General features: G+C 49.4%; 4 protein-coding genes and 2 long non-coding RNA genes across 8 annotated transcripts; 4 read left to right on the forward strand and 2 right to left on the reverse strand.

Moving 5' to 3' along the window:
* Window positions 1-53,404: 53,404 nt before the first annotated feature.
* Window positions 53,405-105,591, forward strand: LOC150050654 (neuroendocrine secretory protein 55-like). The gene is made up of 3 exons (XM_090352576.1): window positions 53,405-53,512; window positions 53,599-54,442; window positions 105,520-105,591. Exon 2 carries the CDS (start codon window positions 53,675-53,677, stop codon window positions 54,398-54,400), a length of 726 nt encoding a protein of 241 aa, XP_090208702.1. The 5' UTR covers window positions 53,405-53,512; window positions 53,599-53,674; the 3' UTR covers window positions 54,401-54,442; window positions 105,520-105,591.
* Window positions 55,218-64,420, reverse strand: LOC150050655 (uncharacterized). The gene is made up of 3 exons (XR_016538738.1): window positions 64,130-64,420; window positions 62,478-62,655; window positions 55,218-55,318 (listed from the first exon to the last, which is right to left on the reverse strand). It is a non-coding gene; the product is annotated as an uncharacterized LOC150050655 (long non-coding RNA).
* Window positions 67,211-69,603, forward strand: LOC150050656 (uncharacterized). The gene is made up of 2 exons (XM_090352737.1): window positions 67,211-69,295; window positions 69,529-69,603. Exon 1 carries the CDS (start codon window positions 67,229-67,231, stop codon window positions 69,293-69,295), a length of 2,067 nt encoding a protein of 688 aa, XP_090208863.1. The 5' UTR covers window positions 67,211-67,228; the 3' UTR covers window positions 69,529-69,603.
* Window positions 88,838-98,413, reverse strand: LOC150050657 (uncharacterized). Its single transcript, XR_016538739.1, has 4 exons — window positions 98,331-98,413; window positions 92,866-92,990; window positions 89,189-89,414; window positions 88,838-89,045 (listed from the first exon to the last, which is right to left on the reverse strand). It is a non-coding gene; the product is annotated as an uncharacterized LOC150050657 (long non-coding RNA).
* LOC150050658 (uncharacterized) lies at window positions 99,570-101,067 on the forward strand. Its single transcript, XM_090352575.1, has one exon. The coding sequence runs from the start codon at window positions 99,748-99,750 to the stop codon at window positions 100,660-100,662; it is 915 nt and encodes a 304-aa protein (XP_090208701.1). The 5' UTR covers window positions 99,570-99,747; the 3' UTR covers window positions 100,663-101,067.
* LOC150050659 (guanine nucleotide-binding protein G(s) subunit alpha) lies at window positions 101,410-118,238 on the forward strand. Of its 3 annotated transcripts, XM_090352572.1 has the most exons (13): window positions 101,413-101,844; window positions 105,520-105,592; window positions 108,293-108,337; window positions 112,410-112,464; window positions 112,558-112,677; window positions 114,085-114,182; window positions 116,308-116,362; window positions 116,456-116,529; window positions 116,638-116,696; window positions 116,799-116,919; window positions 117,200-117,330; window positions 117,556-117,623; window positions 117,728-118,238. In XM_090352572.1, exons 1-13 carry the CDS (start codon window positions 101,706-101,708, stop codon window positions 117,872-117,874), a joined length of 1,185 nt encoding a protein of 394 aa, XP_090208698.1. In that variant the 5' UTR covers window positions 101,413-101,705; the 3' UTR covers window positions 117,875-118,238. The 3 variants fall into 3 exon arrangements, with proteins under 3 accessions (XP_090208699.1, XP_090208700.1, XP_090208698.1); XM_090352573.1 differs by lacking the exon at window positions 108,293-108,337 and having other exon boundaries at window positions 101,410-101,844; window positions 112,407-112,464; XM_090352574.1 differs by lacking the exon at window positions 108,293-108,337 and having other exon boundaries at window positions 101,410-101,844.
* Window positions 118,239-130,417: the final 12,179 nt, after the last annotated feature.

The raw sequence follows: 130,417 nt of genomic DNA on the forward strand, positions 1-130,417 counted from the left end.
AAAGCCAGAATCCAAGTTTTAGGAGTTTATAGTGCAGTCTCTTACATATAGGGTCTGCAATCCATTTCAAATGCTTTTGGGGTAGAGGGAGCATTAGGCAGTCAGTTCTAACTGCATTTTCTGGAAAGACTTTCCGTGTGAACCTACCCTGGACATCCAGTTCACCAGCCCCACTCAAGCTTCTTACCAGACCAAAGTGGAGAATAAGCCTTGGATTCAAATGGTGTTTGTCCTCCACCCCCTTTTGTTTACAAAATCATTTTGCATACGTTAGATCGTTTGCTTTTTCAGATAAATATTGTCAACTTCCAAAACAACAATAATCAAACCAGGATGCTGGGAACAGCTTCGAGAAACCTGATGAGCTCCTGGTGCCTGGAGGTTGCTCAGGAACTATCCATGGACAAAAGATGGAAAACCAGAAGACAGGGGCCTGCCATAGTTCCTGTTCCTGGGGGCAGAGAGGATGGCTTGACTGCTCTGAAGAACTAGCTGGCAGCCTCGTAAAGTACTAACTGTGAATTCACCCAAGAATCCCACCCCTCAGTGTTGACACAGAGAAGCCAGGACCCTGTGCAAAGTTGTTCATAGTGGTAGAATACTACTCAGCGATCAGGAAAAAAACCTGCGGATACATCCTACAGAATTGCCATGGTGAGTAAAAGAAGCCCAGCAGAGTGCTGGCTTCATGAGCCACTGTGGGACATCCTAGAATAGGTGAACCGAGTCTACAGGAAGAGAAAGGCTTTGTTTTGGGGGTGGGAGAAAGGGTCTAGGAAAAGGAATGAAGGGAATTTCTAGGATAATGGATGTGGTCTGTGCCTCTGTATACTTCCATCAGGACTAATGTTATATTATAATTACGCTCTAATTATATCCCTGCATATAAATCACACCTCGAGTTTAAAACATTTTCAAATTTTTAAAAATCATAGTAATTTCTTCCCCAAAGGGAGCAATTTATGAGCCATCAAGAGACTATGTAGACCCAAATCTTAATCCATATCAACAGAAAGTAGGTGGAGACAGGGCTGAGCTAGGCAAATCTTGGGCCTCTGCTCTCCTGGTGCCCCAAACCTCAGTTTCAGTCACAGAGAGCTGCAGGAAGTCATCTGAAAGGCACAGGCATGGGGTCATGGCTTGCGGCCATGGCACCCAAACATTGGCCTGAGGTCCTAGCCATACCGTGAGAGGTGGGGTGAAGGATAGGATGCTGGGATCCATTGGCTCAGGGGCCCAAGCTCCTCCTGTAAGGACTTCACCACCCTCTCCCAATGGAGGGGCTATAGGACATACAAGGAGCTTCCATGAGGTTTGCTAGCACCTGTAGTACCTCTCAATCACTTGTTCAGCTCAGAGGATGAGTCTGGAACTGCAGGGCTGTGCGTGCACGTGAAGATAGGTGTTCCTTCCTCTCCTCGAGCCCAGCAGATGGGAGGAACAGGGTCTGAGGTGAACAGAGAATGTGCTGTCTTTTCATTTCCTTCTTCTCCCCCCACCCCCCCCCCGGTCAGTCTGTGCTTGACCTACGGTTTGAGTCTGTCACCATATGATGAATGAATGGATGGATGGATGAGCAAATGAATGTGTAAGGGTAGATGGATGGATGGATGGATGGATGGATGGATTAAAAAGCAAATTTTGTAATCAGGGAAAATACAAGAGGTGGAGGAAGGCAGTTGAAATGATCTCTGCCATTCACCTCTAAGTCGGCTTCTTTTCAAGCCAGTGAGTCTTTTCTGGGCTTGACGGAGGGCAAACTCCTGAGAGAACATAGAAATGGCTTACTTTAGGATAGGTAAGCTTGTGCCTTCCAAACCCCAATTGTGCAAGGCATCCATTTCAGAAGATGACACTTGGAAAGCTTATTTGCAAATCAGCCATCCCCTTTTTATTTAGTGTCTTACTAAATCTCCGGATTTTAAATCATCTCTTGGAAGACCTACCTTCCCCACTTCACCTCATCAGAGTAATGCTCCTGAATTAAAATTCTCTCCCACGCAAGCACTTTTTAATTAGATGAAGACCTTGGCGCCTGGTCACTATATTTCTTCTCCGAGTACCGTTTGGCTGATTAGAAGAAGAAGGACTGAAGGAGCTGTGGAGGGAGGTTGGCAAAGAAGTAGAGCTGGAATGGTGCTTGGCCTGTCCGGGGTTCTCTGCAGCTGCCCAGCTGAAGCTGTGGGAGTAAGAGGCACTCAGACACCTACAGCCCTCACAGGGTAACAAATTGGTATGCGTTCTTGGCAAAGTCTGGGTGCTACAACCACTTAATGCGATTTGAATGCATTTCTGTACTTGTGGTTCTCCAGGGGGAATGTGTAAGGAAGGAGCAATTTTCTTTTTGTCTTCATTATTTTCTAAAGATCATTGAGTCTATGTCCTATGACTCCCTTTTCCAAATTAGATGGAATGACTAAGGTGCCGGCTATGATTTCAGGGTCAGGGGAAGGACTACTTTCCAAACCTGATACCTTCTGGGGAGCCACAATCTGTCCCCTATCTTTGTGTTTCCTGGGGAGAGCCATGGGCCTGCACAGAACCCCGGGGAGGAACCTGCCAGTCACTGAGTCTGCACGAGGTAAATGCATCCTCACATCCTCACTTGTAATTGTTGAGAGCAACCAACGTAGGAGGTCAAAGCCTGGGCAGCTGCCTGAAAGAAGTAGAGATGTGCTCATATCAAGAGGGGGCAAAAAAAACACAACAAATGGGAAAACAAGAGAGACAATGAAACACAAGGCTGAGGGAGACAGTAGGAGTGAGAAAGAACAGCAGAGAGAACGGGAGGAGGGAGGAGGAGGAGGAAGAGGAGGAGGAAGAAAGGGCTTCTGACCCAAAAATGGGATTGGAATAAAGAAATGTGTAGTAGTAAAGCCTGAGCATGGTGGCTCATACCTGTAATCTTAGCTACTCAGGAGCTTGATCTGGAATTGTGGCTCAAAGACAGCCCAGTGGAGATAAATCAGTGAGACTCTTATCCTGAATTACCAGCAAAAAGTGGGGCTGTGGTTCAAGTGGTAGTACATTGGCCTTGAGAGGAAAAAGCCAAACAAGAGGGTGAGGCTCTAAGTTCACGCCCCGGTATCACCACAAACACCGCACATGCAAAAGAGTAGATGGTGGAGAGAGGAGAGATTGAGGAAAAGTATAAGGAGGAGAAGGAAAACAAGGAGGAAGGAGAAATAATAGAAAACTGGAGAGAGTGGAGAGCAGACAAGAGAGACACTTAAGAAAATCCATGAACAAGACTTGGGGGGCCAGAGGGGATGCTGGGCCTGAGGGAAGTGAGGTTCTCCATGGAACCCAGGCAGAGTACAGACTGCGAGCACGAAAGTCTGCAGCCCAGTCTCTCCTCTGGCCTACGTGCAACCCCAAGAGTTCAGGCACAGGCTGGAGTCTTCCAATTCTCCAATGTAGCCATTCTCCTATGGAAAGCAACGGAGGCGCAGGAACCAGGATTCCTTCGCCCAGGGACACTCGACATAACCAGAGTCAACACTGGCCAGAGCCTCGGGGCAGGCCGGTGAGCAGGCAGGTGGGAAGAAGGAGGGAGCCCGAGCCCCACACGCTGGAGGATCTAGCCCTGATGAGAAATCGCAGCCTCCACGCCAGATCACAATAATCACGTTTCCCCACGAAGGAGTCAGCAAGTAAACCCACCAGATGACATGGATGAAGGAGTCAAAACCCGTGGGCAGCTGTCTGGCACCGAGGGAAGCCATGAAACCCCACTGAATGCTGGGTGAAAGATGCAAGACCAATCTTCATAAGCACCAACTAGAAGGTGGGAGGCGGCATGGCGGCCAGAGCCCTGGAGCGAGAAGAGTGTCAGGATTTGGGGAGGGTCAGGAGTTGTGGCTGTTAATTTGCTTTTGCTTTATTGCTTTTTATAAGGCACCCTTACAGCCCAGAAATTCATTACAACATTTGATGTATTAGCAAATTGGATAAACAACAAGACCCAATTTGTTAAAGCTTGTCGAGAGAGAGGGAGAGAGAGAAGAATCTACCCTGCCCAGGTGGGAAGGAGGTAGGACTGTGGGAACACACGGCCTCTCCACCTCTCTGGGGGAGGATAAAGGCTCCTGGAGTGCCTGGGAAGGCACTGTTTGAGACTGGTAAAGAACTAAGTGTGGTGGTTTCCTGTAATCTCAGCATTTGGAAGGCTAAGGAAGGATAGTGAGTTGCAGGCCTGGATTACATTGGGAAATCTGTCTCAAGATGAGGAAGAGGAAGATGAAGAAGAAGGAGAAGGAAGAGGAAGAGGGAAGGAGGAAGAAGAGAAGAGGAGGAGGAGGAAGAAGAAAGAGGGAGGGAGGGAGGGAGGAAAGAAGGAAGGAAGGAAGGAAGGAAGGAAGGAAGGAAGGAAGGAAGGAAGGAAGGGAGGAAGGAAGGAAGGAAGGAAAGAAGGACTCATTTATTTCACTTTAAAAAATAATAACTATGAGTATTGTTAAATGGATAGTTGATCAAAAGAGATTGGAGTTAATAAAAAAAGAGAGGGAAGAACTAGAAGGTCACCTGTGTGTCTGTGTGTGTATGAGGCAGGGGAGGGGTCTCACTCCATAGCCCAGACAGGTCTCACTCCATCCTCTTGTCATGACCTCCTCCCTACTGGGACTGCAAGCACGTAGTGCCAGGCCAGCCGAGAAGGCACCCACCATTTTAAATGAAATGACAGGCTGTGATGGGCAAAATCTAGACCATGGAAAATCCCACAGCCTTTGCTTATGTTCCCTCAACCAATAAATGGAAGGCTAGAGAGATGATCCACAGGTTAAAAAAACTACAAGACACATCAGTTCAGCAGCCCACGGCAAGGAGTGGGTGTGACTTGAACCTTAAATGGAACACATTTTCTTCAAGGTATGAGTCAAGCAGGGAAGTCCGCACACTGATTTGATATTTGATAGAAGAAATTGTTCATTTCCCAGGTGAAGTAATGGAATCCTGCTGATACTCTGTGAAGAGTCTGTATCATTTAGAGATTTACACACAAAAAAAAATATTTATGATGCTTTGTATTTCCTTCCAGCTAATTCCTACAGAAGATGGAGAGGGAGACACAGATCTTATGGTACTATTCTCTCTGTGTTAATTTCTATACTTCAAAAAAATCAACATTCCAACCGAGAAGCTGAAACATTTCTCAACTGAGGGGAGAGAGGGCTTAAGGAGAGGAGAGTGGACAAATCGAGAGAGGAAAGCTGGGCAAATACAGTCATAATATTCATTCGACATGTGTGAAAATGGAGCCAAATAACTTGAGTGGAGGGTGGGGCTGAGAAAGATGGAGGGGGAGAAAGGTCGACCATCACGACGCTATTGGCATTGATCAAGACACTACATAGGCCGAGCACCGGTGGCTCACCCATCATCCCAGCCACTCAGGTGGCTGAGATCGGAGGATCTGAGTTCAAAGCCAGCCAGGGCAGGGAAGTCTGTGAGACTCTTATCTCAGTCAACCACCAGAAAACCAGAAGTGGCACTGGGGCTCAATGTGGTAGAGTGAACAGTGCATGGGCCCTGAGTTCAAGTCCTCAGACTGACAAAACAACAAAACAAGAAAAATAATGAATCTAAAAAGAATCAATGAACCAGGAGGTGGGAGAAGCTCAGTTTCATGACTTGCTGCCACACTCTGGAACACACTGTTTAGATGGCCCTTGGGTGACCATCAGCCAGAGCTCGCCATTGCCCCTGCCCGTGGGGGCTGGCACCGACTTCCCAGCACAGATGCCCCCAATCCCCGGGGGCTGTGTGACGGCAGTTCCCCAATACCTCCCAAGTCCTGAAGCCTAAGACAGCCAGCACTCGAGCCAGTGCCCCAGAGCACAGGAGCCTTCGTCACCACAGTCCTCGCCCACGCTCTTGCCCTGGGTCCCTCAGCCACACGGTGGTTTGGCTAATCAACGATCGCTTGTTAGGAAGTGCGTGTCCAGGCTGTCCACGAGCTAAATGATTCCAATGCTTCCCAAACATCTCCTTTCCCTTCTTCCCATGAGAAGTGCTCCCCACAAATACCAACGTATTGATTTTCCGATTGATCGAGGTGGAGAATGCTTCATACAGTTATGACTCCTGACAAGCAGGGAATAAAAAGCCAATCATAATGAGTTCATTTACTTTGCTTGATTATACCACTTGATAACACAATGGGATGCCAGCACATCCCCCTCCCCCTCCAAGGCCATCTCCCCCTTCTAAGCTGCTGCCTCACACCAACGCCCAAATCCATCTTCCTTAGGATGGGTGAATTTAAAAATCAACCTTCGTGGGGCCTTTAAGAATTCTGATTAGAATGCCACGGCAGTGCTGCACCTGGGAAGACATGATTGATAGAGTGAGAAGGTCTTAGACTTCGGGATGCGGTTTACAGAGGGAGGCAGCTGATGAGCAGTGGAGGGATACAGCAAAAGCCTAATTGTTGGTTATAAATATGCTATGTCTTTTCTATTGATTAGATGACAACAAAATAAAAAAGATTGCCTTATTAAATCATATTTAGGCCTAAGAACGCCCTGTGTGCTTGACTCAAGGCTCTTGCCAAAGACTCACTAATTATTTAAGATGAAGAATGAGGTCTCTTTAGCATCCAGCAGCTGTCCCTGGTCCGGAGCAGATGTTCCTGGAATCCGTGCTATCTTTGGTGGGCCTCGTGGAGATCTGACCAGCTTTCTGTGACTGGTGACTATCTGGAGTGGAGACGGAACAGAACTCCTGTTTGACGATTCCGATGTGGCTCCACCTTTTCCATGAGCTCCTAAGGGCAAGGTCTGGTGTGAAGTGGGAACCAACAGAGCCCAACAGTCCTTGAAATAAATGGTCCCATTCAAGCCCCAGCTCTCCAGATGCCCAGGAAGTGAATTATGAAGAGTTGCCCCTGAGGTCAGCCGCAAGGCCATTCTGCTACTCTTCTTGGAGGAACTTGTCAAAAATGGATCCTGAGCTTCCCTCCCTTCTCACTAGCCTATCTGAATACTGCTTTGCTCTTCTTTGACCAGTGAGGTCACCCCTTCTCTCCCCACCCAGGGCTCAGCCCAGTTTAGTCCCTGGACAAAGAGCCCCTGGTCTGCAGGGTTGTCCAGGGAGCAAGCTCAGGGCAGGCAGCGTCCACAGGCCAGGCCTGCTTCCTGCTAGATGACTGTGTCCTCTGGGCCCTAGTCTTCTTCCACGAAGAGTCCTTCTTCAGAGGATGCAGCAAGGGTTCCGTGAGCAAAGGCATGGGCAAGAGGTTAGGAGTGCCTTGTCCGCCTGTGAGGAGGAGCTACCTGGGCTCCTTCTGCACACGGCGGAGGCCAGGGGCTCCCTCTGTTTGCAATTTAATGGTTATTTAGTTCTAGATGTGGGGCAGAGTTCAGGTGCTGCCATCACTGCCCTCTCTCCTTGCTTTGTGACCCTCAGAGGTAAGGTAGCTGGCTGAGATGGTGAGGACTGGGTGGGGTCTCAATACAGCCACCCAGTTCCTTCTCTGTGTGCCTCGGTTACATCTTTCTGAGCCTCAATCGCATGCTCTGGAAAATGGAGTTATATCTCTTAAACCATGAGGTTGAGTTGAAATTGAGGAGCAAAAGAAAAGTTCCTGCAACCTCCCAGCACTTGCAAGGCCCCCAGAGGGGAGCAATTAATCTCCCCATTTGCGCAGGCAAGACACTACCAGACTTCGATTTTGGCTGAGTTGTTTAATTTTCACTTCTGCTAACAGCCTGCCTTTAATGTCACCTCTCTCCTTATTCATTTCTGGCTTTCCGAGCTGCCACAGAAACCTCTCTAGGCAAAACAGTAAAAGTGAATGATAAGTCGGAGCCAGGTTCATTCTCGGTAATATATAACTTGGCCACTAAAGCAATTACTTAATGTAATGTCCCCTGGGAAGGGACAGGGACACTGCGCTATTGAGTGGGTGCCTACCGTGTGCCAGTCCCAAACTGGGCACTTCATCTCCTCCAGTCCTCCCTGGCTTGCAGATCTGTATCTCCACTAATCATGGACGATCATTCATTCCTAGCTTCAGACAACCCTCAGCCATTGCCATATCACAATGCTCCGAGCCCCTGGGCCATCTCCACAGGTAGACAGCAAGAGTCTTTCAAACTCGGCCAGTGGGCACCTGTTATGGAGGCCGGACTGGCACCAAGGGTGCTTGTTAGTTAGTCCTCCCTACCCTTGGAAAGCTGAAAAGCAAGAAGGCCAGCTCTCTGTGCCCTGGGAAGGCTCCACACCCAATTGCTGAATCCATTTCTCCATCTGTACAAGACCAGGATGGACATGAAGCAGCTTCCCGAAGCCTGGTGCTTCTCAGAGAGCCCTGGAGGCGGGCACAGTCTCCTGGCTATAGATCAAGGATTCTGTGCCGGAACCACTGAAGGATGAGGCCTTCGTAGCTCTGCCATCTCTGTGGGCCTCCTCAGGCCTCCACACAGCAGCCCAGTGCATCAGAGTTGCAGAGGCCTGAGCAGGCAGCTCCTGCCCATGACTCTGAGGCCTGTGTGTTGTTCTCACCATGTTCCCGTGGCGTCTGGACCCCACAGAACTGTGCTTCTCCAAGCTCCTTCATTCCTAACCCTGGCCCAAGCCCTCAGCCCCTCAGGATGAGCCAGTTCCCGTGGCTTCCAACCCCTCCCACTCTTCTGCCAGAGCTTGCCCTCCACTCTACTGGCCAGCCCCAGCTCATGGAGGGAGTGGCCTGGGACCTCGCCTGCCCCACCTCTTCCTCACTCCCTGCTGCCGCTCCCCAGAACGCCTTATGCTCAAGGCCTTCCTCTCCACGCTCCACAGTCCCTTGACTCTGTTCCTCCACTCCAAGCTTCTTCACTCTTCCCACCAACCCTAACCACAGGCGTTCCTGCCCACTGTACCTATCTGTGCACTCCATTCATTTTGTTAAATGAATGAATGAAACAATCAACCCATCAATGAAATCTGGGCTTTCAGAGGAGTCCTTCATGCCCTTCTCACTCAGGGCCTCCATGTTTCCTGGCTTTTAGGTCATTCTGGGAAACCAGCAGTCAGCACTCAATGTTTTCTCCTGCATTGCCTGTGTCTTCATGGTGTTTTCAGCGAGTCCTCTTACAGGAAGTTCTGTTAACAAAGGCTCTGAGGAGGTCCTGACGTAGTTTCCGTCCCCCACCCACCTACATGGGGAGACGCTCATCGAAGAAGCTGAGTAGAAGGGCTCATGTCAGCTGTGGTCACGACCCTTCAGCCGGAGGTCAGCACTGCCCAAAAGACAGGACAAAGGGCTCAGCGTCTGACTTATTGCCTCTGCACCCCAACAATGCATGTCTGCTTGAGGGGCCATGGACCTCTGGCAATATGACTCTGACAACCACCCATGGTGCCATCAGGATGGTTTCCAGAACGTGCCACAGATGCACTTGAGTGCCATTAGCCATTCTAGAAGCTTTGGGAAAGCAGCGGTTAGTCTGTTGATTGTCGGGTCCCAATCACCTATTTCCTTCTCTGAGGGGAACCAAAGGCCTTTAACTAGCTACCAAATCACCCTGTGATTGCCTGGAATCCAGTTTCTTGTTTCAAACAACACGAAGACGTCTCCATTTAATGGATAATTGGAGCAATGCAGTGAAAGTCAAAAGGAGGTGATGTTTTTCTCAATGCTATCACAAGGCCTTTGTTCCCCAAGCTGGGCTCCCTCTCTCCCTGCTGGTGTCCTTCTTGATCCCAAAGCTCCCTGTGACTGCTCTACCATAGCAGCTCTTCCCACTGCCCCAAATCTGTTCACATTCTTGCTTCCTTCTACAGACCAGGGGTTGGAGAGGCATTTCTATAAATCAGTGAGGAGGAAATGCTCTAGACTTTGCCGTCTTGGTCACCCCATTCAACTCTGCCATGGCACGAAACAGCTCACACAGCTTTACCTACACCACTGGATGTGCCCCAGGGGTCGGCTGGCCCTGCTTGTGAAGGCTCGCACTGTACACTCAACAGCAACTCCACACATGGCCAAAACCTAAACCACCACCAGGAACGGTCTTTCTATCCTTGTGATTCTCTACACAAAAGAGAAAAGCCACAATGTGGTAAAACAAAGGAACCGACAGGGACTCAGAATCACAAACCTCCATCTCCTAGCCTCCACCTCTCCCACTGCAATCCCAGCCCTACGCTGGCACAAGAACTGGCTCCCCAAGCAAGCAAAGCAGATGCCAGAAACGTCTGATACTTTGAATTTGCAAACTATGCTTTTGTATCGAGAATGCTTGGCATCCATCAGTCTGACCACCATGAGAATCCAATTCACAGGGCCCTGACGTGCATCGGTTTCCTCAAAAGGATGAAAATAAAATCATGGAAGAAAAGAAGACAGAGACAGAGACAAAGAGGAAGACGAAGGACGAGAGGAAGGTTGGGAGGGAGGGAGGGAAGAAGGGAGGGAGGGAGGGAAGAAGGGAGGGAGGGAGGGAAGGAGGGAGGGAGGGAAGGTGGGAGGGAGAAGGAAGTAAAGAAGGGAGGGAGAGAAGAAGGAAGGAAAGAAGGGAGAGAAAAAAAGAGACACAGAGAGACACAGAGATGGGGACAGAGAGACAGAGGGAATAAACAAAAAAAGGGGAAAATGGAGGAAGAAAGGGAGGGGGAAAGAAAATGCATTTTCCTTTACAATTTAGCTTTTAGTCTTGAGAGAGAGAGGGAGAGAGAAAGACTCTTCTGTTTACAAAAGCATTAATTTTCCATTGGAGTTATTTAAACAGCAAGCTTTCTAATAGATTTTTAATATTTAGTCCATACATTATCTTACGTAGACAATTTGTTCGCACACCGAGTTCAAGATGAGTTTGAAGGCGCAGGGAGGGCCATGGGGGAGGCGGGTCTGTGCCTCTTGCTCCCTGGAGGTGTGCCTGCTGCAGCTCTCCCCTGGTCCTCCCCACGTATGCCCTGCATGTTAGAGCATGTGCATGTACGTCCATACATATTCCTGAAATGAATGGCAGCCTTTTCTGTACACGGTGTTGTGCACTTCACTCTGCTCCCCTGGCAATTTGTCTTGAAACTCGCTAGGATCAGTATGTGGAGAGCTGCCTCATTCTTTTCAGCACTGCATAGCATCATGCCGCCGAGACACCATCATTTGTTTAACCAGTCCCCTAGCGATGGGCATTTATTCCCCGCTGAAGTTGAGGAGGGAATGAGATTAACACTCTATGAGCCGGAACGTGGCAACTGAGCGAGGCAAGGCCGGGCAAGGAGGGTGCTTGAATGCGCAGCAGGAGGCACTGTGGACAGAGCATCTGACTAGAGCTGCCCACGGGCCGCCCCTCCCACCACGGGGTGGGGGAGGGAGGTGGGACGGGGGTCACAAGGCAAGGATACCGGAAAAACAACCAGAGCTGGCATCCATAGCACGTGAGGAAGGAGACTTGGTTGGCCTCTGGTCTCTGGTCTCTCTCAGAAAGCCACCGGTCTTCAACAGGCCAGTGGGGGCCTCCAGGAAGACCAGGCCACCTCCAAAGCAAGAGATGAGCCTCGCTCATCTCTCTCCAAGCACCATGTTTGGGGGACCAGTGAATGGGAAGAAGGCTGGCTTCCTGTTCCCGGGAGACCCCAACCACAGCTCCCCCCACTTCTTCCATCTACCTCCCAGCTCCCACCTCACATACAAGCAAAGCAGTGTAAAAACCAAAACCAAACCTCATGATCATGATGAGAAAGAGAGAAAGAGAGAGGGGGGCAGGGTCTGTTTGATGCTCCCGGGGTAGGGGGGAATAATCAGACCATGGTATTTTGTGTCCTTTTTTCACGTGAGGTAGAGTGAGTGAGCATGACACAGTTGGGCTGGAAAAACAGAGGTGAACATTGAGGGCTGCAGACTCCGGCTTCACATTTCATAGTGAGAAAATGAATTGCGTTGGCAATGTACCATCTTTTGAAAGAGCAATTCTGCGAGGCACTAGCATATTAGTAACTCAGTCGAAAAATTAAGAAACCTTTCAAAGCCAAGATTCACAGCGAGCTTCTTAATTTGGTTAAAATACAGAAGAGTTGACATGAAAATAAAATAAGACCTTAGGCATGCCGGGAGGCCATCAGTTGATGGGCAGCTCTTGGGGGCCCAGTAGAAAACACAGGTCACCCACAATGAGGCACGGCACTGCCATGGGAGGCATGCCACGGGAGGTACTGGTGGGAAAATTACAGCTCTGTCCTGTCTGCTAAACCCACAAAGACTTGAAAACAATTCAGGTCTCCGACAACTTCCAAGAACGCCTACAAATGGATGGCCGGGCAAATGGAAAGTAAATCTAATCCCCCTCTGCTGAGCACAGCCCATTCTGAGTCGATTAACAGAAGCTCCGATCTCCAGCCACCCTGGGGACAGGAGTGTCAGGTGCGCCTTTCTGTTGAATGGGAATATTATGCAGGCTGGTGGTCTTCAGAGAGGGTTCATTAAAGTAATGAAGTTGAAGGATGCTTGCTAACAGAGGGAGCTGCAGGCAGCAGAGCCCAGCAAACAGCTCTGCTGCACCAAATGGCCCACGGCCACCCCTGGACAGAAGGAAGGGGATCCTGGCAGCCCACAACCATGCCTGCACCTGGGTTTATGAACCACGATTTCTGAGTAGTCTCACAGTCCTTATAAGCAGAACCTCCCAGCCCTGGTGATAACAGCTGCACACCAGCTCACGTGAGGCGCACTCGGGCCCAGGCGGGCTCCTGAGACCTAAGAAAGCCCAGAATTCTCAGAGAAGCCTTGAGCTCCCACTCTAGCTCACAACCCAAGTCAAGGGAGGCACGCTGAAGGTGGGATGTGGCACAAGTCTGGAAGGGCCCGAGGTGGGAGGGCTGCACCCCTCGCTCGGAATTTAGAGATCTGGCCTTGAAGCTGTGGAACAGACTGTGAGAGTAGGAACTTGGCAGAGAAGTCTTCAAGAAGGGCAGGGCGAACCCGAAAGAGCCACGGTGGCATCTTCTCTCATTTTGATGCCCACTGGGAAAACTGAGACCACAAAGCACCTTCTCAGGATTCCTAAGGACAGTCAGAAGCAGAAGCTGTGCAAGACACCCCAGTGAACAACTTCATTTCCTCTACAAGTTTCTACCCAGGAAGCTATGGGGCTGCTTCTGAGATCACAGCGGCCCCTATCCCTGAAGCCCATAAACTGGCAGAAAGAGTGTGTGTGTGTGTGTGTACTCATGTTGATCCTAGGGTTTGAACTCGGGACCTGTGCACTGATCCTTAGCTTTTCCCCTCAAGGCTAGCACTTTACCACTTGAGCTACAGCTCTCTTTCCAGCTTTGTGGGGATTCATTGAAGATAAGCATCTCCTAGGCTTTCCTGCATGGGCTGGCCTTGAACTGTGATCCTCAGATCTGAGCCGCTTGGGTAGCCAAGATTACAGGTGTGAGCTACCAGAGCCCAGTCTAAGAATCCCTTTGCAGACTGAACTTCAGTCAAATTCTTAGCCCTCCAGATGGCCTAGGGTTTGGTGGGAAAAACACACCAATGCCTTGAGAAGAGTGAAGCATAGCCAACCAAAGGTTCATGAGTAAGGAATCGTGTTCACCTGAAACAACCATGGCATCCTTCCTGTGAGTTACAGCATGCTATCCGCCGCTCCTACAGGCCCCTGCTGCAGGGTATTCTAGGTGTCTGGAGAAGTGGAGCCGGGCTTGAGCCAGCCACAACTTAGAAGGGTCAAGTGAGAGTGGGAGGTGAGAGCATCTCCATGCAAGCTGCTGTTTTCTACCAGGAGTGTCTGCTGGAGAGAGCCCGCGCTCGTTCTCATGTGAGGATCTATGCATGGTTTGAGGAGGCCCTAAAGTACAGTTGGGGTCATGGCTTTGGCTGAGTTGCCTTGCAGGAAAGGCAAGCTCAGAGCAAGAAGGGCACTATGCAAGAGGACAAGGGGGCCTGTGGATGGGGGTTGTGTCTGCTTATTGAGCAATCTGGGTGGTATTGGAAATCAATTTTCACTCTCGCTACCTGTGTGTGGGAACTTCGGGGTTATCTGGAGGGAAGGAAGTGTGGCTGTGGATCTGGCCAGTGACCTTATTGATAAATGCAAATGGTTCCTGTTGATTTCTCCGTGGACCTCGTCCATCCCGCCCACCACTATGCAAAAGCAGGGAGTAGCAAGTGGAGGAGAGCTGAGGCTAGTGCGCAAGCCCAGGGCATGGAGCCGTTTCCGTGGGCTCTCTGCCTGGATCTTCAGCAATGGCATTGCTGAAGGTGTCCGGGCAGCTAGAGCATTCAGAGGGAAAGACCTGAAACTCTTGTGTCACCTTCGTCTTAGTCTCTGGATCTGCTGCGTAACAAGCAGTCAGACATGCGTTCCAAACCCACTCAGGTGTGGCCAGAAAAAGGAATTCCAACTAGCTCCCAGCCCTCCTTCCCCTGTCTCCTCCCTCGGAACCACACAGACTCTCAGGTCTTGCTTGAGGCTGTCACTGGGCCCAGTGGTGCTGTGCCCATGCTCCTGAGTTGACAGGGCAGCTGTGAGGAGCCCCTGTTCCTTATGGAGGGCCTGGAGATGAGTGGGTTCTTGTTAGCTATTCTCAGAGCGGGACACGAGTCACCGCTGAACACTGCCTTGGAAATACCCTCTACGGAGTCGGTGGCCTTCTGTCATTTAAGAAGCGAGGATGAGGCGACTCTGAGTCCCCTGTCTGTGCTGGACATCACAGAGGTCAGCAAAGAGGCAGAGGCTTCAGCTCTGAAGTCAGAATGGGCTTTCTAAAGGTCTGGAAGCCTAGCAACTGGGACAGAAATGCTTGCATACCACTCTGTTTATCCAAGGAAAATCCTGTGTAAGCGTGAAGTGTAAGCTGGCATGGAGACCCATGTGGGTGTCACCAACGGGGGACACACAGGAAGGACACTCGGTCCCATCTCCAGAGGGTGAGAGCCAGTGAGCTCACTCCAGGCTCACTCTGGGAGCCTGCGGCCTTGCCTCCCACTTCTCTCATCTCCCAGAGCCGCTGGCTTTGCCTGAGGCCTCCCCTAGAGAGGCCGCCATCAGCCTTACCCTGAGAAGATGCCCTCTTCCCACCACCTCTGGCCCCAGTGCTCACAGCAGAGGCAAACCTGGCCAGTTCCTCCTTGGGCAGGGCATTACTGGGTCCAGGAGGAAGCGTGCTCATGGCCACTGAGTGGGAAGTTTAGGAGCTGCAGTTCACGGGGCCTCCAGGACATCTGAGACAGGATATGGGGACCCTGGCCCTCCAGAGCAGGGGGCAGGCAGCAGAAAGGGCTGTGTCAGCTCTGTGACAACTTGTGAGGATGTCGTGCATCATCCATGTGGTGACTTCTAAAGGGACCTGTTTCACTTCCACCGTTTCCACGCCTTCCCTTCCCCCCTCCCGTCACCTGAACGGGCCTTGCTCCAGTGCGGGAGGCCCCGGTGCTTCAGTATGCTCTCCTCTATTGTTGCTGTGGGGAAGAACCCTCCTCAGCTGTTTGCATGCTTTCCCTCCCAACACCAGCAACCTGTACGGTTAGCATTTACTGGCCCTGTTGGATGGCAGTGTTGGAACTCCAAGGCCATTCCAAAGGTCTCATTTGTTCAAGAGCCCATGACATGTCATGCCTGCAATCATGAGCAAAGGCAACCCCACTGGTGCAATCCCTGCTGTACACAGCCTGGTAGCAGACAGACATTAGAAGATCACACACACACACACACACACACACACACACACACACACACACACACACAGGCCTAAGAGTATAGCTGTGCCTAGAGAGACCTAGCAGTAGTGGAGGCCCTGGCATAGAGGAAGGTGAGCACTGAGCTGAGGAGAGTAATTATAGGAGTTCAGTACAGAGAAAGGCGACCAGGAGCCTTGGCATAAGGGTGATTTCTCCTCCCACAATGTACAAATTGTCAGGGCTCAAGAGAGGCATCCAAGGAGCCCCCAAAGCAAGGAGGAGTGAGCTTCCATACAAAGAAGGCCCCAAAAGGGCATTTATCCCTTGTGTGGGCAGACGAGGGACATGGTTAGACGGATTGAAGAGAATAGACCAGAGGGGACAAGAGCAGGAGGGCACGCCAGAGGATGTGGCCACAAGAGCTGAAGGAGCTAGCGGCAAACACGGGGATGGGGCAGCGAAAGCAAGAGCCAGGGGAGACTGCGGAGAGACTAGGATGTCACAAAAGCAGCGACCAGGGGGTAGATGTGCCTGCTAACACTGGATGGCTGGAGACGGAGCAGACCAGGTGCGGGGAAACCCTCCTCTGACTTGGGACAAGGGAGGTGTGAAGACTTCGGGACATTCAGGTTCATTCCCTATTAGCCCCTGCTTCTTTCTACCCAAAGACTGCTTCCCCCACCAAAATCCACGCTCTTCCCCCTCTGAGGACAGGCTTTCCACCGCCTGCCCATCCCTCGTCCATGTCATCCTCCATCCTTTCACTTAGCACCCTGAACTCGGTGGGCACCAAAGCCCAGCCGTGCCCAGCTGCCATCTTCAAAGACCAAAAGCCTAGAAGAAGCCACTCCACTTGTTGACTTTCCTCTAGGTGTGCCCACTCCCATCTCAGCCCTGCTGGTCATCTCTGCAGCCTCTCCCCTCCCCTGGGCCCGGGCTTGCACTGAGCTGTCTGCCAGTGTTGGGGTTGAACCACGGGCCCGCTCCAAGCTCTGGCAGTACACGGCCACATTTACATCTCAGGGTATTCATTCCAAATGGGCTGCGGGAGGGGCCCGCTAAAACACCATTCCATCTTGTGCTCAGAGCCGAGGTCGAGCAAATGGATCTGTGCAGAAATGCTCTTTAAAATGCATTACGTGCATGAGTTTAAAGAGATGCCTGCTGCTCGGTGAATTTCAAAAAGGAGCGAGCCAGTGATGAACGACCTCAGGTTGTTACCCAGCTAAGGAACAAGGGGCTGTGTCTGTCTGATGGTAAATAAAGTGTGGACATATATCACCCACAAGGCCCTACCAGAGGGAGGCTCTTAAACCTGTTGGACAGCAAAACACAGTTCCCAGACTATCAGACTATCGCGCAATAAGGATCTTATTTCAATAAAATATGATGGGAATCACAGTAGAGGGAGGGAGCACCCACTCTTCACCCAAGGTAGGACCTCAAGTTCATGGTTCTACTCGGACTCCCATAAACACGAAGGTGGCTTCTAGCTAGAGGACACATGTGGAAGGCCAGTTCAAGGTGTGGGCAAACCAGGGCCATTGCAGTAGGGGTGGTCGTTTTCAAGTGAATCCAACAGGTTCTAGTTGGGAATTCTCTGGCCTGGATGATATATACTCTTGAGGGAGTTTTATCCTAGCCTTGCTTTGGAGGGGAAGGAAATTAGTTGAGTTGGTTTATTAATTACATCCCTCTGTTTCCTCTTCTCCTCGTGCTAGCTGAGATATTAAAAAACAGAACAAGCTATTAGCGCAGCATTATTAAATACGCCCCTGTCCAGAGCGTTGTGTGAGGCGCCACAGGGGACAACTTGCCCAGCCGTGGGAGCCAGCACTTTTGGTGAGAGCTACAGTCATGGAGCCCTGTGGCCCTAAAAGCCCCTCGACCCCAGGGGCTGGCTGACACCCCCACACTGGACAGGCAGATTGTGCGACTGGGGCGAGCGACGCCTGCAGTCTGGCCTCTGTCTCCCTTTGGGGAGCAGAGCTGTCTGTCGGCAAACTTCCTTTTCATGTATTACAAATGGTCCTCGGCTCCCTGGATCTGGGTGCTGCTGCTGTCATGGCTGATACAGAGAAGCGGACACGGGATGAAGGATGGCCCCATCCCGCCAAGGCGAGCAGGTGTATAATCACTCCGGAGTGAGTGGCTTGGGCAATTCTTCATACAGACTATTTTTTTTCCAGGATGGACAGCTTCTCATCAGGGCTCAGAGGAGCTGGGTTTGTGACCTTGGGCAAGTTATTTTCTCCCACCTGCCATCTGCAGGGTCGGGGTTGGGGGGGCACCTCTGCTCATCAACCCCCACACCAGCCCCACTTTGCTATCCCAGCCTATGGTGGCTCTGAGGAAGGGGAGCAGTGACTGGTAGCCGGGAGCCAGGTTCTGTCCTGTGCTCATGAGAGCGTTTCCCGCTACCTTGTTTGTTAAGCACCTGCTGGATGCCAGGAGCACGTGGTCACCGTGCCCGTGGGCTCTCTTGGCTTGGTGGCTTAGAATTTCCATGGCAGATCGTCTGGACTCAACTCTGGAGTTCAAAGACTCTATGGTGGTTTTCGTAGCCCCGAGTGTGTCAATGACTCTAAGGAGAGTGCTCACTCTACCCCTAGGCCTTCTTAGTGCCATCCTCGGAGCTACAGTTGGTGAAAACCTTCCCTAACATGAGAGGACCAGAACTAAGAAATACCAGCCAGAAAGAATCTCCGTGCCCTTCCCCGCCTGATAAACAGACAAGTCATTGTGAAATCAGGAGACAGCACCCCAAAGGGCTCAGAATCAACAGTTCACACATCAGCAAACACCAAGCATCTGCCCGGAGGTAGCTTGGCCTCACAGTGCAGCAGAAGACAAGCGAGGGGGGCAGGGTTGAACTCAATGAAGGTCACTCAGCCATTCTCTGCTTCCCAGGTCCTGTGGGGCTGGAGGGGGTGAGAGCCCAGGTGCCTTGACAAGTCCTTGACAAATCCGACCTGATTATGGTCCCCCTGGTCCAGGCCAGCTTTGACAAGTCAGTGGAAGGTCCCTGCGGAATCCTTGGTCTCTGCACCTTGAAAAGGGTGAGGTTTACCTGGTGGCCTTTGACCTGCAGGAATGACTCCTTCTTAACTTTGAATTCTGGAAGGTCTTGTTGGAGGCAGAGTCTCACTAAGTAGCTCAGGTTGGCCTAGAACTTGAGACCCTCCTGCTTGCATTTGCCTTTCCTGTATCTCCAACCACCTGTGGGTGTCTCGGGCTGCCCCGTTCTGGATTTTTATATACATCAGAATACGTGTGTGCTGGAGATCCAAGCCAGAGTCTTGCCCCTGCAGGCAAATATACCACTGAGCAAGAACCCCAGTGCCAGCTCTTAGAGTGAGCAGCCGAGAGAGACCAAGAGAGTGAGCCTTTCACCGGGCTGGAGCTCAATGTAGCGCCTTGAGCAGGAGCCAGGCCTCATTTACATCCATCTTAAATGTCTAAAATGTGGCCGGTCCCAAGGAGACACTCAGCCAAGTGTGACTTGAATAAACTCGCCATCTGAGACCCCATCTTTCTTGCTCATGTAACTCATAAGGAGCTCAGATGCGTGGTTGCTTTTCTTATGCTTTTGCTTGATAGAAATAAAAAGAGTAGAATCCATGAACCAAGCTGCAACCATCTCAAGCTAAATAAGGCAGAAAGATTTGGAGAAACAAAAGAAGGAAATGCTTTCCTCTCTGATGTACACTCCTCAGACTAATGCCCTCTTTCTGGCCTTGCCTGTTGTGCAGTCTATACTGATCTGGATGGCACGTCAGTGAACAACGTCAAAAACACTCTCAATATTACATTTGACAAAACCTTTTGTAATTTTTTCACATAGCTTTTCACCCTTTGTACAAAGGCTAACAGCCCAATTTTGAAAAAAAATAAATTAAGAAGTATCTGTAGGATTTTTTTTAAAAGGAAAGGAAGAAAAGGGAGCAATTTTCTCTGCTAATTATTTTTATTCTTTTTTTGTATCAGTCCATTAAATTGCAAATCTGGAGACATGTTCCTTCTATGAATTGATTGGAATGATACTGCAACATGTTGACAAAATGGAAAGAAATCCCTGAAGCATCCCAATGCCGGGGGGGAAAAAATTCTCTGTTCAAGCCAATAAGCATAAAAGACAGACTGCGAGGTCTACAAGGGCAGAACATGGATGTGATCACCTACAAGAAGCTTTCATCGAGTCCCAACTGCCACTAAGGGAGCCAGCAGAAGACTGGAGCAACAGAAATCAGGTAGACAAACCCAGAAGACAGTTGATAATCCATTTACCTGCCCAGCAGAGCTAAAAGAGAAAAAGGAGGTATGCCCAGCTCAGATGGCAGGTGGCCCCTGCAGAGGGATGCGTGGGGGAACAGACAAGCTGAAATCTCATTAAGAAGGTCTTGAAAAATCAACCTGTCAGGATTAGACTCTTGTTCTTTCCAAGTGGTTTTTGAATTTTCTGGGTTTTTCTTTTTTGGGGAAGGAAATAAATAATTCTATAGATCCCTTTTCCTCAATCAGTTGCCTGTCTTTGAAATTAACCATTTCCCTGGCTTTCTCTCTGATTGGGATCAAGTTCCTTCTCAGTCCTTCTGAAGTGCTATTGTGTAAAGTGTTATTCGCTTAGCCACACATAATGTAACTTTGAAATGCGGTGGAAAAAATTAGCATTTCCAGTGAACTGGAAAGAATGCATCTGATTTCAAAATGTGTACTTAAATTGATTCTCCCCATACAGTGCTCATCCTGCCTGGCCAAAGCTGAAAGGCATTTCTGCAAAAGGACAACTTTATTTATGGGATTTTTTTTTAAGAAAAGAAATATGAAGATTCAGGCTTGGGGGGAGCATCGTGAGGAATTAATATAGCTTGGATTAATCAAAGTGCCTGCTTTTAAGCTGTATGTCCCCACAGAGGACTGAATTAATGAGCAATTTATGCAATGAATATATTTTTTTCTTTCATTATCTAGGTATTCCAGAGGAACGTGCTTCTTCTGACTTGAATTCTCCAGATACTTCTTCACAATTTTAGCTTCACTTTGCATGTGTAATTACAGCCTCAAGTTGTTGGGAGAGTGTCTCCAGGCAGTAGAAAACTTCCTTGCCTCGACCCTCATGCAAATCAAGCCCAGCGCTCAGCTCTCAACCTCAACTCTCGCCTGATTCCTTCCGAATGAAGAATCCACTTTGGAATTAGCCTCAAGCCGGTATCTCCAGGGCTAATTTGGGGAGAGGCTTCTTTAATAAGCTGACCCCTTCTCCGAAGAGACTTAACCCAGCACAGCCTAGGAACAGGTATTGCTCCAGATCCCTGTAGCGTAGTCTCCAAATCTCAACAAATAGAGTTAACCCATGTGCTACCTTACCTACCAAGGCAGTCTGTAGACCCAGGGCCAAACCTGCAAGAATTGAGTGACCACAAGTTTTCTCTCCTGTTGCTCAAATCCAGTGTCAGTACAACATCATCTGAATAGAATCCGGCTATTCCATAAGCATGTTAGCCTCCAGGAAATCGGAAGAGGACTGGGAGCTGGGTGGGTGGAACTTCCAGACTCTAGGCCAGTAGCCTTATCTTCTTCTGCAGCTTTCTCAAAATGGATGGCTAGGTCACCAGAAACAATACATGAGCCTGGCCAAGAAACCTGGAACAGTGAAAGCTCCCGCTGATAAGAGTATCCTTTCTCTCCAGAGGCACCTGAGAGCCAGGAGTTGGGTAGTAGGCCTTAAAGGAGAAGCCAGGTGGCTCTTTGGGTGGCATAGCTTTAGTTTCTGGCTCTCACCACCTGAGTCACCTCCTCCACCCAGACTCTGCATAAGACCAAAGGAGTGGATGGAATGGGGGCTGAGATTCAGCCTGATCCTAAAGTGCTGGAGCAGAGAGAAGACCCTGCTGAGGGCACCACCTCTCACACCATGTTCACACCATCTCTCTCTCTTTGCCCCCTCTTACGATTTCCCAAAACGAGAGGGACTGGTTCTGAAACAGGCTGCGGTGGATGTCTGGATGGGAGTTCTGATGGCCCTCGCCCCAGACCCTCCCAGGTTCTGGAAAAATACAAGCAGCCAGGCCTTCTGGCCGGCCACCCATCTCTCGGCCCCATTTCCACTAGCTCTGAATTCACAGTCTCCAGAGCTCTCCCCGCTTAGCTAATGATTTCCTCATTCAGTCCACGCACACTCACTGCAACCTTCACTAGACTCTGGCATAGAAAATGGTCAGCATCTTTTCCTGAACACTGCCCAGTGGGGGGACAGCGGCAATGATCCACCAAGCGGAAGTTGTGCCCCCCTCCTTTAACTTCCACCCCGCCATCCAGTCATCCACCATTAGCAGGCCGGCCATCTGAGTTGACATCGCCATTTCTCCTGCCCTGTGCAGGCATGGGAGGAAGGCCCAGCGACGGCCGGGGAGTGTTTGCAGACTCCGCTCTCCCTCAGCTCCCTGAGCCTCTCAGACTGACCGTCTGGGGAGTCAGGAGGCTGGCCCCTAAATGGCCACTTGCAACAGCTTTGATTGACGTCTGTTTAGTGTCTGATGTAGTGCTGCTGCGTAGGCTTTGGTGGGGCATAAAGAAGGCCCCATCCCTACAGAGCAGATTGGACGCATGGACTGGGCCACCCAAGAGATCTCTTGTGGTGAACAGAAAGCCCCTCCTGGGATGCAAGTTTGGGCCGGAGCTGAATTGCTGAGTAGCAGAAGGGAGCTTTTCCACCACAAGCCTCTTTCCCCAGCTGCCCTTTCCCTCGGGAGGTGTGTGAGATGTGAGGCCTGGAAGGGCCTAGTTGAAGGTGCCCCTCCCCCAACTACTGAAGTGAGCTCTGAGCCACTTATGCCCGCCTGCCCGGGCTTCCAGGGATGGGCTCAGCTTCTCCTCCTTATCTTCCCCCCCAGGCTGGCACCAGTCTCCGGAGTCAGACCTGGATTAGTCAGACTCGGATCAGAGTTTTCCAGCTTCTTGGTGCCTCTGTCTGCCTTGTGAATGGGAATAGCTCCAGTACCTTCTCTATATCCCAGTATGAGGATACCTGCATTCAAACAGGTCAAAGAGCTGCGGTTTGATTAGCTGCTCACAGGATGGCTATGAGGCTCCAGGCCCAGTCCAAGCGAGTCTGCTCGTCTCTCACAGCATGCAGCATCATTATCAAGGTGATTAAATCTCCAGCAGATCACTCACACCTGACCTTTCAGAAGCATCTCCACAATCAGCCAGGAAATCTAGCTGCACAAAATGCTAGTCTTCCAAGCTCCCGGTCCCCAGCGCAAATGGAAGTTAGAAGGAAGATTTTTAACTGGGATTGGTAACATAGAAACATGAACAGACGGAGCAATGTCTACCAATGATTCATACATTCATTCATTCATTCATTCATTCATGCTGTAGCAGTTCCACCTCAGCTGGTCCTTTGGGTAGTCTGGAGACAAGTAGAAAAGGTGGGCCAGCAGAAGTATTTCCACGTGGCAGTGACTGTGACTCTGGACCACTCAGCTGGCATTCTCTTTGTGCCAGTTAGGAGAAACCACTGTGCCTGCACTTCTGGCCCTTTTGTGCCCTGTCATTTGGTGACTGCATGTATTGAAGCACTCTGAAAAGCAACATTTCTTCTCATCTGTTAACCAGTTCTGAGACAACAGATTTGTGGGTGGCTGGGGAGGGGAACTTTACCCTCTAGCCTATCTCTGATGCTTGGTGAGACCTTTGAGAAAGGGCTTGCAGGCATGTGTTGATCCAGCCAAATCCTGGGGGTCCCCTAGGCCTCCCTTCCCAGCTTAGGATTTGCAGCACTTAAGGCATAATTGACATCAGAGCATGGACAATACATTCTAAAACAGAACCAAAAATACATTTTTAAAGAATGGAATGGAAAGCGAAGGTCATCACTTGTTCAGAGGGGCAGAGCAAGAAAGGACCACGGTGTACTTCGGGGAGCTGACTCCCCCACCCCCAACCTGATGTACTTGCCTGGCAGAGTAATTGAAAGCTCGGTGCAAATGCGTATGTTTTTCTCTTTTTTGTTGATTGTGTTGATTCTAGAAATCCAAGAAGCTTGAACATTGAAACCACAGGTAGAGCTACTCCATACACTTCAGCATCCAGGGTTCCACCTGAGAGATTTGTGTATTTACACACCTACCTAATTTTTTTTTAACATTTGCTGTTTGTTCTCTCATTACTTAAATACATGACTTTGGAAAGGAAATTTTACCCTGTCACAGTGAAGGGGAAATCAGTGTAATTTACCACAAAGAGGAAATATCTATAAAATAAAAATAATCTATACTGTCTTTATTATCATAAGCCCCCCTACTAATCCAACTCTCTTCTTTCTGCTTTGGGAAGCAAGGGGTTAAGAGAGCCAATGCTGCGGAGAGAGAGTTTTGGCCTATAACTCAAGGGTGTTGACGCTTGCTATTTGGAAGACACTGAAGCATCCCTGGATATTAGCAAAGCCGAATATCCTCAGAACACAGCTGCAAAATGAACAATTCCAAGAGCCAGAAAGGGGCCCGGGGCTCCCTCTAGCCCCGGATGCACTGGACCTTGTTTCTCAGAAATGCACCATCCCTCCCTTGAGATGTATTTTTCCTAACAAAGCCAGCACAGAGAGCTGGGTTCAGTTATTCCATTTTGTTTTTAAGGAATTATTAAATGTGACACTTTGACTTCTGAGCACGTATGTCTGGTTGGTTTTAAAAAAAAATCCCAAAGATTACAAAGAATATGTAGGGAGGTGCACAGCCCTCCCTCAACAGCCGGGCCCCAGCAGGCCTGAGGCCCCGCAGCACACACTCGGTGTGGGCGCACACACAAGAATGTGCTCTGCACTCTGCTTCAGCCATGCAGGGCCCCGCATCCCCAGGGACCTGCCTCAAGGTGACAAGGTGGCGCCATTACCGGGAATGAGGGGGGCTTATAGAGCCCGTCTGTGATGCTGGGTACCTCCCTTGTTTCCAGGACGCTGGAAATCATCACTGGTGGCAGAATAAATTCTGCACGGGGTCATCAGCATGCATTTAGATACTGGCTAGCATGTGTTTATTAAGTTCCTGTTCTGATGGGACAGAGGCACTGTAGCAAGAGAGTCAAAGACTAACAGATAGCAGCTCAGAAGACTTGTTTTTTATTTTCTTCATGTCAAGAAAATGCCTCTTCTAGCTTCAGTCGGTAGAAGGAGGAAAAAAAAAGATAATTCAATTTGAGCTGCATACCCCTGACTGGGTTCTCTATGAATTATGGATTTTCAAAAAGACAGGAAGGGAGGCGAGATATTGAATTTCCCAAACTAGTTTTATCTTACTCAATTTCAAGTTCATCTTCTCGTTCTGATTTAGGCGCTGGTGTGAGAAGCGGCCAGGCCCCATCTCTCCAGGCCTTCTCACAATTAGCCTGTGGGTTTATGCCATTGCAGGAAACGAGGGATTTGTTTTTCTGTGTCCGTGGGCTTGTTTTTGTGGTTCCTGTTGGCCAGCCTGCTGGAACACAGCCTACCTGCCTGGCCATGATTTGCAAGAAAACTGGACCCCAGCCCCAGGTCTTGAATGGATCACAGGACTTGACAAAAGGACTCAGAAGCTCCCAGAGCACCGAAGGAGCAGGAGTCGTGTCTGTGCAAGGCTGGCTCAGAGGGGGCGGCACAAATGGAAGATTTTCAAAGATGGAAAACATGGGCAGTGACTCAGAAATGCAGCAAAGCAGGACCCTGACGCAGGAGCCTGTGTCATCTGTGCTCCCATAGAAACCCCAGACAGACCGGAGCCCAGGACTCTGCACTAGGGCCACCCTGTGCCCCCACCAGACAGATGCCCTTGGCCAGGGACACTCTACTTGCCACGGTTTTGCTGGGGGTGCTATTAGCAGCTGGGGGGAGCGCAGTGGTGCAGTGCCGAGCATCTTAGAGGACCCCAGGACGGTCCCCCACTCAATTATCGCACCTAAAATATCCATAATTCCCCAGTGAAGCAACCAAGCCTTAGCCCAGCCTTGAGACAAAGTAAGAATTCTGCTGGGACTAAAAGCTGTGTCTGTGAGGTGGAAGTTCCCATTCCAGGCCCTCTGAGGACAGGTGACATGCCACCCCCTGCCCCCACTCCACCACCATCATCTAGGAATCCTCCCAGAATCCAGGTCCCCTCTCCTCAATTTCTACTATGCTGTGAACACACACACACACACACACACACACACACACACACACACACACCCCATCTCAGAGGGGAAATATGAGAAACAGTAGCTCAGGATTCTTAACAATTTTTCTCCTTTGAGCTCAGAGAGCTTCCAGGACAATATTACTTTATATTCCTATAATATAATGCAAGAAGGATTCCTCTGCTCATGTTCCAGATAGACATATTTTCCTGAGAGCTGTTCCTGACAGCTAGTTAGTGAGGGGGCTGGGAGAGAATCCATACATCCTAGAACCTTTTTTTTTTTTTCCAAAATGAAAACAGCTCTTTTTTTCTGATTATAAAAATGATACATGTACGTTGTTTCTTTAAAATTCAAACAGTACAAGAAAACACAGGAAGAAAAATATTTTTTGTAAATCACACAAATCTTTTCTCTAACAGATAAACAGATCTACATATTTTGGTGCTTATCTTTCTAGCACTTTCTCTCGCAGGGGCATGTGAGTATTTTACCCACACCAATGTTCTTTTTTTTTGGCCAGTCCTGGGGCTTGAACTCAGGGCCTGAGCACTGCCCTGGGACTTTCTTAAGGTTAGAGCTCTACCACTTGAGCCACAGCACCACTTCTGGCTTTTTCTCTGTGTGTGGTACTGAGGAACCCAACCTGGGTCTTGGTGCATGCTAGGCGAGCGCTCTACCACTAGGCCACACTCCCAGCCCCTCACCATTGTTTTTGAGGTAGGTTCTGGTAGCTTTGCTGTCACACCAGTGTTCTTAAGGTATGTCCTCTTAGCTTTGATATCACTGATATTGGAGCGGATAGCTGTGACTGTCCTGTGCATTCTCAGTTGCTGAGCAGCATTTCTGGTCTCAAGGCAGCCCAAATGTGTCCCCATCATGCTACCTTCCCCTGAGGGCCGAGAACCACCAAGATGCATGGAACCATGGTTCTTTCAGACTCAAGATCCACTCTAAGAATTTTAAGTAAATTAATTTCTTTCCCTGAGCCTCAGTTTCCCTGCCTTCAGACTGGGCTGTGCTAAGATGTCTGTGCCATAGGTGGTTGAACTCTGGGCCATGAATAGTGAGTGGGGGGAGGGGCCCAGGCCCCCTCAAAACACCACCTGTGTTCCCAAGGTTCCCTTGGCTTTGGGCTTCTACTGTGGACTAGAAAGGGATATGGTACCTTAGGAGGAAGAGGGGGAGGTGGTGGTGGTAGAGGAGGAGGAGGAAGAAGAAGAAGTAGGGGAGGAGGAGGAAGAGAAAGATGAGAGAGGGAGTCAGAGGGGAGTGGGGAGTCAGAAGGAGAGTGGGGAGGAGGAGAAAGAGGAAGGGGAGGAGGAGGAAGAGTGGGAGGAGGAGGAAGCAGCTGCCCTGGGCTGGGAGGGAGCCTGGGTGATTTATTCCAGGCACCAAGGCATGGAGTATTGGCAGCAGGGCAGACTCAGAAGTCGTGACTAGCTGTTTGTGAACCTTGCTTTTAATTCAATTCTTTCAGAAAACAAATGAGGCGAGAGTTTGCCTCAATCTAGGATGCTAGAGGATTTTTTGTTCTCTCTTTCTTTTTTTTTTTCATGTAAACTTTGGTTTCTTTGGGGCTTTAGATATTTTTTCCGAAAGAAAATAGAAAGACAAATGTGTGAGCTCTTAGAGGTCTAAGTAAATTGGTTTATTCCACTGTGTGTGGGGGGCTGACTGGTGAGTCACAACCCCGAGTTTTGTTGGTTTTTGTTTTTGTAGTTGGTTTCTTTTTGTTTTTAATCAGGTAGCCTGTGGGTTCACTGCTTGGGGGGAGGAGCTGGCTGCCTCTTTCTTGATGCCCTCAGCCCTCTCTTCATCTCTTCAGTCTTGCTCCCGCCATGGCCAGGTCAAGGCTTCCCAGGAAGTCCCACCTTACATCAGGTTTCCATGGGAAGAAATCTGCACTTTTGTGGTCCCCAAGGCAGCCCCCAGGGCCATCTCAGTGAGCCTCGGCTCTGTGACCTCAGCTTCCTCATCTTCCCGAGGAAGGACACACACATGATTCTGCCTCTTCCTAAGACCTCAGCCATTCTCCCACTCCCGACCACAGCCTTGAACCTGCCTCCCAGAGCCCCTCAGCCACCTCCTCTTTGCCTGTGGACCACCTGCCTGGTCCATTCCTCCCCTAGGGTCCTCTGTGTGTCCCTCCCATCCTGGCCCCCTGGGCTCCTGGTCCTGGGGGTGGAGCAAGCATCCCAGCTCTACCCTCTTGCTTGGGTGGTTTCATTCTGCTTCTGTTATTGTCCCATCAACCTGTCTGCCCATGAGCCTGTCCACACCAGACAGACCCCTGACTCATTTTGCTATGGACTCAGCAGATGCGTGAGGGAAGTGAAGAAGATCTGATACCCCACCTTCTCAATTAAGTGATTAGTGGACATTTGTTCCCTCTCCTCCCTAGCCCCCCCTCCTCTCCGGACCTAGGGGAGCACTTCTCCCATCAGTAAGTTTGGGGGACGCATCCAGCCACGCCTCTTTGCAAGCAGCCAGCCAGGGGAAGCAGTGCTCACTGGGCGCTCGCGCTCCCGTGCCCCTGCCCTTCACAGGGAATGCTCCGCCATGGGAGACTGGGAGGTACAGTTCTTCATCAAACCCAAGCCAGCGTTCGTTCTGGTGAGTCACCACATGTGGCACAAGATGGCCGCGTGCATAGCTCTGGCTGGTCATACCACATCTAACCAGGAGTTGGTATCTTGGGTGAGGGACAAGGTGGCATGAGGAGCCCCAGAGAGGGGCAGGTCAAGCCCCCTTTTGCCAATGGAGACCCAAAGTCTGAGGAGGAGACGCCTAGCTCTTCCCTTGGCCTCCTCTGTCAGTCCTGAGAGGTGACAAGGTCTGGTCAGCAGGGCCACCTGAACTCATCATTGCCCTTCTCTCTTTCACCACCTGCCGGGTCCAGTGTGATGAACTCTCCAGGACAACACTGCCAGCTTCCTCGTTCATCTGCCCGCTCCACCTGCCCTCTTCCCTGGTTTCCACTTTGGCCTCAACATAGCAGTCTGCAAAGAACTTTCCAGAATGCACACTGAGCTTTATCATTGTCTTTAAGAAACACTTGGACAGCTCACGTCAACACCTACAAAGCTCCAAGCTGGGGGCTGAAGGGAGCTAGGCAGGCCCAGACCTTCATTCGCTCATCGCCCCAGAGGGCACTGCTTCCCTGGTCTGCTCACCTGGCTGCCTGCCCCTCACTTGGCTCACAGGTACTTTCTCCAAGGAATGCCAGGCACAGGGGCCACTCTGCAAGGACAGGCCATGTCCACGTTGCCCTCATTGTGTTTAAGAGCCCAGAGCAGGGCTCCAGGCATGTCTTGTGGGCTGTTGGCACAGGTGGTGGTGATGGTGGCCCTCCAGAGAGCTGGGGACGGAGGCCTAACTGCCACAGCTTCCCCTGTACCCCTCAGTAACAGGTTGGGGAGCTTCTTCCCCACCCCACAGCGGACCACTGCCAGACATCACTGCTAGGTGTGAAGGCCCAGACCGCAGATGGCTTTTATTCACAGGTAGGTGTGAACACCTGGTACTTGGGGACATTTTCTGAGGGTGGCACAAGCCCAGATTTCCCTTGAATTATGAGAACACCCGGCCTTTTGAGAAAGGGAAGAATTGGGGGAGGAGTACAGGGACGATTCTGCCAACAATGCACTGGGTTTTCTTCTGGTTACAGAAGAGAGTGCCAACGGCCAAAAGGCTGCACACAGCAAGAGGATGAGAGCAGGGGTGCTGAGAAGGGCTCTGCTCAACAGCCAGCCCTACCCACCTGCTGACCGTGGTCTTTCCTTCAGGTGACCCACAGCACAGCACCGCACAACCCCTAGGTTACCGCCCACCACACCCTTCTTGAGTCTGAAAGTCACTCTATGACCTGTTCACCACACACGCAAAGTCCTCTGGTGGCCTCCCACACATCGCCTCTCACGTCACAGTGCCGGACACCTGGACACCATCCTTCCAGCAACATGGCACCCCCCCGCCTTCCTTGTCCTCTGGGCCTGAGCTGTGGACAGGGCCCGTGTCATTCCATAGGCAATGTGGTCAGCCTTCCACCTGAGATACCAGGCATGCACACCACACAAGCTCACGCTTCACACAAGCACACACACTGCACAGCACCCAAAGAACACTCCAACCTCTGCCATGGCCTCAGGGAAGCTAGCCACCTCCCACCTGGCCTCCTGCCCACAGGTGGCTCAGTTTACCCACCTCTAAGCACCTCCTTCATCCAGGAGACAAAGCCTGCATGGACTACCCACCTTTAACTCAAGAAAGCTGGATTATGACACACCTAGCAGCAGCGCTTGGCTCTGAACCCAGGTTTCTTGTTAGGAAAGTGTTCTACTACTTAGCTACCAGCACGTTGGCTTTTGTTTTCAAGTAGGTCTTGAGCTTTTGCTTGGACACCCTCTGACTAATACCTCTGCCACCCAAACATCTGGGATTGAGATCAAGCCCAACCCAACACATATATTTTAAAATAAGGTTCCTAATTTAAAACTTCCAGGTCGGGGGCCGGGAGTTTGGCCTAGTGGTTAAAGTGCTTGCCTAGCATGCACGAACACCCGGGTTCAATTCCTCGGTACCACATACATAAAAAAAAGCCGGAAGTGGTGGTGAGGCTCAAGTGGTAGAGCTCTAGCCTTGAGAAAGTCCAAGGACAGTGCTCAGGCCCTGAGCTCAAGCCCAGGACTGGCAAAAACAACAACAACAAAAAAAACAAACCAAAACAAACAAACAAAAAAAAAAAACAAACTTCCGTCGAACAGAAACATTGTAGCCAAAGCCCAGCCTTCTCTGGGAACTTGTTACTTTGCCCGGATTTGGTCACCACATGATCCTGCCGTGCTGTCTCCCTCGGCCTCAGTCGGGCTTGCCTGTGATGGTGTGACCACACCACTGGATCCTCATCAGGCACTCAAGTAGAATGTCCTCCAACTTAGGTTGCCTCGTGCTTATTTCACAGTTAGTCTGGGTGATGGGGTGGACAGGACGACTGTGAGGGAGGGACAGTCCCCTCATCACATCAGACATACCAGGCCCTGTGTTGCTCAGGCCTTGGCCTTCCGGGCTTCTCCCTGAAGGACACACCCACTCCAGGACTGCACTCCAAAGCCTCACTCAGACAACGTGGCTCCATCTCCTTATGGGGCAAGCCTCCACCTGCAAGACTGGAATTGTTCTGGTAAGAGATGAGTCTCTTCAGCCGGGTGTGGTGGCTCACACCAGTAATCCTAGCTACTCAGGAGGCTGAGATCTGAGGACCAAGGTTCAAAGCCAGCCTGAGACTTTTTAAAATCTTCAATTAACCACTAGAAAAACTGGAAGTGGTGCTCAGGCTGATGGGCTAGGCAGTAGCCTTGAGCTGAAGAACTCAGGGACAGCACCCAGGCCCAGAGTTCAAGCTCCCAGGACCAAAAAAAAAAAAAAAAAAAGTTTGTCTCCTCTACCTACTCATTTGATGGTCTCCATTGACCAGGCTATTTTATACTCTGGGTTGCAAACGTTAGATTCCCAAGACTTCTCTCAGGAGCTCTTTCAGGTGGCGCCTACATTCCCGAGTCTTCCTGGGTCTCTGCCTGCCTGCCTTCCTTTCCCAGCAGTACTGGAGTTTGAACTCAGGACCTCATGGTCACTGTTTGCTTGCACTGTGCTCATTACTTGAGCCACATTGCAACCCTTTTTTGCTGGATTATTTTGGAAATGGGAGTCTAGTGAACTTTTCTACCATGGCTGGTCTGAAACTGTGAACCTCCAGATCTTAGCCTCTTGAATAGATAAGATTATAGACAAGAATCCAGGCAGCTAAAGATTTCTTTTCCTTGATTCCCCCCGCCACACCCCTTGGTTTTTATTCTTGTGGTTTAAATTCAAGGCCTTGTGCTTGCTAGGCAGGTATTCTACCACTTGAGTCCCAGTCCTGAGACGTCCTTACTGCCTCATCATGGTGCTCCATGATGGCCGGTCCTCTAGTCTGATCGAAGCCAGAACCAGCTATTTCCACTAGAAGGGTGCTCATTTCGGTGGAGAATGGGCCAGGAGCTTGGATGATGTGAGAAATGCATTTATTTAATATCCCTTTGAATTATGGTTAAGCCGGTCAAGGCCAGGTCGATGCAGCCTGCCCCCCACCCCCCAGGACATGGACCATCTGCTGACATTTCTGGTGGTCACAGTGGAGGGAAGAAGTGGCTCCTGGTGCCTGGGGAAGAGCCCAGGGGAGCTGCCCCTGAATGCTGACCCAGTCCCAGGAGGGCAGTATCCAGGAGGAGAGGTTTGGGGGTCCATGAAGCAGAGAGAAAACAGCTGGGAGAGGCCATTTTGGTGGCGGCTCCCTCTGCCCCCGACCCCACCCCGTCCTGTCCCCACAGGATGTGTCTCCTGGCCCCTAAAATCATGTCCTTATTTCTGGGTTCCCATCTTCCTCTCCCCTAGAAGTGAATTCCACCCATGCAGCACATGGCAGCCCGCTGTCTGCTCACGGTACAAAGAGGGGAAGGGGCAGGAAGGGGTGAGGCCGACTCCTAAGGGGCAGGTTGAGTCTGCAGGAGGACCAGAAGGTCAGTAATGTGGCCAGCAAGAGGGCAGAGCTCCACCCTCCTGTCCAGGGGGCCACCCTGAGCCAACGGAAACAAACCAATCTGGTCTTTGCTCTAAGGGTGGGCAGTCCTGCCTACCTTCTGGTCTTAAGGCTGCCAGGGGAGACCTCCCTCCCCAGCTCCTCCCCAGCTCCTCCTACTCAGCCCTCTTTGAGCCTGCTTCTGACATCCCACCTGCTCTGCTCATATCCGCATCTTCTTGCTCGATCTGTTGTTCATCTATCTACCACGGAGCTGTCACCTGAAGGCTTACCCGAAAGGAGAGTTGGCGGCACTGAGCTGCCCAGGGCCACCCACTCTGGATGGAGTGGGGGCTGTCCGGCTTCTAGCACGACCCCCAAGCAAAGACCCTGTTAGCAGCCAAGTGAGGAAGTCAGGTGGACAGAGACAGGCCATGTATGGGCTCGGTGCATTCCAGCAAGTATAAAGTTGGACACGACGCAGAGTGAATAAGAGAGCACAGACAATGGCTAGCATTCCTTCCACATGCGTTTATTAGTCTATGGCGTGTGCGGGGCAGGGAAATGCAGAGCTGCTGGAGCCGTCTGGCTGAGGGGAACAACCAATAACAGACCCAGTTAAAAAGTCTGGGCATGAGCAAGTCCAGTGGGACAGGGCTTGGAAGAGCTCTGAGCAGGGTGGAGGCACATCTGAGGTCATGGGAGTCCGCTGCCGTGACCCTGGCTGTAGCAGGGAGCTGTCTGGGGTGGGGGCTGTGGGTGGGCCAGGCTGAGGACCCAGATCTTCGTCTTGCAGTGGCTCGTGCCTGCGGTGCGGAGTCTCAGAGCCCTTCAGGAGAGCCTCCACCCAACCCTCTGACATAAGCACAACAGGATTGAGGGGGGGCCCTCCCGAAGGGCCCTCTTCTGTCACCTCCCACTCAAGACTGTGTTGACTGTCCTTGCTTGCTCTGGGGTCACTTCCTGGGCCTTCTTCACCTGCCCCACTGATGCGGCCTGCAAGATGCCCAGATACTAGCAGTCTTGGTCTGCACATGGCCTCGTGTGATCCCTCCATGGCCCCCAGTGTGTTATCTGGACAGCATCCTGCGTGCGTGCACACGTGCGCACACGCACACCCACCCACCCACACACAGACACGCACACGCACACGCACACACACACACACACACACACAAAGCCATACCTGCCTCTCAGCCTCCACTCCCCTCTCTTCTCGGTCCTAAGGCTCATTGGGGAGCATGCTTGATTTCTCTGCCTCAGACAGAGGATGTGGGGCCCCGGACATTGCCATTTTGGCCCTCCTACTCTTAAAAACCCGTCTATGCCTGCCTCACAGCCACCGGCTCCAAGGCCCCACCGTGCACTGGAAACCGACAGCCCGCACAGCCGACTGCAGGGACCTCACCACCCTTCCGCCATGGCCTCACTTGCCGAGAGCTGTCTCAACACCTGGTTTTCTCTGCAGGTCTCAGCTACCTAGGTTGGGGCACCTGCTCGCAGAGCCCCGGGAGCACAGCCTCAACTCTGCCACAAGTCCCGCAGATCCTTCCTGTGCCTCTGCCCCTGCCGGTGAGGCCTTCGAGATGGCCGGGAGTGTGGACTGAGGGAAAGCGTGGGTGGGAGCTACGTGCCTTGGCTCAGGAGGTAACCAGGAGACTGAGAACTGGGGTCGGGCTGGGGAAAGCCCTCAGGACAGTGTCCTGATGCTGCTGAGAAAGGGGCCTCGGGGGAAGGCGGTCCTCAGACCCAGAGGAGGCAGATCTGGGCAGCCCAGAGGCTCTGGGTAGACAGATGGGTGGGCACGTCAGTGGCTCCGGCATCTAGGGGCTCATGTCTTATGTAGCAGTACAAAGGGTTGCTCTGTGAACATAACCTGCTTATTTCTTGGACAGCAGCTGGCCTGCAGCTTCCCACCTAACACCTGATATGGCGTGGCAGAACCTGGAACAGTAAATCCTCTCATTCAGGTGGCTGGGAGGGGGGAGGGAGGACTCCATGAATTAATTAAGCCAAGTCTAAGAAACACAGCAGAGACGCCAAGCCAGTGCTGGCTTTCCAGAGGCCCCTGGCTGGGCCCCACTTTCAGCAAGCTCCTCCTCCACACTGCTAGACATCATCTGAGGTGGTACCTGTGACTCAGAGGCCCAGGGGCAGAGGGTCTGTGTAGGATGTGATTCAGTACTTACCTCTAAAGGATCCTTTTTTCTTTCAAGTCTCTTGCTGGGCAAATTTTTCCTTCTGAGGGCAAAGGTCACATTTCTGATGAGAAAAGGTTGATGACACAGTTGTGACGGCTCCAGACACAGCTGAAAGAAGAAAGGCTTAGGTAGAGAGAAAAGTGGGGGAAGGGTTAACAATACATACTGCCTCCTAAGGCCATCTTTGTAAGCTCTTGAACTTAATGTCTGTCTTCCAGTGATCAAATAAAACGCATACTTAAGGGCGCTGCTAAGGCCACTGTCTATTGACGTAAGAGAGGGGCAGTCATGGAAGATGCACCCCCCCTTTCTAAAGAACCAGCAGGTCATTAATGAAATGGGCTTGGTGTTTCTTTTCCAAAGCCTTTGCACATGATCATAGATGGATGACCTGCCTAGATTCCACAGACGTAAGGTCTCAGCCAGGTGAACACAGAGGACAAAAAGTCTGGCTTTTTCTGAAATCCCCTCATTGGCCAGAGAAAGAGGACGGAACCGTGATGGTCCTGTTGACCCTAGACTAGGGACAAGGAGTGGACCCAAGACAAGAGGCCCTCACCAAATGATGGAGCTGGTAAGAACCCATCTATCTTTGGACTCAACCACTGGACAACAAGCCCAGGCCCACAAAGGTGACATGAGTTACGAGTGACTTTGGGGACGGGGGTCTGGCCGGGCAGAGGGGCTCCAAGAAGCCCACCCCAGGCGGCTCGCTGCGAGGGTACCTCAGTGCCCACCAGAATCCTCACTGTTGCCACGCCACCTAGTGGTGAGGCACTTTAGGTCTTTGATGCCCTCCTGGCGCCATGGGGATGCCAACTGCCCATAGTGAGTGAGATCAGGGCTCCAACAACATCAGGGAGTCCCTCACCACAAACCTCAGCTGCCCACCACTCCTGCCCTGGTAACATCCAGCCGCCCACCATCTTCCTCCTGGACTGGGAATATGGCCCCGGGGACCAATTACCTACAAGGCCCATTTCCTCACCTATCAAAGAACAACACTGGGAAAGCCCAAGAGAAACAAGAAACCTTGCCAAGCGAATGACTACGACGATTTCAGAAATGTGAGGAGAGCCTCTGGACATCCCCAAGTGTCTCTCCAGAAACTTCTGCAGTGTCCACTCCAGCTGGCTGCTGCTTGGTGGGTGCACTATGGTCTTTCCACTTCCTAGGCAGTTTTCCTGACTTGAGGTCAGGTCTTCTAGCAGGCTGCAAAGAACCAACTCTTAATCATGGCCTCCAAAAACCATAGAAGATTCTGGAAGTACCAGCGTCCCTTCTCTACATGCCAAGGAAGAGTCCTTAGAGGAAAGCCTCTCCACACTTCAGTTAACGTCCTCCAAATACTCAGTGCAGGGTCGCTGAGACCCCCTCAAATCCACTTCCCCTTGCTTCCGTGAACAAGCCATTTTCCTCCAGCATGCGCCATGGCCACCAACAGGCCCAGTGAGGTGACACTGGGACCATCTTCCAGGTGGTCTGTTGCTCTTTTTGCATAGCCTGGCCACAGAGACAGCCTGCTTAGAGCCTTCAGTGCTCCTTTCAGTGCCTAGATTTGGATCCCCAAGCTGCCTGTGGCCCCCTCTCCTCCTTTCTCCTGCCCTCCCCAGCTTCCTTCCCCACCCCAGGGCCTTTCCTACCAGCTGTCCCCTAGGCCTAGGCACTCATGGAGTTCCAGCTTCAGCACTCGTCAAGCCCCTTTCCTAAGGCACCTTCCTGAAGGCCCCTCAGCTTCCAGCAGCATAGGGGAGGGGGTGCAGTGGTTTAGAAAATGGGGCTCTGAGACCCATTTGACTTGCTGAGTTTGAACTCAAGTCCCTATTGTTTCCCAGTGACGCTGCCGGGGGCAAGTTACCAATGGATGTCTCTTGTGTTGTGTGCTGCAGGGAAGGGGGAGTGAAAGCACTTCCAGAGCCCTGGGATGCCTGCAGCAATGCAAGCCAGTCATAGGAGGATGGGTTCCTGTAGGCCCAGGCTAGGCATGTGGCTGGCAGAGGGGCAGCCCTGGAGTTGCCCTGGAGCCCACGGCAGGACTGGGATTTCAGGAGACCTCCATGCAGATGAAGCAGTAAAGGCTCAGCTCTGTCACACCCTCCACGATTTCCTTCCAGAGCTAGCACTAGTGAGGGAGACCACTGAACTGTTCACTGAAATAATTGGAATAAGAAATGAACTCAGGGGCGCCCATCAAGGCGCCCTCTCTCCTCCCTTCCCTCTCCTTCCCTCGCTCTGAGCATGTAAGGCCCAAGTTCCAGAGCCACCTTGGCCTTCTCTGAGCTAAGTCAGTCTCCGCCCAGCTGTGACTGAGAGGCCCAGGGACACAGATGTTCCATTGCCATGGTAACTGCTTAACCTCCTACTTCTGTTCAGGTTACTAAGGGGCCACCAAGGGGAAACCAGGCAGCCATGTTGGCTCCACTGCCCTGGTCTAAGCCCCTAAGAAGTTCATACTCTCCCCCTCCCTCGGCCTTGCCCTCCCCAGGCCCGGCCACCCCAGGTCTCCTAGACAAAGCCAAGGGCGGCCCAGCTGCAAACCCAGTTGCTGGGCCCCCTGCCTAATTCTGATGACCCTTCTTCCTCCTGGGATACTAACAGCAGCATTTACTACCGGAAGGGCAAATGCAGAGCCCAGCAGGGGCCAAGTCCTGCTCGGGTGAGTGACAGGACCGAGTGGTGCCATACACAGCAGCAAGTCCACACTGGTCAACAGGGGGCAGCCGCCCCTCGCCCACAGCACGAGAGCAGAAAATGGCGGGCCCCCAAAACCAGGAGCTCCACTATGCCTGAAATCAAATATCCAGGAATCTTGGTAAAACTGCCTAACGTCTCTACATTGTGGATGATTAATCACCATTCAGACTTCGTGAAAACAAGCCCTGAGTGTTTAGAACACCCCGTTTCTGGGCAGGCTATCCCTCCTGGACAGCGTCTGGCCCGTCCCACCATGGTGACTGTTCACGGATTGACTTCTATTTGTCACAGGGGCTACAGCTTGGGGGCTTCTGAGTGCCAGGGCTCTGTATCTTCCTTAACTGCCACATGTTCCTTGGCTCATGTAAAGGAACTTCCCCGGGCACATAAGGAAGTTGCTGGAGGCCAGGAGGTGGAAGGGGGGATCCCAGGGGGGTCGTGGGCTGGGTGCTGGTTTCTCTTTGACCCCCAGGCCTCTCCCCACACCCCTTCCCACTCCTCTGTGCTAGGAGCTGGGCTCTGACCTCTGTGCTCAGCCCTGTCCTTGTCATGTCCACCAGGTTCCATCTACCCTTGGCCCAGGCACCTGCTCACATCCTCACCTGCCCTCTTGCCTGGCTGCTTCCCCTGGCACCTACTATTTACTCCTAGGATCCTTCCTGCTACCTCTCCATGGGTACTTCACAAGTTGGCCTTCTTCCCAGGCCCTAATCCTGCCCAGCTCTCTTGACCACATAAAGGCATGGCCACCCAGTGTCCTCCAAATCCCCCTGCCCCTCTACCCTGCTGCCAACCAAGTTTCCATTTGGCCTCTGACATTTAAAACTCCCTGTCCAGCCTTGGCACGGAGAGCTGAGTGCCCCCACCTGTTGGAATGCCAATACCACCACCTCATGTGGCCCCGCATGCCTGGGCCTCCTATACCCATGCTAACTGGAGCCCCAGCCATTCGAACCCTCTCCCCAACACGCCCATCTTAATTTGGGTCCTTCGTCACACAGCTGTCAGCAAGTGCCCATCCCTGCCCCTACAAGGAGAAGTCAGGCAGGAGCTCGGGGGCTTCTGAGCACAAGGTGTGGCCAACTGCGTGCCTGGGGCACGGAAGCACATGCCTGGGGCATGGGGTGACGTCCGCCTCAGCTGTCCCCTGCTCTGGCTTCCCACCCCAGTGGGCCCCATGTCCCTGCTATTAATATAGTGCAAAGAGGCCCAGCAGCTGACTGGGACAAAACCTTCCCGCATGGATGGTGACAACTGCTACAAGTGCTGATTGGGCTCTGAATGTCCCCACCATGCATTCTTTCAAGGGGCACAGCTGAAGGTTGCCTGGGCGCCAACCACTGGAACTGTGTCCACTTGGCTTTGGCCTGGGGGACAATTTCCAACGATCAATTTGAAAAGGACCCCTCAGGAACAGGGGTCCTCTCATCCTCCCTGGGCGTCTGTGCAGAGCCCCCCCCACCCGCCCCTGTGGCAAGACAGGGCTCATGCAGTGCTGGGCACAAAGGTGCAGCTGAGTAAACACCAGGGGGAGGATGTCATCGCAGGCAGAGGGAGAAGTGCTTTGATTTTCCCAACATGTCCTCTCTGTTGAGGGCAAAGAGGGTGACTTCAGCTTGTCCCCGAGGAGTCCCTTAGTAGTGAATGGCTAAGAATTGTGGCCACAAACCTAGAAAGGGAAAACAGACACTGCCGTCCGAAACTGCCAGGGGGTCTCGTGAGACCTCATGAACCAGTGCTCTGGGCCTGCTAGCTTCCTGGGTATGGAGAGAATTACCACAGCATGAAACAATACTCAACAAGTATTTGTGAGGGCCCTGGGTGTGCTAAGACCTCAGTTGTCCTGGAAAGCTCTTCCGGTGCCACGGCACAGGGTGGTTACCCACAAAAGCTCTGACTGGTTTCAACTGTCCCATACCTGGGATCCAGGAAGACAGTCAAAACACACACTTTAAAAATCCAGTTTCGGGGGGGAGGGGAGAGTTTGGCCTAGTGGTAGAGTGCTTGCCTAGTATGCACGGAGACCTGGGTTCAATTCCTCAGTAACACATACCTAGAAAAAAGCCGGAAGTGGTGCTGAGGCTCAAGTGGTAGAGCTCTAGTCTTGAGAAAGCCTGAGGACAGTGCTCAGGCCATGAGCTCAAGCCCAGGACTGGGGGAAAAAAAATCCAGTTTTGGGAGCTGAGTCTCTGGCTAAGCAGTGAAAAACTTATCTAGCACGTGTGAGGGGACCCTGGCTTCAACCTCCAGTACCACAGAGGGGAAAAGAAAGAAAGAGAAAGAAAGAGAAAGGAAGGAAGGAAGGAAGGAAGGAAGGAAGGAAGGAAGGAAGGAAGGGAGGGAGGGAAAGAAGGAAAGAAAAGAAAATTTAGTATTTAAAAACATTACCCTGGGCCCTCCACCGAGAGACTGCCCCCAGACGTGACCTCTGTACTAGTGGCAACCTTGGGTTCTCTGGTACCCGCTGGGAACCTGTACTTTTCCCGTACACACATGGCTTTGTTTCGCTCACTTCTGACATCTGTGAAAGGGACACTAACCCACATGGATGAACCCATACTTTTAGACACTGGTTCTTCTTGGGCACCCTCGAGCACAGAGGGAGAAAAGGCTCAGCTCTCCTCACCCAAGTCCGTGATGAGGATAAGAGCAAGGAGCCTGGTTCTACAATGCTGGCTGGATTTGAGCTCTAGAGCGCCAGCAGCAAGGGCAGGGCCTAGCTCACTGGTGTCAGGGACATGATTCCCTAGAGGCCAGGGGCATGGCTACGCTGTGGCTGGGTTGGGGGTATCTGCAGGGGTGGGACAGGTGAAGTGACAGCAAATGTCATGATAAAGACAGATCGTTTATTATTAGAAGGCAAATGTCATGGAAAGAAAATATGCCAAGTAATTTAGTCTTGTTGAAACTCAACAGGCTTCCGCTGGTTGGAACCAGAATCCCTCCCCACCCCTCCCACTCCTCAGCAGAGAGGCGCCTGGCTGGAGACTGGGATCAAAACCTAACTCCTTCCCCTTTAGTCACACAACAAACACCTCCAGCAGCAATGCCTTCCCTGGAGAGGAGACAAATACAGGTCTTGAGAGGCAGAGGAATGCCGTCCATTTTAAGAATCTTGTGCATATTTTAAAATACTTAACTAGACAGAAGCCTGCTTTGTTTTTTGAGACAAGGCCCTGCCTATCAAGGAGCTAGGATTATAAGCATGTGCCACTACACCTGGCCGTTGGCAAATTTTCTACAGCAGGGGTATAATTTTCCTTTAAAAAACAAGTCCATTCAAATAAGGACAATGAGCTGACATAAAGGGAACTGTCAAGCTCCACAAATGGTGACAGTGGCATGGAAGGGACTCAAGTTTGAACAAAAATGGCCTTGGCAGTCCTCTAGTGTTTCTAAGATACTTTTGAACTCAGTTTTGATTGCTGGAGGCCACCAACCTGGCCTGCCTCCTCCTCTGCTGGAAGAGGTGAACAAAGCACCAACAAAGCCAGGCCTACATCCGTCCAGCAACTCAGGAGAGGTGCTGGAGAAAGCCCCACATCCTCATCCCTCCTAAGGTCTGGACAGCAGTGACTTGAGAAAAAAAAAATGACAGAACAAGTATCATTTTGCATGTGGAGTTCACCCAACCCACAAGAGTTCTCCATGAGAGAACTTTCTCCCATGTACTCAAGTCTGAGCTGTGGGAGAAGGAAAGTTACTTCTCATAATATCAGATATTATATTATAGTTAGACTGCTTCCATGCTTCATCACCTTATATAAATAATATTTACAACAGTAAAGCCCATGGAGCTTGGCTTCCCAGGAAGCTTAAGATGTACCCCAGTGACCCCACCCCACTATCCTCTCCTATTACCCTGGCCTTTCACACTCAAAAATGTCCTGGTCATATGACAAATTATATGGTAACCCTAGCCATCCACCATGACTAATTCACTAAGCCTGCAGCTTCTTCTCCTCCTCCTCTTCCTTCTCCCCCATGCACCCCTCTTGTTAGTGCTGGAGCTTGAATTTGGGGACATGTATTCTCTCTACCAGTGCTCTGCCATTTGGGCAACATCTTCAGTCTGACATTTTCTGGTTAATTAGAAATGGCATCTAATCTCACAGACTGTTTTGCCCAGGATGGCTCCTTACGACGGGCTACAGGCACAAATCACTGATGCCCAGAGCTAGGGACATTACTGCTTCATAAGCTTGGTCTGAGGAATGGAAAGAAACCCATCATGGAACCTGGAACGCACTCTTCTGACAAGGATAAAGCTAGGGTCTTAGGTCTCAAAGTATAGCCCCTACACCCAAGCAGAACAAGAAAACAGTCCCCCGAATCCTCTCCTTCAAGGCTTTGAGCAGTCTTAACTCTGTTCAGTATTTTAGAACTAGTAGATTAAGATGTGTCATTCAGATAGTAGCATGTACAACTCAACATTAAACATAAGACATCGTGTTTAGTAGAAGCTGCTGGTAGAAAATGGGTTGCACGAAGCTGACATCTTGACTTTCTTGCCACGATTCCCATGGTTTGGGGCAGTCTTAGGCAATAACAGGTGCTTTTGGAAGCTGTAGATTTGAGTAACCAGCAGAAAAACAGAGTACCACTAAATTATATTAGCTTTGCCGGTGGCCAAGGCCTTCCCGGTTGCCATGTGGACTTTGCCAGGCTGGATTATTCAGGGCATGGTATAGTTCTATTTCTAGCTTGCAAGCCACTTCTAGCCAGCTCTTGCTTTGCTCTTTCTTTAATAAGGAGCCGGTAGAATGTCAGTTCTAAAGTGATCAAGAAAAGAATGTGAAGCTGTGAACTGTCCATTTGGTTGCTGACAAAAAATAGATCTGATATCAAGAGGGCTGACACCCGAGCCCTTGGCTCACCTTCCAGCTCCCCACAAAGATTCTCCACACGGCATAGTGAGAATTGAGAAGGCAGGCTCGGCTTAAGAGCTGGTTTTGAACCAACTTGCAGATTCCACTTCCCTCTTGCCAGGGAGGGGCTAAGCTGACCTCCCAGTATGTCCCAACTCTGAAGGGTTTCTGTCTAATCAATGTTACTTATTAACTCAATCTGGGGTGTCCCTCTCTGTCCCTTCCTGAATACCAGGTTGGTTTTTACTTTCATGACAGTGTGTTCATTAAGAATCAAGATATTTCTCTGCTTGCTTGTTTTGTCCCACGAATGGTTCAAGGCACGTCCAAATCCAGGAATAATGGCAGAAACTTAAGACTCCTCTCACTCAGTTCAAGATGGCAGACACTGGGGGACATCTTGCCATCGACACCTAGGCTTCCCCCTGTTTGCACTGACTCTATCATTTTGTGGGGGAGGTAGGGGAGGTGCTGAGGTTTGAACTCAGGGCCTATGCTTGCTAAGCAGATGCTTTACCACTTGAGCCATGCCTCAATTTATGCTTAGGCTGGTCTGGCCTCCATCTTACCATACAGATGGGACCCCAGACAGGCCCTACAAGCGTATCTTTTATGGACCAAGATGAGGTCTCGTGAACTTTTTGCCCAGGCTGGCCTTGAGCTGCAATCTTCCTGATTTTAACTTCTTGAGCAGCTAGAAAGTAAAAGCGTTGAGCCACCGTGGCTGGCTGAAGCCCCATGCCCGACACTGTCAACGCTCCACACCCAGGCTCATTGACAAAGGCATCGAAATAGCTCCTGGAGACATTCTCACTAACACTAGTTTTAAGTTTCTAGAACCAATTACCTTGCTAAGGCCCCCCTACCAACAACTAATTCCCCTGCCACCCACTGTCTCATTCTGGGGCCAGAGAAACTCCATTAGATATTTCAAGCTGTCTGGGCAAGTGTCCCTCTATTTAGGAATCTTAAGTCTGTGTTTTGTCCAGCCAGGCTGACAAAGCTCTAGTGGTGGCCTCTGACCAGCCTTCCAGACTATCTTCTGTCCTCCAGCTCTGCTGACCTCCTGTCGCTTCCCCTAATGGCTTCACCCTCTTTCCGCCAGAGGGCTCCTGAGAATGCGATTCCTCTGCTTGGCGCTGTACCAGAACCTGCCACCACGTGCCCTTTCTTCGAGTCTCAGCTCAAATGTGCTCAGCTCGCTTTCTCAGGAAGCATTCCCTGACGTGCCCACATAGAGCTCTGTACATGCTGAAAACAAAGCAAAATAAATTTTAAAAAACTTGTTTCTTTTCTAGTGTCATTAGCTCAGATTGTAACGGTCCCCTCCTGCTGTGTGATGGCAAGAAGAGAAATGGAGTCTCATAGCATTACTGGTACCCAGTGCACTCTGTCTCACAATGGGTACTTGGGTGTTTTGTAAATCAGACTTACATGGCATTTAAAACTTTTTTTTTTTTTTGGCCATTCCTGGGGCTTAAACTCAGAGCCTAAGCACTATCCCTGGGCTTTCTCAAGACTAGAGCTCTACTTCTTAAGCCACTGCACCATTTCTGGCTTTTTCTATATATGTGGTACTGAGGTCTTTGTGCATGCTAGGCAAGCACTCTATCACTAGGCCAAACTCCCGACCCCTAGCATTTAAAACTTTATCAGCTGAGTACAGTAGCTCATGCCTGTAACCCTAGCTACTCAAGGGGCCAAGATCTGAGGATCACAGTTCAAAGCCAGCTTGGGCACTAAAGTCCATGAGACATTTATCTCCAATTAACCACCAGAAAACCTGAAGTGGCACTGTGACTTCAAAGAGTAGGGTGGTAGCTTTGAGCTGAAGAGCTCAGGGACAGTGCCAAGGCCCAGAGTTCAAGCCCCATGACAAACACACAAACACACACACAACCTTTTTTAAATCAAGAACCTACTTGCTAGTAGCTCATGCCTGAAATCCTAGCTACTCAGGAGGCTAAGATCTAAGGATCCTGGTTCAAAGCCAGCCCAGATAGGAAAGTCCCATGAGACTCTTCTCTCCAATTAACCACCAAAAGGCCAGAAGTAGAGCTGTGGTAAGTGGCAGAGCACTAGTCTTGAGCAAAAGAAGCTCAGTCACAATGCTCAGGCCCTGAATTCAAACCCCAATATCATCAGAAACATGTGCATGGGCATGGGCATGCGCACGCGCGCACGCACACGCACACGCACACGCACACACACACACACACACACACACACACACACTACTATAAAGTGATAGGCGTGGGGCATAGCTCAAGTAACAGAGAACTTATCTAGCAAGTATAAAGTCTTGGCTTCAACCCCCAGTATGGGGGGGGGGAGGGGGAAGCAAACAAAACAAAACAAAACAAAGCAACAACAACAAAATAGAAAACCAAAAAAATCCACTAAAAGAAAATCGAAACGCCATATAAACAAAATCCAATTTGGCTGCCTTTCCAACCTCATTTCAGGCACTTTCTGCCTAGCTGGGCTCTGTGAAATTCTTCTCTCATTTGTCTTTTCTCATCACCATCATCACCACCACCAACACCAATATCATCACCACACCAGCCCACTACCACTTGCATTCCCATCACCAGTCATTATTAGTGACAACAAGTCAGCGAGGAAGCACTGGATAATAAAGATGTCCAGAATCTGGCTTTTGGCCTCTTATTGTTAGCCTTTCCTTTGAGTACCTCTCCCAGCTGGTTCCACTTCTTTGAAAACCCATCTAATCCTCACAGAGGGAAGACATCAATAAGATGTGGCTCACACCTATTATCCCAGCTACTCAAGAGACTGAGATCAGAGGTTTGTGGTTGAAAGTAAGCATAGGCTGATTTTGAGGAATTAGTCCTCGAGACTATTTTCAATTCATCAGCAAAACGCTTGAACTAGAAGTGTAACTTAGGTGGCAGAGCACAAGCCAGGAGCAAGCAAGCCAAAGGGGGTGTATGAAGCCCTCAGTTGAGGCCCTCGTACTATCACAACAAAAAAGAAAAAAAGAAAGAGGCACCAGAGCAAATTCTTTCAACGACACAAGAAGCATTCGCCACTCTATCACCCTCCTTTAAAGAAAAGACAGAGATTCTTCTCTCACAGGTACTTTCAGAGAATACAGGAAGACACAAAGGAAGGATGAAGAAATTAGAGAAAAATTTTAAAATACCTAAGTCTTAATAAATGCCAGGACTAACTAGAAGAATCCAGAAGAAAGAAGCCTAGCTTTCTTGCCCAGGCTGGCTTTGAACTGTGATCCTTAGATCTCAGACTTCTGAGTAGGTAGGATTGCAGGCATGAGCCATACATGCCAGCTAAATTTAATTCTTAAAAAATAACAAAAACAAAAGAGCTGAATCTTTTCTTCCAATAAGCATACATGTTTTGAAGTAAAGTGAAAGGAAGTAAAGTGCTTTAAAAAAAAAAAAATGGGGCCGGGACTTTGGCCTAGGGATAGAGTGCTTGCCTAGCAAGCACGAAGACCTGGGTTCGATTCCTTGGTACCACATACTGGTGCTGAGGCTCAAGTGGTAGAGCTCTAGCCTTGAGAAAAATCCAAGGACAGTGCTCAGGCCCTGAGCTCAAGCCCAGGACTGGCAAAAAAAAAAAAAAAAAAAAAAAAAAAAAAAAAAAGCCCAGATTTCCCATACACAAAAACTGTATGGCTCAGAAAGACACAGAATTAGAGGTTCCTGGATTTTGAGATTTCAGAAAATGTTAAATTTCAAAAGAAATTTGTGGCACTACATAGATTTGTCAGCTGTCTTCTTTTTTCCGGTCCTGGGGCTTGAACTCAGGGCCTGAGCACTGTCCTTGGGCTTTCTCATGGCTACCATTCTAACACTTGAGCGACAGCAACCATTTCTGACTTTTCTAGGTATGTGGTACGGAGGAATCGAACCCGAGTCTTTGTGCATGCTAGGCAAGCACTCTACCACTAGACCAAATTTCTGGCCCCTCAACTGTCTTTTTCATCTGCTAAATAAAATCATGGACACTGTCCCTGAGCTCTTCAGCTCAAGGCTAGCACTCTACCACTTTGAGCCACAGTGCCACTGCCAGTTTTCCGGTGGTCACAGACTTTCCAACCTGGCCTGGCTTTGAACTGTGATTCTCAGACTTCAGCCACCTGAGTAGCTAGGATTACAAGCATAAGCCGGCAGTGCCTGGCTAAGAAGTTTTTGCTTTTTGTTGTTTTTAAGTCTAGATTCTTTGGGGAGAGGGGAAAGTTCAGTTTGTTTTTTCAGTAAGCATTTCTTTTTTTTTTTTAAATCTCTAAAGTCTTAAAGGAAAACAAAAAGCTCTCATCATCTCCTGTTGAACAAAAAGATGACAGATCCAAATCCTAAAAGTAGAAAGCTTCTGTAGCCTCTAAATCCATCAGTCAATACAGCATGGTGAAAGCCCACACTTCATCTTTACTATTCCTACTTCACAGCAGAGCAGCTCCGGGGAGCAGTGACTTGGTTTCACTTTGTCCCAATGCAGGAACCCCGCTACCTTCTCCAGAGACCTGCACACTTGGCAGCTACCAGCTGCCATCAGCAGAGCACAAGGATAATGTGCAAAAATTAGGATGATTCCCATATAAACACATCAGAAACAGCCTGAAAAGCAAATGAAAAACCAGCCCGTCTGCAATGCAACAAAAATGTCAGAGTGCAAATGAAAATATGTGTGTGAAGTATATCCACTTACCAAACTATTATATACAGAAAACATAGGTCCTGAATATAAGAGACACCGGCCTGAATAAACGAGGAGACCATACATCTGGCTTAAGAATAAATGCAGAAGTGACCACAATAGTTCTCCCTTTGATTTACAGACTGAATGCAATACACAAAATACCACCGAGGTCATTATAGAACTTGCTTAAAAAAAATGGTGCTTACATTCATAAAGGAAAAAAAAAAACAAATGGGAAAAAGGATCGGAATTGTGCAATAACGTTCAGTAAGAAGGCACTTGCCTGGCAGACCTTAAAAGATAAAACAATGATCACTAAGCTTTAAACCAACCACGGCAACACACTGGGGAAAGAGGTGGGAATTTAACTAACTGAGCAGGAATAAACCACCACATAATAAACTATTTAAAAAAAATACAGACCCACATAATGCCATAATACTGTAAGAGCAGAGATGTTTTTCAAAACCCTCTTAACCATCATAATAGAGGATTTTTACTATTGTTTCGCTAAATAACTAATTGAGCAATACTAGATATTTTCAAAGGACCATATTTATTCATATCTGGATGGATAGATAGACTCACACATACATAAAAAGACACCGTTCTAATTCTAATTTTTCAATGTCTATCTCAAGCCTGTCATTCACAGAGTACTTGTAGTTCAAAGCACAGGCAGCTAATTAGAGCCATACTGTTCTCTAATGAAGTGCACCTGTGTGAGGGGCTGTGGCAGCCACATTTCCTTTACTAGGAACTGGTCCCCCCTATCCCCACCCCCACCCCGTGAGCACCAACAGATGCCACTGGGACGCCAGCTCCCTGCGTGTGCAGGACACTATTCAAGGGCCATTACCTGACCACAAGCTCTCCCTAGCTGAAATCCACCCAGACCTCAACAGTTCTGACACTCTTCTCTTGTGCTTCCTTCCTTCCTCATGGGAGTCCAGAGCCAAGAGGGAAGGAAGGCAGTTTTATGAGGAAATTTCTAAATCAACAAAAAGAAAGACTCTCCATTTATGAGAGATTTTAGCCAAAACAAAGGCTGAGGGTGGAAGGACCAGAAGCCACCAGGAGCCTACAACATGTCCTCAATTCCGGACTTGAGTGTGCTGGGCTTCACGTGCAGGAAGGCTTCACCATGTGTGCTCAAGAGGAGAGCTCCCTTGTCCACCATTCCGAGATTGTTACGCATGCAAAGAAGAGACTAAAAAGGAGAAGGCTGAGGAGAACCATAGCACGGGATCCACTGGGTTGCCTGGGACACACCCAGCTGTGGGCCTGAGCTGGTTTCAAATGGACTCAGATCAATTTCCTGCTGAGTGACAGTGTCCCAGCCCTAAGGGGGCTACCCCACCCCCACGCCCGCCCCCGGCCAGCACAGGACTGGATGTTCACAAGACTGCCTTCCGGAAAAACAGACAACAAACAAATACCTCAGAATTCTCTTTAACTCAAAGCAAAGCTACATGAATGAGGCCGATTTTGTCCAGTTATCAGGATGGGCTGATTACAGAGCCCAGATTCATTTGCCTGAAGATAATTGCCTCAATTCTCCACTTCACTTTGCACATATAGAAATAGTCCCCAATCTACCAGAGCCTCAGTGACTAGACATGTAAAATTGGTCTAATCATAGTTTGAAGAGCTCAGGCTGAAAGGATTCTATGAGCATGTGCCTGAACCATGACACTACTAAGGGCTACTTTCCTCTGTGCTCCAGGCTCACCCACTCTCCCATTCCCTCCTGCAGGGCTGAAGGGTGAGTCAGATCCTAAGCAGATGAGATGAAAACAACCTTAGGCCTTCTGTTTGTGCAAAAGGCTGTGTGTGTGTGTGTGATAGCTAGGAGAGTTAGAGAAAAGAAGGCTGGGGGTGGAGAATATTCCCAATGGTTGGCTAGTGTTCTACCATCAGCAGAACTTTGAGCCATTACCTGCTGTAGGAAAGGCTGATGTACAGGGCAGAGGTAGATGTCAGAAACCAATCTCACATGATCCAAGTCAGGCCTAAACAGACAGAACCCAGTCCTGAACTCAACAAGTCAGAGAAGACAGGTGGTCGAGAGTCCCGGCGCTAAACTAACAGCTCCATGAAAGCAAAGCTCCAGAGCCAAAGCACAGACCAGGCCGTCTTGTCTCTAAAGACCTGTACGAAGAAGCTTCACCTGAATAAGGGAGCTTTCTTGATGCTTCTTGCTGGACCCAGAGTCTGGAATGGAACCGGTAGAGGACCAGCACAGAGCACAAGTGAGGGGAAAGGAAAGCCAGCTCGTGAGCAGACAACTAACAATCCATACCCAGGAATGGGGGCAGTTCCAATCCTATCTCCCTTGTTATCCGAATGCACAAATTCAGTATTGTAATCCCAACAATGGCCTGGACCTAACCCAGCCATGTTAAAAAAGATGATTATTTCCCCCTATTGTTTGCTTTTGGCTTTGTGGCATTCCCCCCAAATCATAAAATCAGGCTTGGGGTTTTCACTGTTTCTAAGGGTGAGAGCCGTCTGAGATGGGGGCCCTCTGGGGAACAGCAGAACAGTACCCTGGGGAGCAGAGCCGATGCACTCTCATTGTACCTGTCCCCTCCAGGAAGAGGCGGGAGGGACCATTGCCAAATTCTCAGTGCTGTGGAGCCTTTCTGGCTGACCGCCCCAGAGAAGGGTGGGGGGCAGCACTTCAATGTTCCCGAATTCATTTCTACCCAAAGAGAAGTTTGAAAAGCTCTCCATCTCTCAAAATAGTCCTTTCCAATGATTGTCCGAAAAACATGTTCAAGAGCGATTATACCCACTCACTGGACAGAACAGAACCAATCCTTTATCTTAAATCTCATCTTGGAAAATGTGTTGGTGTCTAAGGGACCTCTGACAATAGCCTGCAATCTTTCTACAAGCTCATGTGATTCATCTCTGTCTCCCAGAGCGACCAGCACATGGCTTTTACACACGGTAGATGCAGAAACAGGTGGCCTGGAGGCAATCCTCATGGGCTTTTAAAAATCAGAAAATATCCTTTAGGTTAAATAAATAAATAAACAAACAATAACAAATGCCTCTCTAAAAACCAGCAGGCAAACTGTACTCAATCCTCATCCCTATCACTCAGTTTCCCCTTCCTGGGTACATCTACCTGGCTTAGAAGCCCTGTTTCTGTGCCCACTGCCACCCTATTTGGTGATCTCTGAGGGCATTTTGGGTTGACACACACGTTCGATTGGCAGAGGAATTAATTGCTCATCCCCAATTACTTCGATCTCCCCACAATGCCAGGAATACTGTCTTGGTCATAGAAATGACTCAGTTCGTGATTGCTAAATAGCCAATTCCATTTGTAGTTTCTGACACAGCTCCAGGAGGGGAGGCAAAAAGGTCCAATCTAATTACTAAGACAGGCTGGACTCATGTCTTTGCTTCCGTGGGCTGTGGCGCAGTCTCGAGAGCCCCACCACAGGCTGCCGAGTCCATCTTCATCTCTCCCATTCGCCTGCATCTTGACACGGACACCGAAACATTCCTTTCTTGTCACTGTGCCACTCACACCTCCCAATGGTGCTCAAACAGAGATAGGATTGAAAATCATAGTCAGTCCCCCTTCTTCACCCCCCTCCCCGGCCCCATATTCCATGATGGAATCAGATCTGACCTCAAGGGTAAGACAGCCAGCCTCAAGCTCCAAACTCCATCCAGCTCAAAAGAGTATCGGGATAAACATCTCCACTGTGTGGCTGTCTATCTGTCTGACTTAACCAACACCTTCCTGACAGCCCATTCCACTCTGGAGTCCTGAAGAGGGAGAATATTCTTTGGTGCTCAGCTAAAACTCATCTGTAATGCCTGCCCCCCCCTCCCCCGTCCCCCACAGGTTCTAATTTTGCCCTGTGAAGCCACATAAAGTAACTCTTAAGATTCTTACAACAGTCATTTAAGGAGCTGAAAACAATATTCTTCCTAACCCTTACTGGATGATACTGTAATGAGCCAAAAATGATGCTTTCCTGTCCAGCTGGTTTAGGAGCTTCCCTCCGGCAGGGCCCAAAGGTAATATATGAGCACCCTTTGTAAATCATCAGACGAGAGAGAGAGCCCCTTGTTCCTTGGCCTGGTAACAACTGGGGTCATTCATCACCCACTTGGTCCTTTTTGAAATTCACTCTGCAGCAAGCACTTTTTAAAGTCATGCACGTAATGCATTTTAAAGAGCATTTTCTGCACAGATCCATTTGCTCGCCCTCGGCTCTAAGTGTGAGATGGTGCAGTATTTCAGTGCAGTTCCTGGAGCCTGCACCGAATGCACACCAAAATGTATTTGCAACTATACATGACCAGGGCTTGAAAAGGTAGTGTTTTGTTAAATTGTCTATTTGCTGATTAAAATGCATCCTACAAAGAAAGAGCATTGCTAATGCAGAATCTAGTCCAAAACTACGTATTATGTAATGCGTATTTTTAAGTAATGCGGGCAATCTCAGTGTATCCATATTAGTTTATCAGCTCTAGGCTGCCACCTCCATTATAGGCATAAAGCACTCCACCTGAAAAATGAAGTACTTTCCCCTGTACACTCAAGAACCGCCCTGCACCTCACTGCTGACAGCGGCATTAGTTTCCATTGAAAGGGCATTTCCCAGCACCTACATATTCCTGACTTATTTTTTTTCCTCTGTGTGCCTTGAAATCAGCCTGACTGATGTCTTCATGCTTCACACACCATCGGTGGAGCTGTGCCAATTGAAAGAAATAAAGTGGGTGGGTCGACATCAGAAAATGCCCCCCCATTAGTTGGGGCTGAGAGGCAGAGACCAGAATCTGAGAGATACAGACGGCTCCTGACCCCCTGCCCAAGGCCCCCTAGTACTTCCATGGCGATTACACTCGTAATAATAAAACTCTTCAGTTTCTCTGGAAAGTGGTAAGCTCAGGGCACAACTACACTTACTCTGTGCTTTTATAGGGTCTGCCAAATCAATCCCACTCTATTAGACCCATCAGTATTTTAGTGCTACCAACAAACTCCTAGGACACAAGATGCAACACAGACACAGCTTAAGACACAGAAATAAAAACCTCAACTATCCACAGCAGTGGCTAGAGTGTCACTAAGGTCTTAATTGTAGGTCTGGCAGCTTTAATGCAGGCTGGAGGGGTGGTCGGGGGAGTAAGCCGCTCTCCATGAGGGATGGCTTCGGGAACATGACTGAGCATTCAGCCTCCAGGAGCAGCTCTCCTTTGAGTCCCCTCACTCTGGCGCAAGAAGAGCCCATCAGGTGTCTCCTATACAGCAACCTTTGTGGACACATGTGGGGACTCCAGAGATGGCTCTGCTCTGAGCTCTATCACCTCTGTTCTTGTCTGCATGGCATGAGGGGCCCTCCATATTTAGCAAGAAGAGCAAGATTGGAAACAGGCATGTCCTCAAAGCAACCTTTACCTTACAGATGCAGCCCCAAAGCCTCTCGCCACCAGCGTCCCCTCCCTGTGCTGGGACCTCTCCTTTGGCTCTCTAAGGCTGAGGGTGTGACCAGCTGATTCTAATTCTTTAGCCCCAATCGTTCAACCTGGTGATCTCAGGCGGTGTCTGGCCGCTGGTAGCCCCACTGCTCTTCTTGATTCATCTATTTTCCTCACACAGAATTCCAGCCGGATTAAAACAATGCTAGTGGGTGAAGGGGGATTGATTCTGGATGATTTACTGTTCCAATTAACAGCAGATTAATCCTCAATATCCGTTCCTTAATGCGAGGATTTTTTTTCCCCTTCCACTATTTCTCCTTCAGCACCTAGAACAGAGCTTGACACGGGCTCCGCGCTCATGGAGTTCACTGCTGGTAAACAGTGAAACATTCCTTTGCTGCACACTCATCTCAGTGATGGCTCCGCTGGCTGGGGGCCTCGGAGCACGGAGACGGGTTGAAGGTGCGCGCTGGGGGCGCAGTCTAGCTCTCAGCCCCCTGCCTTCTCCCAACGCGGTCCCAGCTGACAGGTTCTGAGGGATCGACCGTGGGTGTGAAGCCTGGCAAACTACCACCCTTCGGACCTTCCTCGGGAGGCTTGTCTATGTATGTGTCCACGAGAGTGGCTAGCTAGAGGAGAGTGCCCGGGGAGCCTGTTTTCTGGAAGCTTCTGTAATTAGTCACGATAACGCATCTGCCAAAGGCGGTTCTGTGATTAATGATTGCCTGAGGTTACCATCCTGAAACTATTAAGCCCCTGGAAAATGCCCGGGGCCGATCATTAACACTCACGTACGGACCCGCACTCCAGGAGACCACCATTTGCTAGTCGGCGTGGCGGCCCACGGGGGGGCCGTCCGCGTGTCTTGGGAAGTTGGGGAAGGGGATAAACCCGGTGGAGAGTCCACATCTAGTCGCTCAAGTAGTCTAACCTGTAGCTAACCATCCTGCTCGCTCGCTCGCCCGCCCGCCAGGCGCCCCCGCCCGCAGCCTGGACAGAACCCTCTCAAACAAGGTTCCCTCCTGCCACCTGCCGGCGCGCCAGGGTGAGCGCCACTGCGCGGGCGAGGGGGCGGCCCGCGCCCTACTGCACATGCCCGGACGGCACAAGTCCGGGCGCGCAAGTTGGCGAGCCTCAGCGCCCCAGCTCCCAGCGCTCAGTCTGCTCTCCTCTCCCAAGTGAGAGGATCAGCAGAGGCACCTCTCCGAGTCCAGGCTCGGAGACAGCCCTCTCCTCCTTACCTTCCGTCTGCAGCTCGGCGAGAAGCTTCACAAAGTTCTTGAGTGGCCGCAAGGTAGGCGCTTCCTTTTCCTTCTCCGCCCGAGGTGGGACGGGGAGCTGGGGACCCGGGTTCTCTCCTCCTAAGACTCACCCTTCTAGGTCGCAGCAGCCCCTGCGGGTCGGAGCCACTCTCTGGGGTGCCAGAGGGTGGACCGACTGGTCGGTGCGCCCGACGATGGATCGCAGGCCCCGGGGTCATCCTTGGCGCCGAGCTCGCCAGAACTACAACGACCTGTGCCCGCCCATCGGCCGCCGGGCAGCCACCGCGCTCCTCTGGCTGTCCTGCTCCATCGCCCTCCTCCGCGCCCTCGCCACCTCCAACGCCCGCGCCCAGCAGCGGGCGGCCGCCCAGCGCCGGAGCTTCCTCAACGCCCACCACCGCTCCGCCTCTGTGTACCCCGACTCCCCCGAGTCCGAGTCTGATCACGAGCACGAGGAGGGAGACCTAGATCTGTCTCTCCCCGAGTGCCTCGAGTACGAGGAAGACTTCGACTACGAGAGCGAGACCGAGAGCGAGACCGAGTCCGAGATCGAATCCGAGACCGACTTCGAGACCGAGCCCGAGACCGCGCCCGCCAGTGAGCCCGAGACCGAGCCCGAGGACGAGCGTGGCCCCCGCCGCGCCGCCTTCAACCAATCCCTCACCGAGCGCCTGCACGCCCTCAAGTTGCAGAGCTCCGACGCCTCCCAGAGCCGCGCGCAGCCCACCACTCAGGAGCCCCAGCGCCCCGGCGAGGGGGAGGAGCCCCAGGAGCGCGATCCCCGGGACCCCGAAGAGTCTGAAGAGCGCAAGGAGAAGAAGCAGCAGCGCCGCTGCAAGCCCAAAAAGCCCACCACCCGCCGCGACCCTTCCCCCGAGTCCCCCTCCAAGAAGCCCTCCATCCCCATCCGGCGTCACTAATGGGGGACGCCGTCCAGATTCTCCTTGTTTTCATGGATTCAGGTGAGTTGCCCGTGGCTTAGACTGGGGAGCGAAAGGGGGGTGCTGCGGGAGGAAGGATGGGCGAGATGGGAGATGGGAAGGACGTGAGGGCGGAGGGCTCAGCCGGGAGATGGGGATAATGGTGAGGGAGCAGGGGCTTCCCAGATTTCCCCAGGGCGCCCCGGAAGCCAAGGGTTTGTTGGACGGCGAAGCGCTCCTTGCGCCTCGCTGGAGACAACCTGAGGTTTCTGAGATGGTGCCTGGGACGCGAGGGTGAAGCGGAGTGCGCACCCTGGACTTCGGGCTGTACAACCTCCCGGCAAAGGTAAGTCAGATTGTTTTCTGCTCTTTTCCCCCCTGTTAGTCTCAGATAAGTTGGCTGTGGCTGCACCCGATCCGCGGTTCAGAGGTGCGCGCGCTCCGACTTTCAGGAGCTCAGCCGCAGCGCAGCAGCGACACTGTTGCAATGCGCGAAAAGTAACCAGAAGGGGATCGGGTGAGGGCGCGAGACCGCGGGAAAGTTGCATTGCAAGCGCGCCAGGCGCCCTAACGGGCTCATAGCCTGAAACCTTGGTCTTCCTGCTGCCAAATCTGGAGCCGCGGGACCTCGGCACCGGTGCCCCTCACTGCGGAACTGCCCGGCCACCAAGCGCTAGAGGGGCCAGAAACCACGGAAAAAGAGCGTGCGCATCTGCCCGTGCGCTCCGGTGGCCCGGCGTTTCCGCGTGAGTGACTAGTACTTGGGGAAGGGGGGCAGTGCGGGTACAGAGGCGTTTGGAATGGCACCTACGGTCTATCCAAGTTAGCAGCGCGGGTTTGTTCACGTCGGGGCTGCGGCAATGTGTTGGAACAGCTGGTCGGGTGGCTGGAGAGGTCCTGGGTGGCTTGCGCAAGATCCTAAAAGCGGGAGGGAGGAGAGAGAGACTGAGGAGTTGGGAGAGATGGTGGGGAGCCGAGAGGTAAAGCGGGACAGGTTGGCAGGGAGGGTCGTCGTGTCTATCGTCAGGATATGGTACTTGTGCCCCCAAAGCATATGGCTCTAACTGAGCTTGGGAAAAGTGTCCGATGCAGCATGCCAGTTTGGAAAGGGCTGGGTTTGGCGGCTTCCGCAGCCTGGGGAAAGGGAGGTAGCGCGCGCACGCTCCGGCCATTTTCAGCTCCGCTCCGCTGGAGCTAATTTGGCACTGGTAACCTGGAGGGGGAATCGCTCGCTGATTCTGCCCCCAACCACCGCAATCCCGGAACCGTCTTCCATCTCCGATCCTGGGGAGGGGAAAACTAACAAGTGAAACGCAGAAATGTACTTAGAAAATGTTAGCAGACTTGGAAACACTTTTGTGTGAGTGTGTGTGAGTGCGCGCGAGCGTGCGCCTCATTGAGCACTCGTGGAGTTTTGATTTGATTGGAATGATTCAGGGAATCTGGGAAAGTAAAGCGTTTGATGGCTTGGAATAAAAGACGGTCAAATTCTTAGGGTCCTGAGGGTGGGTGAAGCTAGAAGGAACTCTAAACCATCTTCCTTCCGGGACCTTTTTCCCTCGGGCTGCGGTGCAGCCTGTAGAAGTGAAGTTATGCGGGGCGCGTGGCTGGCGGAGGATAGATGGCTACTCGTGTGGCCTTTGGGAACACAGGACCACCGGGAAGGGAAGGCAGTGTGCTATATTTCCCCGCGGGGCAAGGGGCAAGTTGGTGTCCGGTGCGGGGAGGGGCGGGGGGGGGGGGGGCGGGGAGGCTTCTGAAGGACCCAGCGCCCTGGGTTTTTTTTTTTTTTTTGGTTTTGTTTGTTTTGTTGTTGTTTTTGGCTTGCAAGCGTGAAATTGCCTAAGTGAAATGGGGCTCCTCTAAATTGAAATTTCTACTCAACATAAACAAGAATGGCGACATTTCTTTGACATTCAGGTGCTGTTGCTTTTTTTTTTTTTAAATCTAGTAATGTCTTGGTAGCCTCGATTTACATAGCAGAAAGTGTCTAGTTGATGGGCAAAAGAGTCAGGTTTGATGGGGAAAATTGTGTGTGGCGTCGTGTGTGTGCGAGCCATCTCCACTGGAGACAGAACAGGAGACAGGTTTTTTATTAGCTAAATTAGCATATTGCTTGTATGCAAGAATGAATAATTTTTTTAAAAAAGGTCCTCTGTGTCTAGTCAATGCCTCACCTAAGTCTTGATTTGTTTGGGGAGGGGGGGAAGCCTGCACAGGGAGTCAGGGAGTTTAGCTTTTCTTGCAGTAAGCAGAGCACACCATAGAAAAATCAGTTTGCTGTCTCCTGATCTTCCTTAAACTATCTAGGAGCCAGGGTCGAAGATAAACACACTTCAACCCAATCCTCAAAAGCTAGCAATCACCAAACACCCTCCCCTCACGCAGTGCCCCTCCCCCAATCCTCTGCAGCCAGAGGGGGTGGGGAGCCTTTAGCTACAGCAGAGAATGCCAAAAAACAAGGAAGGGAGGGGGAGGGGAAAATGGAGCACCTCACCCATAGGGGCTTTGCTAAACAAGACACTTTAAGCTACTTTCTACCTGCAACACTACCTTCCTTTTCTAGTTTCTAGTAAATTCTCTAAACATTCCCAAGTCACTAGTCTCCCAATTGGCCCTTTGTCTCCCCAGCCAAAGCTAGGGTTACCATTTCAATGGACTCCCTTGCCCTTTATCACTCAGAGGTAGGGTCTGTGGGGTGAGAACTAGCTCAAAAAACAACAACAACAACAAAAAAAAACCTTTTCAACCAGAGGCAAATTACCAGCCCAGTGCTGCATTTCAAATGGAGGGGGAAGCAAGAAAATAAAGCCTGTTAAATAACGTGGTATGCCCCCAAATTTTCTAAGTGCCCCCTAAAGGAGTTAAATTATAAAACAACAAAAACACAGATTACCAAATCACTTAATTTGACAGAAGCAAGGGGGAGGGTGTTTTATCCCATGAATTTTCAGTGAAGCCAAAACTGACTTAAAATTTTAATTTTTTCCCTTTTACCACATTACTCATTTGCTTAATGGAAATCTGCTTAGGGAGGGGGCAGCACTGAGGGTTGAACTTTTTTGAGTTGCAAATTATGTAGCCACTTGGTGATAATCACTAACTTGATGTCAAGTTTCTTTTTTTTAACAGTTTATACGATGTTTATCAGAATAGAATTATTAGAATTACTGGAGTTGTTTTCAGATGTTTCTTTCATGTATGGCTGGCTTTTAGCCCCTCGAAGTTTTTTGTTTGTGTTTTTTTTTTCTTTCTCTTTTCTTCCCCCTTCCTTTTTTTTTTTTTTTTTTTTTTTTTTTTAAACAGCCCTTCACTCTTAGCTTTCATTACTAGCAGCTGTGGATGAGTTAGCTAAGAAGAAAGTTGAAACTCCAATGTTGGTAAGAATGGGTTTTTTTTAAAGCAGTTTTTATGGATTTTACTTTATTTGTATGATCACTGCTCTACAAAATGGAGCCGAGCTATTGAGAGGAAACTCAACAGAAACTGTGTTGTGAGAAATATCTCAACAGGAAGGTGACCTATCACAAAAAACAAACCACTGAAATCAAATTAAGCTTCCAGAGGCCTGTGATTTCCTATGCCAACTCCTCAACTGCCCTTCCCTGCAGCACGGCCACAATCTCACATTGCACCTTTCATCTCCAGGCTCCACAATGAGGTAGCATTCCTGGTCCTGCTGTGGGCTTCTCACACCACTGACTCTTATTTCCTAAATATTCATGTCCAGTACATGAATATTAAGGGGGGTGGGCGACAAGGCACAGAATGTGCTGGGTTAGCCCCGAGTAGCTTGGGTCGTACCCAGTACCACCCTGCCTCCTTTCTTCTTGGGTGAACTAGAGGCACGAGGTATCCTGGGTCCCTTTCAGCACCAAATGGACGTCAGAGGATTAGATTAAGGAGCATTGAGGTTCTACTTTGACTCTAGCCACGATTTTAGCACTGATGGAACCCACAAGGTGACCAAATTAAAAAGCACTAGCTGTGAAGAAATCTGTATGGTGTTGTCTAACATCAGTTTTGTCAAATCTGCTTTTCATCTTGTGGCAAAAATGCTAAGAGGTGAGGGAGAGACCACAGAATTGGTTTCCTCTCCCTACCTAAACGGAGAAAAATCTGGCTATCCTTCAGAGCAGCTTTCAAAGAGAGAGGAGGGGGAGAGAGAAGAAGGTGGGAAGGGGGAGGGGAGACAGAGCACAAGAACGGAGGAGGCAGGGAGAATGGGAGAGGGAGGGAGAGAGAGGGAGGAGGGAGTGTGTGGGGGGGGGAGAGAGAGAGAAAGAGAGAGAGACACACACACACACAGAGACAGAGGGGGGAGGAGAGAGCGAGCTCAAGGGAGGGCTATGTGTTTGAGTGAAAGAGGGGGGAGGTGTGTGTGTGAGAGAGAGACAGAGATAGACACAGAGACACACACAGAGAGAGAGAGAGAGAGCGCGAGAGAGAAAGAAAGAAAGGGTGGGGGGGTTGTGTATATGTATGTGTCTATGAGAGATCTGGACTAATGTCCCTTAGCTCATGCAGAACACATAATCTGAGTGCTGTGTGGTCACTGCTGCAAGAAATGCTAGCCATGAGGAAGACATCAGACACACACACACTGGTTGAGAGATCACAGGGTTGAGCACATTATTTAGTAACAGTTTTCACTTGTCCTGATCAGGTTAAACCTAGAAAAGCAGCTTACAGGTTAGCGCTACTTAGGATAAACCAATTCTTCCAACTCTTGTTTTCATTATCACTCCCTCCCGGGAGAGGCTTTCAGCCATTCTTTCCCCCTATCTGCTCCCCTCCCAGGAAATTTAATTTCACACATCTAGTAATTGATAAGCTTTCTGAACACACACACACACACACACACATACACATACACACACATACACACATACACATATACACACATACACACACACACACACCCTTATTTTGGTTCCACTGCAAACAACTGGGTAAACAAAGCAAATGCACCCCCACCCCCCAGATTGCTTCTGTCAAATTAAGTAATTTAGCATCCTCTTCTTTGTTCTATATGATTTCTCTTGGAGACCACTTAATAAAATTTTTAGTAAAAAAGATTTCCTCAAAATTTATTTTCCTTTAAAAAAAAATACAAACTCCCAGATTTTGTTTTATCGAAAGCCCCTGGTAGGAGCACAGAGGGCCCCTGAAGGCAGCTGACAGGCCGGGACAAACAGCTCAGTGGCTCCAGGGCCAGCAGTGCAGCACAGGGCCACATCACCTGTTGACCGGTCTCAGCCAGGAGCAGAGCCGGGAGGAGCTGGAGCTATGGCACCTTCCCACTGCAGACTGTTCTGGGTAGAGCTAGGGAGACTGCCTTCCCAGTTCCAAGGATGGGCACCTGCCTGTGTGTTTATTCTATGGCCTATTTTTAGGGTACAAGTCACCCAAGGAACATACTGTCAGAGAAGCCAGGCTGCGTTGGCCAGAGGGTAGTTAAGGGTAATGTGGAGGCAGATGTGAGGAAAGCAAAGTCCAAAAAACGGCTTCAAGTGATGGCAGAAGGGAAAACAAACAAAAAAAGGAAGATGGGCAGACAAGAGCACCCAGGAAGGAACAGAGGATAAGATTTAAAATGGAGGACAGTGAGGGTTGTTGCAAAGCCAGGAAATTTTAGGGCAATCAAATGTAATTTGAAGAAATAAAGAGACTCAGAAAAAGGCTTAGGGTACACACAAATATCTGATAGCTGAAGAGGCTGGAAGGAGATAGATACAGCAAGATGTCCCCTCAGTGTTAAGAGCTTATTTATAGCCAAAGATAGCACTGCAGGGGCGACTCAGGGGGATCTCAGATGGGCCATCCTTAAAGCTGCAATCCCTCCCACCCCCCACAGGCTCCCAGGCTCTGCAGACTTGCCCGGGCTATTGCATCAACACCTCCAGTGCTTCAATAGTCAAACAATAGTTCCAATTCTAAGCCTTGGTTTGGGCTTAAATGCTAACCTCTTATGTACCTATTCTCACAATTGAGGGCTGAGAGGGGCCCAGATCCCCAGTTAGACAAGCCAGCGGGAAATCACAGGGTTCTTCTCCCCGCCCCCCCTGGAGCAAGCTGGGTTCTGTGCATCCTGGTTTATGTTGCTAACCCAATTAGATGTCATTAGGAAAATTTACTCTGGGTAATTGAAGTTGGATGGGAAGGTGAGATATACCATTCCCCTTTGATTCACACAGCTTTCCACTCGAGAAGCCCCCAGGGTGCCTGGAATTTCTACCATTAATTATACAAATTTTCAGTAGCGCTTTCACTAAAGCCACATTGTGCTTCTCATCTCCCAACCTCTTCTCTTAGCCCCCTTCTCTGAAAAGCCTTCCTGTAGTCTCTTTCATCTACTTCCCCCCATCCCCTTAAAATTCTTGGCTGAATCATCACTACCTAGTCTAGAGAAGAAATCCAGACAACAGCTGAGACAACACTAGTACGTGTGCTCAGGTGACAGTAGTGTGCCAGGCAGGCTAAGGTAAAATGTCTTGGTCCCTCCGTGACAAGGGCTAATGAGCCACAGCTACCCAGCTGAGGGTGGGAGAGGGTGGTCCTGAACACACAGAGGGGCTTTTCAATTTGAGCAGATGAAGCATTTTCATAACTTGCTGCTGCCCCCCCCCCAAGCCACAGCGGCCTGACCTCTGCCCCTCACCCGGGTTCCTGCCTCATCGGCTGGAGGCATCTTTTCTTTAGTTGGCATTTGTCTCAAACAGCCTGGTCATGCAGCCCCTTCTAAAGACAGCAGTAAGCTGCTGCTGCCTCCACCGGCCAAGGCTGGCAGAGATGCTGGGAGAGAAAAGGATGGCGGCAGCAGTCTTTAATTGAACAGTAATTAATTGAACAGTTCAAAATCTTATTGCTGCTCAGTCCAGCATTCTAAAAACCTTTGTCACTGAGCTGCCAGTGTTCTCTTTCCCTGTCTTCTGATTTTCCTGTGTTTGCTTCCTTTTCCTCCTTTGAAAGAAGCTCACTGACAACTAATGACATGAACGTGCTACAGAGGAGGCCCCTTCCCCATGGCCTCACACCAAAAGGAACCTGACCGCCAGCCTGACTGCTGCTCCTGGCTTCTGCTCCCTTCCTCTTGTGCTCACCCCTCTTCCTCTCAAGGTACCCTTTTCTGCTTTCTCCTTCATAGCTACAGAGATGAATCAAGAAAGTTGACAGCAGATCCTTAAAATCTGAATGTGTTTTGTCAACAAGTAAGAATCCCAAAATGTAAGTACAAACATAATCACTTACAATGTCTGCCACAGACACATCCCTAAAGCCAGGAGCCGACACTCAGGAAGCTCAAGGCTGCCACAAAAGCAGGGAGGCCCACCCGTGTAGGTGGCGATGGTGCTATAATTTAGGCACAGACAGGATAATCAACAAAGATGCAACACATTCTTTCTATTTGGGATCACTCAGTTACTAAAGAACACTGATTTGTTTTCTGGGTAGCTAGGCCACCTGGAATGGGCAACAAATTTGCTCACAAAAGCAATGTGACAAAAAATGGAGTAACATTTCCTATTCCTTTTTAATTAATTCATCAAGTGTAAAAAAAAATCCATTACTGTTCAACAGCCATGTGTAAACAAAGAAACTGTCACATTGGTTTCGACAGCAAACCCCATCCCCTCTTAATAGCTCACCCCACTGCAGCCCTCATACCACCAAATTCCCCATCAGAACTGGGCCAACGATTCCCTGGCTCACAGCTGTTTTTCTGCCCAAGATTGTCTTGACTTCTTCCTTAGTCACATGAACCCATAACTGATTTTCTTTCATACTTCCCAAATATTTATTTCTTCTCCTGTTTTGCATCCATTTGCAACTGCAAATCTGTTTAAGGTCTTTTGCCATCATACAATGATATCAGACCATAATAACAGTGTTCCTAGTAGAGTCAGGACCCAGATCAGGCTGCACACTAATACTAGCATGACCTTCTCCTTTCAAGTCAAGGTCATGCTTCTGTCTTTAGCCAGCAAGACACCGATCCTTAACAAGTCCACTAGACAAATCAACCCAGCCAGGCGAACCCTGGTCTACCCGCCTGGTGCTCATCCCTTGCTCTTACCCCATGGAGCTCATCAGGTCTCTTTGGCAGAGTCACTCAGCTCTCTTCTATCTCTGTAGCTCCTCAAGCAGCTGGCCATACTTCTGGGACCTCTTAAGCGATACACAGTGGAGAGTTTTCGCTCTTAGCCCCATCCGTCCAAGCGATTTGGGGTTTTCAGGTTCTGGTAGCCAAATCACTATAGGAAAATGATTAAGAATAGGGTTGAATATTAAAATATATTTTTCCTGGCACTAATTTATTTATGGTGATACCTAGTCACATGTAAGGAATCCTTCTCAGCTTATAACACTGACTTTGAAGGGTAGTCTTAGACCCCAGATTTATTTGGCCAAAGTCTGGAGACATTGTTGTTAGTTGTTATAACTAAGGAGATACTACTGAGTTCTAGCAGGTAGAGGTTAGGGGACACTGCTCAGTATCCTGTAATGCTCAGGGCTGTCGCCAAGCAAAGAATTTCCCTGACCAAAATGTCACCAAAATAGAGGCTGGAAAGCCATTATGTAGGGTGGGGAAGCCTGTCCTCCTCTCTCCTGGATTAGCTCCCTTTCTCCTATCCAATGGTCTTCTACCACCAAAAATATAGGGCTTCCCGGCGGTTTGATCTGGTCTAGTGATCTCAAATCTGCATAAGGTTACTTCTAGTTTAAGTGAGTGCTATCTGCCTTTCTTCTAAACTTCAGTCTTTGTCCTCAACAATGAGTTACAAAAATCTCCAACAGACCATCCCACATCCCTTTAACTTTGCATATCTAAAATTCAATTGGCCCCGCCACCACCACACCTCTTTTACCCGAATTAGCTTCTTTCTGATTTCACTATCAAATCCTTGTGTCTCAAGTAATCTTTGGTATCCCTCTACCACAGAAGTTGGCAGAAGCTCCTTTTTGGATTCCTCTTTATTTCCCGCAGCCTTTATTGTGTCTAGATCTCTCCCTGAAAAGTGATATGGGCATAGCCCTTTTCCTTTGTTCTATCTCTCTACCATCCTCTATGCTATTCTTAACATTTCCCAAGTGGGGCTCAAATCTCCATTTAAAGGATTACAATAAAAAATAATAGCAATATTACTACTATTCCACATCCTCTCCATTTCTTGCCAGAATAGCTTCAAAAGTGCCAAGCAGGGTATTCCATGAAACCGTCAGGGCTTCTGTCCAGTTTCCCCTGACTTCTGCTTGTCCAAGAGCAAAAGTGCCCCGTCCTGCTTACTCACCTACGCCCCATATTTTCTACCTTTGGCGAGGATCCTTTGTTCTTGTTAGGTAAATGTGTCTCCCCCTCCCTCCGCCCACCGTTTTTAGACAAAGTCAAGACATCTGTCCTTTGGAAATCCATGTGGAACGCCATTTTATCGGTGAAGACGCTCCCCGTTCCTCCAACTAGAGGTCTTTTCTTTCATTAGGACTGGTTTCTGCCCAACCTTTTCTCCCCTGAATGCAAATGCTCCCTTGACAAAGAGAGATGGTGCACGGTGAACGTTGAACAAAGGTGTTCCACAGATCCACGAGGCAGTCGAACAAAGAGATTCTGAACCTGCGTTTCGAGGATGGGTGTTGGGAGGGCGTAAGGATGGGCGGAAGCCGTCCCTCCCGTTTAGGTCCCCCGACCCAAGGCAGCCTGCTTGGGCGGCCACCGCAGCGTCTACTGACCTTCCATTTTATACATGGCTCAGCATCTCTGGCTTTTCAACTCGATGGGAATCATGGGCGGCTCCTCCGCTCTGGGCGGGAAGTCCTCACCTGGATCTGGCCCACTACTCCAGGCCCTGAGAATCTGGATCCTTTTCCCTCTCCCCAACGGAGGCTGGCTTACCACCATCCACCCTGGAGCCCAAGGGCTGCCTCCAGGGAGACCCCCGACCTTTGAGACTAGTGGCCACGGGAAAAATAATCATCTCCCCACGCCATTGGTCCTCGTGGCCTCCTAGGCCTGGCCGCCATACGTGGGCCCGCCAACTGCTTCCAACCACCCAAACAACCCAACCTTTTGGGCGTTCCAACGCGGCGCCCCCTATTGGACCTCCCACCAATATCCGGTTTCCGGTTCGAAGCCCCCTGCTCATTCGCCAGTCAGCCTTGATTGGCGTGACCCCAGCCCAATGGCTGACCCGTTGCTGGGGTCGGAGAGGAGGGAGCTGGTTGTTGGGGACCCAGTAGGCCCATTCCGTGGATGCTCAAATTCTTCAGTGGTTTCGTGGGGGGCGGGGAGGGGGGGGCAGTTGCACAAACTTTGGGGCAAAGTTCGGTGTTACCCTTAGTAAGAATGCGAACCCTCGGAGTGAGGTGACGTGCCCTTGGGAGGTTGCAGGCGTCCCTCGGGGCTGGGTTTGGTCACCGCTCCTCTGTGCAGCAGGGCCACGTGGGTGGTGGAGTCTGGAGGCGGGGGGGGGGGGGGCGCGGCGTGGTGTGTCTGTGGTACCCTGGTTGGGAGAGGGAACGCATTAGATGGGTGCAGTACATACATCACGGCAAAATGCAATCCACCCGCCTGCAGCGCGGAGGCAGCGGCCGGCGCCATGCCCCCGCTTGCCGCAGCCCATCTGGGGCGACCCCATCGCACGGCCATCCCTTCCCGGGTCGCCGAGGGCCTCGTCCACAGCACCCCCACCCCTAGACCACCCACCCCCGGTCGCCCCTTTCCACCGTGCTCGGGCACGCGCCCACAGGCGCGCGCGCCCGGCGTCTCGGTAGCTAAAGTGTCTCGCCAGCCCTGGCTGGTGCAGCTGCCCGCGGTGTGCCTGTGCTAGCTTTTACAAGATAAAGGAATGGAGAATTTTTATTTTTATTTTTATTTTCCGTTCCGCAGACCCCAGACCCGGCGTGGTGCGCGCATGCGCGTGCTCCGAGACCACCAGGCAATGCGGCTCTTCAGCCTTTGCCCGCGCGGAGCCCCCCGCGGCCCCGCGGCACCGCGGCAAAGGGGGCGCGTGGCGCGACGCGGCGCGGCGCGGAGGGCGATCGCTGGGTCCGTGGCCATGCTTAGTGCCACATCCGAGAACTGGAGGCCGTGGGAAAATTAAGCAGATGCCCTAGGATACGTGTTCCCAAAAGGGTGAGGGGGCTCACGGGCGCCCGGAGGGGCTGGGTGGGCCGACTGACCCACCCCGCCGCCGGCGCCGGAGGCTGAAAGCCGCGCGCCTTGGCTACCGTCGCCGGCGCGGCATATTTTTTTTTAATTTATTTTATTTTTTTCCTGGGGGCTGAACACAGAGACAGCCAGTCTTTGAGACCACCCTAAACCAGCCATAATGCCAATCAAAAATCTCCCTTGACGCCCCCCCACCCCGCGGAGCGGAAGTCTGGAGCCTATGCCAGAGAGGGTCTTCCTGCAAGCCCCCTCCCCCTCCCCTCCTCCTCCAGCGCGGCTGCAGCTGCGGCTACCGCCTGGTGGGCTCTGCTTTATTCTCTGCAGTGCGTGCCGGAGACCCTTTTATTTCCTACCCTCTTATTCTTCTGCGTCACCATCCACATAAACAAAAGCGAACACTATCTGCGCCACTCTAGGCTACTGCAAAGACCCCCAAAATATAATGGGGATGGGGTCACAGGAGAATTAACCGCAGCCATCCTCCGCAGACCGCAGACAAAAGCAGCAGAGCTGACAAAAAAAAAAAAATTCCCTAGAGCATTTGAAAAACAGATTCTGTGCTTGCACTTGACAGCCTCTTGTGTCTCGCCCCCCTTTCTGCCCCTCCGGTGGGCTCACGACCACCTGTCGCGTTCCCGCGCCGTGCCTGTGTCCCCTTTCCAAGCATTCAAAGCTTTATTCTCAGGACTTGGAGCTCAAAATTGAGAGCTTCCGGGGGCTGGGGGCACAGCTAAGAGGCGCAGGGTGTCTGGGGTGATAAAAATCCCTCCTGCAGTCCCCCCTCCCCTGAGGAGAAATCTGGGGAGGGAGGGCTTTAGCTCCAGCACTCCCGCATCCCAGTGCCCACGTCTTGCATCACGTGTCCACAACGCAGGAGAGCTCTCTCTCTCTCTGGCCAGGGGAGAGCGAGGAGAAAGACTCCAAATCAGTCTGGGAGAGGAGAGGCAGGAGCCAAACCGTTCCTGCGAGGCCTGCGCTCATCAGGCCCCTTACCCTAAGTCCCGGGCTGCCGGGCCGCCCGGATCCGGCTCTCGGAGCCGGATCCGGATCCGGAGCCGCCTCGGCACCGGGACCGGCGTCCTCTGGTGGCAGAGAGACAACGCTACTAGCGATTTTCGGGACGAATCGGCACGCGCTTCTGAGCCAAATACAGAGCTGCCCTGCAGCAGAGTGAAGAGGAAACAAGCCCAAGTCATCGCCTGGATCTCCAGGGAGCAGCCCCCGAGAAAATGAAGTGATCAAGATCGAACCGGAAGTGAAGTAAGGCTCCATCAGCAAGAGCTGAGTTACTCTCTCCATGGTCTTGGGTTTTAGGTCCCGAGAGCCTCTCAACCTCACCAAGGTTGATGAGTGAAGCTGGAGAACTCTCCTGCTGATACTTCGATTATTTTTTAATTTTTTTTCACCCTAGTTTGGCTGGGTGCTCCGTTTTACGGAGCCCCAAACTCATTGTAAGAACCGCCACCCTGTTATGGGCATGCGCCACCGCCTCAACGGCAGTAATATGTCAGGACAACACGATATCCCCGGTGAAGACGGCGAACAGCCCGAGCAAGAACCTGTGGAAGCCCCCGGGGCAGCTGCCCCCGGTGCTGGGCCTGGCCCAGCCGAAGAGATGGACGCCGAACCGCCTCCCACTGAGCCCGTCTCCATCGAGATCAATGGCGAGGCCAGCGGACCCCCAGATGTCCCCGGAGCTCACGACCAGGGCCTCAGCCCGACCTTCGAGGAAGCTGGAGTCTTTGGGGACTACAGCCCACCTCCTGAGGAAGCCATGCCCTTTGAGGTCGAGCAGCCCACCGTGGGAGGTTTCTGGCCTTCACTGGAAAAGTCTGGATCCCCTGGGGCTGGAGCAGGTCTCCAGGCCTTCAGCCCAGCGCCCATGGAGCCCGGAGCCTTGGGTGAGGCGGAGGCAGGCCTGGGAGGATACAGCCCTCCACCAGAAGAAGCCATGCCGTTCGAGTTTGACCAGCCTGTCCCGGAAAGCAGTGGCCAGCCTCTCTTGCAGGCCCCAGACCTGGCTCCCGGCGGACCAGGGGTCCCTGGAGGGCCTCCCGCGGAGCCCCGAGTCATGGGGCGGGCAAGCGCTGCCTTCGCTGCCTTCGGAGGAAGCTACAGCCCTCCCCCTGAAGAGGCTATGCCATTTGGGCTTGATGGAGAAGCATTTGAAAACGACAGTCCACCCCCTGGACTCCCCCGAATTATCCGGCAAGCCGACAGCGGCGGCCACTTCCCGGCTGTCGCGGTCCCGGAGGCGCTCTGCCTCGCTGCCGCCGCAAACGCGCCTCCGCTCCGGGTCTGGGGCGCCATCGGCAGCCCAACCCGAGAGGCAGTCAGAGCTCCTCTCGTCCACGCGTGCGCCAGCCCCCCGATCGAGCGCGCCGGACCCCCAATCCAGATTGGCAGCGCCCCCACTGGGGTCGACGACGCACCTGTCAACATGGACAACCCCCCAATCGCCGAAGACGGCCCGCCCATTGCGATCTGGGGAGCCCCAGATAAGAGCGAGCGAGCGCAGGGACCCCCAGTCGAGGGAGAAGCAGCGGAGATGGAAGGACGCGAAGCCTCCGCCGCTGCGGCGGAGGAAGGAGACGTCCCCGATCCGGGGGACGGACCCTCTGCCAGCCCCGGAGGAGCCACAGCCGACCCCGAAGTCGGGCCTGCCGCGGCAGCCGCAGCCGAGCCAGACGCCGGAGGAGCCCCAGCCGAGCCCGAAGCCCAAGAAGCCGGCGGAGCCCCTGCCGCCGCCGAAGCCGCAGCCGCAGCGGAGCCCGGAGCCCAAGAAGCCCGAGGAGCCCCGGTCGCCCGGGCCGATGCCGGAGCCCGCGGAGGCCCTGCCTCGCCCGCAGATGCTGGCAAGTGGGCAACCCCTTCCACTCGAGCCCATCCCGGTGCTCAGGGCGCCCCTGCCGCCCGAGCCGATCCCGAAGGCGCCGGGGCAGTCCCGGCCGCCGCCAAAGCAGCCAAAGCCGCCGAGCCCGCGGCGCCCAGGGTACCCCTCATCTCCACCACCAATCCGGTCGTCCGGGGAACCCGAATCGCCCCGGCCGCCGCCGTCATCCTCGGTCCCTCTCCCTCTCCCGCTCTCCGCGCAGCCCGCGCGTCGGCGGCCATCCGCGCCATCTCCACCAAAGCCGACACGGCCGGCCGCCCGGGCTGCTCCTCGGGCCCGCCGCTCGGGCTCATCCGCACAGCCTTCGTCGGCCCTGTCGCCGGACCCCCCCGCCAGCTCCAGTTCCTCAGACCCCCCAGCCCCGAGATTCAGGTCGCTGACCCGCCTACTCCGCGGCCTACTCGGTCGAGCAGCAGCGCCTCCCGGGGCAGCAAGGGCGACCGCGGCCGGATCCGGATCAGGTACCAGGAGCAGTATCCCAGCGACTCCTCCAGCGAGGAGTCGGAGCACAAGAGCCTGGGCTGCTTCCACTGGTGGCCCCGGCGAAGCCAGTCGTCCCGCAAGTCAGCCTCGACCACAGAGCGCAACTTCCTCCGCAACTTCCTCGTACACTCTTTCGGAACCTGCTTCTGCGGCTGCGACAACCCCGATCACACCTCCGGGAGCCCCTCCGGGCCCCGGAGCGAGTCGGTGGAAGAGCGACTCCACCAGATCCGCAAGGAAGCCTTGGAGATGCGCTCTCAGAGGCGCCCGGAGCTGCAACGCTGCCGGCGGCTCGAGCAACTCCAGGAGGAGAAGACGGATTATATGTGTACGCACCGCTTGCTGCTTCTAGGTAATAGGGCGGCCTCTGTCCACGGCAGAGGAGCCGCTCGCCCGCCCGCCCGCCCGCCCGGGGGTACGGGGAGGTGGTGGCAGGGGTGCCTGGCAGGGCTAGGGCGGAGGTGGGGGGTCGGTCGCGAAGGGGAGAACCTGCTGGAAGTCCCAGGGAGGGACCCCTATGTATGCCCCGGGAGGGGGGCGGTGGGTTTGGGAAAGGTTCGGGTGGCGGAACTATGTGCCCTCCAGGGAGAAAAGTGGTGCCGGGCTACACTGAGGGCCGTTACCGGCTGGAGGCCAGCGGCAGCACCAGCCGCCGCAAGCAGGACAGGCGGGGGCTTCAGGTGAGCCCGGGACTGCCGGGAGGGGCCCTGGGGCTCCCCTGGCTCAGTTGGCTTGGGCCGCGGTGGGCTGGGGCCATTGGGGAACGCGCGCGCCCGCCCGCTCGCCCGCTCGCCCGCCCGCCCGCCTCGCCTAGCACGGCTGCTTGGACTCAGACAGCTTGTCGTTGGTGTGTGTTGGTGTTCGTATCGTGCCCGCCTGTGCATGACCTGCTCAAGTCACCCCTGGCACCCCAGACTACCCGCCGATCGCGTACTTGTACTCAGGAATGGGCTGTCTTGTGACTTGCGCCATGGCGCAGGGGGGAAAAACTTTGGTGTGGGCTCGGTCCTCGGTACCTGTGCGCGGCCGCCCTGCAGCTCGCAGAGCGAAACCGCGCCGGGAGAGGTGGCGGGGCATCCTGGGTAACGGGCTGGGCGGCTGGCGGGTGGGGGTGGGGGAGAGGGCCTCTGCCCGGGGCTTCCATAACCGTTTTCCTGTGTGTCTTTCTCTCTTTTTCCCTTTGCGCTAAGCGTTTCCTCACTTCTCATTCGTTCGCCAAACCCTCCCGCCTTTTCCGTTGAAAAACCAGACCCACAGGTATCTGGGGCTCGGGGGCTCGCACAGGCGATCCGGTATTCCGCACACACTCACACTCGGCCTTCCTGGGGGGAGGGCGGAGGGGGAGGGGGACTCAGGCCCCCTCTGCCAGTCCACATCCCGACGCCACACGGGATTGGTCCCCAGGGGGTGGGCGTGGCCATGTTTTAAAAATATGAAATTATTTTCTTCCCTAGCGAAGAGCTGGAGCTAAGCCAATCACTTACCCTTTTACAAAGAATGCAGCAGGAGGGGCTTGGTTTACCAAGGTGGGACTGGTGGATTGGAATACAAATGTCAAGTAGTGATGGAAATGCAATAAAATTACATACATAGTAACCTAAGTCTGTGGACAGCACAGGCAAAGCTGTGAAATATGTCCATGTTTACATGTGAGTCTTTTTCAAGCAGCTTTAGCTGGTCACAGAGAGGCTTCAAGGTAAGATCTTTTGATACATAAATAAATAAACAAACAATACCTTGTAATTAAGACTGAATTAATGATGTGTTAACCAGGAGGATACCTCACTACCTTCCCCCAGCTCTCATGCTCCCCTCCCCCCCCCCGCAGCCCCTCCCCTCAGTCCACAGCCAAGACCCTCCCCCCTCCAGACTCAAACCTTGGGACCTTAACTCTTTATGCCACAGTCAATTAAGGCAGCAGTTAACAACAGTCTGCCTATTCTTTGATACCTTTCAAGGGATTTCAAGATCACACTTTCTAAGGCTACATTACATTTATTAAATGTTTCCTAATACAGGATGGTGTTTATGAATAGCATTATTGACACAGTCATGCTACTGTGATGTGTCTCCCACCACTGACAGTTTTAAGATGTGATGGTCATTTTATTGATGCCTGCCTGGGGTGGAGATGGCGTACACATTACCACTTACCCCCCAAAACCTGCAAAAGGCCCAGAACCTTAAGTGACAGTGTCTGGGGTCCCTAGGAATAACTGATTTTTGCTAGAAGAGACCCTCTGGATAGTTCAGATTTAGCTCTGGAGGGCAGACCTGTGAGGAGGGGGTGTGGGGGGGTCACAGATGGCAGGATCCTGCTTGACCTTTCCAGGCCAAGGCCTTCTCTGAGAGATGAAGCTAGCCTAGCTCAGGCCCCCTTTAGCTCCATGAGTGGAGCCTCTTAAGGAAGGGGAGGGGCATGGAAGGCTGTGCCAGGGATTATGTAACATTCTGTCTCACAGCAGACTCCACATCTGGGGCTGGGACTTCATCCCCTTGAATTGTCTCCAGGGTTGGGAGAGTGGGGTGGGGAATTCATTTAAGAAAAGGATATGTGATAGGGAGCCTTGCCACTGCCCTAGCTTTGCCCCTTGGGTGTTGGTAGTCAGGCATACTCAGATGCAGCCGTTGTCTTACAAGGCAGGCTGGTAAACCTTGGGCCATTCCTGGCACAAACCTGAGCTAAAATGGCCGCCGGTGGAACCTGCTTCCTGAAACTGTAGCAATGCAGCTTGTCAGACAAGGCCTTGCTGAAGTGCTGGGACAGGAATTCCATCCCACAGGAGGAAGGACAAGACCCTTTCCTGACTTCCAGCGTGTAAAATAAGATGTCCATGCATTCTTAGCACTGCAAATGCAGACCAGATGCCCATCTGTGATTTGGCTTTCAATCTGTGGCACATAGCTTCATCTGTTGCTTTAAAGATAAGTGTGTATGTGTGCACACGCTGTTTTTATTGCCCATACATCTCAATCCCACTACTGAATATTTTGAAAAGCTAGACAGTAGACAGATAACAATATCATGAAGACAGTTTTTCATTTATTTTTTAACACTATCCAGTCATCAACTATTTCCCTGTGCCTTTTGGCCTTTTGCAGACTTTTAAAACAAAAAGAATTTTGAAGCCTCATTTAAGAATCGAAGAGAGCTACTAGGTGAAAATTATTTTCATATATACAGTATTTATTAGATTGATGCAGGCAAACACTGAGCATAATACTGGCCAGTGTGCTTTGACATTGTTTATGCAATAAATCATGATTAATTGGAAAAGGTATTTGTGATACCGAGGGCTCCAGTAATACGCTGCATCCTCTCCTGCAGAAGTGTTGTTGTTGTTCTTTTCCTTTTTTTACATTTCAGCCATTTCCCTGCATCTAGAATGTCTCTACTGAACTGTTTGGTGCAGTGGCAAGAGCAAACTTTACCAGGCCTAACAAGATTTTAAAAGTTAAGAAATACCTTAATTATTTTCCCAATACTAGTTTAAAGGCTCATATTCTCCAGAGCCCTTTTAAAATATAATTTTATCTAGATTTCTCAAAAAAAAAAAAGAAAAAACCTCAGGCAAATATTTTCTCTAGATGGGTCAGTTAATTTTTTAAAATTTTCACCCACATCATCTACCATGAAAAACTGCTATTAAGCAGAAATAATTAAACTCCATTTCTCTTCTGTCTATCCCCTCCTGACCTGAAAGGGTAAAATCTCACTGCTCTCAATATTTCTAATGAGAAGTAATGATGACAGCATATTTACATTGCATTTTTACATCTTAAAGCTTTCTGTCTACTTCACATCTGTACACTGAAATCGTTCTGGGCAATAAAAACATGGTAGGCCCAAATTCATTTCATAAGCCAAAGACTCTAGAGATGAAACATCAGGGTTTTTGTTTGTTTGTTGTTGTTTTTTGCTCCAAGAAGGCAAGGTAAGTGCAGGATCTCAGGTTTCACATTCAGATAGGAAAATGCTTTCCAAAACCATGATAAGAAGAAGCTAGGTGGCATTATGTGCATGATTACAGCAAATGTACTGTGTGCTCTTGAAATCCTTTGTCAAATGACAGGTGTCTAACAGTCTGCTGCTTTCTGAGTTCCAGCCAGACCCTGGCAGATCCCTGGTTATAAACGTATTGAGTGCACATGAAATGTGAGCTCCTCATTTCAGGGGTACCTGCCATTGCTATAGTGATATTTAATTCCCGCATTGGTTTTAACCCCTCTGCCAGCACTACTCCAGTGCAGTCTTAGTTTTTTTTTTTTTATTGGGTTTTCTTTCTTTCTCTCTCTCTTTTTTTTTTAATGCAGGTTTTACTTACAGACTTTTTTGTTTTAAATCTTCCAGTTTTCTTTAGCAGGGCCTAAAGCTTTTTTCCCCCTTACTCAGGTTCTCAATAATAATAGTAACAATAATAAAAATGCAGTTGCTTTTATGTAGAACTCCTACAATATAGAATGCTACTTAGAATTTTGGCCTAGATGCTAATGATGCTATTAAAACTGCTCAAGATTCCTCAGTGTAGGTGTGGTTTTAAGTCATCCTTACTTTGACTTCAGGACTCATTCTCTTTTCCCATTTAGCAAGAATCAGTGCATGACCTTGAAGATAACCTTTAACTTTTATGTTGGAAAGTTTATATTAAGCAAAAAATAAACTTCATTTGGGAGAAAATAATTTAATAGAGCTAGATTTCACATTCCCAATGGCAACCATGCCCTTTCTTTTTAGAGTCAGTTTCCCTGCCAACCCCCAACAACTACCTCCAGAGACCCTTTTGGAAGATGCACAAATAACAAGTGAAAACTGGTTCCTAAACTTTTTTAAAAAAAACTAGTGGCAAAGATGAGGTGATTCCTAAATCAGTCTTGCCCCTCCCCTCCCCATCCAGGGTTTTCATGAATGCTGAGTTAACATGCCACGGTCCCATTTTAAAATCAGATTTCTCAGGAAGCACTAGAGCTCCAAAATAAGACAGGACATGGCCAGTTGTTGCACTCTCACCATGGGTGACCTCAGCAGTGGCCCGTCTAGTTAACCACTGCCAGTATCACTGGTGATCCCCAGAACCCCACAGGTGCCCTAGTGCCCACTCAGAGCAAACTTCACTCAACTCCGCTGCATGGGGGCCTTTGTTCCCACCCTCTTCCTCCTCTGACCTGTGGTCACCCCCAAGGGTGAGATGGAACTCTAGGCACAACTTGTGTTTGGGTGTGCTACTGAAGAGTCTGCTACCTAGACAGACAAGCAGGATTCCACAGAGCAGTGGAGTAGGCCCTCTAAGGGCTTCTCCCAGCCCAATCTCTGGCACCCCTCCCTCCACAAACATTAAGTATTTGTGGTTTTCTTTTCCTCTTGGACTTTTTTTTTTCCTTTGTTTCCCTCCCTGTTCCAAGTGAGGTTTGGGTTTGCTTTTGTCTCCTCATTTCAAAGTGCACTCGTTATCCACATTTTATAATCAGAGCTCAATTCCAGCAGTGAACACAGGACACCTTGCCAAATTTGCAATAGTGTGAAGTCATTTTCAAGTGGTATTTATTCTTTAAAAAAAAGTATCACCTGTGGTCCCCTACCCTACCCTTACCCTCCTCTCCTTTCTCCTTTTATTACCTCCTGTCTGTAAATCAATGTATAACTCTAGCATAAAGACCAGAGCTTAAATTGTTCTATAGTTATTACACATTTGTTAAACAAAAAAAAAGTGTCTTTAGTTTCCTAGTCCACAGCTACATGGTGAAGCAAGCCAGCAGGAGAAAGCTGGAAGAGGACACGGCCTCCAACAGAAGAAGAGAACAAGGTAGGAAGCCACACGAGAACCTTGCTTGCCTTTTAATTAATGTTGATCCTCACACAGTTATGGAGACACCACACACACACACACACACACACACACACACACACACTGTTCAAGTCAGAACTATGGGGAAAGCTGTGCACATGGAACAGCAGGACCTGTAACCAGGGAGGGAGGTTGGGTAAGTAATCTGTGACAGAACAATGAAATCCAGGGAGTGGGCCTACCTGGTACTTCACTTAGAGGTAAAATCCCAAATTGCATTGCAGATTAATTTGCTAAACCTCAGGAGAATTCACTAGTATTTTGACTTGGATTGTTCTGCCCACAGAACTTGAATATTGGATCCTACTAAGTGTTTTTTCTTTAATTCCATTTGGGGTGAGGAGAGAGGTATAAAGATACTAGAAATTATTGTTCACCAATCTTCAACGTGTTATGAGTCAGTCAGTGTTTCTGACATTGTCACACACATTTTATGTGTGGTGCTGAGGAGCTAAACGTTCTCCAATGAGTGGATGATGGGAAGAGGAAACGCTGGAGCTCTTAACTTTCCCGCAGCCCTGTGATGCTTCCAAAGCCCAGGGGTCACCTCCGAGGGCAACTTGCTTCTGATAAGATCAGGAGACAGGGACAGGATTGTGATCCAGTCCTTACCCCTCCTTCAGATCCCAACAACATGCTACCTCTCTCCTCATCCTGTACTATGCAGTTTGCCTCTCAGCAAACTGATGGCTAATATGTGAATTACTGTGATGCTATTTTTAGGGGAACCTTCACTCAGGTAAGTTGGAAACTGAGCTTTAGGGTTGTTCACTCATTTTTAAGAAAAACACAACAACCTCAATAATGCTTTCAATGACATGTGAAAAACCAAAGGTCAGGCATTTGGGTTAAGAGTTTAGGACCCAAGAAGAGTGTCTCTAGCAGGGCTTGACCAAAAGAGAGAGGGTGCAGATGTCCTGCAGTTTAGCTGCCTATCGGAAGGCCCCCTAGTATCCGGTACCCATGTTCAAGCCTGAGCTTCTCAAGCTTGGAAAGGAGCCCCGGGGTCCCATTGACACAAAACAAAAATCCCGGAGAAACATGCCAAGCACAGAAGGATATAAGCAAGCGAGGAGGTTCACAGATGACTGGAGGCCCTGGAACATGTCCTTTCAAAGAGGCGCTGTTGATAATCCACAGCGACACACAGGAACTGCTAGGTGTCCATGAGAAGTAAGCAGAAGCCCTGAAGCTGCTGCTTTTCAAAAAGGAAGGCCTCATTCGTAATTAGACCCTGAGATCATTGTTATTTTTGAGCCTGTGTTTGAGCTTTTGAAATCTTAGAGAGCATCCATCTTAATTTCTTATATCCCCCCTCCTTTGGCTCTATTAGGCCTGTAGCATTCCTAATTAACGTGTCAGTGAGTTCGTGTATGTCATTCAGAGCCTTATCCCCTACCCACCCACCCCAAATACGAAGTTTTAAATGACTGATTGTAGAAATGCCCAAGATGCTGAAGGTGAGTTGATATTTCAGGTGGCCACTAGATGGTGAGACAGCATAAGGCAGAAAAAATGTGCCATACATCTGGAGTGTAGATGAGGGGATAGAAAGAGCCAGTAAGATGGAGGAAAGTCCACTTCACTTCCTCCCCTGCCCACCCCCCCCAGATGGAGCCCAGACACACCCAACGTCATGGTCAGCCCTGGCTTTTTTGTATGTCTAAGCCATGAGGTTTCCCTGTTAGCCATGTGTGCACTTTGAGGGGCTCTGCTTACAGTGGGGTTCTCCAGGTAGCTCTGGTGACATTTTATCATGGAGGGGTCTGTCCTGCATGCTGCGTGCATGCTGTAAGATATTCACAGCATCTCTGACCTTTACATACCAAGCACATGCACGTATGCATGCACATACACACATCCTTACACATGCCACACGCACTTGCACACACTCTCATACACACATGCTTACACATGCCCACACACTTACACTTGTACACACTCTCATACACACATCCTTGTACGTGCCCACACACTTACACTTGCACACACTCTCATACACACATCCTTACGCATGCCCACACACTTACACTTGCACACACTCTCATACATCCTTATGCATGCCCACACACTTACACTTGCACACACTCTCATACACACATCCTTACGCATGCCCACACACTTACACTTGCACAAAATCTCATACATCCTTATGCATGCCCACACACTTACACTTGCACACACTCTCATACACACATGCTTACGCATGCCCACACACTTACACTTGCACACACTCTCATACACACATGCTTACGCATGCCCACACACTTACACTTGTACACACTCTCATACACACATGCTTACGCATGCCCACACACTTACACTTGCACACACTCTCATACACACATCCTTACGCATGCCCACACACTTACACTTGCACACACTCTCATACACATGCTTACGCATGCCCACACACTTACACTTGCACACACTCTCATACACACATGCTTACACATGCCCACACGCTTACACTTGCACACTCTCATACACACATCCTTACGCATGCCCACACACTTACACTTGCACACACTCTCATACACATGCTTACGCATGCCCACACACTTACACTTGCACACACTCTCATACACACATGCTTACGCATGCCCACACACTTACACTTGCACACACTCTCATACACACATGCTTACGCATGCCCACACACTTACACTTGCACACACTCTCATACACATGCTTACGCATGCCCACACACTTACACTTGCACACACTCTCATACACACATGCTTACGCATGCCCACACACTTACACTTGCACACACTCTCATACACATGCTTACGCATGCCCACACACTTACACTTGCACACACTCTCATACACACATGCTTACACATGCCCACACGCTTACACTTGCACACACTCTCATACACACATGCTTACGCATGCCCACACGCTTACACTTGCACACACTCTCATACACACATCCTTATGCATGCCCACACACTTACACTTGTACACACTCTCATACACACATCCTTATGCATGCCCACACACTTACACTTGCACACACACTCACACACACATCTTTACACATGCCCACACACTTACACTTGCACACTCTCATACACACATGCTTACGCATGCCCACACACTTACACTTGCACACACTCTCATACACACATCCTTACGCATGCCCACACACTTACACTTGCACACACTCTCATACACACATCCTTACGCATGCCCACACACTTACACTTGCACACACTCTCATACACATGCTTACGCATGCCCACACACTTACACTTGCACACACTCTCATACACATGCTTACGCATGCCCACACACTTACACTTGCACACACTCTCATACACACATCCTTACGCATGCCCACACGCTTACACTTGCACACACTCTCATACACACATCCTTATGCATGCCCACACACTTATACTTGCACACACTCTCATACACACATCCTTATGCATGCCCACACACTTACACTTGCACACACACTCACACACACATCTTTACACATGCCCACACACTTACACTTGCACACACACTCACACACACATCCTTACACATGCCCACACACTTACACTTGCACACACTCTCATACACACATGCTTACGCATGCCCACACACTTACACTTGCACACACTCTCATACACACATGCTTACACATGCCCACACACTTAAACTTGCACACACTCTCATACACACATCCTTACGCATGCCCACACACTTACACTTGCACACACTCTCATACACACATCCTTACTTATGCCCACACACTTACACTTGTACACACTCTCATACACACATCCTTATGCATGCCCACACACTTACACTTGCACACACACTCACACACACATCCTTACACATGCCCACACACTTACACTTGCACACTCTCATACACACATGCTTACGCATGCCCACACACTTACACTTGCACACACTCTCATACATCCTTATGCATGCCCACACACTTACACTTGCACACACTCTCATACACACATCCTTATGCATGCCCACACACTTACACTTGCACACACTCTCATACACACATCCTTACATATGCCCACACACTTACACTTGTACACACTCTCATACACACATCCTTACGCATGCCCACACACTTACACTTGCACACACTCTCATACACACATCCTTACTTATGCCCACACACTTACACTTGTACACACTCTCATACACACATCCTTATGCATGCCCACACACTTACACTTGCACACACACTCACACACACATCCTTACACATGCCCACACACTTACACTTGCACACTCTCATACACACATGCTTACGCATGCCCACACACTTACACTTGCACACACTCTCATACACACATGCTTACACATGCCCACACGCTTACACTTGCACACACTCTCATACACACATGCTTACGCATGCCCACACACTTACACTTGCACACACTCTCATACACACATCCTTATGCATGCCCACACACTTACACTTGCACACACACTCACACACACATCCTTACACATGCCCACACACTTACACTTGCGCACACTCTCATACACACATCCTTACGCATGCCCACACACTTACACTTGCACACACTCTCATACACACATCCTTACATATGCCCACACACTTACACTTGTACACACTCTCATACACACATCCTTACGCATGCCCACACACTTACACTTGCACACACACTCACACACACATCCTTACACATGCCCACACACTTACACTTGCACACTCTCATACACACATGCTTACGCATGCCCACACACTTACACTTGCACACACTCTCATACACACATGCTTACACATGCCCACACGCTTACACTTGCACACACTCTCATACACACATCCTTATGCATGCCCACACACTTACACTTGCACACACTCACACACTTATACTTGCACACGATCTCATACACACATCCTAGTACATGCCCACACACTTACACTGGTACACACTCACACACTTATACTTGCACACGATCTCATACACACATCCTTGTACATGCCCACACACTTACACTTGCACACACACTCACACACACACATCTTTATACCTGTACACTCCCTTCCACATGCACGCACACTTCTATATGTTCACCCTCTTTCACATCCTTACACACGCATGCAGACTTACACATGCACACTCTCACACAAATCCTTACACTCACTCACTCTTACATATGCACACACACTTGCAGACTCATACACACATCCTTACACATCCCCACACATACATGCACATACTCACACATACAGCATTCTCACATGCATGCACTTATACACTCTCACATATACACATGTGCATGCACACTTGCATAAACACACTTATATGTGCACACACTCACATGCACACACACATACACAAATCCTTATACACTTACACATACATATGCTCTTACACATGCATCCTTCTACATGTGCACATAGGCTTACTCATACATATATACATTTCATACTCATATATACATTTCATACACGTTTACATGCCCCCTTCCACATACACCTGTCTTTACACATGCACATTCTTACACATGCACACTTACCTATACACACTTGTGCATATATACTCTTACATACATACATACCCTTACACATTTACACACAAACTTACATATGCACACACATCGTACACACATTTACATTTACCCTTACACACATATGCTCTCACAGATGCAACTTTTACACATTCACACATATACATTACACTCTTATATACACTCATGCATACACACATACCTTACACATAGCTATACTCTAATGCATATCCTTACACATACACATGCTCACCACACATGTGGATACACACACACCTATACAGTGCACCGTCACCACATAAACATGGTGTGATCACCAAAGCCATCTCCCATCTTTGTCACATGGCAACCTAACATGTGACAAAGTCATTGGAAGTTTGTAGACCCTGTGGGTCCTACCTTCCAGGCACTGTAGGCGGTCAGCAAGGTGTGAGTTCATCTTGGTGACCCTCAATTTCCAGTCATCCAGCAAAGGTGACTCCATTTACCCACACTGTACAGCTAAGTTACACTCCCAGCTCTTCACTTTTCTCAAGACAAAGTTCTCTTTTTATGTATTTCTCCCATTAGAGAGTTGTGAAGTTTGTTCCTCTTCATTTTACTACAAGGGCTAGGAGATCAAAATAAGCCAAGGCAGGGTTGGGAGTTTGGCCTAGCGGTAGAGAGCCTGCCTAGCATGCACAAAGCCCTGGGTTCAATTCCTCAGTACCACATACACAGAAAAAAGGTGAAAGTGGTGCTGTGGCTCAAGTGGTAGAGTGCTAGCCTTGAGAAAGCCCAAAGACAAGGCCCAGGTCCTGAATTCAAGCCCCAGGCCTGGCCAAAAAAAAAAAAAGCCAAGGCAATGCCTATTCTCCACTCCAAAAAAAGTACAGAATAGTCAAACCATGAACTTTGGCTGTTAGTATTACTTTAGAGTGATGAAGTAGAAACAGCTTGATAGTTTGACAAATTATATACTGGATGTGTAAAATTAAAGAAGTATTTGAACACAAAACTTGTCCACAACTTGCTTGGTTCCAGGCTCCTGCTGAGCAATGTCCCCTCTATCTAATATCTCCTTACTGCACAGTCCTAGAAACCACTCAAAGCAAGCTTTCAGAATGTTGATTTTGATATTTTGCCTGGGACCAAATACAACTTCTTTCCATGGAAATGCTTAGAAGATTCAGCAGAGCCCACAACACAAATGCCAGATGTTAGGGGAACACTTTTCAAAGTCAGCGTGCCAGAAAAACATCTAGCTATTTATAATTAAGCATTGATGTGATTTCAGTTCTTGCCTTTTAGGTGTAGGAAGTCCCCAAAGAGAATTTTTGTGTTGTAATACAAACGTACAGGGCAGGATTTAAGATGGACACTTAGGAGAACTCCTGTGTTCAATGAGGAATATTAGGACATGTTTCTGATGGACCCCAGTCACTCTTCAACACTCTTAGTGAGCCTCTTACCTGGTTTGGAATTTCAAGCTTATCACGATTGTTCTGTGTTGCCCCACTCCCTGGTTTGCTACAGGGAATGAGACTCTACCAAGGAGGGGAGGGTGGGCAAAGGAGCCAGCTTTTGCAGTGGGGCCTAGGATAATGGAAAGAGCACTGGCTTAGAGGGGGTGGGACAACATGGGTCTCCTTCCTATGACATTGATTGGTACCAGCACTTTATTCCAGGAATCCATGCTTTTGCCAAGTGACATTTAGAAAAGGCTTTGTCTTCTTCAATGGATTGAGCCAAGGTTGAACATTGTGATTATTCTGCCATCTCTACCTAGGGTTCTGCCATGGTCAGAGGAGGGGGTCTAAATTTGATAGGTTGTCTTAAGAAGCAGCCAAGCCATGTTTCTCTGTTCAACTGTAGGTATAAACAAGTAAACACCCATGATAGGGAGAGATAGGGACAGGTAGGGCTTGAGAGACAAAGTAGAAATCTGTGCTCAATTGGCAGGATCTAGGCCAGGCCATTGCCACCATCTTGACTCACTCAGGTGGATAGGAAGTCCCTGTCACCCCGAGACTAGCCATGAAAGCGTCTCCTGATGGCACTGGAGTCTGCAGGCAGAAGGAGGGGCCTCGGGCCCACCCAAGGCAGAACAGAAATTTGCCAAACTTACTTACGAACTTACAGACATCAGTGCCCCTGAAGTTTACCTGCTTTTTTCTTCCTCATTTTTTATTCCCACCCCTACTTGTAGCTCCTGAGATTAAAAAAAAAAAAACTCCTTATTTTAGGGGCTTGAGCAGTAAATCACCTTTTGTTTACTTATCTTCAAAGGGAAGTCAGTGTGTCCACCCCTCTTCAGGGCTGGTGTGTGGAAACAAAGCTGAGAGACAGCAAAGCTGAGAGAGAGCAAAGCTGTTCGCAACTGGCTGGCAGATGGCGCTCGGCCTTTACAATTGAGAGACAGGCTTTCAAAATTTCAGCCTGCAGCTGCCTGAGGCAGAACTGTAGCCCCTCCCTCAATTGCCCGGTCCCTCGGTCTCTCCTTTGTCCCCCAGAGTGGAGGGTCCCACCCCTAAGACCCAGGGGTATTTTGTTTTAAGGTTTTCATGTATGCAATTGATATCTGAGGACAAATCCTCACTTTACTTAGTGGCTCTGTAGACTTATCCAGGGCAGGAGAACCTACTAACCGCTGCTGGATCATCTCCGATTCACAGCATTGGCCTAGTTCTTTCTCAAAGGAACCAGTTCTAGAAACTTGAGAAAAATCTCTTTGTCTCTTAGGTCCCCCTCTTCCTCTTCTAGAAAAGAGGGAGATGTTGTTCTTACTTGAAAGTTGTTTAATTCTTGGACAAAAAGTTTGAAGCAGAAGTTTGGCATCCCCTCCCCCTCACACTCCCCACACCCAAACACTGAATGTGTCCTTTCCAAAATGGCGGACTACATAGGGCCATCTTCTGTCCTTTGGGACATAGTTCCTAGGTCTTCCCTGAGGTCATGCCTTTGAGCAGGGCTGTGTGAGCTTCTCTCAGGGGCGCAGAGTCCCCTGTGGAGAACTGGGTAGAGCCTCTCCCATCCCTCACTTGCTTAACAATTAAAAGTCAAAGGGACTGAATAGAAAATATGAACTCAGGCACACACCTCCTCATTCTGCTATTGATAACTCCATTTTCTCTGGAGGATTCTGTAAAGGTTTCCTTGTGCCCCCAGCTCCTGGTTTGTGATTCCAAAGGCTTTATCAGCCCCCCTTCCGCCCCCCACCACCACCCAGGTGTGAGAGACTGAAGTGCAGGTGAGAACCCTGAGTAGTGATATTCATTCCCAGCAGAGGTCAGCAGAGATCTCTAAATGGCTGGGTCTGCGTGTAGGAAGCGGAATCATTTAGAATTCTCTAGACCAAACGTAAGGGAAAAGCACCAGGTTTTATTTTCTGAGGAGAAAGGGGGGTCCTTGGTTGAGATTTCCTTCTGTGTCCCTGGGGGCTTAGTTTTCAGGGATTTGTGGTCTTTTTCTCTGTGGGTTTCTTTGCTGGCCTCCCTCCTCAAAACACCTAAATTCTGCTCCTGTAGGGGACCACACCCTCAGAACACTCCCTGGTGAGGCCAGACAGCTGCATCTTGCTTCCCACAGGGCTTGGAACCCATGCCCCACTCTTGACCTGGCCCCTTTTCTTCTAAAAGTTGTACTTACTGTTAAAATGATATTATAATGTGCCAGGAAATCCCCCCACCCTGCCCTCATCCTGCTGTGATTTTCTTTCTCCTTATCACCTCCTGTATGGATATTTTTAAGGGGTATTCATAAACCACAGTGTTCAGACAATTCTGTTTTAACGACCCCTCCACCCCGTCTGCCCCCCCCCACACACACACAGGGCACACCAGTTTCCTTAGCGGTTTCCCACACTCTCTGTGGTCTCTCCCATGGTCCTTGGGCTTGTGCAGACCTTTCAGTGGGGTGGGGAAGCAGGAGAAGAATCTGAAGTCCTTCCCTGTTTTCCTTCCTTTCTGTACTTTTGAAATCTCAGAGTCTTTGTGAGCCACTCACAAGTGAAAATCATGCCAGTTAGTTCTTAATTGTGTTTGAGGGAAAGAGAGAAAGAGTGAGAGGAGAAAGAGCAAAAGGAAAAGGAGAGAGAGAGAGATCAAAATAAAGTAGAAAAAGAGAAGGAAGAAATGAGATTGAAAGAGAAGGAGTGTGTTTGCCAAGTTTAGCTCTGTACGCCGGATGAGATCCCTGCCCTCTGGAAACTTCTCGTTAGAGGAGGATCAGGTTGTAAGTAATGAGAGCTGCACTAAGCTAGAGTGGAAACCTGCCAGCATGGCAGAGGACTGGCTTAGCTTAGTTGGTGAAGGGGTGGAGAGAAAGCAAGCCTAGAAGGCAGAAGCCAGGGACCACCACCTAAGAGACCCCTGCAGGATCCAGGAGCCACCAGGCATATTGGCCACTGTCAGCCACCATTGTCTTTACCTTCCCATCTACAGTGCTCCCCTTTCATTTCTCCAGTGCTCATCACCCAACCCAAAAATAGCTTTCCACTTTTTTGTTTTGACTTTGAAATTGGGAACACCTCCCCAACACACACACACACACACACACACACACACACACACACACACACACACACACACACCTGATTTTTTTTTTCAAGTGTTTTCATGTACTGGTTTAGTATTGTTTTGTTTTAAATAATCTGGCACACAATGGACCTTCCCATCCTTTAAAAAAAAAAAAGTCCTACATGAGTCTTTTGATTCAATAATCACCCAGAACAAAACAAAACGAAGCCTAAAGTTAAAAGCACGCACTGTACATTAAGTATACATCTCAGAAGTTGAGGAAATCCTTCGGAATGTGTAGACTGGTGTCCTGGAGAAGTTGGCTCCAGCCAGACTCCGTACAGACATGTCAACTCCTTCCCGCCCCCCCTTCCTTCCTTTTTTTCCCCTACCCTACCTCCTTTGAAAAACAAGTTTTATTCTCTTGGGGTAGTTCATTAGAGAAGGAAGACAATTCTATTCAGTAAGGAAGGGGCAAGGGGAAGAGAAAGGAGGGATTAGCAGGGGACTCTAGACATAATTGATGGCTCTGTAGTGCTGGGGTCAGGGCAGAGGCTGAAAGACATCCTAAGGAGAAGCAAATCTTGTGAGCAGACTTTCAGCTGCTGGTCTTAGGGGGGAAATACTCCCTTAGCTGCCTCTGTGTGCCCCGTACTTCATCCATCAACTGAAACCAGAAAAGAAAACAACAATAAAAATCCTGCCCTAAAAATTGATTGTTCTAGGACCCAAGCTGGAAGTGGGCTCCCCAAGCTCTCAACATCTAGCCTTCCCCACCAGAAAAAGTCTTCTTTCCTCCACAGCAAGTGCTGAGTAGAAGTGTGCTGCAGATGGGCTTGCGCCAAATTTGTATTGCTTTGAGGCAGCAGAATGGCTGATTAGGGGCCTGGGGCTGGGGGGGGGCGGGGGAGGGTGCAACATACAATTACTGTTCTAATCGCCCAGAAAAGGAACTCACACCACAAGTACGTTCAGACAATGGGCCTTCTGTGACATTTTGGAATTGCTAGGGATTGGTGGGTCATGGTAGTTCTTCAGGAAGGAAGAAAGAAAGATTGTTGGGCAGTGTTTTCATGGAAATTTAGTATAAAATGACACGCCTGATTGAGGAGAAGAGTTGTTCCATCATGGTTCTGAAATGAAAACAGTGTCACAAATTAATTTTTCAGATTTTTGACCATGGGCAGATGTGAGGTTTATCTCACACATATGTTATGTTCAGCTTGGCAAACAGTATGGCATGTCCAACTTGTGTCCCACGGCACCCATTTCCTGCACCGAGCGGGTTTTTCCCTGAGTCTTTTGTTATCTTCTGTGTGAAATAGTCTTCTTTCCTTCCCCAGTAGCGTCTCTAAGCATGCAGTAGCTGCTGGCTTGCCTGCCACACCTTTCAGGATGCGTGAGTCCCTTCCCAGTCGGTGAGTTTGCCTGCCTATGGGCATTTTTATTTACTCATTCATTCATTCAGTAGACACATACTAACTGCTTCATTTGTGCCCTTCCCTATGGGGAAGACGAAGGTCTAAGACGTGGCCACTTCCTTGATGATCTTAACAATGAAAACAAACCTAGGTTGTCAACCACAGTGAAAAATGTCTGCTAAGGGTTTCCATGGACAGACCATATAGCAATTAGGAGATGAGGGAAGGTGGTCGAACCACCCAATTTCTACAGCCTTCAAGAGTTCTCCACTCCAGCTCACTGGTGGCTGGAGAATTGCCTGTGGCCAGCACTGCTCTTTCCTTCCTGCTCTAGAGCCACGTGCCTTTCAGGATAGTCCAGGACTGGCATTCTGTTCCACACAAACCCACAGCTGTCTGTGTTAAGGAATACTGGTCTGGGGTTTGCAGCTAGGGGTCCTGATGTACTATAGTGCTTTCATCTGGAGCCTTTTGACCTTCGCTTTAATTGTTCTTCTTAGCTCTAGCCCTCCATCTTAGGTCCTGGCCTGGCATCCATCTTAGATGCTGGCCTCCATCTTAGCTCTAGCTCTTCATCTTAGATCCTGAGCCTTGGGCGTCTGCCTGCTCCCTATTACCATTAATTCTGAGGAAAGAAAAATAGACTTTTATTACCCCTAATTGTGTTTCTTCATAAATACTTTTCTTTACATGTTAACCTGGGAGTGGTGAATGTTACCTATAGACCCCCTAGTGTCCAGGCTTTCCCTGCGTCTTTCCAGCATGTCCGTGGCTATATGTTAGACATAAAACAAGGGAAGTTATTTTGGGTGGATGAACTAAAATGAAAGAACTCTTGGCTGAGTTTTGTTCCATAACGAATAAAGGTTCAGGTTTATTAAATTTTGGCTTCTCAAATGGCCATTTTTCAAAAAAGAAGTGAAACATGAAGAACTGAGTTTTCCACTCTGGCTATTCAGGGGAGAGCTGGTGGCAATTTGAGAAGTGGGGATTTGGCCCCAGGCTGCCTCACCTCCCGGCAGGTGGCTGTGTTCTGTTCAGTTAATCCCATTAGCTGGCAAAGGCTTATAGGGTTACTCTTAAGGGACATTTGCATTTTAATAAAGAGCTGCTTGAGGTCAGAAAGTGGAGAGAGTCACATTTATAATAATGAGGTTCCTAGGAATAGGATTTTAAGGAGGCTTTGGGGAGGGACAGGAAGAAGACACTTGCCAGTCATCTGCCTCCCCGCCCCCATCTCCTGTTTCCCTCCATTCTCCAGTGTAGCAAATAGGCTTGCCTCCCCTGTGATCCTGGGACATAGGAACCCCTGGACTCCTAAAGAGGAGCCCTACATCTCCATTTAAGTGGCAGTCCTTCCCGCTCTGGTGCAGGATGATGAACTGCCATGTTTCTTGTATCCATGCATGATTATGACATGGGACAGTCAGGAAATAAAGGAGGCTTTCTTTAAAAGGAGGAGGAGGAGGATGAAGAGGAGGAGGGGACGAAGAAGTACTAGTCATAGCCTAAGGTGGGAAGCCTGGGGAGGAAGGAGCAACAAGGAGGAGGCCAGGCTAGCTAACAAGTGGCAAAACAGCCCTATTTGTTCTATAAGCAGCCCTCCGACTGTCCTATGGATTTGGCCAGAGGAGAAACAGGTGTTTAGTGACACGTGGGTTGATTTCACACCTTCCCATAGACGTGTAGGAACAGCTGATGATGCAGTGGGAAGGCCTGGGCCGCCCCTGAGATTTTAGCATCCCCTTCTAACCCAGAGGCCTGCCTACATAGCTTTCCAACATGCCTGATTTTTCAGGAAGGAAGAATTAAGCTAATTTTGAAAGCCTCCTGACAAGTTGAGTTTCCCTAAAATGTAGTTAAAGGCTTGAATATTATGAGTTTCTCCCATAATACATAGTTGAATACATGTCATAGATTTCTAACAGACAAGCTCCTCAGCGCTCAGAGAAAGGGGTCCTATTTTGCTTTTGCTTTCCATGTCACCCACCTGAAAATGAAGCTTTCAGAAAGTTCTGGAACAGCTGGATAGGATTAGAATAATATTGCCACCTAACGAGATGAGGAAGACCCGTAGACGGCACCAAGGCCTCAGGTGGCAGGGTGCTTCATTTTGTGTGGAAGTTTATAGCTTTGTGGCTAGCATACAACAACAGATAAACAACAAATGGGACACATGCAGCCATGCTTTCCCTCTGAGCATTTAGCCTGTTTGGATTTTATCTTCCCAGATCAGCCTTCTCCACTTCCTCCCCTTTCCCCTAGCTAAATCTACAGGGAGAAAAGGCCTCCGAGTCTGGCTAGATTGTGTGCCTGTCAGGAAACCTTGTGTGTAGAGCCTGAGGTAGCCGGGCCGATGAAAGCGGCCGTGCAGGCACCTGGCTGCAGACAGAGGCTGGCTCAAAACATTGATTTTTCTATCCTCTCCCAAGGTTAGGATTCAGCTTTAAACTCTTGCTTCCAGCTAAAATTTCCATCACCAAAGGGTCAGATTTCAGGCAGAGAAAGGACCACTTTAGCAAATGAGAGAAAGGAAGATGGGGAGGAAGGAGAGGAGAAAAAGAGGGTCATTTCAACAGCAGCAGCAAAAAAAAAAAAAAACCAAAAACGAACCAGCCCAGCCATTTCCCTGACAGCTCTTTAATTATTATGAAAGAGAAAGATCTTTGCTCGTGGTAGGGGAAGGACAGGGGGCTTCTGCTGGACAGGTGCAGAGCTGTTGTCACCATGGAATGATGGCTGCAAGACAAACCTCCCTGCAGTCTGGTACCACAGCCTAGTTTTCAGCTGCCCTGCGGTGGTCAGCTGAGTGATTGTGCAAGGAAGCCAGTCCTTGAAGGGCAAAGATGAGCAACCTGTTAGGTACTAGCAAGGTGCGATGGTAATATGAAGGCTGAGCCTCTCGGCTTGGTGCTAGGCTACAGCAGGCTGCCCATCTTTCAGGTGGTCGCATCCAGCGTTAAAAATCATGTTACCTTTAAGTGCGAGGGGGCAATCAGATGTGTAGGTTCAGCAGACACGCAGGGGCCCTTGGAGAGAGGAGAGGGTTGTGTCCGTAGGCAGAGGCCATGTTCAGTCAGGGCTGGAGAGGAGTTGCAGAACCAGATGCTGAGAGACCAAATTCAGTTCAGGCAAGAATTAGGGAAGGGTTCTCTTTTTCCTTCTTACCTCTGGTCTTAAGCAGCCATAGACTGGGAGTATCTAGAAAGAAATGTAAGAGAATCCTCGACTCCATCTGGGAGCTGGAAAGATAGCCTTAGCTTCTGGATGAGATGGAAGAAAAACAATGCAAAATGGGTGTCAGGTTAGCTGTGGGATAAAGGGAACAGATTTTTTTAAAAAAGACATTCTACATATAAAGTGCATTATTTTGCACGTCCTCTCCGTTCCCTCCTTGTTTGGGGGCTCTTTCACAGCATAGAACATAAAGAGAAGGCTGCTTTGACAGTCCCCAGTGCAGACCTGCTTGAGCACAAGCCATGGTCTGAGCCCACTCAGCTGCCTTTGTGTAGCTGCATTACACATGCAGAGTCTATGCTAGAAAGCGCTGCAGGGAGAACCCCCACCACTCTTGAATTAAACACCGGACTGCCATAATACAACTCTGACCTCCACACACATCTTGTCAACTTCCCTAAACAATTTGTGCTCTGCCCCTTCTCCCCTTGGGTTTCTTATTCCCCTCACTCAATTGACTTGCTACTGCTAGAGACACTTCAGTGATTTTTTATTATTATTAACAGGCAGCTGGTAATAAAGACGGGGAGTCGGGGCTTTGTGGCAGGTGAAGTATAGACATTGGCGAGTAGAACCACTTTGTTTTCTCCACTTAGAAGAGGAGGAACAGGCAGAGTGCAGTGTCTGCAGAATCCTGTGTGGGGAGAAGGGAGGTCTTGCGGGGGGGGCACTGCGGATATGCACTGCGGTCTGCTTCACCCAGAACCACTGCAGTCCCCCCCTCCCCGCACCCCAGGCGCACACACACAGGCTGGGCCAAGTCCCAGCTGCAATTTGTCCCCTGTCCTCATGCACAGCCATGCTGTCTGCCGCAGAGATGCAGTCTCACAGATCTGAACAGATCAAATGTGGAGGGAGCACTTGAAAAAATAGGCTCAAATTCATCTTCTCTCCTTTTCTGCTGGAAAGCAAGAGAAGGACCTGGGGATTCAGTGTGGAAGGAGAAAGATGTAAGAGTGGCATCCTAGTTTATGATGCTCTGGCTGCTTTTTATTTTATTTTAGAATTCTTGTAGTTTAGATGTGGGGGGGGGGGGAAATCCCAGACAAATCAAATAGAGATGTGTGCTAGGTAGGAATCTGTGCATATTCTCTAGGTTAGAATAAGTAAAATGCTTGAGGATTTTATCCCCTTCTTAAAAATAAATAGGGACTTTGCCTAAGGCAAATGTTTTTTTTTTTTTTTGACTAATCTTTGTGAGGTTATCTGTCACATGTGAGGTAGTAGAGGTCACAATCATGTGTGAAAAATGGGTCTCATTTTTCATGTCCGATTTCATATTGGTTGAGATTGGATGGTTTCTTAATTTAGACATTTACATTTTAGAGAGCTCCCAGCCACATCTGCAGCAGCAAAACCAAGTGGAGGGAGGCAGTGTCACTTTCAAAGGGTCCATGTTCACAGCTGTACCTGTGTCAGCGTTCAGTCCTTTAGCACAACCGAAAAACTCAGACTTTATTACCACAAACATGTAAAGCTTTTATGAGCCCTACAGCTTTTTGTCCTCACACATGTCCTATTCTAATGACCTTTCTCACTCAATTGTTATTATTTTATTTTGTCTTCTTGACACCAATGCACCAATAAGTCCGGTTGAAAGTTCAATCATGGGGAAAAAAAAAGTCTGTTGCTTTTGTCTATGAACAATTAGTTTCCATGAATGTTTGAGCTGGTTTTCTCTGCTAACCACTCGCTCCGATGTCCCCTGAACCTATATAGCCCAAAGGCTATCGGTAAACTTATTGTTAGGATTTAGACAGAGCCAGTCTGCAGGCTGAGGCATGAGGGAGGGAGTGTGTTTGTGGAGGAGATTCTGGTGTCTGTGTGCCCCATTCTCTGCAGTGGCTATCTGAAATCTGCCGCAGAGAGGGGAGGTGGAGGAGCAGAGCAGGCTGGTCCCTACAGGCAGGTACAGAGGGACAATGGTAAGGACAGAAAGCATCATGGCTAGACTCTCAGCAGCAGCGTTATTTGTCAAGGTTTGTCTAGTGCCCGCAGCCATTTTAGAATTGAGAGGAAGCTGAAGCTTTGCACTTCCATTTTGTCTTAGGATTTATCCAGCATAGTTCAGCTAGCTGAACTGAGAAGTGTAGCTTGTAATAGCGCAAGATAAATGTCCACAATTTTGTCTCTTGAAAACACTGACCACCCCCTCCCATTCATGTTCACAATCACCCAACACTGAGAGTATCTCATTGAGATGGTCTTGGCTGGGTCTCCCCCCGCCCCCCAGCAAGCAATCTGAATACAGTAAAGAGCCATGCAGGTTGGGGAGAGGCAAAAGGGATAGCAGATCCCTGGCAGATCTTTCTTCCTGCTGTACAGTCTCCTGACCTTTAACAAGTGTTGAGATCACCCCCAGATGCCATTCCTAACCTGTCTTCATTTTCCTTTTGGAGTGCAGGCGGATATGATCAGACCTCCAAAGCCCAGCCTTGAGTCTTTATTTCTAGGTAATAGTCACAGAATTTTGAAAATGTATTCTAAGAGGCTCTAGGGGTGGGGGGAAGTCAAGAATTGAGGGCTTCTAGTTCCTAGTAACCCCATCAAACAGACCTTAGAATTCTAATCATGGATCTTTCTAGACAATCAATGTCATGTTTCTGAAAGGAAAAGGATTACAACTGGCTGACGTCACTGAATTTTCACTTTGAGGGTAGGGAAAAGGCAGAAGCGAAGGTTCAGCCACTATGAATTAGTGATTTTTTTTTCTTGTTTCCTTAGCTTTGGGGTTGCTAGTAGGTAGCCTACCCCATCTATTTGCAAATTTTCTGTTTGGCTTTATGTCCCCCTCCCCCCCACACCCCTGGCCTGAAACTAGGACTCAACTCAATAGCTGACACTTGTTCACTGGCTGCTCTACTACCTGAGCCACCCCTCTAACCCTTGCTTTATACATTTTAGAATTTTTGCTTTCCATGTCTTAGAAACTTTTCCCCTCTTTCTTTGACATCCGTCTTAGAAACGTAACTATTAGTTGTAGAATTCTGTTCACCAGCCACTATCTTTTTTTTTTCCAGCAAAAAATCACTTCTCTCTGTTTTCTCTACTCAATCTAGTAGATATGTGAATTTACCATGTTGGAGAAAGCACTTACATTTAACACATTTCGGAATGTTCAAGGCAGATGAAATAGAAAAGGATTTCATACCTTTCCAATCAAAATACAAGCCTACTTTAGGTTCACACCAGTCAACTAGCCAACATTTCAGCTGACTCATTGATATGGAAGCTTTAAAATACAAGTAGTAGATGATCTGGGAACTTGACTTTTCAAGGGGAGGACTTTACATTACCCTGTTCTAGGGCGCCTCCCAGAGGCCAGAGCCAAATGACAATGAATCCCGCCCTCCTTTCCCATTGCCAAATTCTCTGGGAAGTCTACTTCCTTCCTGAGTAATTGCTCATTCTTCACCTTAGACTGGAGCACAGAGCCATCTGCCCTGGGCTTGGTCTTCCAGGGGTCTTCATTTCTTTCATAGGTGAGCAAAGAGATAGTTGTCCAGTCTTGTATTCCTTGGTGGTTAGGTCATTGTAACCCTGGAATAAAAATAGGTATAATTAGTATGTTACAGTTCGACTCTGCATTGGTAACTTTATGCCACCCCCTCTAATAATACCAATTTTGGTGACACATTTCCTAGAATCCAGGGTTGCTTCGATGGCTGACATCGACAGCCAATCTGTAGAGCAGACTTATTTGCGTCTCGATTAGATCTCTTTCCCTTGCTTTCCCAGACATTGCAGGGCCATCTTGACTTTCTGGTGCCATTTGCAAGGAACTAGGATGCTGTTCTCCCCCAAGGCTGACATTTTTGCTGAAGGCTGTGCACACATGGTCTTTTGGGCCTGTGGTGGAAAGCTCTTTCTTTCCGGGCTGGCTCTCCAGTTGCCACCCGTCAACCGGGAAAAATTTTGAGTTAGGCATCACAGTTCTGCCAAACTGGGCTTGCAACAAGTACACCTGTCCCTAGAGCCAGTGCCCAAAATTCGACCCCATGGGAGAACAGCTGTTGCATTATTGCAGCATGAGCTATTCAGTATGTCGTGTTCCTTAGGAAAAAGTTAAATCATTCCAACTTGCTACTTACTGATCACCTGTTAACCCTTAGAGGAGTTCTTGGGACCCACAATTTGTTGGGCTCATAGCTTCAATGTATTCTTCCCAAGTTCTACTTACTGCTTTTGGCAAAGCCATCCTTTACATTAATGGAGAGCTTACAGCAACCACTTCTTCTTTTCCTCCCAAAGCCTTAGCCTCCCAGAGGAAGAAACGAGATATGTTCTGGTCCCTCCATTTCATTTCCATTTCACACATAGGGGGCAAGTCCTGCTTTCTGACTTTAATTTCTTTCCCTTGCCCATGGTAATTTTTAAATCAGCTTGTCATCCTCAGCAAATCTTACTTCACAATTAAATGCTGGGAAAAACAAGTTCATCATCCACAGACTCATCATTTTTTGTAAATGTTCTTTAAAGGCAACAGACATTTTTAATATGTCTTCCTGGTTAGCTACGTCTTCTAGTCACCTAAGTCTTAGGAAATGAATTGACCACCTGCAATTAATCCATGTAGTACAAATAATTTGAAAGCTCAGTAATCTGCTTTCTGGAAAAAAAAATCTAGCTATATTTAGGTTTTTAAAGCAAGTCTGCTTTGCAGTCTTTGTAAAGCCAGTGACACAATGTCTACTTTCTTTGGTGTAATTAGCACAAAAGGAAACATAATCGGAGAAGAAGGTAGTAGAGACTTACAGCAACTGACAAAAAGAAAAGAAAAGAAAGAATGTTTCAGAAAGTGGGCCGTGGCAGCTGTTTGCCAAGACCCCAGGACATGGCTGTGGGTTGATACTCTGGCTGAACTTCCAGGAGTCAACAGAGACCCCTGAAAGCCACCATACAGTCTAGGCTCCTTGTGGGCCCATCCTCAGGAATTCCTCTTCCCCCACTACTGTCCTGAGAGATGCAGAGAGTATTTGGTGTTAGAAAAATTAGCCTCTGTGTTATAGATTGGTAGACTCCACTCCTAGGATTTGATCTAGTTAGAATCTCCATTATTCAGAGGTTCATTGATGTTGAGGTGTCCACAGGCAAATGATGCCGACTTGACCTTCCTTGTGAACTTGACTTCGTTTTGCCGTCTCTGCCCAGGGGATCACCCTTTTAGTTCTTTCTGCCTGGGGCTCCTCTTCTCCCTTTCCCTCCTCTGCTGTCCTATTCCTCTCATTCACACAGTCAAAACAAGGCTAACATGCGTTGTGTACAGAGCTTAAGTTTCCAAAGGAAGACAGTTAGTATACCTGCTCTCCTTCTTTTTAAGGTAGACAAGGGCTTCAAAGTTATGGTCCCTTCCCCACTGAGAAGGAGATGGTGAGACAGGGCTTGGAATTTTTCCCAACTTTCCTGGTAAAGACACTAAGGCTGTTCTCCTGTCCTGTGGGATCTGACCTTCAGGGCCACAGAAAGTCCAAGAATAAGAGCATGTTCTAATCTCAAGACATGATTTGAAGATTGGTTATTAGATATTAAATATGAAACCTGAATGTAGTCAGTTCCCCAATGTTTGCCTTTGAGTCTTCTGAATTGAAGTTTAGTATCGTGTTTAGTCTGGAGCTTGGTTCGGGTTATTTTTGTTTGAAGTGACTAACTAGTGAATATGACAAGAAAAAAAATGACTTAGGTGAGATCACTCCATTAGATTTAAAAAACTTAAGTAAAATATCTTCTTGTAGAGGTGAACGTGAAAATAATTTTTTGAAACAATACCTGCTTTCTTCTCCAGTATGGCATGGCTTCAAATAATGTGGACTTGCAGTAAAGGTTCCAGTTATTCTCTTTAATTAAAATGTAGAAAGTGCTTTGAAAACAGAAGGCACAGAGGAAGCACTAAATACTATTATTTAAACCTTACAGCTAAAGTTTCTATTTCAGTGGAGGCCTATTTATTGTTTCCTTGGTATTAAAATAATATTGTAATTATATTTTTATGGACTCTTAGAAAAGAACTCATAATGATCTAATGAAAGGCGGAGAACACTCTTGTCTAAAACCCAAATGACATCATTCAGTATAAATATTTTCGGGATTCCAAGCTGTAGCAAATTTGTTGCCTCTGATAGCAGACAAGGCACTCTTACTCCGAAAGGAAGGTACAAAAGAGCCAAAGAACACAAACTCCATCCATAAATGCAAGCTCACAAGACCACAGAATTCAGACTCTGACATCCACTGTTACACAAAATAGAATATGGGAAAGAAATTTTGTTAGGCCTTCTATGAGGTGGGTGACCTTAACTCTTAAACTGTGTCATTAGGTAACTTAGTGTTTTAGTTTGGGAATGTGCTTTTTCTCGGCCTTCTGATTTGTGAATGAAGTTTGTCACTCGAGCCACTCTTAGCATTTGGCTCTTTGTCCCTCTCGGGAGCCTCAAGTCTCCTTAAATTCCATCTCACCCCAAGTTAAATGAGGGGTTCCCTTCCACTGGAAAACTCTCCTCCAGTCTAGCATGTTCCAGGAATTATACTAATAGATAGCTCTACTCTAATATATATAGATATAATATATATTATAATATATATAACATATATATATTATGTATATATATACAGTAGTTATTTTAATGGCAATAGCTATTAAAATAAATTACTAATTTATATAACAAGGTTATGCACAGCAATTTTCAAAGCTGAACAGCCTTTTATTTTTCTTTCCTAGCCCTGCTAGGTCAAATGCTAGGCCAAAAATTATAGATGGTGTCAACTCACCATACCAATTAAATAAACTCTCTTCTTTCACTTTGTGGCAAGTGAAAACAGAAAACTGAGCAGGTCACAACCCAGCTTGTATTTCAGAGATCTTGGTGTCATTTGCTTACCCGTAAACCCTCGGGTCCACCTACTGCCACATATTTACAAACTAAATGCTGTATTTGTCCATCACAGTTAGTCATAATAAAATATAGGCAAAACTTACATTAAAAAAAACCTTTTTCTTTTTGAAGGATGGTCTGCTAGGTATGGAGTTGAAAGGAGGAAAATCTGACCTTGAGTTTACACATTTCTAGGAGAGTGGTCCGAAGTCTGTGTTCCTGCATGCTAAGGGGCAGTTTCACTCCTTTTAAAGATCAGATGTGATATTTATCTTAAAGGGGAAGGCAGTAACTCAACTAGAGGCTACCAAATAAGGGGACTCTTCATTATGTTCACTGTATACTGTGTAGCTACGGACTGTGTCAGGGTTACTATTTATCTTATACCTTTTAAATACAATGTATGTGTGCTTTGCCACATTAGTAGCAGGAAGGAAGAGATTTTTTTGAGCAAATGGAATGTAACAAAGAAAACAAAAATCCCCGTTCATCCCCTTTTAACAGCTTTAGTAACTTAAAAAAGACAATAAATAAATGGTTTTCCACTAGAAATTTTTGTTGACTACATAAAGATGTGCCACCTAGGTCTGTTTTCAATTAGGTGCTAATTGAGCTGGAGAATGAAAGTGACTCATGTTCTGTCCAAGTATCTTCGAAACTGAAATTGGTGATGGGTGGCGGCCTTGCTGACAGATTTTCCTATGAGCATGTTTCAATCAGTTATATTTATATATTTATCCACTCTGTTTAAGTGAAAACTATTAACCTAAAACTTGGTTTCTTCTTTCACCCTTCCTTTTTTTCCTTCTTTCTTTCTCTTTCCTTCTTTCCTTTTTCTTTCTCTTTCCTTTCTTCCTTGCTTTCTCTTTTCTTCCTTCCTTGCTTTTTCTTTCTCTTTTCTTCCTCCCTTGCTTTTTCTTTCTCTTTCTCTTCCTTCCTTTTCCTTTCTCTTTCCTTCCTTCCTTTTCCTTCTTCTTTCTCTTTCCTTCCTTTTACTTTCTCTTTCCTTCCTCCCTTTTTTTTCTTTTCCCTTTTTCTTTCTCTTTCTTTTTTCTTTGTAAACTGCACTTTTGAGAGACAGAGAAAAGAAAAGAGGTCTTAATCCAAATGGAACAAACTTGGCTTGCATCTGGGAGGAGAAGCAACAGCTTTTCGGTTCTTGAGAAAGGCAAGAGACAGGCAGCTAAGCCAGGGCCGGGAAGGCCTGCTAAGAGAGACAGCCAGCCGCTAGCTTGAGCTTCCTGTTCATATTTTCAAGAATTCTTGAGTTTCTTTGCATCATTCTTAATTTTCCTTCCAGTCCCATTAAACTAAAACAGGCTCGTAGAATGGGGGTAGAGAAGAAAAATAATATGTGGCATCTTTATTGATCTTTTTTTGCTGACTTTGAAGTGAGCAAATGAAAGGGGCCAAATTTGCCCATGGCCTCTGAAAGTACCAGTCACTTAGACCCATATACTTCTGGGGACTTGTTGGGTGTATTTACACTTACAGAAATTGACTTTCTTTCATTCTCCTCCCCGCCCCTCCGCCCCCGACCCATGCCAAGTTTATATACTTTGTGAAGTATATTTAGAAGTGAAAGGAAGTTAACGTTGGAAGAGTTGGTGACAACTTTGCGTGTCTGAGTATTGGGGCCTGTAGGCCTGTGTCCCCGTCAAGGCAGGTGCCATGTCTCCCCTGATCTAGGGTACCTCAGCTCACCTGGGCACAAGGTGGGCAAGAACCAGTTACTGAATGAATGAATGATTCTTGGCCAAGCAGATACCCCATGGACGGGGCAACGTGATGAAAAACTTAGTGTTTCTGTCCTGACCCAGTGCTCTCTCCATATCCTAGTGTGGGGACCAGAGGTCTTTCTTTTGTTTTTGTCTTTTTGAGGGGGGAAGAGTGACGCTTGAGTTTTGAAACAACCCTCCAACAAGTTCATGTTCACTAAACTACTTTTGCTTTTGTTCTAGAAGCACCTTCCACCCCAAGGCGCCCAGGCCGGGCCACCGTCTCATCCCACCTGGGGAGGACACGTTGTGCCATGTACCCACTGACTGCTCTGGCCACCGGCTCTTCGGCTATCTGTCGCCCGGCCTCGCTTCTTCTTGCAGGAACACTAGTGTGCGCGCGCCCCGTAACACTTCTCGGCGGGGGCTCGGAAGCCCGCGTGCGGGCCTCACGGTTGCCCCGCTGGCCGTCGACAGGCCCTCGGGCGGGCACGCGCCGCTGGCAGGGGGGGTGGGAGTCCGTGCCCGCGTGCGTGCGCTCGCGGAGGCTGGAGGTAAGGAGGCGCACAGCAGGGGTAAGCGCCGCCGCCGCCGTCGCACACTTTGCACGCCGCCCAGGGCTACACCAACTCACTGAAAATTGGGAGGCAGGTCTGGGAGGCGGGGTCGGGTGCCCACCGACTTGGGTGCGCCCGAGCCCCCCACCAGCCCGCCGCCCGCGCCCCCTACCCACCCCTGCACAGTCTCCGCCCCGGCCGGCACCCCCCCGGCCACGCGGCGGCCCGTTTGGACGCGTCCTCGGTGAGCCGATTTTTCGCGCGTCCCCTTCGCTTTATAGGGGCCGCTCGCTATGGGTCCGTCCTGTGAAGAGGCTGGGGCGTCATCGGCCGGGTAGAAAGCGCCGTACCCCGGCGGGGACACTCAGTCGCGTTGGCACCGCGGAGCGGGCTGCGTCAGGTGGCTGGCCCGGCGCGGCGGCGCTCGCTGGCTCGCTCGCACCTCGCGCCCGGGGCTCGGGGCTGCGGCACCGGCTGGAGCGAACCCCGGGTCCCGCTCGCTCGGCGGCGCCGGGCGGCGGCCAGCGGGCAGACAGGCGGGCATTGCCTTGCGTGTGAGTGGACCCCACTCACATGTAAGTCGGGGGGCGCCGGTCGCCCCGGCGGCTGCGGCGGCGGCGGCGGCGGCGGCGGGCGGGCAGGAGCCTCGCCGGGCCGGGACAGGGCAGGGGCGCCTCGGCGTCGCTGTCCGGCCCCGAGCCGCGCGGGCCAAGCCCCCCAACCCTCTTCTCTTTTTTCTCTTTTCTCTTCTCCATTGGCGTGCCCAACAACTAAAGCGAGGAGCGCCTGAGGGTAACCGCACGCTCGCGCCATCGCGCCTCTGCACTTTTCTTTTTTGAGTTGTTCCACATTTCTCGGTGCTTTTTGGTGTCTCGTGGTCGTCGGGTGCTTTTTGGTTTCTTTTCGCCCCTTTTCGTTTGCTCATCCCTGCCTGTCTGACGCTAACTCTTAGGCAGCCCCGCGTGCCCGCCCGCCCGCCCGCCCGCGCTCCGGCCACTCCGCGACCACCCCCCGGACCAGCCCAGCGGCCGGGGGACCGCAGCTGAGCTCCCGCCCGACACGGGGCGCACCGGGGCCGGACAGCCCGAGGCCGGGGGCAAGCCGAGCTCCCGGGCCAGGCGCGAGCCCAGCTCCTCCAGGTGGCCGGGCCACCATGCTGAAGATGGCCATGAAGATCAAAGCCAGGGTGGTGGACAGCGAGAAGAAGACGGCCGCGGCGGCTGCCGAGGTGGCTGCCGAAGCTGCCGCGGCGGCTGCGGCGCTGGCCGGCCAGAGAGAGCCGCCCGGCCCGCGGAAGAGCGCGGCCGCCGCGAAGCCCACCGCGAAGCCCACCGCGAAGCCCACCGCGAAGCCCACCGCGAGGCCCTTCGCGAGGCCCTTCGCGAAGCCCTCCGTGCGGGACGTGCCCACCGAGAAGGTCCTGAGCGAAAAGGAGCGCCTGAAGATGGAGAAGAAGCGCCTGGAGCAGAGGCGAAAAGAGGAGAAGAAGAGGGAGAAGGAGATGAAGAAGTTGGAGAAGATGCTGAAGAAGAGGACCAAGATGCCCCCGGTGCAAGCCGAGGCGCGGGGGCCCGGGGCCTACTACGAGGAGGAGGAGGAGGACGAAGAGGAAGGCGCCGCCGCCGCCGCGGAGGGCGCCGCCGGGGTCGGCGGGGGCGCCGCCGCCGGGGGCACGAGTAGGGCCTGGGCGCAGTGGGACATGGACTCGGACGAAGAGGACGACGACTACTACGCGGCCCCGCGCATCGGGGGCATCGTGTGGCGGCCCGGGTCGCTCAAGGCGGGCGCGCTGAGCGCGCACCTGCCCCTCGTGGTGCTGCTCGTGTTCTCGGTGCGCAGCCCGTCCTGGGTGCTCAACTTCCTGCTGCAGAAGCGCACGGAGCAGGGCCGCGGCTGCGGCTTCGTGTTCGGGGCGACCTGCTGCTTCCGCGTGTTTCTGGGCTGCGCCTTCTTCTCCTTCCTGAGTGGCCGCTCCAAGCGCAGGGGCCGCGGGCGACCCGGAGCCCAGGGGGCCTTCGGCTCGGGCAATGGCGCCCAGCGCCGGGGGCGCAACGAGAGGCTCATCTAAGTCCAGTCTCCCCATCCCCACCCCTCCACCATCGCCGCCATCGCCATCGCCATCGCCACCACCACCACCACCACCACCACCACGCCACCAGACGCCACCATCGCTGTGTAGTGTGGAGTTTTATTAGTACTCGTGTGTGTGTGCGGACACATTTTCCTTTTCGGTTGCTCAGTTCTTTGGTTCGTGCTGGCCTGGCTTGTTTTCCACACTCCCTGCTCTCGGGCTCTCTCTCTATCTCCCTCTCTCTTCTTTTCGAAATTTTCCCAAGTCCCGGCTTGGGCTCGGGCTCCCTCCCCTTCCGCCCACCCTGGCCCCTTGGCGGCGCCCGCGGGAGGAGGGGGAGCGGCGGCCCCGGGGGCCGCGGGGTGACACCCGGCCCGGGGGTGGGGCATTGGCATCGTGCGAGGGGTCGTCACTGGCGGGGAGCCGCCCCCTCTCCCCCCTCGGCTCGGCCCGCCTGGGCCCGCGCCCGCCGCGGGGGGGTGGGGGGGCGGCTCCCCGGCCCGTCCCGGCCCGGGCGCGGGCGCAGGGACCCCCCTTCCCCGGGCACCCGGGGGGGCCGCCTCCCTCCGCCGGCGCCCGCCCTCCCCGCCGCCGCCGCCGCCGCCGCTGCTCCTCAGCCTCCACCTCCTCCTCCTCCTCCTTCTTCCTCCCCCCTCGCCGCCGTCGCCTCCGCCTCCCCCCGCCTCCCCCCGCCCGCCGCGGCGCTTTTGGTTCGGGGCGGCGGCGGGCCCCGGGCCGAGGCAATAAGAGCGGCAGCGGCGGCCGCAGCGGCAGCAGCTCCCGCAGCTCCTGCTCTGGTCTGCCTCGGCCCGGCGGCGGCCATCAGTCCCCTCGGCTCCGGCTCGAGGGGCGGGGAGCTGTCCGACCGACTCCGTGCTCCGCGGCCCGCGCCCCTTAGTCCGCCCCGCTCGCTCCTCTCCGAGGAGCCGAGCCCGCGCCCGGCCCGCCCGCCCGGCGCTGCCCCGGCCCGCCCGGCCCTCGTCAGGCCGCCCGCGCCCGGCCCCGCCGCCGCCGCAGCCCGGCCGCGCCCCGCCGCCGCCATGGGCTGCCTCGGAAACAGCAAGACCGAGGACCAGCGCAACGAGGAGAAGGCGCAGCGCGAGGCCAACAAGAAGATCGAGAAGCAGCTGCAGAAGGACAAGCAGGTCTACCGGGCCACGCACCGCCTGCTGCTGCTGGGTAAGGGCAGGGCGGGGGGCGCCGGCCCCGGCCCGGCCCGGGGGCCCCGCGGGGCCCCCCGCAGGCCGCGCGCGCCGAGCCCGCCCCCCGCCCCGGGCGCGCTCCCGGCCCGCCGCCCCGCTCGCCGGGGTCTCTGTCCGCGGGGAGGGGGGGGGGCGAGGCCGCCACGGGGACCCCGGGCGCAGATTCGGCCGGGCGGGGGCGGGGGGGACTCGACTTGGGGCGGGGGCCCTGCGCGGCGCGGGCCCGGCCCGGCCCGCCCGCCGCCCGCTGTCTCCGTCTCCCGCTCGCCCTCCCCCTCCCTCTCTTCTCGCTCTTTTTTTCTGTCGCCCTCGGTCTTTTCGCGAGGCCTACACGACGCCGGGGCTCGGGGTGCGCGTGGGGGAGGGGAGGCCCGCGGGGGACCCGGAGACCGCGGCCGAAGGAGGGTTTCGGGGGACAGGAAGTGGGGCGGCGGGCCGGGCGGGGGGGACCCGCCTCCGTAGGGTGTGTGATTTGGGAGCGGGAGGCTCGGCGGGGAAGCGGCCGGCCGGGCGGGGGTGACCTCAGCCCCCCGAGAGGACGACGGACGGGGCGGCCAAGGTGGTGCAGTGGGGGAGGGGCGGCCGTCGTGGCGCCGCCGGGGGGGGCGGGGGGCGCCACGCGCGCGCGCGCGCGCGCGCCCCAGGCAGACGTGTCCGGGGCCAGGCCGGGCCGTGGAAGGAAGAGAAGGAGAATCAAATAAAAGAAGTCCAAAAAAAACCACGCAGAGGGCCCCACGAAGCCAAAAGACACGTCATTTCACAGTGTGACCTTTTTTCCCCTTCTAGACGCGCAGGCTTTTTGAAAAGCAGAGGAGAGAATTCATGGTGACCCCCCCCTCCCCGCGGGTGCGCGCGCGCGTGCACTCGCAGGCCCGTGCAACAAACCATTGACACACACACACACACATTTTCCTGTTAGTGTGCCACATGGAGAGGGCTTTGTGAAAAAATAAAAAAAAATTAAAACAACAACAACAAGACACTCACAAATCAGACAGAACTGGAAAATGACATTTGTCTGTAAATGGCTTCTTGGTCTGGAAATGGCGGTTTAAAATTTTTGTCCTTTTCAAGGTGGGAGGGCGGGTGAGAGCTGAGGGGAGACCTTCCCAGGTGGAGGGCAAAGGGAAAGACACGAATTCGTGGTTGGTCAAGTGACATTTGATTGTTTGGTTTTTTCTTCTCTTTTTTTCACTGCTGTTTCTCCTCTTGGGCCCCCCCCCAAAAAAAGTAGGGGTGGGGGCAGAGGGAGGGGTCCTTAACTATGAGGAGATGGCCTTTGCCCCCTTTTTTTCCTCTAGGTGCTGCTTTGGGAAAAAACAAAGGCATAAAGAATTGTCAAAATTACCAAAAGAATTACAGAAACATTATTAATTAGAATGGAAGTTTTCCACTTCCTTGGTGATTGGCTATCTGACTAAATTCGTGAATTTGCTAGGTGAAATCCTAGTTCGTAGTCACATTTCAGCAAAATAGCTTAGTTATCAAGAAAAAAATAATGTGAAAGGCTTGTTTTTTCCTTCTGGTGGTGCTTGGCTTAGTCTTTGTGGATAGGTCAAGTCTTTGTTCTCCTGGGTCCAGACTTATGAATGCAGGAAATTAATAATTAAGTGAAAAGAAGTCTCTTTGGTGCTTATGCATTAGCAGTACCACTAATTAAATGGTACATATATGGAGATCCTCATCTAAAGACTTCTAAAGGTAGAAGAATGCTATGTGAATGTCAATGTGCATAGGATTTGATTTCAAAGTGCAACCTGGAAAAGTCTAGAATCTTCCCTGGGTATGTTAACTTGCTTTATGAATTCTAATTTAAGTCAGGTGGGATGCTAATGACACCTTTAAATTACCAACACCTTTTGTGTCTCCACTTAATTTGAGACCTTTACTCAGAACCCAAGCACAGCTGGGGGGGGGGTCTCACCCTTCTAAGGTACCCTAGCCTCTATGGCTACATTTTGTCACAATTTATTAATAGCCTCTGGGACAGGAATCTGTAGTCCAGGCCAGTGGCAACGTTCTCTATTCCTAATGGTGAGCTCTCACCAAGTAATGAATGCCCCCCCCCCCCCCCCCCCAGGAAACAGAACACTCCAAATCCTCTTCACCCATCTTCATTTCAAGACAGGAAAATTAACAGTTGCCAACTGCAAAAAAAAAATTAATCTGAGTTTTCAGCCCAGTTGTTAATTTCACAAATGTGGAAACTGAGGCATGGATCTATTTGTGGCTGTAAAACATGGGTGTGGCACATTTTAATACTTCTGAACGCAAAATATTAAAGATCCTGATCAATATTGCACATACTCTTTATGGAATCTCTTAATTGTGCCTTCTGTATTTTAATTTGTGAGTTATGCTCATTAAGATAGTGTTTGCTTTGAAATCAATGTTTCTATGCAAACTAATTTTAACTTTTTCAGATATTGATTACAGGCTTGTGAAAAGGCAGGAGGAGGAGGAGTGCTTTGCTATTTGGGCATTAAAACAGAACAATTAGTACAATTCAAAGTTTAGGGGAGAAGAGAATAAAATCCATACCATTTTTGTGTGGGAGGAGGGTAAGGAAAACTATTCACATAGGAATTATCTGTTGTATAGTTCATTTACTCCCCCTCAAAAAAATGCAAAATAGTAGCAATCCTTCTCTATCTTGCTGGAAATATGCCCCCCCCATAAAATGCTATTATTATGGTCACAGTTATTAATTAACAAATGAAAAGTGAATTAAAATGGAGTTGTGTTTCTTCCTATTCTTTCAGTTTGGGGGGGGGCTAGAATCTTTTAAATTCAGTGGTTTCCAGGAATATTTATCTTAATTATAAAATCTTTTTCTCATTCCTTATTGTTGTTAACAGCTTTTATCTAATGAAAATATGGTCTCAAGTGCTCTATTTGATATTAAATTGTGTTGTTTTTTTTTGAGATGACAGATAATTGATGGTCTTCATTTTCCTCTGCCACATGGTTGTTGTATCCTGAGACAATTTATCTTTAGAAATACGCAGTTTGCTGGGGCAGGAGTGGATAAATGTAATACTGTGCATATAGAGGTGGATTTTAGGGAGCCCAAGGGGCGGCTGCTGCATTGTGCAAATGTTTGGGAAGCAAGCCTGCATGGCCAAATGCTGGGGGAAAACTGCAGTGTCTGGGCATTGTTTGAGAATCCTGAGTATTTTAACCTCAGAGCATCTGACAAACAAGAAATTATGTGGCTCTGTATGTTGTATATGTTTTACTAGTGAGTGCCCACATTTCAAGGCTTCACTTCTCACTTTTAATCAGTCCTGCCCCTCAAATGACAAAATTGCGTCATGTCTTCTCTTTACCCCTATATCCTACACCCCACAAAATTCAACATGGCATCCAAAAGAGGAAAAAGAAACACCTAAAAGAAAAAAGAAGGGAAATAGCAAAACCTCTTAATTCTTGTTTGTTATTCTGATGGTGAAATACTCCAGGTAGACACTGACTTGGAAATGTTTCATTTGTTTTCTCTGCGTCGAAATTGCAAGTCTGTTTTGTGTTTGTTGTTGTATGTTGCTTCTATGGAAGAAAAAAAAAAAAAAAGAAGCCACGGACAGCAGCTCTCTCCCTGCCAGAGCCTGCGACGTGCCTCTTTCTTAACCTGAGCCCTACTTTGATCTTCTAGGTGCTGGAGAATCTGGGAAAAGCACCATCGTGAAGCAGATGAGGATTCTGCATGTTAATGGGTTTAATGGAGAGTAAGTGTCAAGTCTGTGCCAGGGCACTCACAAAGCAGGAGTGACAAACTTGATACTCACCTTTAGGGAGAATAGCTAGGCGTGTGGTGGGGGAGGGTACTGGGCTGCCAAGTTTTACTTACCTCCCCCCCTTAATTTACTCATTAGAAAACTCTGGGGTGAGCTCTTTGGTGCAGCCCCCCCCTCCCCTTTTTGAAGCTCCGACAGTGCTAACAATCTCCCACCCCCAGGAAACAGTGCCTGGTGGCAGAGGACACTTAACCAGCATTTGGCCTGGGGACAGCGTCTCGGAGGCCAGGTCCTCTGCGGCAGACTTGAGTTTTCTGCTGCAGTGAGGTTCCAACATGGCTGACTCGGCCTTGGCCACCCTGGTCCCGCCACGGTGACCATGGCAGGGCAAGCTGCACTGGCAGGGACACACTCTTTGTTGCCATAATGTCCTCATGGAAAGTTGCAAGTGGCAGTCCTCTGGACAGTTTTCTTTCAGTTTGAGGGCCCCCTTTTGAATTAACATTATGCATAATTGTTTCCCTTATTTAAAAATTAATGTTCTTGCCTAAAACAAATGAAAAGGAAAGAACTGAAATCATGAAAAGATTATAGTTAAGATACTCCTAGCTAGTTCAAGGGGCTTTTTTTTTTTGCCTTTGAAATGCCCTTCTAAACCTGGTGGCATAGGACAATATGGCAGTACTGCAGAGAGACAACACGAACGTACCTTACAGATGTCACATGAGTAGGGGTCCTGCTTTCCATGGAAAGGGATACTTTTAGTAAATTGGGGAATTTGTCTTCCCCTCGCCCCCCGACCTGGAGATTGGCAGTAGCTGAAACAGAAAAAGCTAATTTCCCCAGTGATTAACCTCAGAGGCCGAGTCCCTGGTTGGCACTGGTTGGCAGTTACTTGTTGGTTATAACCCCCCCCCCCATTCAAAAGGAAGGTTGCCACTCGGCACATTCCTTTCAGTTTGAAAGGGGTAAATGGAGTCACGGCAGCAGTTCATGGAAAATTCTAGAATTTGTTAGACCCAAGATTTCGGGGCTTTGAAAAAGATGATGTCATCCACATAAATGGTCAGTTTAGTATGACTATTTTTTCATATTTTAACCCCAGATTCAGAAAGATTAAACCCCAAGTTCTAAAAGATTGATTATTATGCAGAAGGCAAGGGTTGGGTAGCTTATCCATTTTATGAATGACTTATAAGTTATCACTATGTACTGTGTTCTATTAAATAAGTCACCTTCATTTGTTAATTCCTAATACACCCTTGCTAGCGGACATGGTCATTCTCTCATTAAGCAAAAAATCAGAAAATGTAGCATAAATTATCTCCCCAACCCTGTGGGGAGGGTGCTCCTTTATGAAGCTAGTCAAGAAAAAATAATTTGACCATGTACCCTCTAGATAAATATTTTGATGAAAGTTGGACATGGCGAGCATTTTTAAAAGATGCAGCAGCCAGTGTTTTCCTTAGCTTGAGTCAGAGAGCGGCAGAGTCATCCTGTAAATAATGTTTCTTTAAGCGCTGACCTGCAGATTACCCTCAACTTTAAAAGAAAGGATTCTCCTAATTGAGCCGCTGAGGGTTCGAAGGCAGAACGGCCCTTTACCTTCCCAGTTTGCCTCCTTGCCTTTCCGAGGACATTAAATTTAGCAAAACTGACATGCAGGGAGGGGCAGGGGTCTAGGTACCTTATTTTTACCTAGCTCAACTCGGCTGCTTCCCCCGGACACACACACACACACACATAATTACTTCAAATGCTGGAGCTTCATGATCTGGAAGCCTGTGAAATGGTGACTCTAAAAGATGGCTACCCCGGCTTGGGCCTTCTCCCCCGCCCCCCTCTTACCCTCAAAGCCACACTTTTCTTAGGTTTTAACTGAGTTAATTAAATTTGCTTCAATTGTCCATAGGCTGCCGCAACTGTTACATTTGACCTTCAGAAACAACAGAGGTCGAATATTATTTGTTTTCTTAACTCTGAGCTAACTCTTCCTCACATTTAATGCCAGGGGCAGGGGGAAACAGCACTGGTTGAGCTAATCAACTAAACTATGTAGCCGGCTCACCTGCCCTGCCCTTTCCACCTCCAGAAGGCGCAGATTCAAAAGATCAGGTTTGGGTGTTTGGATTTTTTTACCCCCCTCCTAGATATTGTTTTAGTTGACAGCTTTATGAGGACAGGTTACTTATTAGGAAAAACAATGTATAGGTAGGTTTCCCCCAGTGTATGTGGGGAGACCATTAATTTTGCAGCAGGAAGTCAGCAAAAGGCTCCCGTCTCTGTCTTTACTTAGTTCAACATTCTGACCTGGGAGAATTTGGAGCCTCTTGGGCAGCCATATTCTCTAAAGAATTGTGAGATAAATCACTGCTTTACCTCCCTAATGCATGTACATTTAGTGAAAGCACAAGAAAATAATTATCCATCCCTCCTGTATCCGACCGAGTCTCCAGAGGGCTCCGTTAATACAGCAGCGGAGGTGTGGCATTCTTCCCCTATGGCCCACAGTCTCTGTAGACATTCTGATTTAGCCAGAGAGGAGACCTAAGAATTAACGGGAGGATGGCGCGCGAAGTGTTGCATTTGCTCTTGGCTGACTGCTCCTCTGAGTGTGGAGAGGCTGTGTGGGGTTTGTGTGGAACTGCAGTGCCTTGCAGATTAGGTGAGCTTTCAATCTCTCTTTAAAAGGGGCGGCGAAGAGGACCCGCAGGCTGCAAGGAGCAACAGTGAAGGGTAGGCACATCCAAAAACAGAAAAGTTTTGTGTTAACAAACCAAAAAAAAAAAATACATGAAGATCACACTGGGAAACTGGACACAGACCTGGGGAGAAAATAATCACTTAAGGGCCATCAGCCATCTTGCTATCTACCAAACGATATATCAACAGTTTCTTAATAAGTAAAGTGCAAAATGTAATTTTTTTTTCTCTTGGCCGGGCTTAAAGCGTAATTAGATCCAGCTGGGGGAAAAAGTTACCACTCTCCCTTTTGGAGGCTGGTTTAAACAATTTTGAGAACTGATGTTTTCCCTGTATGACTCCCCCGCCCCCACCAACTACTTGGTTTTAAAAATTCTATATTTTGTCTACCCAGGGGTTGGTCCCAGTTTGAACTATGTCACACCCCCTCCCCTTTAAAATAGGCAGTGCCACGTGGTTCTTAACTTGCAAACGTTGGCACCTGGGGGCAGGTCATTGTTAAGAATCATCTGGAAGCCTCTGGCCTTTGGTTGCAAGCACTTTACATCATCTGATCCATCCTTGCTATTCATCATCCTAATGTGGCATTGCTTCCTTCTCATGCCCATCTCATGCGCCCATCCACACGCACATGTCCACATGCACACGCATGCCAGGTAACCCATTCCAGCTCTGCTTGCACACTCAGCATGCAGGGACGGAGCAGCTATTTCTCATGAGAACACACAGCCTTTGACTTAGCCTAGGGCGTCTCAAAGAAATAGCTTCTGAGGCCAGGGAGGGGAGGGGCAGAGGCTGTGGGAGGGGACAACCTTACTGACACATGTTTGTTGATCTGTTTCTTTTAGAATGTATTGCCCCTAGATGATGGCTCCCGTTTCTCAACTTCCCGACTATGTTCTCTCACACTTTGCATGCTGGAATTGTTCGATCTTTAGGAACTTCTAATAAGAATACTATTCTGTTATCCCTGGGGAATGAGGGGGGGGAGGAGGGAGGGGGGGAGGGGGGAGGGGCCCCTACCCTATTTACCTATTACCCTAACCTTTAAGGATAAGTGAAAAACAAAAAAATGAAGAAAACACCAAAAAAAATCACAAAAAAAACCACAAAAAAATTACAAACCCCCCAAAACCCAAAACCCACCCACAAAAAAAACTAGAATGAGATCCTTAATTGGCAAATCTAGTAGAACAGAAATCATAAAAGGCATCTATGAGTGATTGGCAAAGTACTGTACCAAAAGCTAGCGTGTAAATAATGGCAAGCCCTTACTGACTGAGAGACCTACACTGTACTAGATGTTGTGCTAAACTCCGGACCCCACTAACACCCTTCTTGCACGTCTTTCTGTGACTGTTCTACAAGTAAAAACTAAGGATTAACAAGCGCGATAAATAAAAATTCTCTGCATGTTTCAGCAATTCCTGTATTCTGCGTCTGTCTTCTGTCTTCTCTTCTTTTGTCTGTCTGTCCCCACAAGCACAAAGACCAAGTGTAGAGCAGAAACCATACTGAACACAGCCTTCCCCTGCTACTAAATGAGAGGGGAGGGGGAGAAAAGGCATGGCAACATATTAATCTCACTAATATTCTTTATATATTCTGGAGGAGGGAGGGAGGGAGGGAAGGGGGAGAGCAATATCCCCAAACCATTTCCAGCTCCAATCCCAACTCTAGTCAATTAGAATTCTGGCAATTGGCGTATATTTTGCCTTTGTTGGGTAGTTCAGAGACATCTACAGAGTTTTCCCTGGGTTTCACAATCAGTGTTAATTAAGCCGTAGTTCCAATGGAGGGGAACCTGCCAGCCCCAGTACAACATCTCCATCCACACAGTAATTGCTTCAATGGAAGAGTTCTATGTTTTAGTATGACACACCCGAATTAGACTTTAGATTTCTATTTTAGCAGTTTTATACTTGATATACTCCCACACCTACCCGCATGCGTAGATGAATACTGCACACGTTCTCAAAATATCCGTATTTTAAGACTGGAAGTTTTCCAATTATCATACTACTACTTAGACCAAAATATCAAGCTGAATGAAAGAATCTCACTTCTGGAAATACTTCCTCTCGTATGTGGAGCTGAGTATTGAATTCCCAGTCATACCTCATTTTTTTTTAACTATGGAACCTTAAAACAAAAAATATTTGAACTCTCTGCCCCAAGGCCATGGGCCTATTTTTAATGGCCATGTGGGGATTTGTCCCAGGAGCTTCTGTGTCGATTCATCAAATAGATGCACTTTCCATTATAGCACCTCAGTGACTGATTTCAGTCTATAGTCTGGAGGCTGGAAATGGCATCTCAGAAAGGAGCTCCATGTCACATGTCACAAGCAGAACACTTCCACTGGGTGAGGGCTCCAAGCTCAGGGCCCCTTTACAAAACAGGGGGGTGGGGGCAGGGAGCACTTTTCAGATGGGTGCTCAAATCCTACATGCTGGGTACTCCTCTCCTGGGGCTCCCCAGATGTCCTTAACTGAGAGTGCTTTACACGGTCCTGAGTTCTGGGCACATCTCCCTGCCCTCCCTATTGATGAGAGCGTCCCTGGGAAAGATGGCGTTCGCGGAGTCACTCTTGAGAAGTCCCAAGGCTCAGTCCTCAAAAAAAAAAAAAAAAAGAAAAAAGGAAGTGATAAGAGAGTGTTCAGAAAAATGGGCAACTCCCCAAATACACAAAGGGCTACAACACTGGTGGAGGGGAAGCCTGTTGGCAGGTGTGCATGGGTACACTCCCCCACCCCACTCGGCCCCGCCCTCCCCCCAGCACAGCCACTGCCCTGCCCACCTGCAGTTGCTGCCTACCCTCCTCTGCATCTCCTCCACCTTAGTTTTCTGTCCTGCACCCTACTGGGGTGGTTTCATTTATTACCCTATTATGACTAGCTGAACCAGCTGACTACTAAGAAAACAATCCCCAGAGATGCCCCTTTATTAACAGGCATCGCCCCCCTTAGATCTGTCCTGTCATTGTCCCCAGTTTCCTCTTCTCTCAGCCTCAGTTTTCCCTTCTGGGGGGCAGGGCTAAAATACCTTCCTAACCCTCCACAGGGGATGTGTCCTGCCCTGGGGTCCACAGCTCATGCTGGGCATGCTGGCTCCTTTCCCCCACTAAAAAGATGTGATATATATATACACACACACACCCTGACTTAGACAAGACACAGGGTCTGCAGTCCCATATAGGAGGGGCTCTGCTGTCTCCTAAAGCAAGCTGGAGACTCTTCCCCCAGCACCCATATACGCCTGTGCCTGTGATGAAGGCAGATTTTAAAAGTCCTACAGCATCAGGGTGCTATGATGTGATATAATATTCTGTCCAGGGCCCCTAACAAGCAAGGGTCATGGCCTTTACCTGTGGGACCAGTGACTCATTTCACAGTGGCCCCAGGGCGCTGCTATATGCTGTACCCCAGTGAGAACCAGGGAGACAAAACCAAAACCTCTATCTGCGAAAGGGCCTGGACCCCACCCCACCATTAATAAGGAGGCAGGGTCTTAATTCGTATGCATATTTGAGGGTTGGTGCATTAATGAACGTGGTAAACTGGAAGCACTGCTAGCTGCAGTACCCAAAACATCATCTCCCTGTGACAGACATGGGCCACAAATACATAAAGGTGCAGGGCCCTGGAGCCTGTAATTAACACCATCTCTGCCATTGGCTGGCTCTCCGAATGCAAATTAGCAGCCCAGAGAGCCTCACACCTCACCTGCTTCGTTATAACCCATAACCCTGCCCCCGCTCCACCCCCCAAATGCTGCTGAGGGTTAGGTAGAAGCCCCCTCAGAACTGGGACCTCCTATCCTATGATGTCACATCAGGAATAGCCCATGAGCCAGGTGCAGCTTCTGGTACAGTCGTCATGATCTCGGTGCCAATTAGCTAATCTGCGCCCCTCAGGCGTGTCCTCCAGACATGTTTGGGAGGCTGTAATTTATTCAGGTGCCTCCAATCTCAGTACAAATCTGAACCCACGACTCCTTGGAGAACAGAATACTATGCTTTTTAGTTGGCGAACCTTGATTACAGTGGCACTCTTGGGTGGCAGGGTGCTATATGATTTTTTTTTTCTTTTCAATTCCACTGTAGTGAGAAGGCCACCAAAGTGCAGGACATCAAAAACAACCTGAAGGAAGCGATTGAAGTAGGTGCCCAGCCCCTGCGCTCTTGCCTTTCTTAGCCCCGCCCCACCCAGCCACTGTGCCATGCCCCTGACCAAATGACAAACTCATTTCAGACCATCGTGGCCGCCATGAGCAACCTCGTGCCCCCCGTGGAGCTGGCCAACCCTGAGAACCAGTTCAGAGTGGACTACATTCTGAGCGTGATGAATGTGCCTGACTTTGACTTCCCACCTGTAAGCCACACCCCCTCCTGGGAGCCCCTGCCCGCTCAGCCCCCCGCTGCCAGCCCTAGGGCCTAACACCTCAGGGGTTCATTGCATACATAAGCATCACCAGTGGCTAGTGTCTGGGCTGTGTTCAAGGTGGAGGCACAGAATTCTGTCACCACTACCCCCACCCCTGTAAATCTCAGCCACCCCACACATAGTCACTACCCTTTACAGTACAATGGTCACTTGATTGGTTCGTAGGTTTCTATGAAGGAACGGGTTTCATGTGCCCCTCCTCCATGGGACTTGACAGACAGCTGTCTGTCAAGTGTGAAGAGCCATGGGACATCCCTGGCCCGTGGGGAGACAGTCTTCCTTAAGGCTTTTACCTTCTAACCTTTATGAGGGTTTTCCTAAAACCAGTCCTTCCTTAAGGACACATGAAAACCTTGTCTCATTGTTAAAATTACCCAGGGAATATAGTGAGCAAAACTGAGCAGAGCCTTGTGGAAAATAAGGCCTTCTGCTCTGCACCCTTTGACAGGGTGCATGATAAACCTCGGATAAAGGCCTGTCACCTTCATAAAGGACTGTTTGTAAGGAATGCAAAGCTGCTTAAACCCAAGCATATACCTTTTGGTCCCTTTATGAGGAGAAAGGGTTTATAAGAGGGGAACCAGGAAGCGGAGTAGAAAGACATACACATTTGTAAGGCCTAGGAGGAAGACACTTGTCTGCAGCTAAAACAATGAGTTATTGTTGCCTTTCGTGGGAATTCTGTTTTTGTATTTTGAACAAGTTTGGCTGCAAACTTCTCAGGGCAACTAGTCTGAGTACATACATTTTTCTTTAAAATAGCAGATAATGAAAACTAATTCAAGACACGGTACTATGTAATACAGCCATGTCCTTCTGTATTCCTAATAGGACACACCAAAATGGCAGACCATACCCAAGTACGCCTGAGCAGTCACCTGTACCAGTGCTGCCAGTCCCTCTTCCTCCCAGGACCTGAACATTTTATGTTCCTACCTGCAGTTCAGAGGCATCATTTTAGTTACAATTCACATTTTCCTAGAAGGGAAATTAGCCCAGCACCTTTGACCTATAAAGTTTCTTCTGTTTTTACAGGCCAGATTATTTGTCCCCATATTCTGCTAATGCTGATACCCTTCCCATATACACAGTTACAGCAAAACTTACCCCCTCCCCCCACCCCCAACAAATCACAGAAGACACAGCCCCAAGACCAGTAGTTCATCACAGGAGAAAACAAAACAAAACAAAACAAAACGGGAATGAATCCACCTTATGAGCATTCACTCCTCAGATGGCCTCACCCCTGGGAGCCCCAGAGTTCAAATGGCAGTGTTTCTCAATCGGTGTATGCTCACAGCTTCCTCCAAACTTACTTTCTTGTTTCCCTTTCAGGAATTCTATGAGCATGCCAAGGCTCTGTGGGAGGATGAGGGAGTGCGTGCCTGCTATGAGCGCTCCAACGAGTACCAGCTGATTGACTGTGCCCAGTAGTAAGTACCCGCTGCCCCCCCCCCACTAGCAGTGGCAGGGTTCTAATTTGATGCACTTACTTCACAACCCACAATTGCACTTTTTAGAACCGTGGCATTCAATGATGCGAACAATGAGTACCTGTTACTTGCAATAAAATGACGCTCATAATGAATGAGCTCAAAGTAATTAATCGCAAGGAATGACCACCAAGAATTTAGAGAAACAGAAGCAGTTCTCACACTGAGGGAATGGTTCTATTTTATGGCTGGGATTTAAAACCCTGGTGGAGAAGAGCAGGAGAGATGAGCGCACATAGGCAACTCAGTACAGGCTAGGGGAGTGACCTGGAAGGAGGCGAGAAAGGCCTGCAGGAGCCATGTCCATGCAGGCCGGCCGGCTCGCTGAGGAGCTGCTGTAAACCAAGAAGACAAAAAGGATTCAGAGAACAGATTTTAGTTCACGCCTCTAGCCTGATACCTGAGCTACCACTCACCTTTCCCTGGGGATCCCTGCCACCCTTCCCTGTCTCTTCAAGGGACATCACTCTGCCTGGCTGCAAAGGTGCCTTTTAAAAGACTTTACAACCTCCCTTATCCTGCCTGTACACAATAAAGAAAAAAAAAAGTTGTTTGCTAATGCCATTCTGAGGCATAAAACAACTTGGCCAAGCAACTCCAGAGTGGGTGTCTTGAGTCAGGTGAGGGAAGAGAGAGGGTAGCAGAGCTTATCTCCATTGTCCCACTGATGCTTCGGGCTGTGACATCCTTAGTTTATCTCCTCTTGGCTCTGTTTTCCCACAGGACATTTGGTGTCACCTCCCTAAGTCCCTTATAGTTGAATACGCATGCAAAGTGGAGTGGATTCTCTCAAAGAACAGAAAAACAGCCCCCACTCCTCCTTGAACAAAGTCCCTGGTTTTCTCAAAAGTCTGAACTAAAAGCTGGAACACTAATTATAGTAACACCAAACAGATGGAAATCCTGCAATTGTTTGGCGTGTGTGTTTTGGATCCAAGTCAGAAGTTGAGTACAGGTACAAGATTAGGCGGCTTTGGCCACCCGCACCCCCAAAAAGCCACTCCCACCCCACTCCACCCTGCCACTAGCAGCTAAAACTTCCATTAATTAACAGTCATTTTAGCAGGGTTATTTATTTGGTTTTGGTCACCCCATTTAAAAAGTTAGGAGGTTTTGGTTTTGTTTTCTTTTTCTAAAGCTTTACAACTTTACTCCTGAAAGTTTATTTAAAAATGGCACCGTTTGCACAGACTTAAGAACTTTGCAGGACACCCAGCAAGGAGATCCACACCACGTGAAAACTTTTTTAAAATGTCTTCCCTGACTGGATGGTTAAGACAGCCCTGCATTAGCAGCGACCAGCACGATTCTGGTTTAACTGTCTTGATGGTGGAGTGGAGGTGCTGGTGCCCTGCCCATTTCTTAAGCTGCCTATTTTTATTTGTTGAGCTGGAGTTTGGCTGGCCCCACTCCAGATGTCTTCTCACAAGATTTGGTGCTGAGGATCTATTTATAGAACTGTGGCTCTGTTGCCATGGCAACACGCTGGAGGCCAGGGTGGTTGGGGAGCTATTTCTGGACCCAGTGCTGTAATGTAAGATTGATTGGGCAAGTTAGTGTATCCTCTAAGCCAGACTAACTCGGAACTGGTAAAAAGGAAAGGGAAGGGGGGGGGCGGGGAGAGCACAGAAACTTAGGGATTTCTTTAAATAGACTTTTTGCCCTTTGTGATTTTCTTTTCTGATAAGCCCCCTTTCAAATACCTCCCCGCCTCATCTCCCTCCCCTCAGAAAGCCACACATATTAAGTTTCCAGTTTTACAAAAGTTGATTTCCCTTACTCTGTGTCCAGCAACACAGGTGAGATGTTTTGAACTAACAGTTTGGCGCTGGCATTTGGAGTGGTTCAGCAGTGCCATTCCCGAACACTCGGGCACTAGCCACCATTGTGGGCGAAGCCAAGTGATTGGTCAGTTACTACCAAATGGCTGAAGGCCTCACTCACTGGGGTGGGATCCTTGCCCCATCACCAGCCTGGGCTGTGGATTCTTTCTGCGGGACAATTATTTCTCTTGGGCCCATTGGCATGAGCTCTGAACACCACCCTGTGTTGTCTTTTCTCCCAGCTTCCTGGACAAGATTGATGTGATCAAGCAGGCCGACTACGTGCCGAGCGACCAGGTACAGTCAGGAGGCAGACCCCTCTGCTCCCACTGCCCCCCTTAGTGTTGCGGGGGTCCCTGGTGAGACCCACTGACCCTGCCCTTGTTCTAGGACCTGCTCCGCTGCCGTGTCCTGACCTCTGGAATCTTTGAGACCAAGTTCCAGGTGGACAAAGTCAACTTCCAGTAAGTGGATGCTTCCACCTCTACTCTGAGAGATGGGGGTGGCCTGGGGTGCCTCGAGGGGTGAGTGGTGGCCCCTCTGGACTGACCGGTGCCTCTCCTCTCCACCAGCATGTTCGATGTGGGCGGCCAGCGCGACGAACGCCGCAAGTGGATCCAGTGCTTCAATGGTACGTGGGCCGCAGGCATGCTGCTTCCTGGGAGCGTGGGCTTGCGTGGGGAGGGGTGGCCACGCTGCCCCTGACCCCCGCCTTTGTTCCCTTGTGCTTAAGATGTGACTGCCATCATCTTCGTGGTGGCCAGCAGCAGCTACAACATGGTCATTCGGGAGGACAACCAGACCAACCGCCTGCAGGAGGCCCTGAACCTCTTCAAGAGCATCTGGAACAACAGGTGAGTGCCCCGCCCGCCGCCGCCTGCCGGGGGACGGCCTGCGCCCCTCTCCTGATGGCTGGCCAGGCCTCCTCTCACTCTCCCTCTCCTGATGGCCGGCCGGGCCTCCTCTCACTCTCCCTCTCCTGATGGCCGGCCGGGCCTCCTCTCACTCTCCCTCTCCTGATGGCTGGCCAGGCCTCCTCTCACTCTCCCTTTCCTGGTGGCCGGCCGGGCCTCCTCTCACTCTCCCTCTCCTGATGGCCGGGCCTCCTCTCACTCTCCCTTGCTCGCTCTCTAGATGGCTGCGCACCATCTCTGTGATTCTCTTCCTCAACAAGCAAGATCTGCTTGCTGAGAAAGTCCTCGCTGGAAAATCGAAGATTGAGGACTACTTTCCAGAGTTCGCTCGCTACACCACTCCTGAGGATGGTAGGGAGGGGCGGGGGTCTCCCGGGGGGGGGGGGGTTGTACCCGTGGTTGGGCTGAAGGCAGAGAGCCAGGGGGGATGCCAGGCAAACTGACTTTCCTTCCTTCTCATGTGGGGACATGAGGAGTTGTTCCGAGAAGTGTAAGGGGCCACGAGGACATTAACCTCGAGACCTGCTAGGACCTGGACTCTTGTCTTAATTCCTAACACGTTTGCACTCTTCACAGCGACTCCCGAGCCCGGAGAGGACCCACGCGTGACCCGGGCCAAGTACTTCATTCGAGATGAGTTCCTGGTGAGTAGGGCTTGTCTAGGCCTGTCCAGGCCTTGCCCAGGCCGGCTGGCCGGGGGTCCCGGGGTCCGAGCCGGGCCCTGACCAGGCGCCTCTGTCACCCGCAGAGAATCAGCACCGCCAGTGGAGACGGGCGCCACTACTGCTACCCGCACTTCACCTGCGCCGTGGACACCGAGAACATCCGCCGTGTGTTCAACGACTGCCGCGACATCATCCAGCGCATGCACCTCCGCCAGTACGAGCTGCTCTAAGAGGGGAACCCCAAATTTAATGAAGCCTTAAGCACAGTTAATGAAGAGTGAAACGTACTTGTACAAGCAGTTAGTCACCCACCATAGGGCATGACTAACAACGCAGCCTTTCCTTTCCCCCACGTGATTTTGCGAAACCCCCTTTTCCCTTCAGCTTGCTTAGATATTCCAAATTTAGAAAGCTTAAGGCGGCCTACAGATAAAAAAGAAAAAAAAGGCCACAGAAGTTCCCTCTCTCTTTCAGTAAATAAAATAACAGCAGCAAACAGAAATAAAGAAACAAATGAAACAAATGAAATAAATGAAATAAATATTGTGTTGTGCAGCATTCAAAAAATCAAAATAAAAATTAAATGTGAGCAAAGAGTGGTGAGACTGTGCGTTGCTTGCGATTCCGGGCAGCTCTCATGGTCTGGGGAAGGGGGAGAGGGGGTTAGTTCCTTATCAAGACTTGGGGCCCCCATTGCCAGAGAGAGCCCCCTCTGCTATTTGTGGCTGCTGTACGTTTCTGGTGATATAGTCACTTGGACAACATCACCTGGTTTTCTTGTCCCTTGTGCCCCAAAGTAATGCTGCCTTTTGGTCGCTGTTGCCCCATTTTGCCCAAGATTCTACCAGCCCACGCTATTATTACCTACCCCAGACATTCCCGTCTACCTGCCCACCCTCAAAATGGTGCCGGGCATCTGGGAGGGATATGGACTACATTGGGTGGAGACCACCCCGAGGGTGGGGGAGGGTGGAGCCACACCCCCAAATGAAGTTCATATGTCATGCACAATAAAGGGGGCTCAGGGCGGGGGACTGCATAAAAATCACAGTCACATAAATATGGGGAGGGGGATTGATGGATTCGTAAATGAAGAGTTCTTCGGAATTGAGCAAAACTGGACAAATGGGAAGAGTATAAAATATGGGCCATGCTAAACAGTGACAAATAGCTAATGTCTCCGAAGATACAGAACATGGCTCGTAAATCCAAAGAAAGTTTCATCGTTGGTGTGGTGATTGGCACTCGTGGGGCCCCATATTGACCACGACTGGAATCTCCCAAAGACCCTCCCCCAATAGACAGCGCCCTAGTGTAAGGGTATGCAAATGACCAGGTGGCCAGCCCATAGAGGCCCACAGCCCCCACTTCCCCCCCCAAATACCTCCAATAAGCACAGTCCCAGGAAAATCCGGACTAAGTATGAACATATCCAAAGGCCAGCCCACAGAGTCCCAGAATCCTCCAAAAGTTCCCCCCATAAACACAAATCTCAGTAAAAATGGGGCCTTGCTGTGCAAATATCAAGAAGGCCAAGCCCCTTCAGCATCCCCCTCATGCACGTTAATCCGGTAAAAAGAGGGTTTTGATATGCAAGTAGCAATAAAGCAGGCCCACGAAGTTCCTCAACCTCCCACAGTCTGCCCAACCAACACGCAACACGTGTGGCCTCCCTATACAAATAGCCAGAAGGCCAACTCACAAGCCCCACGATCCTCCAAAAGTCCCACAATAGACACACAAATCTTGATAAACATTAGGCCTTGCTATGCAAAAAGCCAGGAGGATAGCCTATCAAGACCCATAACCCCATCCAAGACCCCAGTACATTGGGAGGGGACGGGGGGAGGACAACAGACTAAAACAAGAGAAGGGGTACCAATGAGCGAGAAATAATGCACCTAATACCTGAAGAATGTAACTGTAGCCCAACAATTAAAAAATAGACCCCTGTATACCTAATCTAAATGACAATTAGGCCCTGTTATACAAATAGCCAGAAGCTCAGCCCAAAGTCCCACAATCCTCCAGAAGTCTGCCCAATAAACACACAATCTCAGTAAAAATGGGGCCTTGCTATGCAAATAGCCAGAAGGCCAGCCCACAAACACCCAAAGTTCCCCAATACACCTAGTCTATGAAAAAATTAGGCCTCGTTATTCAAACAGCCACAAGGCCAGCCCACAAACACCATAACCTCTCAAGATCCCCCCAGTAAACATGGAATTCTGGTAAGAACACTCTTGCTATGCAAACAGCCAGAAGCCCAGCCCACCAAGTCCCACAATTCCCCAAAGCACCCAGCCCCACCACCGTGAACACATCATAACAGTAAAAATGGGGTCTTGCAGTGCAAGTAACCAAAAGACCAGCCCACAAAGTCCCACCATCCTTCATGGCCTCCAAATTTAAAACAATTGACTAAAACCTGGCCTGTGCCAGTCACTCGCGATTACAAGGTCAGGGCACTGTACCCAGTGGCAGGCCGTGCTGACCAGAAAGCTGAGGTTGAACCCTCGTCTTTCATGATGGCTTGTCAGGCCCCAGTACATGATAATTCTGGAACCACCTCTGAGTAAAACATGGAAGACTGTAAAAGCATTAGTCAAATATCTTGTCAAATGAAGCAACACAAATTCCCAGGCCCTGGGGCAGTCACACCCAGAAAAGTGATGTCCTGTAAAGTGAGCTCAAACTGGTAGAGACATTGTGGTAACTTCTAGAAGAAGAGCAAAACATCATCAGGCAACACCCCTCGGATGTCTCATTTTCTGCCCAGCAAGATAGTGTCAGCTGTTGTTGCCATTTTACCAAGGAGTAACAGAAGCCTAGAAGGTTGCCAGAGGAGAAGGCACAGCCTCTGACCGCTTGACCGCTCTTCTAAGACACTGCTGTCTTAGAAGAGGCAGGAAGGCAGGAAAAGATTTTCTGGTGTTTTACCATGATGCCAGCTGTCAGGAGTCCAGGACCTGTGACCCCAGCGGGAAATCCTGCAGGGCATCATGGGAGCCCATATCCGGTAGGAGGGTGGGGGCCCCTTCCCTCAGAGCCCAACCTCCCCCACCCCCCATCCCCCCACAGGGCCTGGGCTTTGTCACATCGACCCCTGTGGTCACTCAATGTGTCTGAGTTCCAACCCAGCTATGGAACACATTTCTGTCTCCATTTTCCCTTTGCCCCAGAACCAAACATAACTTTAAGGAGCTATTTTAAAGTCTAAATTACAGAAGCCTCAGAAAGAAAAAATTATGGATCTTTTCATCTAAATCTTTGACTATAAGGCCCATTATTTTTTTAATGTGAAAGCTGAATTTTAAATCTCTATTTAAACGCAAAACAAAACCATATTTTTCTATAGGTAACAATCTGCACCACACGTTATTAAGGTGCAAGTCACATTTTACTATCAGTAGATCTTTTGGAGGATGAGATGTCATGCTAAGCCTCTATTTTTACTCAGATCTGGGCAAAATCACCCCATCTGCATAGGCTTTCTATGTTAGCAGCATTTTCTCCTCAATGGTCTCTGGGATGGTTTGCGCCATCTTTTCATTGAACCAATTTGCAGCCTCGGCCTGCAGCTCTCAGGAGGGTTTCTTCTGTCAGGGGGAGACTAAGCTCACCAAATAAATAACCGGAGGACTGATGGGGGAAGCAAGGGGAAGAACAGAGGCAATCAACAGGAGAGGGGCGATATTTGGGAAGGAGGACCTTCTGAGGTGGCAAAGTTTAAAATTTTAAGTGAATGCAGAAGAGCAAGCCATGCACTAGTGGTTAAGAGCATTGTTACAGTGTTAATTATGAAAACATATTAGTGGATGTTTATAAATAAGCACTTTACCATGGACCAGCCACTGTTCTGATGTACACCGTCTCATTTCATTTCGTCTTTTTTTTTTTCAGCGTAGGGTTTTGTACTCGGGCTTTCCTGCTTTTAAAGCAGCTGCTCTAATACTTGAGCCCCACCCCCAGCCTTTCCATTCAATTGTTCAAAGCTCATCACTTGTACAACAGGCTATGAACTTAAACTCAAAAAAGGTAAATTCTGTTTATTATAATTTGTGCAAGTCATACTTTGGTTTTTCACTTTAGGAACGTTTATTTTTTCACTGATATTCCATATGTGTATCAATCTACTTTGAGCCTGAGTTACATGTCTAATGAGGGTTGTACAAAAGGCCTTGCAATAAGCTATGGATGCAAGTTATTATGACCAAGGTTCCTACTTCACAATAAAACTTCAAGTTCCTAGGCTAATTTTCTTGATTTAAATATTTCTATACTGCAAATATTTTCTGGGCTCTCCTATCTTCTTTAATGTGTTTATTAGGAATGCATTCAGCTGCACATAACAAGCAGAAGTTTGATTCTCACTGCCCAGAGACTCTGGAGTTGGTGGCTGCTGGTATCTGAAGGGCTGAGGCCTTCACAGCCCTCCTGGCTTCTCTCTCACTGTGGTGCTATAGCCAAGAACAGAAGGAAGAGGAAGCACACAACCTGGCCAAATGACTCTTTTGTATCATTCTTAGATGTCCTTCCGTTCACTCCTGGCCATGTAAAATGCACATACACACCTACATGGCTCAAAAGCCAGCCAGCTAACTAGACAGCAGACTCTCAGTAACACTTTGGAGGTCCCACTGTGCATTCTGGAACATTCAGCCCACAGAGGGACTTCTGAGGACATACTGTGTGCACTTGGGATAGAGCCTGAGGAAATATACAGTACATATAGTATGAAGATTAGAGATGGCAACATGGAAACATAAAAACAATATGCTTTCAAATTCTAAAAGAGGAATTTGCGCAATTCCATATAAACAATTTAAAAGGCATGAAGAAATAAATTATTGTCCAGTAAAAAGCTGTTTTCCAAAATGAACTACAGCAGAGACATAAATCTGAGCAAATAGATTATCAGGAGACAGTACGGAGCATGTCAGATGGCCCCAGGACAAATAGGTCCAGACTAGAGTTGGATCAAAAGAAATATGAGACCATTGATTTAGGTGCAAAGACACTTCTGTTCTTGTTTTAAAGATCTATTAAGCACAGCCCACTTGCATGGAGCTATCAGCCTGGGACTTAGGTGTTTTTCAGTATCTGTGTTATTTTTTTTTTAATTCTTAAAGAAAAATGGAAAAGGCACCAGGCCCAGATGGTTTTACAGAGGAATTCTACTCAACCCTGAAAGATCAAACTAATCCCAATTCTATTTAAATTTTGCCAGAGTTTAATGAAATGAGATGTTAAGATTCCTTTTATAAGTAAGATTACTTTTATAGGTAAGTGAAAATTGACTATGAAACGCCCTCAAGATTGAATCCAAAGATTAGCTCACAGAGGAAGCGCCTCGGGAATGCCAATGCAAGTATAATAACATCTAAGCACACAGCTGGGCACCAGCTGCTCATGCCTATAAGCCCGCCTACTCAGGAGACTGAGATCTGAGGATAGTGAGGAAGTCCTGTGAGACTCTTTTTTTTTTTTTTTTTGGTCCTGGGGCTTGAAATCCGGGCCTGGGTGCTGTCCCTGGACTTCTCAGCTCAAGGCTACCACTCTACCTCCAGAGACTTTTACCTCCAATTAACCACTAGGAAACTGGAAGTAGCACTGCGACTCAAGGGGTAGAGCCATAGTCTTGAGCTGAAGAGCTCAGGGACAGTACCCAGGCCCAGAGTTCAAGCCCACGACTGGCAATACACACACACACACACACACACACACACACACACACACACACACTCACACATATGCAAACAGAATCTAATATGATCTATAACAAATACTATTTCATGGTAGTACATATCTGTGGTCCTAACACTCTAGAGGCTGAAGATGATCTATCCAGTAATGCCAGGGAGACCTTGTCTAAATAAACAAATAAATAAAACAAAAGAAAATATAGCACGTAAGCTGGGCACAGTGACTCACGCCTGTAACCCTAGCTACTCAGGAAGCTGAGATCTGAGGATTGCAGCTGAAAGCCAGCCTGGGCACTGAAGTCTGTGAGACTCTCATCTCCAATTAACCACCAGAAAACTGGATGTGTCGCTGTGGCTTCAGGAGCAGGGCGGCAGCCTTGAGCTGAAGAGCTCAGGGACAGAGGCCAAACCCAGGGTAGCATGGTAGCCTTGAGCTCAGGGACAGCACCTAGGCCCAGAGTTCAAGCCCCATGACCGACAAAAAAAAAAAGATAAAGAAAAGGAAAATATAGGACATCCTATTCAACTAAGATTTATTCCAGGAATTCAAGGTTGGTTTGATATTTGCAAATATAATATTTGCCAAAATATAAGCTTTATATTTTAGAAATCCAATAAAATATTAAAGGATGCTTTCCTAATATAATAACTATATGTAATAATGTATTCTATATATACCATCTATCCATGTACAATATTGCTTATATATAAAATATAAAACATTAAAAATTTTAATTAATAAGTCACCTCAAAAGCTTTTCTACAAATGTCAGAAATAAGAAATAAGAAAGACAAGGATGCCTCATATGGTACGCAATTAATATATATTGTAACTACAGTGTGTAATTTAGTTGTACTGTCTGGCTAAGCCAATTTAGAAAACAAAAGAAAGCAATGAGCAGCCTGGTAATTGGGAAGGCAAAACCAAAACTATCTTTTTGTCTTGATAATTTAATAAAATGTCATAATCTCCTCCAAAAAATCAACAGAAAAATAATTACAAAAAAAAGCAGTGGTTTTAGCAAACAAGTTAAAAGTTCTTCAAGCAAAACCGCTTCTGACAGGTGAAGACTCTGGCGGATGAGGAGGCTGTGGCTTGAAGGAATGCGAGCTGTGGCGCCTCACAGCCTCTTAAGTCTAGTTCAGTGTGTCAGGTCCTCCTCCGTGTCTTTCCCTTACAATTTAGTTGTTCAAGAAACTGTTTGTTAACAGGTTACCAGTGGCTCACACCTGCGATGCTAGCTAAGATCTGAGGATTGTGGTTTGAAGTCACCCTGGGTAGGATGGATTCTTAGCTCCACTAAACTACCCAAAACCTGGACATGGCATGGTGATAACCTGAGTAAGAAAGGTAAGGGACAACACCCAGGCCCAGAGCTAAAGCACAGAAGTGAAAGAAAAGGAAGGAAGGAAGGAAGGAAGGAAGGAGAAAAGAAAAGGAAAAAGTCACCTTTTTGTCCTCTAGAGACTTTTATATTCTGGACTTTGCTGATTGCATCTCCATAGCAGGTGCACATTTGGAGCTCTGATTTTTGCTAACCAGCTGTAAAAAGAAATGATTAAATGTTCAGGGAAATAGAAACAACGATGTTTGACAATGCAAAAAAAATTAACTTTCAAAATGTATAATACAGACTTTATGGTATTTTTGAAGTACACTATCTTTTAGATGTGCCTGTTGCAAGAATGATATGATGTTCCCAAATAATCTAACAGCACTAGGCTCAGGAATTGGGCAGTGGGGTGCTGGCATACATGTAGTGAGACCCCATCTCAATCAATAAAAAGCTGGGTGCAGTGGTGTGTGCCTCCTGACATCTCAACTATACAGGAAGCAGAAATTTGGTGTTCATAGTTCAGGCTGGCCTGGCATGAATGTGAGATCATTTTTGAAAAAATGACAAAAGCAAAAAGGTATGGAGACATGGTTCAAGTGGTAGGGCATCTGCCTGGCAAACAGAGAGCCCTGAGTTCAAACCTCAGCACTGCCCTCTGCTTCCCACTAAAAGAAACAGAACAAAAAGCTACATAGTGATGCCTGCTTGTAATCCCAGCTTCTTGGCAAGCAGAAGCAGGAGTATTAGGAGTTTGAGGTCAGCACAGACAGTTAATAAGAAGACCATCCCAAAAAAGAAAAAAATGGAAACAGAAGGGTTGGGAGCACGACTCAAGTGGTAGAGTACTTCCTGAGCCCTTAAATTTCATCCCCAGTACTGAAAAACAAATTTAAAGAAAGGAAAAAATGTTTTAATTCCAAGATTGTGTGTGTGCGTGCATACATGTGCGCCAGTCCTGAGTCTTGAACTTGGGGCCTGGCACTGTCACTGGGCTTTTTTTACTCAAGGCTGGTACTCCATCATTTGAACCACCACAGTCCCACTTCTGGCTTTTGCTGGTTAACTGGAGATAATCTCATAGACTTTCTTGTCTAGGCTGGCTTTGAACTATGATCCTCAGCTCTCTGCCTCCTGAGTAGCTAGGATTACGGGCATTTGGCTTAAATGTCTTCTGTTAATGTTGGTAATCACAAACAGAAATGGAGAATGGTCCCATCCATAATCCATAACCAAAATGGCAATGACAGTAAGGACTGCTAGTCACCAAGAGTCTGCCCCTGTCCTGTCCTGTGTGAGTGCAGGGACCACTGAGGTCTCTCACTCTTGTTTTTTTTAAAATTTTTTTTGCCAGTCCTGGGCTTGAGCTTGGGGCCTGAGCACTCTCCTTGGACTAGGCTAGAGCTCTACCACTTGAGCCACAGCACTACTTCCAGCTTTTTTCTATGTATGTAGTACTGAGGAATCGAACCCTAGTCTTCATGCATGCTAGGCGAGCACTCTACCACTAGGCCAAACTCCCCGCCCTCTCACCCTTGTCTTTTTTTTTTTTTTTTTTTTTTTTGCCAGTCCTGGGCTTGAGCTCAGGACCTGAGCACTGTCCTTGGTCTAGGCTAGAGCTCTACCACTTGAGCCTTAGTACCACTTCCAGCTTTTTTCTATGTATGTGGTACCGAGGAATCGAACCTGGGTCTTCGTGCATGCTAGGCGAGCACTCTACCACTAGGCCAAACTCCCGGCCCCTCACCCTTGTTTTACAGAGGAGGAAAGCAAAAGCAGACGGATGCACAGAGTCCTTGATTGGCACAGGAGGGATTCACACATGGAAGATGAGGATCCGGAGATGCGAGCTGAAATCTAAACCACAATGCTGGACTTGCCGAAATACTCAGGATTGCAAGACAGGACATGAATTCTAATGCTGTCTGAAGGGCTCCTTTTCCCGCCACCACTTAGTTGAGTACTTTCTATGGGCCAGAGCTAAATGAGATGCTGGTGACCGGGACAAGACATGGCTCCAGCTCTGATGAAGTAGTCCGTACACTGTGACGATTCCAGAATGAGATCTCACTGGTACACCGGGGCGCACAGTAAGATGAGGCCAGAGATGGATGTAGATCTCTGGGTAGCCTTTTGTAGCCATTGTGCTCTGATACTTGCTTTGCCTAAATATGTGTGCGAAGTAATTTCCCTCGTTTAAGAACGAGCCTTTTCACCAGATGTTGTGCAAGGCAGTAAGAGTGACATCAGCAAAGTGGGCAGAAACACCCCCTCGTTCTAGAGAGTGAATGGGAGTGTCATGGCGGCCATAGAAATAAGCAAGATGGCCTGGGAGTCCCGGGACCAGCCTAGAGCACAAGCCCAGGTAGAGATGGTAAGGGGAGTCCCTTGGACACAAGTGGGAAGTACATCTCTGTGGACGTGACTTGGGAAAGAGACTAAGGGTGGAAAGAGGCGGAAGTCCTGAGGATGGAGCTTGGGGTCAACAGGTGCTAACGGGCAGACAGTTTGAGAAACCAGCGTGCTTGAATCATTAAGAACTTGGTGTCCTACTGCTTAGAGATCTTGCCGGAGTCTTCCCTTTCCAAAGGCGGAGCAGCGCATGAATTCCTAGGAAGACAGGAAACATGGGTGGAGGTGGGGAGAGTGAGGACAAACCCGGCTGTCACCACGTAGAGCAGAGGCACTGCGGGCTACATGATCCTTAGCGCGGTGTCCGGGACTCCACGTTTTATGGAGTTCCTCAGCTTTGTTACTCATGGTTGTTCCAGAGATGAAGTTCACGTTTGAGAATAATTAACATAAGCGGCCAAACCGAAGATCCACAGAGCAGAGCAAAGACTTACTTCTACACGTGCTCCAAGAGGAGATAAATGATTAAAGGAAATGCTGTTACCTTGTCCTCAAGGTTGGAGTGCCTCAGAAGACACAGAAAGCCACCATTAAATCAGGTTTCCGGGATGAAGAACTTGGAGGAATGGAAAATGATATGCAGGGCTGGGATCATCAAGTAGCCTCCGGAGCAAAGGTTAGAAACGCTCTTGTGAGCTGGTGGCTCACGCCTGTGGATTCTCGTAGCTAGGATTAGCTACTCAGGAGGCTGAGAGCTGAGGATTATGCATCAAAGCCAGCCCAGCAGTGAAGTCCAGGAGACTCATCTCCAGTGAACCACCAGAAAACTGCAAGTGGTGCTGTGGCTCAGACTGGTAGAGCACTTGAGCTGAAGAACTCAGGGACAGTGCCCAGGCCCCAGGTTTCAGTCCCCACCCAGAACTGACAAAACAAATGCTTTTGTATTTCTCATCACGTAAGCCTGGATTCCCAGGCACTCACTTTAAAGTTTGATAGATCTAGCAAGCAGGTTTTATGGAAATCACAGCAACTGGCCAATGCTAAACTATGCTCTTCATATTGTTTTTTTGAATTTGACAGTGCTTAGCAACCATTGAAACGCTGTAAAAAAAAATCATACTGCATTTGGTAATTCTGTACCAATTAGACATTTCCCCTTCGGTGTTACTGTCTTTTCTTCCCAACTATCAGATAGCCATGGTGGCTGGTATAAGACAAACTTTTTTTCTGATGGCGCCTTCCAGAGTCGGAGGAAACTTGCCTCCAGTTACCTTTGGCTAATTTTCTGCTAAACTTTTCCCCTTCATTTCAAATCGTAAGTAAACTTGTTTAGTACCAGAACATTAATAGATTAGTTTTTCAAAGCCAACCGTCAGCAGCAGACTGAGGCCTATCATCCTAACCACTCCGGAGAGTATGGTTCTAAGCTACCTGGGACAGGAAAGTCCAGGAGACTCTTATCACCTGCTACTACTAAAAAGAAAAAAGGCAAAAATGGAGCTGTGGCTCAAGAGGTAGAACACTAGTCTTGAGGAAAAAATTTCAGGGACAGCATTCAGTCCCTGAGTTCAAGTCCCGGGCCAAAACAACAGCGACAACATAATCAAAAACATCAAGACCACTGAAGAAAAAATGGTGAAAGGTGAAGGAGAGGCAACCAGCCTGTGAGGGTGCAATGTGGAAGGAAAGCTTGAGGCTTCCTGTTCTACTTGAAGAGGAAAATCACTGGCAATGGATGACTCCAATAATTCCCATTTGTCTCTAAGAACAAACCTCAAGTGCAGAAACGACTGAATGTCACAAAGGAGAAAAAGCCTTGCCTTAATTAGTAACTAAATAAGATCAGCAGGTAATACAGGTTAAATTCAAAGCAACAGTGCATGATAATAAAACATTAAACCTTTACCCATCAAATTATAGCTCACTGTACAACCAATTGAAAAATCACCCCATATGGAATGCTGTAATTGCTTCTATCTAGAACTATAAACACTTCCATTATCTTCCCATAGAGGTTCAAATAACCTTATAATAGTTGTAGTAATAAATTGAAGTTGTAATGGTAGCTCATTATTTGTCATCAGAGTTCCCCGAGGCCTGCTGGGTCAACACACTGATGGACACAGTATGTTCAAATCTCAACAAAACCAGGCTCCACAAACACAGCATCCACGGACATCCAAAGTGAAACTTGGAGTCTTATATTTCCGTGGAAGAAAGGTTTGTGTTGATCCTTCATACCTCTTTTTCTTTTTTCCAGTAAGGACTTTGATGGTCAGAGTTCATTCACTCCCCACACCAAATGGAGCTGAGCTTTCTGAGAGATGATTTGGTACATCATCGAAACACAGATCTTCCCTGTCAGGTGTTAAATCCCTCCCTGTTTTGAGAGTCAGCTTCTGTCTATGTCCTCGACTTTTCTATTGCACTTCCCAGAAGAGCTGGATTTCTTACAACTGTTCAACAACTTCGTTTTCCTTCCTGCTCATTTCCTTCTTCCTAAATGCTGCTGACATTTGAGTCTCCCCCCTGCCGCCGCCCCCCCCCCCACATAGTTGACATGCTTCTTTACAAAGGAAGAGATGACTGGAAGAGCGCAATAGGACCTTGACCCAAGTGGAAGCGGGTAACGAAGACTCTCACAGAACCTGCCGAGGGGTCTGTCCACAGCCTCGGGCCAAACCCGAGCTCACGTGGCAACTTGATCAGGGATGCCAAGCCATCTCAGAGCATCAGGTCCCAGCCGATGTAAAGCCTTGAGCAAAGCAATAAAAGGGTTCTCTCTGAGTGTCACTGTGTGTGTGTGTATGTGTGTGTAGAACTCTGGAATAATCTGAAGAGTCCTGCTGCCAGGGACCAAAAAAGAAAAATACTATTTCTATCACTGCTAATCTTGTTCAGAAATTACTGGTTAGTACAATTAGATCTGTTTAAGTGGAATTAAAGATGTGAGAAAGTAGAAATAATATCATTGTGTTCCAGATAACACAATGGTGTAGTCTAGAAAATCCTCAGTGATAACCTCCTATAATAAAACTTAACATGTGCCTGGCATGGTGAGGCACACAGGTAATTCTAGCACTTCAGAAGCTGAGGCAAGAGGATCACAAGTTTGATGCCAGTCTGGGCTACGAGAGGACTTGAAATACAAAATTTCTTTTTTTTTTTTTTTTTTTTTGCCAGTCCTGGGCTTGAGCTCAGGGCCTGAGCACTGTCCTTGGACTTTCTCAAGGCTAGAGCTCTACCACTTGAGCCTCAGCACCACTTCCAGCTTTTTTTTCTATGTATGTGGTACCAAGAATCGAACCCGGGTCTTCGTGCATGCTAGGCAAGCACTCTACCACTAGGCCAAACTCCCGGCCCCTGAAATACAAAATTTCTT

Source organism: Megascapheus bottae, chromosome 18 (genome assembly GCF_031878675.1).
Source record: "Megascapheus bottae isolate mThoBot1 chromosome 18, mThoBot2.hap1, whole genome shotgun sequence".
In the NCBI taxonomy this organism is placed as follows: Eukaryota; Metazoa; Chordata; class Mammalia; order Rodentia; family Geomyidae; genus Megascapheus; species Megascapheus bottae.

Coding starts and splice junctions, on each gene's coding strand:
- LOC150050654 (XM_090352576.1), top strand. CDS start 53,675: ATGGATCGCAGGCCCCGGGGTCATCCTTGGCGCCGAGCTCGCCAGAAC.
- LOC150050656 (XM_090352737.1), top strand. CDS start 67,229: ATGGCGAGGCCAGCGGACCCCCAGATGTCCCCGGAGCTCACGACCAGG.
- LOC150050658 (XM_090352575.1), top strand. CDS start 99,748: ATGCTGAAGATGGCCATGAAGATCAAAGCCAGGGTGGTGGACAGCGAG.
- LOC150050659 (XM_090352572.1), top strand. CDS start 101,706: ATGGGCTGCCTCGGAAACAGCAAGACCGAGGACCAGCGCAACGAGGAG. Junction 112,678..114,084: donor CTGACTTTGACTTCCCACCT/GTAAGCCACACC, acceptor TTTCCCTTTCAG/GAATTCTATGAGCATGCCAA. Junction 116,530..116,637: donor GTGGACAAAGTCAACTTCCA/GTAAGTGGATGC, acceptor CCTCTCCACCAG/CATGTTCGATGTGGGCGGCC.